At 44.0% G+C, this 144,179-nt stretch overlaps 2 protein-coding genes and 1 long non-coding RNA gene across 12 annotated transcripts in view; all 3 read left to right on the top strand.

The window, feature by feature from the left end:
* CHST10 (carbohydrate sulfotransferase 10) overlaps window positions 1–31,914 on the top strand; it is a 35,000-nt gene extending 3,086 nt beyond the window's left edge. For 3 of the 7 annotated variants that reach the window (XM_042840789.2, XM_005283247.5, XM_005283245.5), the window contains exons 2-6: window positions 14,526–14,666; window positions 19,386–19,483; window positions 24,069–24,303; window positions 28,190–28,295; window positions 29,340–31,914. In XM_042840789.2, coding sequence (XP_042696723.1) covers window positions 14,567–14,666; window positions 19,386–19,483; window positions 24,069–24,303; window positions 28,190–28,295; window positions 29,340–29,877 — 1,077 coding nt within the window. In that variant the 5' untranslated portion in view covers window positions 14,526–14,566 and the 3' untranslated portion in view covers window positions 29,878–31,914. Of the gene's footprint in view, window positions 1–1,416; window positions 1,549–14,525; window positions 14,667–19,385; window positions 19,484–24,068; window positions 24,304–28,189; window positions 28,296–29,339 lie in introns of those variants that run through there. The other 4 variants (XM_042840790.2, XM_005283244.5, XM_008167386.4 and 1 more) reach the window with 2 other exon arrangements.
* A 39,179-nt stretch (window positions 31,915–71,093) lies between these two features.
* LONRF2 (LON peptidase N-terminal domain and ring finger 2) lies at window positions 71,094–139,718 on the top strand. 4 transcript variants are annotated; one of them, XM_065580885.1, is made up of 12 exons: window positions 71,098–72,041; window positions 95,872–95,990; window positions 97,060–97,182; window positions 99,099–99,242; window positions 99,973–100,210; window positions 103,535–103,634; window positions 104,019–104,133; window positions 106,997–107,118; window positions 108,028–108,186; window positions 111,282–111,444; window positions 112,908–113,057; window positions 139,117–139,718. In XM_065580885.1, the coding sequence occupies exons 1-12, from the start codon at window positions 71,372–71,374 to the stop codon at window positions 139,165–139,167; spliced, it is 2,154 nt and encodes a 717-aa protein (XP_065436957.1). In that variant the 5' UTR covers window positions 71,098–71,371; the 3' UTR covers window positions 139,168–139,718. The 4 variants fall into 4 exon arrangements, 3 of the variants coding, with proteins under 3 accessions (XP_065436957.1, XP_065436956.1, XP_008165607.3); XM_065580884.1 differs by lacking the exon at window positions 139,117–139,718 and adding an exon at window positions 113,432–117,718 and having other exon boundaries at window positions 71,101–72,041; XM_008167385.4 differs by lacking the exon at window positions 139,117–139,718 and adding an exon at window positions 113,432–117,718 and having other exon boundaries at window positions 71,103–72,041; window positions 99,988–100,210.
* LOC112059409 (uncharacterized) lies at window positions 120,078–126,971 on the top strand. The gene is made up of 3 exons (XR_010597678.1): window positions 120,078–120,451; window positions 121,245–121,674; window positions 122,006–126,971. It is a non-coding gene; the product is annotated as an uncharacterized LOC112059409 (long non-coding RNA).
* Window positions 139,719–144,179: the final 4,461 nt, after the last annotated feature.

Here is a 144,179-nt window from a genome sequence, read left to right as displayed (position 1 = left end):
AACTGGCTCACTGTATGTTAGTTTTGTTCAAAATAGGTATTAGTCTTATAAGAATGTATTTAGTGTTTAGTCTCTATGAAATGCTTGTAAATTGCTGCATGCATTAATCTCACTTGTAATGCTGTGTTCCACGCTATAAGGAAATATGTAAGTTTTGCTTTATAACTTGGAAAATGTTTGCTCTGAACTTTTGAACCCAGGCATGGGAATTGTCCCCTCCACCCATTCAGGAGGCCTATCAAGATTAAACGAGCTATTAACGAACATTGTGACACAAAGGATTGGTGAATGTCCCTATCACACCTTGGAAATGCTAAGTATAAGGCAGCTCATCTCATAGACCTGAAGACTAAATATAAAAGATAAAATGGGGAGTCACAAGAAGATTTTCCATCTCTTTGCTGTTTGAACTCTCTCAGGGCCAGAAACTCTAAACTGAGGCAGGAGATCCCCAAGGTTTATCCCTTGGTTTGCCCTGAAAGAGACATCTTGAATTGACAGATCACTATCACTCTGTCTCTCTTCGGATTTAGGTTGCAACTCATTTGTGTGTATGTTGGCTTGCTTTAACCTGTAAATAACTCTTATTTCTTTTTCCTAGTTAATAAACCTTTAGTTAGTTTGTTACAGAATTGGCTACAGGCGTTGTCTTTGAGTAAGATCTAGGGTACCAATTGATCTGGGGTAAGTGACTGGTCTTTTGGGACTGGAAGCAACCTGAATATTTTGTGATTTTTGGTGTAAATGACCATTTACCAGCTTGCCTGGGTGGTAAGATAGACTGGAGAGCCTAATGGGACTATGTTATACTCCATGGTAAGGCTGTTGTAGTGATCCAGGAGTTCACATTTGTTACTGGGTTGGTGAAGTCTAAGTATAGAACACACCACCAGTTTGAGATGTCTGCCTTGTTTTTGACAGTCTGTCCTGAGGTTGACACTCACAGTCGTGAGTCATTCCAGACAGCGTGACAATTAGCGTAGTCTTGGCAGAATTCACATGCCGCAGGTTAATTGGGTTTATAGCTCATAACCCCAGTGCTATTAAAAGTTTAAATTTTATATTGAGAGTTTTTAAGTATTTAAGATTAGTCACAATGAGTGAATCGCAGTAAGAGGGTCTTGAAATAAACAACATTGAAAAATTATGCAAAAAATAGGGGAATATCTCAAAAAGAAAGCCTCAGATGAGGAACTGAGAGCTGCACTCATAGACTTTTTGACTAAGGAGCAGGGTCTGAGTACCCCCCATTCCAGTTGCCACAGAGACCGCTGCATGGAACTGGTTCAGCTGAAGCACCAGGCAGCCCAGGAAGAATGTGAGTACCAGGTACTGATGGTGGAACTCCAGATCAAGGGAAAGGAAGAAACTGGGGAGGTGGAAGAGAGAGTCTACGAAAGATGCAAAGCCAATGCTGAACTTGGGGAGGAAGCTCACCGCAGATGCATGGAACAGCTACAAGCTAAGGAGAGAGCACACCAGAAACAGATGGAAGCTCACACGTTGCAGCTCAAAGTACTGGAGCAGCAAAAGCAGCAGCCTCAGCCAGTGAGTACCCCACCCAAAGCACTGGGGAATGGGAGAAAGCCCACTCAAGAGACTGATGTTCACCTTTGACAGACTGGGATCCACAAGATTCCAGAGGATAAGGGATTGCCAGTCCTTTTGACTAGATTACAGGGAAGGCAGGACAAGTTTTTAATGATATGGAGCAAAGTGATACTAAAGGTGTATAAGAAATTTAAAGAGAATGTTTTGAAAAGGTTTAAGATTACCCTTGAGTCCTATTGATTGAAGTGTAGAAATCTTAAAATGTCTGACAGTATCATGCATGTTGAATATGTGCATAAAATGTGTAATTTTATGAAAAAATGGATAAAGGGGAGCCTAAAGGTAACTATGAAAAACTGTTTGAAATGATGGTGCAAGAACTGTTGTGAATGATGAACGATGAGATAAAAGCAGCCATCTGTGGGAGGAAAAAAACCTTCCATTGTTTTGGAGGCAGCAGAAATTGTTGATGAATATACTGAATCGAGGACTCATGGGGTGTGCAAACCTCAGGGGAAGGGTAATCTCTCTGTTCCCCAGGTTAAGAGAAAAAACGGGTCTAGGAATAAACCTAATCTCAACTTTGATTAAAAAGAAAAAAACACCTCAAGGGATCCTAGGTTTTAAAATCCCTTGCCCTAAAGGCAGGCAGGTAGTCTGCCGTCACTGCAGATCTCTTGGCCATATAAAGCCAAATTGCCCCAAAGTTAAGGTCACCCTATGACCTGTACCCCCAATGCTACTACCGTGGCCCCAGAGGGAACAGCAGAGGAAGTGCATAGCACAGTGAACAGTGTTAGAGCTCTGTCTTGGGAAGGTAGTGAAGAGCTTACTAAGAATGCTAGAGTGAATGGCATAGATCAGGGGTCTCAAACACGCGGCCCGCGGGGTTATTTTCTGCAGCCAGCGAGCTCCTCTTGGCCCCCCCCCGCTTTCCCCCAGCGTTTACCTAGAGCGGCTCCCGCGCGACGCGCACCGGGGGCAGGGCAGGGCAGGCTCCCTGCCTGCCTGCCCTTCCCCCGCGCCGGGAAGCAGCCAAAACCTGGGGGAGGAGGGGCCCAGGGGTGTGTGGCTGTTGCTTCAGACACCGCACCCAGCAGCTCCCATTGGCCGCGGTTCCCCATTCCCGGCCAATGGGAGCTGCTGGGGGCGGTGCCTGAAGCAACAGCCACACACACCCCTGCGCCTCCCCTCCCCCAGGTTTTGGCCGCTTCCCAGCGTGGGGGCAGGGCCGGCAGGCAAGGAGCCTGCCCTGCCCCCGGTGCGCATCGGGCCGGAGCCCGCCCCCTGAACCTCCCCTGCAGCCGAACCCCCTGCCCTGAGCCCCCTGCCGCACACTGCACCCCCTGCACCCCGACCCCCTGCCCTGAGCCCCCTGCTGCACCCCGCACCCCTCCTGCACCCTTTCTCCCTGCCCTGACACCCCTGCTGCACCCCGCACCCCTTCTGCACCCCGACCCCCTGCCCTGAGTCCCCTGCCGCACCCTGACCCCCTGCCGTGAGCCCCCTGCTGCACCCCGACCCCCTGCCCTGAATCCCTGCCACACCCCGCACCCCTCCTGCACCCTGACCCCCTGCCCTGAGCCCCCTGCTGCACCCTACACCCCGACCCCCTGCCCTGAACCCCCGCCACACTCCACACTGCTCTTGCACCCCAACCCCCTGCCCTGATCCCCTGCTGCACCCCTGAGCCCCTGCCACACCCCACACCCCTCCTGCACCCCCTGGGGGCAGGAAGGGGGTGGAGTTGGGGTGGGGATTTCGGAGAAGGGGTTGGAATGGGGGCAGGGAAGGGGTGGGAAGAGGCGGGGCAGGGGCGGGGCCTCATGGAAGGGGTGGAGAGGGGGTGGGGCCGAGGGTGGCGGGCGGGGGGAGGTTTCAGTAAATACGGCCCTTGGGCCAATGTACTAGTCGTCATGTGGCCCTCGTGGTCATTTGAGTTTGAGACCCCTGGCATAGATTGTAGGCTGGAGAGATACAGCGTCCCAAGGCACTTTGGTGAAGGAGAGTTTGGTAAGAGAAGAAGCCAGACTCCCTGATAAGAGTTTAAATATATATTTAAATAAACAGTCAGAGAACTGTGGCTCTGGTTAAGATCTCCCTTGAGTGGGAGGATTTTAAGGGTCAGAAATTTGCTGCCTGCTGATATTTTAATAGGTAATAACATTTTAGCCATGTCTAAGCAGGTTCATGTTCTAACGTGCAGCCAGAGAGAGTGTGGCTCTGAGTCACCTGCTTTGTCTGTGGACAGCAGGGAATGCTGTGAGGGAGAGGGAAGAATATCCTCAATCCTTTGTCTATTGAGAGTAATGTCTTGGCTTCAGAGGAATTGTGTGAGAATTCTTCTGCTGTGCCAGAGTGACCAGGGCCGAATTAACTTTTTGTGGGCCCGGCGCCAAACATATTTGTGGGCCCCCGTGGGGCAAGGTGCAGGGGGGCGGGATGGTCAGTCTCCAGAGTGAAGGGCGGGCTGGGGGCAATGAGGCACAGCGCGGCGGGAGCAGCCCCGCTCTGCGCAGCCCAGCAGGAGAGCACTGTTTACGAACCTGCAGCTGCCAGACGCACACTGGCCTGCCCAGCCCTGTGCTGCCAGCATGCCCCTTCCCCTTGAGGGTGGGCCCGCACCACATCACCTCCCTCCCCATTGCCTCACCCTTATGCCCAGCGCCCACTCGCCCAGAGACCACCACCACAGATCTCTATGCCCAGCCCCCACCCCTCCCAGAGACCTTCCCCGTTGGCCTCCCATCACAACTGCACAGCACCTTGCACACCACACCGCTCACCCAGCGCCCCCCACCCATAAAGCTGCCCACCACCTTCCTCAGAGTCCCACCATCACAGCTGCACAGCACCCCATATTCCTGAGGGAATTCTGCACCAAAAAATTAAAAATTCTGCGCACATTATTTTAAAATTCTGCAAATTTTATTTGTCAATAAATAAACGTGAAGGCTCTAACATGGCAGTGGGGAACACAGGCCACTGATTGCATGGAGATGGGCGTTTACCCTGCAGCCATTCCTCACCCCACCCCGGGACAGGGACTCGGCAGTGAGGCTGCACCCGACCCTGACACAGTCCAAGGCCAAGCCTGTCCCAGAAACACCCTGGGGCCCTGCCCCCCTGTGCCAGGCGCACCAGGTGTGGGTGAGCAGGCTCAGCCTGGCAGCAGGATCCAAGTGCAGGGGGACATAGTGTGGGTGGAGCCAGGTGGGGGTAAAAGGGTTTTCTGTAGGGCAATCTGGGTGCAGGTGGCTCAGTGGGAGATCTGGATGCACAGAAGCTCATTGTGGGGTTCCAGGTGCAGGGGCAATGGGATTCTGCAGGGGATCCAGGTGAAGGTGGTTGGGGCTCAGTGGGGAAGGTGTCTAAGGTGTCTGGGGGGGCTCAGTGGGGTGGTACAGATGCAGGGGAGGCAGGGCTTGTCAGGGTGAGGGTTTGATGGGCCTGCTTAACAGGGGGCCCCCAGCTTCTGCCAAGGGGATGACGCATGCTGGGCTCCAGCTTCCCCCCTGCCCCCGCTTCCCCGATCCCCTTTTCTTCCCCATCCCATGCCCCTTCCCCACCACTCCATCACCTTCCCAGGCTTGGGGGTGCAGGGGGGAAACTGCCCCCCAGCATGAGCCAGCGGAGCGGGCTGGGGCCGGGTCGCTCCACTTTCTGCCACCCGGTGATTGCAGGGCAGGCCCGACCCCGCACTCATGGGGCGGTGGGAAGTGGAGTGACCCAGCCCACTCCACTCTGCTCCCCTGGATCCCAGCCTTGGGACTTGGGAGGCAGGGGGGAAACGCCCTCCAGCATTCATCGGTGGCGCGGAGCGGGCTGGAGCCGGGTCGCTCCACTTTCCGCCGCCCCGTGAGTGCAGGGCATGCCCGACCCCTTCTGCAGTCCCCTGGGGCATAGCTCAGGGGAAGGGGTGGAGTGTGGGCGGGGCTCGGGCGGAGCAGGGGTGGGAAGAGGCAGAGCAGGGGCGGGGGCAGCTTTCCTGGCCGCTTCAGCTGGCCGGGGCCCCTTCTGACTCTGAGCCCGGCACCATGGTAAACCCAGAGTCTGCTCTAAATTTAAGTGAGGCTCAAAAGGAATTGGTGAAGGCTCAACAAGATGACCGTTCTCTGGACCAGGAGAGGGTTGCAGCTGGGAATAATTCCCCGGTTGAGGAAGGAGAAGGTAGATTTTTTTTGTCAGAGGTTTGTTGTATAGACAGGCTCCCACAGGGAGAAAGAGACAGTCCTGCTGAGGTGCTTGAGAAGTACAGGAGAGAATTGTTCCAATTAGCTTATGATTGTCCATTTGCAGGATGCTTAAGAGTGGAGAGAATCTGTGGCAGGCTTAAAAAGAATTTCTATTGGCCTCAGCTGTTTGAGACAGATACTGCAAGAGTTGTGCCTTATGTCAGAAGCATTAGAGGTTGAAGGGACCCTGCAAAGCGCTGTTGCAACCTCTGCCCATTATTAAATAGGTGTTTGCCAGAGTGTCGGTGGATATTGTGGGTCCCCTCAGTAAATTTTCCAGGAATGGAAAAATATAGGCCTAGTCTACACTACATGGTTAGGTTGACACAAGGCGGCTTACATGGACCTAACTGTGGACATGTCTTCAGTTAAATTTGGCTCCCGCCAACATAAGCGCCCCACTACACTGATTTAATAACACCACCTCCCTGAGCAGTGTAGAGTCACAGATGATGTAGTTAGATCAATGCAGTCAGAGTGTAGACACTGTACTACTTATGTAGGGTGCCAGATATCCCAATTTTATAGGGACAGTCCTGATAGTCGTGGCTTTATTTTATATAGGCACCTATTACCCTCCATCCCCATCCCAATTTTTCACACGTGCTGTCTGGTCACCCTATGCTTACGTAAACTGTTACTGGACTCCAGAGCTGTCCCACAATGCCCCACACTGATGGCTCTGGTCACCGTTGTGAATTCCTCTGGTCAGGCAGATAGAAAGCTGCCCCTCCCCTTTAAAGCCCCACAAATTTTGGAAATTCCTTTTCCTGGCTGCCTGGCTTGGCGAGCACACCTAGCAGTTCTCTCCTGGGCCTGTGGGGAAAAGAGGCTGTGCAGGCACAGCTTATGGACCAGCCATAGAAATGTGAATATCTATGAGCAGATTGCTCAGGAGAAGGGCTACAACAGGTGCCAGCAGCAGTGCCGCATAAAATCCAAGGAGCTGTTGCAGGGAGGCCAGGAATCGATTCAGTGCCAAGCTGCAGACCTGTCACTTTTACAAGCCTTACTTGGCAGACACATCTGTCACCCTCTCCTTCCATCCCCAAGCACTGTGGATACTTCCAAGGACTCCAATGTCAGAGGCCCCTGCCATGAACAGTGAGGAGGAGAAAGTGGACAAGGAAGTGTAGGAGGAATATGAGGGACAGGTGACTGGGGGATCCAGCCGTGCAGCAAGGCATGACCTATTTTTGACTCCACAGCAGTCCAATGAGTTTTTAAATTTTATTAAGTTTTGAATGTTTATTGCCTACTTCATGTTACAGAATATAATTATATTTTTTTTAAAGAAAATTCATCTTTATTAGTTCACACCATATGCTGGCTGGCTGATGCTGAGTAGGTCTGACAGCGGTCAGTTACCTGTTACTGCAGTTTCACTCATAACATCAGAACATCAACTCATGTCAACAATATGTCAACTCATAACATCATTCACAAACATTAATAGCTGCATTGACACTGTTATATTCCTACATACACAGCAATCACCACACAATTCATACCAGGCTGCAAAAGAGCAAGGCCAGGTACAGCACACTACAACAACACACACTACTCTGGCTCACTATTAAAATGGTCTTTCAAAGCCTTCCTGAGCCATCTAGCTCTGCATTGAGCTTTTCTAATAGCCTTTTCCCTGGCTGTTCAAATTCAGCTGACAACCACTCCACCGCCATCCCAGCAGAAACTTTTCCCATTTTGCTTGCCAGATATTATGCAGGACACAGCAAGCAGCTATAAACCATTTGGATATTTTTCTCACTGAGGTCCAATCTTGTAAGTAGACGAATGCCAGCGACCCTTCAGACAACCAAAAGCACATTTAACTGTCATCCGGCACCTGCTGAGTCTATAGTTGAAGCTCTCATTGGTGCTATTGAGGTGGCTGGTGTATGGCTTAATGAGCCATGAGAGAAAGGATAGGCTGGGTCACCCAGGATCATTAATAGCATTTCAACATTCCCAATGATAATCTGCCAGTCGGGAAGAAAGTCCCTGCTTGCAGCTTTCTGAACAGTCCTGTGTTCTTAAAGATGCATGTGTCATGCACCTCCCGTGACCAGCCCACATTGATATTGGTAAAACATTCTGATGATCCACCAGTGCTTGCATAACCATAGAAAAGTAACCCTTTCTGTTGATGTACTCTGTGGTAAGGTGGTCTGGTGCCAAAATAAGAATATGTGTGCCATTTATTGCCCCTCCACAGTTTGGGAACCTCATTGCTGAAAAGTCATCCATTATGTCCAATGCATTGCCAAGAGTCACATAGCATAGCAGGAGATGATTAATGGCTCTGCAGACTTGCATGACAGTGGACCCTGCAGTGGATTTCCCGACTCCAAATTGAGTCTGAATACTGACTGACCGGTAGCAGTCTGGCATTGCACGTTCCCACAGTGCAATCACCACTTGCTTTTCTGCTATCAATACAGCTCGGCCAAGTTCAGCACACAAATCCAGGAGTGTGGCTTTGTACATCTGTAAGTTCTGCAGCCACTGCTTGTCATCCCAAACCTGCATGACGATGCCATCCCGCCAGTCAGTGCTTGTTTCTCAGGCAACAGAACGGGCACTCTACCATCTGCAGCTGCTCTGTGAATGTCACCAACAATCTTGAATTGTTTCTTTCTATGTCCACAGCAATCTAGCCTCCAAGGAACTGTCATTTTCCCTGCGGCTCCTCTTGCAGCTATGCAAATACTGCAGTATTAGGTGCATTGTGCTCGCAGCTCTCATCACAATTGCGAGAGCGGTGCAGGCTCCATGCTTCTGTCAGAGATGGCGGACAGTGAGAGAGGATGCATGGGTTTGTGGGACTTTGAAAAGAAGGGTTAAAAATTATGGTTGCAGATGAAACTATGGGATGGAGACTCTGCATTATGGAAAGTGGACCCTCTGCTCGCAGTCGCCCCTGTGCGACTCATTTCGGCCCTCATCTGTCCTTGCGACAACTTCCTAAAAGACTGCACTGGATGGTAGTGAGTTGCACAGTGGGATACCTACCCAGGGTGCACTGCAGTCAGCATGGATACAAGTGCTCCTGGTGAGGATGTGTACCACTGACACAAGGAACCAAGTATGTACATGTACAAGTGATGTAATAACTGCAGCCGCTGTATGTCAACATAACTTAAGTTGACATAAGTTTGTAGTGTTGACATGGCCATATACTTGTGGTGGATTCCACCACCAGGTACCCTGAAGCCACAGCACTATCTAATATAGAAGCTGAAACAGTGATTACAGCTTTATTCACTATTTTTAGCAGAGTAGGTTTTCCTGGAGAGATCTTGACAGGCTGTGGTGCAAACTTCATGTCTGTAGTCTTTAAACAGTTATGTGGAGTGAGGGAGCAGCTGTTAGATTCCTATCATACAGAAATCAATGGTCTAGTGGGAAGATTTAATGGAACTTTAAAAGCTATGCTAAAAATGTATGTCAGGAGGCGCGAGAATGACTGGGATGTGTTACTCCCATATTTGCTATACAGGTACAGAAATATTCCCCAAGAATCTACTGGATTTGTCCCCTTTGATATGCTGTTTGGGAGGCAGTGAGGGGATCCCTAGCTTTTATTCAAGGCTCTTGGGAGTGCAAGACAGAGGAAACAGGACAGCCTGTAGGGGGAGTATGTCGCTTGTTTTAAGGAGAATGTACAGGCTCTGAGGGATTTAGTGCAACAGAACCTTGAAAAAAGTCAGGAGACACAGAAGGGTTGGTACTATAGGCATGCTGAGGAAAGATCGTTTGCATTGGTGATTTGGTGCTAGTGCTGATTCCAGTGTGGAAAAACAGAATGCAGGACTGTTGTTTAGGACCTTTGGAGGTGATAGAGAGAATAATTGAGGTCACTTATGATAGGGCATGGCAGGGGATCTGTGCAAACGTAGATTAAAAACTTACCATGAAAGGGAAATGGCAGTGAATATGATTTGTTGTGCTGATGAAGAAATGGTTAATGCTCCTTTGATAGATTTGGTCAGAGAGAGCAAGGAAGAAAGTCCCTTGGAAAGCATTGAGTTCGGGAAGAGTTTGGATGCATCCCAAAAGCAGGAAATGCTGGCCCTTTTGAACCACCACAAACCTATATTTTCCAACTGGCCAGGGTTAACTGACAGGATTGTACATTCTATTGAAACTTCAGGGCCCTGCCCTGTTCCTAGAAAGGCATGTCATGCTAAAAAGGAAATGTAGAAACAGATCCAGGAAGAGGTAGATACCCCCATCACCAGCATGCTATCTACTAAGTCAAAAAGCCCCTGGACATCTCTTATTGTGGTGGTACCTAAAAAAGACAAACCATGAAGTTTTGTGTGGACTTTAGAAAGCTAAGCATTATCATCCAGACTGATCCATAACCCACACCCTGAAGAGAGGACCTGTATCCATGATATAAGGAAATACGTAAGAGGAAAAAGTTTGCTCTGAGCTTGTGAACCCAGGCTCAGAAATTGTCATGTCCCCCACCGCCGTGCCCATTCAGAGGCCTATCAAGATTAAACAAGCCATTAATGAATATTGGGACACAAAGGATTGGTGAATGGCCCTATCACACCTTGGAAATGCTACATGCAAGGGAGCTCGTCTCACAGACTGAATGACTAAATGTAAAAGATAAAACAGGTCACAAGAAAATTGCTACAACTCTGTCTTTTAGGATTTAGATTGCAACTCATTTGTGTTATAGGTTGGCTTTCTTTAACCTATAAGTAACTCTCTTATTTCTTTTTCCTAGTTAATAAACCTTTAGTTAGTTTATTACAGGATTGGCTAAGATACAAAATGATCTGGCGTAAGTGACTGGTCTCTTGGGACTGGAAGCAACCTGAATATTTTGTGAATGTTTGGTGCAAGTGACCTTTTAACACCAAGTCCAGCTTGCCTGGGTGGCAAGATAGACTGGAGAGCCCCAGGGGACTGTTTGTGACTCTGTGGTAAGACTGTTATAGTGATTCAGGAGTTCACCTTTGTTACTAGGATTGTGACATCTAATTATAGAACATACCACCACTTTGGGGTGTCTGTCCTATTTTTGCCAGTCTGCCCTGACGTAGGCACTCACAGTCTTGAGCCACTCCAGACAGCACGACACAATGGAATGCAGTAAAGGAATAAAATACTTTCCTGCTTGGTAGTCATAAGAGTTTATATCTGTCTAGGTACCTGCATGGCCTCCATCTCTATAGCATCTAAGCTTCTTTTCATTTTAATGGTGTGCAGGAGGCACATGGTAGTTGCTCACTGTGGCCTCAATCCTTTAATATACTGTGCTTTGGTATATTGCTGCACCCATGCAGCACCCTGTTAATGTCAATGGGGCTCCATTCAGGCAGAGGAAATTGCAGAATTGAGGCCTATGGTGGTGTTTTTATTCCACTGGAGTATTTTGCCCTGGGCTGTTCAATTACCCAACTGCTACTACCATGCAGACCTGAGTACATTGAAACTATCTGCTCCTCTCTGATAGCCTAATACCCCATCTTAGAAATCAAATACATAAATCACATTTGGGGATACAGGTTAATAAACCTTATTGAGCACCCACATATTCATCACAATAACAAAACTTGTCTTCCTAGCAGATATGTTATGAATATTAAAGGACGAATTCTGTTTCAGTGGAACTTGCTCTAGAATTCCGATCATAGTACTTGCCCTTTCTGGCCTCCAGTTTTTGATAATGGAGTAAAGCCTGATTTAGAAAATTTTGTGCTTAGAAAATGGGAATTGACCTAGAAATGGGAGACAAGGTATTTGTCCTCCAGTGAGGGTAGCAGAGATGAATCTTCTACAGAGTCTATAAAAATCCAAAGGATAGTTGACTTGAATGTAACTGAGCATGGTTTTTAAGAAGAAAACTCTTGAAGTATGATAATGAAGGAAACTGTCTCTTTCAACAGCCGAACTAAAAATGATACATTGAGAACTGAAAACTTCTGTAAGATTGTCATTGAGCAGTTTGTGCCAGGGCTCTGGAGTCCACATACCCTGAATTCCACACAAGCAGATCCTGGTATCCACACACAAATCATCATACTGCAGAGTTGGGCCCTAATTCAGCTAACCAACAAAAATGACATTGCTCAATTGTTTTAAAGAGAACTTTATGTTGTGTAGGATAGTTTTTACTTTGATCTCTTTCATTACTGCAAAAAATAGTACTAATGTTTCAATATCCACTATGGTTATGAATGTGTCTGTTCCTGGTGAATATTTAAAACAATAGAGAAACTGTCTTTTTAATAAAAGAAGAACAGGAGGACTTGTGGCACCTTAGAGACTAACAAATTTATTAGAGCATAAGCTTTCGTGGACTACAGCCCACTTCTTCGGATGCAGAAGTGGGCTGTAGTCCACGAAAGCTTATGCTCTAATAAATTTGTTAGTCTCTAAGATGCCACAAGTCCTCCTGTTCTTCTTTTTGCGGATACAGACTAACACGGCTGCTACTCTGAAACCTGTCTTTTTAATGTATCAAATTAATTGTGCTAAAGACACATTAATCTTTCTAATGGTAGATTAGATTTCCTTATGCATTCTCCAAAAGCGGCTCTGAACACTGGTTCCAAAAGTTAAAAGATTGTTGGATTTTTCTTTGTAATTGGAAGTACAATAGTTCTTCCTTTTCCCCACATCCATTTCACATACTTATGTTCCAGAATTCCCAAATGTATATTCTTCTACTTGCATGTGTTCCAAAGAATGGCACCGAATGTGATTGTCACTATGACTGACAGGAGCAAAGCCTTCTTGGATGAGCCTTGCTTGAAGCAGTCAGGCAAACATTGGCTAGAAAAAAGAAGAACAGGAGGACTTGTGGCACCTTAGAGACTAACAAATTTATTAGAGCATAAGCTTTCGTGGACTACAGCCCACTTCTTCGGATGCATCCGAAGAAGTGGGCTGTAGTCCACGAAAGCTTGTGCTCTAATAAATTTGTTAGTCTCTAAGGTGCCACAAGTACTCCTGTTCTTCTTTTTGCGGATACAGACTAACACGGCTGCTACTCTGAAACATTGGCTAGAAAAGCAGTCAACACTGGGGATGTTAGAGATGGTGCAGGTCAGCAGGTGGAAGGAAAGGGACACAGCTGAACAATATGAAATACATTTACTTTTGTCATTTAAGCTTTGCGGGAATAAGAAAAGTAGGAGTTGAGAAGGGCATCAATTGGTAATTGATTATCAATCCTGCAAATGGAATCCCAGAAACAATACTTTAAAGATGTCTTGTTTCTAATGTATAATTGATAAATGAACTGTTCAATACCTGTCATCCAGGACATGTTTTTTTTTTTTTTAATTCTGTTTAAAGTATATAAATAGTGTGGTCTTATGATCTAAGCAAAGACCAGGGAATCAAGATAACTAGTCTATCTTCAGCTCTCTCACTCACTCACCATGACATCTTTGGCAACTCGCTTAACAGGGTACAAAATCCCAAGGATAAGAATTTGAAATTCCCATTCAAGTGAATGGAAGTTGCACGTGATTACCCTCTGATGGAATTTGGTCAGGTCTTTGTTTCCCCAGTGGTTGAAGGGGTGGGGGAGCTAATTATTTAGCTAAGCCTCCTCACATCATTGTGAAATAATATTAATGTTTGACATTTGTATGTTAGATCCTCATTTTGTTAAGAGCTATCAAAGTTTCATTATCATATTTATCTTCACGGAGAAGAGTTCCCTTAGAGGTGAAGTGCAAATACCCGAGTTCAGGCCCTTGGGTGTCTTGTGTTTATCCAGTAACAGTTGAGGCAGTACAGATATTGAAAGCAGGGTTAGGAATACAGCTTCTGCTTCATTCTTGCAATGAAACATCAACACCTGAGGAGTCTCAGGTCTTCGCAGGTAAATGGAAATTGAACTAGAATTTTAAAAAGTTGTATAGACTTAACCTTTATGGGTGGGATTTGCAAAAGCACTCAACATTGGCCTAGCTGCTCACATGGAAGTCAATGGGAGTTTTACCAACCAGAGTTAGGCCAATGCTGAGTCCATTTGAAAATCCCGCCCTACAAATGCACACATTTTGAAAATGTGTATTCAGTTAATGTCTGGGATCCTAAATCATTTTTGGTTTTTATTTTTAAAAGCATTGCATTCTACCTTTCAGAGAATTTTTTTGCTAAGATGTCAGCTGCTGATCAAAACTAAACAAAATCCACATGCAACCTTCCTACCCCAGCATATCTGTAAACTACATGCATAGGTAGCCTACCACTGTTACTCCATCCTCTCTCCCATCCCTGTTTGGTTCACCGCTTGTTGTACTTTGCCTTTAAACCAAGAACTTGATCCCGCAATCTCTCCAGGAGAAACTTTGCACCTTCCTGGAGCCCTGTTGACTTTGATGGGGCTCTGTAAGAGAAAAGGGGCTTGCCATGTGGATCTGATTGCAGGATGGGGGCCCAAAATAGTCATGTCTTTGGGGCAGGGATATTCTTTTACTACCCTTTCATACAGCACCCTAGCATGATGGCAGCCTTGACCAGGCTAGAGCCTCAAGCAGCTACTATAACACTAGTAATAAAATTATATCATAACTGTAGAAGTATTAAGTATATTAAAGGCTATATTGTTATCAAGTTTAATCCGCTAGGTGTATTTGTATTTCAGGCAGAAATATAATATGTATACTTTAATGTCTGCTATACAAAGTACTGGTTTTATAAAATAGAAGAAATATATATTTGTATGTGGTAATTTTTACTTTTTTTTTTTTAAAGCAGGAAGATACAAAAGTTTTATATGGCTCACAACTGACAACATGCACCATCAGTGGCTGCTGTTAGCTGCATGCTTTTGGGTGATATTCATGTTCATGGTTGCTAGCAAGTTCATCACACTGACTTTTAAAGACCCAGATGGTAAGTTCACCTTTAATTAAATTTGATATAATACAGAATATTGAACAATGTTCTGTCCAAAAGTAGCAGTGTAATCATTGTACCCAAAGCAGATCCCAACACATTGTTATCTCTTTGTTTATTTTAGAGGATTAGAGATTGGAGCAGTGCATTTTATACATTGCTAGCAAGTGACAATGCTAATACTTATACAGTTTACATTCTTGTTCATAGAGATCTGAAAAAATAACATTGCTACCAGATTTGAAAGTCTGCCTTTTAATAAACAGGTTCTTGAACCAATTCAATTTCAACATCTTAGTCAGTAAACAAATGGTGCCTGTTTGAAGCAATGCAGAACAATCCCCTGAATTGTTTTGTTTCTTATTAGGGAGAAAGGAAATTTCACAGTAACTAAATAGTAACTCCAGAGTCTTTATTTTCTGCACCATTTTAAATACTTGCCTTCCAGTTATAGTATTCAAGAGACATTGTGTAAAGTTTGATTAGGAGTGCACGTACCCTAACCTCTCCTGCCTTGCTCCTTACTTTCTGTTTTATCCTCTGCTGTTTGATTGACAAATATCTTATAGGCTTTTGCTTAGCCTAAGTAGCCCAGATGGTATTAGACTGATAAGGAGTTTTAAGCCACTTGATGACACTACACACAGCATGCCGCATTCTCTGTATACTGATGTGTTGCTGTTAACAAGCAGACCTGCAGGGAGTGTATGATGAAAGCACTGACATGACATGCAGATAGTGTTTTTGAGTGTGTAGATGTGTGTGTGTGTGTGTGTGTGTGTGTGTGTGTGTGTGTGTGTGTGTGTGTGTGTGATGTAAGAAGATATTCTATTCTTGTATCTTTTTAAGACACTTAAAGAAATATGACTGTGGAGAGTAAGGTCATCAGTTCAGTTCTTTTCAATGACTTGTCAATGGATAAAGGCACAATTAGTTCACTTAAGTGGCATGCTTGGTAGTGTCTACAGTCTTATTCAGCAAGGCTTACAGATGTGAACTCTTTGTAGCTGTTGTCACAGCTTTCCATCAGGAAATGTCAAGAGAACTCAGATGTAATTATTTATTTTTAATCTTTTATTTGGAATACCCATTCACCCCTTTTCTTTTTTGTCCCTGCCAATTTTTTGGGTCGACGCTGATTCCTTTCCTCCCAGTATTGCTATTGGAACAGAAGCCAATGCAATTCCTTAGGCTCCAGTCCTGCAAAGCCTTAAGCACATAGTTAACTTTACACACTGCGACTAGCCCTATTGATTTTATTGGGAGTATTCACATAGAATACGTACATACCGCTGCAGAATCAGAGCCTTATTTATTGTGCTAAGTAACTGCCACCCAGTGATATTATGTAGAATGCAGACAGCTGTAAGAACAGTGTTTGTTAGCTAAAGATTTCTGGAAAGGGATCATAAACATTAGTTTTGTGTATGACTTACCAAAATGAAGATGGGGGAAAGAGGGAGAGTAATTTTGGCCCTGAACTGTTTTGGTCAGGAAATATTTAATACTGATTACTTATAAAAAATATTCTGATCCTCCTAAGTGACAAGCTGTCAACTCTTGCAAGACAATTTAAAGGTAGAAAATACTATTTGTTTGAGTTAACTCAACCAGTTTTCATAAGGTGTATGTTTTGTCCAAATTGCTTTCAGTGGATAGCTTTTTAGGTCTTTATTTGTTCCTGTGGTTAAGTAGGCAACTCTCTGGCTTATTTTTAATGTTTTTGCAACTTGGGCCTGGGTCCCGCAATGACCTGTGCTTGGGCAGACTGCTTCACCTGTGCAGTTTAGCTCAGAAGTCTGCCTACAGGAGCTCATTGCAGGATTGGCGCCTTAGAGCTGAATTGATTCTTTGGGTTCTACTCTGGTCTCCAGTGAGACATGATTCGCTTTGCCTTCTGTTTGATTTTTCTATCTTATCTGCATGTAGCCTCAAAAATAAATAACTGACTTCCTTCCCCTTGTCTTTATAGAAGTGGTAGTTTACATTTGTTTAATCTCCTCCTGCTGTGATTTACAAGCTTTAGCAAGCATTGATTTATCCTCCTCCACCTCAGTCTGCTTAAATTACATAACTTGTTTTCACTACCACTACTTAATTTTTCTATTACTTACCCCTGAACTAATTTGAAGAAGAATAAACCTGCTTGACAGGTTAGATGGCTTAGCTTGGAAGTTGAGAGACTTCTGTTCTAGTTTCAGCAATAATAAATTCTCACCGAGATTCATAATTGTCCTTAAATTGCAGGTGGCTTGCTCTTTCAAGTATTTTTTATACATCTGTAAAAATGTGAGAGTAACGTAATGAAGTGCCATATACTGTCTTGATGAATTATTATTGCAGGAGACATCTTAAGCCATAGGGCAGAGGGTTGGGAATCTTTGTTTGTTTGAAAGTTACAATAGAATATTATTTTTGAGAGAAGGCTTTGCATGTGTGGGTGTGGGTGTGTGTCCCACAATATCTTTGCAATTGTTATTTATTTATCATTTGTACTGTGGGTCGTGTCTAGGAGCTCCAGTCATGGACCAGGACACAATAGCACTACAAACATAGAACAAAAAGACTGCAAGCCAGGGGCAGGAAAACTTTTTGGCCTGAGGGCCGCATCTGGTTTCCAAAATTGTATGGAGGGCTGGTTAGGGGAGGCTGTGCCTCCCTAAACAGCCAGGTGTGGCCCAGCCCCGCCCCCTATCCGACCCCTGCTTCTCGCCTCCGGAGGAGCCCCCCCAGGACCGGGGGAGGGGGAGGACAGCAGAGGAGGGGCCAGGGGCTAGCCTCCCGGGCCACGAGCTCAGGGGCTAGGCAGGAGGGTCCTGGGGCCGTAGTTTGCCCACCTCTGCTATAAGCTCTTTGGAGCAGGGGCTACTGCAGTATAAGATAAGAGACCAGGTGAAGACAGCCAACAGATGGGAACACAAGGGAACAGTCTTCCTTTTTTTCCCATTTATCTTCCTGCTCACTTCCCCTTCTCTCTCCCTCCTGTGCTACTTTGTTCTATGTATGAACAGAGTTGAATTGACAGGAAATTGAAGGGTTTCCCTAAATTTCATTTTGCTGCTGCCGTGAAGGGAAATGGCAAAATCTGATTACTTCCTCTTTACTCCAATTTTAGATTGCTGCTTTGCTCCCTGTGCAAACAGTAAAGTTAAAGTAAAAAGATCTTGTAAATTTCACTTTGCACTACGGGCATATGAATGGAGCAACAAGTGCTGGAGGGTGCCTATCTTTGTACTAGGCCAAATGGAGACAAGTGACTGTCTTCATAGAAGAAAAAAAATATAGAATGCTAACCTGGGGGGAAACTAGTATGACCCAACCCCTTACAATTAATACTCATAGTGAGGATTATCCTCAAAAATATTTTACTCAGTTGACAAGGGGCTTGTTTATTTTAATTTATTTTGTTTAGCAATTGTTCTTTGAATCAATTATTTGTTTTCCATATTTTATGAGTATGGCATTTTTTTCCTTCTGCCCTGGACCAAATATTCCTCTGAGTGCACAGGGTCTAGGAGAAGGTAAATGCAAATTCCCCACCCTTGGTTATTCAAAAGCTTTTTGAAGGTACACCCTGAGGAGTGGGCCATTGTGAGCTGATCACCTTTTACATGAGGCCAAGATCAAAGTTCCAAGCTGTATAAAGGAAAGACTGAAATAGTCATGGTGGTTCTGAGTCTGAATCTGAGACTGTCACAAACTTGTTGCCATGGGGAAAAACCAGTTCTGAGTTCTGAAGGATTGACGCCTACCAGATCCCTTGTTGAAATTAGGGTGACCTCTGATAAGATTTTTGTGTGTGTGTGTGTGTGTGTGTAGGTTTTTTTATTGTTTTTAATATGTTTTCTATGTAATGCTTTCACCTTAAAAATAATATGTGCTTGCTTAAAAAGAATTGTGTTGTTAACTTATAACTACAGATGATATCCGGGTTCTAGCCTCTGGAGAGAAAGCAAAGTGCAGATATTGGCCTTTTGAGCAGTCTAGCTTGCTGGGAATATCATGATGTTAGCAGGGAATTGTGCAGTCTGGAAAAACCATGGTCAGGAGAGAGAGAGAGAGAAGTGGATGTCGGCCCAAGAGAGGTGACGGCTGAGGAGCTGGGAGCTTGGAGTGAGTGCCGTTATGAACCACAGGGAGGAATACAGGCGCAGTTGCCCTGAACGGTGACATTTACAACAGGACAAACCTGCATACTAAGATGTGCAAACACTGATGGATTAATTTTCTTTTTGGCTACACTTAGCTGAGCTTATTGAAAGTAAAAATCTCCTGCTGTCAAACCCATATAGTTATGCTCATTTGTCTACTGAATATAATTTAAATATCATACATTAGTGACTCGAACAATATGTGAAATGACTAGATGAATCTTTTTTACAGCGTTGGATTTATGAATTCACGTGTTTCTCTGCTCTTCCTTATGCAATGTTAATAAAAGCCTAATAAAGACATAGGGCAATATTAATCCCTGGTGTAATTCTACTGAAATTATACTAAGGGTGAATTTGGCCCTTAGCAACCAAAATCCCAGAAGAGGACATCCTCTATAATATTAGTGAGCCATATTGTGCCATGTTTGTTTCAATAACCTCCCATTTTAAAGCAAGCTCTAAAATGTGTGTGTTGATTCAAGAATTGATACCAGTAGTTGGCTGTAATGCAGAAATAATTGTCCATTTTTCTATAATTCTCTTCTTTCTCATTCTTATCTAGTATATGGTGTCAAGCAAGAGCCATTAATGCTGACGGCTATGACAAAAGTTGAAAAGATACAAGTGCCAGAGGAGAAATGTTTGCCTGAAGAATTTCAGGTGCCTGCTTTTGAGATAATTGTTAAGTTTGCTGAAAAATGTGTGAAAATATGGAGTTAATGAAAGAAAGCTCTTGTTTTAGGGTATCAGGAATTGCTGGACCAGAAATATGTATTTGGCCATTTTATTTAGAATAAAGTTAGGTGAACTTCATACAGTTCTTCTTGGAGTTATCATGGGGTTCACTCACTGCTGGGGCGCCTCCTTGTGGCTACACCTGGGGATTAGTTCTGAACTGGTCTGACATACCCTTCTTTGGTTGCTTGCCCCTGGTTTCTCTCTTTTTCTTTCTCTCCACTCAAGTTACTCCCTCTTTGTGACTTGCCCTGTGGTCTCTCTCTGGAGTCAAGATGCTCCCTCTTCATGTCTCAGCCCTCCGGCCAGTCACTATTTATTTCTCCCCTTCTGCGGTATCAAAGTCCCACTGGACAAGCTGTTTCAGGCAGTCTTCTGATCCACTGCCAAGTCTGTGTCACTTTCCCAGAAGCCGGTAGGGCAACCCAGACCCAGCCACTACTCCAGGTTCCAGCCCAGGGACCCTGTGCCCAGCAACCATACTCTGCTCAAGCTCTGACCCTGTTTCTGTTTCCATAGGCTCTTTCCTACCTCTCTAGACAGTGACTGCGGTGCTTTTCTCTACAGAGCCCCCTCTTACCACCAGCTTCTTCTTTTTATAAGCCTATCCCAGCTCCTCCCCCAGTTGGGCATCATCAGCCGTTAGCCTTATCAGTGTCTGGCTTTCCTCCAGATACAGCCTATAAGGTTAATTGGCCTATTCTACGTGTTCAGGCCTGGTGTGGGATAGACACCCCATCACAGGGATCACAGAACTGGTTTGTGGCTATAAATCTCTTCCCCCAAATGGTGTAAGTCCCTTGTTTTCTAATAGTGAGTCAACTGAAAAACTGCCTTTCTACCTAAAGAGAAATGTGTGCTGTGTATTCAGGAGAGAATAGCATCCGTGCTGCTCACAAAGCTAGCAAAAGTGGTTGCCCTATCTGTGACAGATATGTACCACTCCAAATTCTGGGCCGCCTCTGTTGCAGTCAGTTGGGTTGCACAGTTCTTGACAGCAAAATTTGGCCCACTGTATTTATTTTTGTAATCAGACTGTCTCTCCTCCCCACTTCTCCCCCCTTCCACTTTTGGTTCCTTTAGTCCTCTGTGCAGTCTCTCTGTTTTTGTCTTTTGCTCTGCCTGCTCCATTCCACTTTTCCCCCGCACTCCCCTTCTGCTTTTATTGTGTACTCTCTGCTCCACATCTCAAGGTTTCACCTAAGCAGAACATGAACCCAATAGACTTCATTACAGGTTGAACTTTCTAGCATGCAATTTTGAGTGATTGGAAATTAGACAAAACAAGTCTGGTACTCTCTAATTTATAGAGACATGCCAGTAACCCCAGGTCATGGAATAAAGAACTGATGAGGGAGGCTGTTCTGGTGTTGTTCTGAGGGCAGCATCTTTTCCCCACTGTCTCAAGTCATTTTATGGCTGATTTTTTGCATGTAAAGGTTGACATTGAAGTCGTTACCAGAATGCTCAAACCAAGAAAGCCCCGGGTTTTGGACAGTACTTTGATGTAAGGCTGGCAATATTGTAAGTGTATAAAATCTGCCCTTGCATATCTGGGAAAGAATAATGAAGTGCCTGGATCCAGTACCATCTCCCCCATGACTCTATGACAGCTTGAAGTGCTAAACAGTGCTGTTAATCCAGAATACATGCAAAGGGGATGTTTACAGTCAGACAAGCAATCTGCTAGGTTTTTCAGATTTCATTATGGCCAAGAGAGAGTGGAGACGAGTAGCAGCAGAAAGCAAGATCCTGTTTTCCCATGGAGAATTGGGGTGGAAAACAAAAAGGCTTTTAATTAGCCTCCTTACGTATGTTTCACAGACACTTTGCTTGACGCTTTTGACACTTTGAATGCCAACATGGATGACAGTGCTTGGCTTTCCAAGCTCCCTTAATCAAATCCTTCTGAATTTTACCTGTTTAGCAGTGAGCTCAAAGTGAATAACGGACTTATTCAAGAAAATAAGATGAGAAAAATAAGAAAATATTCTTTCACAATATGTTTCTAACATTTGTGCTGAGGTCGGCAGTGACAATAAGAAATCTATAAGGATAGTATGAATAGAATGCAGCTGGAACCAATAACATGGGGGATTAAGGGCTGTCGGTAGCCACACCATAGTTAAGGTTGTAGCTGAATTTTTCTTATAAATCAGATTTTGGCCCATCCCTCTTCTAAAATCCAAAAGCTGGTAGTCAGGCCTGGGGCAAAGGTAAATTTTTTTCCCGCATTTGAAGTTAATGGTGCCTGGTAGCCTAGAAATGGAGGTGTTCAGCAGAGTCGACAGAGCTTTCCAACTTTTTACTATTTTGCACCAAGAGACAATATGAAAAGGGAGGAAAAACGAGAAGCAACTTTGAGTGAAAATTAGTTTGTGAAAATGTGTGTTTTTCCTCAGTATCCAACCACTCTATATAAAATTTAGTTCTCTAGACTCATCTGGTTGAGATCTAGTGCACAGGACCAAATATTACTTGACTGAACACTAACTTCAAAAGTTATTGTAGATAGCAGTATCAAGATAGCTCATTGGTTTAGACTCACTTAAAATAACTGCTGGAGATGTAAGGACACTTTTTCTTTCATTTGTTTTCTTTTAATCCCATCTTCCCATTTTTAAATGAAAGTTTCTAGACCTTTTCCTTAAAGAATCAGGCCTCACAGTGTAAACCAATCTCTAGGGAAGCTTGTTAGTAGAAAATACAGATCTTTTCCCCCCACAAAATTGAAGTTAATCAGGCAAGCTATTTATAAATAAGGAGCTCCCTCTTTTTTTTTTTTTTTTTTTTAGTCGCCACAGTTCTGCCAGATACTTGCTTGAGACCAGAAAGTGGGAGGCAATTAAAATGGAAGGATCCTAATTCATCTATTCAAGGGGAAGGGTGAATGTTGCCACCTTCTGTTGTTGATCCTCTTCCTCCTGCCCCTGACAAGCCCCTGCTAACCCCAGTAACTCCCTTCTGTAGACCTCCTAAGGTGCTGACTTCCTGTGGATATTAAGAGGCCCAGTGGAGATGGATGGGGTAAGGAGAGCTTGGAGGTGCAGTGGGGAAGAGGGTCATGGAGAGTGCTAGCACAATGAGGAGGTTCTATCACTCAGGGAAAAATTGGAGGTTGGGTAGCAGAACAGAAATGCAGAAGGAGAGCATAAGAAGCATTGAAGAAGGGGCCAGAATGTGCTTCAAGCCTTACGTTTCTTCTTGCCCCTTCTCTTAAGCTGTAGGTTGTTCACCAAGGCGTCCCCCACTCTCTGAAGGATGTAAGGTACTTGTTGCAGACGCCCTTCTTCAGAGGATTAAATCACTTCCGTTTAGATTGCCTGTCACATGTTTGACCTTAAGTCTCTATAGTATTCGCCCTTCTTCAGAGGATTAAATCACTTCCATTTAGATTGCCTGTCACATGTTTGACCTTAAGTCTCTATAGTATTAACCCTTGTTCTGAGGCTAATGCAGAAAGGCCATAAGCTTTATTACCCTGCAAGATCTGTAGGGCTGTACCAGCTTTCAGCCTCATAAACCCAAGCTGCTTTACTTTAAACTGTTAATCTGTGGGTCTTTTGGGGGGTGGAATTTCCCTAAGCATTCCAATGTCTCACTTTAACAGAATCAGAATGCTCTGTATGCTTTCTGGAAAGCCAACACCTAACACTGAATGAAATAATTGTAGATATGACCATTTCCATAAAGCAGAGCTTGAGCTGTTTACCCTGATGTGTTCTTAAGATATTACTGCTGTTACTCTGAAATCTATGATCTCTGCTTGTCTTTCTGAGTGATGGGTTGCTATTTGATTAAGTAGTTCCTCCTCCCCACCCAGAATAGCGCTAGGGCCTGCCTCTACTGCTGTGCAAAACTTTCCCAAGCAGCTGCAGAGTGAAAGGACGTTAATGTTTGCTTCAGTGCTGCCCATTGTGGGTTCTGAAGAGTGTTCGTGAAACTGAGCAGAATTTGGTCAACCTTACTTTGCTGCAGCTTGGAGAAACAGATGCATTGGGGCTGTCTGTGTGTGCAGATACAGGAAGTCAGCACAGCATCAGTTTGCATCTGGAAGGTTATCTTCCCATCCATAAGGGCTAAAAATCTTTTATGTTTCAAATGAAAACTTAATTTCTGCTGAAACTGATGGCTTAGCTCTGCCTTCCCACCACCTGGAAAATTTTCTACATGCCACTGCACTTAGATAAGGGATTTTAAGTTCTGGTAAAAGCATGGTTTGTTCCTTTCTATACAGACTAGGCCAAACTTGATAAAAATTGCTGTATAGAAAGGTTCTTACTCTCCTAGATAATGATTGAAAATCACCAGCCTCTGTAGTAGCAACACTGAGGAAGCCAACAGAAACCAACTGGGATGATGTAAATTTAGCAATATTTTTTATACAGAAGGGGGGGGGGGGACATAATATATACTTTACTAGAATACTGGGTTTGACTGCTTGGGCTCTTACTCTCTAAAATTTGATCTAGAAGTTAAACTTTTGCTTGTTTTTGTTTTTTTTAATAAGCCGACTGGAAACGTTTTTTCTGAAGATCCGATGCACCAACCCCTGGTCCATGTGAAAAGGATTGAGCTTCTCAAGAATGTGTGCAGAGATGCAGCGTTGAGAAATCTCTCTCATACTACCATTTCCAAGTTTGTCTTGGACCGAATATTTGTTTGTGACAAGCACAAGATCCTGTTCTGTCAGACTCCGAAAGTGGGCAACACTCAATGGAAAAAAGTCTTGATTGTTTTAAATGGTACCTACTTGCTCTAATGAGCGTAAGGTTTTTGTTTGAGGGGGAAAGGGCAGAATCACTAGAATGAGGGAAGCATTAAAACTAATTTCTTAACATTCTTCTTTACAAACAGATACTTAATTCCACTCATTCATTCCTTGCGGTTCCTTTTAGTCCTTTTTAAATGTCTCCTTTTTGAAAAATTAAAAATTACCTTCCTTCTGCTAGAATAAATATCACTGTAGCTTACCTCAGAAGTGATTTATCTGAGCCATTGAGAATTTATTTGGTGGATTTATTCTCACTGCAGGCCGGGCACCCTGTGAGTAGTATTTTTAAACAAGTGAATCGTAAAGGATCATAATCCCCTAAACCAGGGTAATTTAAATCCTGTGACTTGAACCCAACAATAAAAGGAACAATTGTGTTTTCAGTTTGGCAGCTGCTGCAGGTCTGTAGCACTGGGATTTTGTATATACATTATTAATGGGCCATGGCATGAGTGATGAAGAATCAATCATACAATTAAGGGTGTAGAATTGTAGCCTGGTCAGTGAAAATAAATTGTAGAATGACTTAAAACAAGAGAAAAGGAACAATGTTGTGATTTATGTTAAAATAACATTCTGACAGGTGCATGTTCTCTCTCTCTCTGTCTATATATATCTTTGAAGTGCTATGGTATGCGAACAAAAATAATTAACCTCATCAAGGCTATATCTCAAGGTGCAGCTTGCACAGTTAAAGTAAATGCAAACTTGGGTGAATGGTTTAATGCAGGGGTAGGCAACCTGTGGCACACGTGCCGAAGGCGACACGTGAGCTGATTTTCAGTGGCACTCACACTGTCCAGGTCCTGGCCACCGGTCCGGGGGGCTCTGCATTTTAATTTAATTTTAAATGAAGCTTCTTAAACATTTTAAAAACCTATTTACTGTACATACAACAATAGTTTAGTTATATATTATAGACTTATAGAAAGAGACCTTCTAAAAACGTTAAAATGTATTACTGGCACGCGAAACCTTAAATTAGAGTGAATAAATGAAGACTCGGCACCCCACTTCTGAAAGGTTGCCAACCCCTGGTTTAATGTAATCACTGATGTCAAACAAGGATGAATTCTCTAATCTCTCCCATTTGGTATTGCCACCAAGTTCATTCTGGAAAAAAGTGTAGATGAATACAACACAGGCATCACATGGCTTGACAACAGTACAATATTAGATCTAGATAGTGTTGACGACGTAGCTCTTCTGAGTGACTGCTCAACAAACACGTAAGTAAAGACCAAAAGTCCAGCATTGCAAAAAAGACAGGGTTAGTAACTAATTATGAAAAAACAAATCTAATCGGAACCCCAGTAACTCCCAACTCAAGTATTATAGTAAAAGACAAAGGGATACAAAAGATGAGTCCATTCACATATTTTGGCAGTACAGTGCAAGCCTGTGGGGATGTCCAAAAAGAAATAATCATAGAATATCATAGAATATCAGGGTTGGAAGGGACCTCAGGAGGTCATCTAGTCCAACCCCCTGCATAATGTTATGAATTGGCAAGACAACAGCTGCATTCACCATCTTAAACAAGATTTGGTCATACAGAAATCTACCACTTAAAGACCAAACTACAAAGCTTGAACACAAATGTTGTTTCTACCTTAGCATATGGATGTGAAAGCTGGAAATCCACTAAAGGTAGAGACAGACAACTAAATGATTTTGCAAAAAGAAGAACAGGAGGACTTGTGGCACCTTAGAGACTAACAAATTTATTAGAGCATAAGCTTTCGTGGACTATAGCCCACTTCTTAGAAGTGGGCTATAGTCCACGAAAGCTTATGCTCTAATAAATTTGTTAGTCTCTAAGGTGCCACAAGTCCTCCTGTTCTTCTTTTTGCGGATACAGACTAACACGGCTGCTACTCTGAAACCTTTCATTATAAATGATTTTGGAAGCAAATGCCTCGTGAAAATACTAGATGTTGAATTAAATGAATTATAATGAATCTCAGATTCATCAGAAACTTCAATTACTCTTTATCTCTAGAGTTGTCCAGAAAAGATGATGAAAATGTCTGGGACATGAGTTAAGAATGAAGCCAGAGCATCTGCCACTGGGCAGCTAGAGGAACACGTAAAAGGGGCTGGTGGAAAGATTGCCTCCACTGAACAGTACTAAGAGAGGGAAAACATATGGGACTTAGGGGACATGCAAAGAGTGGCTCAGGATAGACATAGATGGTGGAGCTTTGTCTGGGCCTTAAGCAATGTCTGATAGTGCAGGAAGGATTCAGATCCAGATGTTCATACTCAGTAAAGCTTTGCAATAAGCACAACAGGATTGATCATTAGATATAGAGAGCCTCTTACCTCCACCTTAATGGTTCAAATCCAGCCCAGCTTGATAGTGACAGAAAGTTGTTACCATTTGACATGTCGGTGGCCTATGTAAGATGCATTTGGTGGACTTGTTCCAGTTCCCAGCAGGCAGGTGCCTGCTAACAAGCACCACCACCACCACTAATCACATCCTTATTGAGCAGCCTCAGCAGACAGGCCTAATAATAGAGTAGGTGCCCTAGAGATGATCTTTGCAGATCAGGGTTGATGTACACTCCTAGGGCAGTATGGAGTAATTGACACTGCCATTGCTTATGCTGTAACTTCGCTCTGAATGAATAGAGGACTTCAGTGTCCTAGGCTGTCAAGTCTGGCATTTGCCAGCATTAAATTCACACAAGAAAAGGGGAGGACAAAAAGCATTAATTATAAAACAGGCAAGACTGAGGACATTAAGATTCCAAGCTGTGTGAATTAGTCACTGCAGCCTTATCGACACTAGGCATTTTTCTGAAACATGTTTCCTGGCACCAGTGCGACTCCAGTGGTGGGAGCACTCGTGTATAGATGGGCACGGTGGCTTTCATGGAGACTTGCTAGTTTGATGACACTGCACTTGTCCTTCCATCCACGTGGAATTCCACTGTGTTCCATGGTGCTCTATATTGGCACGTCACTGCAGGATTGGGGTCTTAAACTAGCAGTTACCCTCTCCTGCACCTCATGTGCCTACAGAACGACTGATAAACTAACACCCGGATGCTCGCCATTCTGAATGTGTTATGTATTTTATTCTCTTATGCAACATGGAAGGATCTGAAGTTTGGTAGTTTTCAGCATAGTGTTTTGTTTAATTAAAAAAGGACCCAAGCAAAGAAAGTTTGCCAGGAGCCTGACAGTGAAGTGTTTCGAGTTAACATGGTTCAGGTATCAAGTATCAGAGGGGTAGCCATGTTAGTCTGGATCTGTAAAAAGCAACAGAGAGTCCTGTGGCACCTTATAGACCAACAGATGTATTGGTGCATAAGCTTTCGTGGGTGAATACTGACGAAGTGGGTAGTCACCCACGAAAGCTTATGCTCCAATACATCTGTTAGTCTATAAGGTGCCACAGGACTCCTTGTTGCTTTTTACATGGTTCAGGTAGACACTTTACAGTGTTTCCTGTTTGCTGGAAACTAAACCAAAAAAGCCAATCCCTCCCGCAAAGCTAAGCTTCAGAGTCTTTCCAACTGGGTTATGTGGGAGGAAAGTTGTGGGAAGGGAGAGGAGGGCTGACAAATAAGGCTTGTTTAATATGCATTATTGAGAGACTTGAACACTGGTTTGGTTTAGACAGGAGTTGTCATGTTACAAATCTCCAAATCTGTATTCTTTTGAGTGTTGAAAAGCCGTTAGTGTTGCAATCTGAATCTTCCCTTATTTAACAGCTTTTGTACCTAGTAACCATAGCTACTAATGCCACAGAAGAGAGAGAAACCAAATAAAAACACCACTATGAGACAAATACCCTTCCCCACCTCTTTTAAAGGTAACCTTTTCTGTCTATTTTCTTTATCTAGGAGCATTTTCTTCCATAGAAGAGATCCCAGAGAACATAGTACATGACCATGAGAAGAACGGACTTCCACGCTTATCCTCCTTCAGTGATTCTGAAATTCAAAAACGGTAAGAGGTGATTTCCCAGGGAGATAGGTTTCTGAACCAAAGAGGAAAATTGGAGGATCACACATTAAAATGCAGATCGAACCAAGGAGATCTCAGTTTCTGTTACACTGGTGTTACCACTGGTGTAACTCTGCTGATTCTGTTGATGTTGGTGTTACCATCGCACGTTCACTTCAGAGGAGTAAAACCAAAGTTACTGGTGAAATGGAGTGGAGACTCAAACCCAGGCTGTGCTTAGATGTGCTTAGGTTTTCTCTGGTTCATCTGTTACTTATATAACATCATAAGTGCTCAGGGTATTTTAAATAAAAGATAGACAAAGATTCCTTTCTCAGAAAAACTTACTATCTAAGGGCCAGATTGTGCCACCTCTATTCACATCAACAAGTGCCTTACTTCATAAGTAATGCTACTGAAATCAGTTTGGCCCCGAGGTTGAGGAAGAGGGAGGATAGGAACAAAATGATTGTGGTCACTTAGGAGACTTGTGCCTAGATGGTTATGAAAATGTAGTTTTTTGTTGGGTATAAAACTAAGGGTTTTTATAAGCCACCTTGAAGAATTGGTTTTCAGAAGGGATAGTTCCATAACAGAAAGGTGACATCTCATTTGAGGCCAGGTCCAAAGCCCAAAGCTCATTTGAGCTCAGGTCTGAAGTCAGTGGAATGATTTCCATTGCTTTTAATGGCCTTTGAATCAGGTCCCTGGAAATGCGTACGCTGTAAGAGTAATCCTGGATAAGATTTTTCCTAGAAACTTCACCACATGCCCTAGAGGACATGGATTCAGCTATTTTGTCTCCTATGAGTAACCCTGCTTAATAGGTGACCATTTGTATATTCTGTTTTGTGTTAAAACAAGTAAAACATTTTATTTCAAGTGCTATTGGTAGTGGTATTCAGAGATAGGTGAAAAGTGGGCTATTTCTTACAAGTCATATTCTTGATGTTTCAGAGGTCGTATTTTATCTCAGTTTTGTAGCTCTTTGATACTTAGTTCACTTTTTCTATCTGTTTAATCCCTTCCATTTCTGTTTTCCTTTAGACTGAATTTATACTTCAAGTTTTTTATTGTAAGAGATCCATTTGAAAGACTTATTTCTGCATTTAAGGACAAGTTTGTCCACAATCCTCGATTTGAACCTTGGTATAGGCATGAAATTGCTCCTGGCATTATTCGGAAATACAGGAAGAATCGCACAGAGACCAGGGGGCTGCAGTTTGAGGACTTTGTGCGCTATTTGGGGGACCCTAACCACCGATGGCTAGATGTTCAATTTGGTGATCACATAATTCATTGGGTAACATACGTGGAACTTTGTGCCCCATGTGAAATAACGTATAGTGTGATTGGACACCATGAAACCCTGGAGGATGATGCTCCATATATCTTGAAAGAAGCAGGAATAGACCATCTGGTATCATATCCCACAATTCCACCAGGAATAACGGTATACAACAAAACAAAGGTAGAGCGTTATTTCTCAGGCATTAGCAAGAGAGATATAAGACACCTATATGCCCGCTTTGAAGGAGACTTTAAACTCTTTGGATATCGGGAACCAGATTTCTTGCTAAACTGATGCCTAGAAACTGTGAAGACGTGTCTATCAGATTAAACTAAAGCATATGAATACCAGCTGCAGCACTGACAGAACTGAGATTAACAATACTGTACCATTGTTTTCTAGTTTTTTGATGTTGCTCCATTTTTCAGTGGAATATTTGTCACACGAACAATTAGGGGTTCCTAACTGTTAGCCACTGACCATGTTTTCAACATATGACACTGCAGTCTTCTATTGTGAATTGAATCTGACACTTATCCCCTTTTCCCGAGGAAAAAGAGGAAGAAACCAATAGGCTATAAAAGAACATCAAATAGAATGCAATGTAAAATGTTGTAAAGCATTTTGTAAAGATACCAGTTTTGCTGTAGTATAGCTTTGTGAAATGTAAGGGGACCTGATGCTTATAAAAAGAAATGTGAAGTCTCTCATGGGCTATGAAAACTAGAAGCTGACAAAGGACCAAAAACTGACAATGTGCTAGATGAGCAAAAGATGTCCAGAGTCTGCTGTGTGGCTGCTATAATCGTTGTGCTGAGCTACTGCTGTTTTTTGCGATACACATAAAATGAGTCTAACTTGACAGAAGCTTCAGTCCTATCCAAAAAGGGCAGATTCCAGAGGCCGTTTGTTTTTATTTTGTGTCATGGCGTTATCTGTACTTACTACTGGTCCATCAGGCCACATAGTTGTTCATTTTTTTAATTGTTAACTTCCAAATTTGTATATTGTCTGAAAACTTGAGGTGGAGCATAGATCCCAACAAGAAACTCGGAAGGATTGTTGGGGAGACTTTGAGGAAAACTAATTAAAAAGTAAAGATGAATTGTATTTGCAAGAGCAAATATAGAAGCCAAGACCTGCTTTCTAAATACTGTGCATTTTAACATTGTTTATTTTCTAATGTTTCAGGCTGTTACAAATATTAAATAAGCCATGAAAACAAGAAAGCATATGAACATAAAAGTTGCCATAATTATTTGGACCAATCGGCCAGCCACTCCAGTATCCTGCTCCCAGCAGTGATCAGTACCTGATGCTTCAGAGAAAAACAGATCCCCTCCCAAAATGTACCTCCCCAATTCTAAATGGGTAGATTCATTCTAGACTCTTCCCGGTGATCAGTTGGCATAATGCCCTAAATCAAAGGTGCCCAAACTTTTTGCCACCAGCTTTGGCAACTTGCCAGGAGTTCAAGAGCTACACTTGTGCATAAATTTTAAAAGCAAAATTAAATTAACACAACCATAGTATTTGCCTGTGCGTGCATTGTTCCTGTTTGATTACGAGAAGTCTTTTTGTTTTTTAATTCACCAGCAATAAAAACCTGTGGTTGATCAGCTTTGCCCCCATCCTGCAGTAAGTGGCAGAGGGAAGACCACAGTTGCATTTTAGGAATCGCAGAGTCATATTTGGCTGCCGAGCTGCATTTTTGGCATCTCTCTCCTAAAGGATGAATTTTGAATATAATAGTGTCTCAACTTACATGGCTAGAATCATTAACAATGGCCATAAAGTTATGGGGTCTCTCTTTCTAAATCCAGCCACAGTATTTGTCTGGATAGCCTCCTGTGGCAGGGCAAAGGAAGTATCTTACACCTGTGAACTTAAAAAAGGAAAACCAGTGCCAAATCGGACATGGGCTGCTGTTCGCAAAAAGGAAGTGCTTTAGTAGCTGGATGTGATTCCAGAAGCATATTGACAGACTGATTGGTAGAAGGGAGAATTGTTACTGGGCATTGTTACAAAAGAACAGTCTAAGGTGGCAAAGCTTGAAGTGCTCTTGTTTTTCTTGAAAAAGCAGCAGTTACAATGTCTTAGATTTGTTATTTCTTAACTGGTAATTAAAGGACGTAACAGCTCAGTTATTTTTATATGAAGTCATAGAAAAGTATATTGTTAAATGCATTTCAGAGCTAATGAGCTGATTACCTCTCTACTGTATTAAAATGTAACAATGTGAATAATGTATAGTGAATTAAGGCCTTAAAGTTTAATCCTAATAAAGGTGAAGTAGAATTTTTCTCTCTCAAGCAAAAGATACTGATCACATAACTGTGTCTGGTTTTATTCTTCTTAGTATAGTGTTTGGTGCTAGAGTTCTAAAGCAGTGACCTACTAAATTCAATTAAATTACTATTCTGTGACTTTTTTCTAATGGTTCCATACTACTAGCTCTGTGCTCCTACACTTTACAGTCTGGGATTGGAATGCTCATTATCTTTTTCTCAATTTGTAAGTGAAATATACTAAAACAATATCCCTCTGTGCTACTTTTTCCATGTGGAAATCTTCATTCTTTTGTGGTTAATAGCATTTCAGGAATAACTGTGGATGAATATTATATAAACTGCTTAACACTCAGGTCATGTCTATGCTAGAAAGTTAGGTCAACACAAGGTATGTTGACGTAAAATTAAAAAAGGTATATCTCCATATATATATATATTCATCTCATAGAACTGGAAGGGACCCTGAAAGGTCATTGAGTCCAGCTCCCTGCCTTCACTAGCAGGACCAAGGACTGATTTTGCCCCAGATCCTAAGTGGCCTCCTCAAGGATTGAAACTCACAACCCCAGGTTTAGCAGGCCAATGCTCAAATCACTGACCTATCCTTCCCCTCCACTGCCACTACAGAGAGTATAATGAAAGTTTCAATGAGATCTCTTAGGAGAATTCATTGCTATAAGAGAGGAGGAGGACCACACTAAAATGAGAGGACCAGGCTTAAGAAGGAGGGCTAGGCTAAAATGGTGAAATCCATGCAGGAGGAAGAGAGGAGAGGCAGACGAATGGGAGAGTGGAGCAAGAAAGCCCGCAACATGGGGAGCAGTGGCCCACGTAGGGTGCACACGGAACCCATGAGGCAAGGTGGGGGCCTTCCACCCCAGCTCCTTTGAGACTTGTCATAAGAACGGCCATACTGGGTCAGACCAATGGTCCATCTAGCCCAGTATTCTGTCTTCCGACAGTGACCTATGCCAGGTGCTTCAGAGGGGATGAAGAGAACAGGTAATCACCAAATGATCCATCCCCTGTCATTCCAAGCTTCTGGCAAACAGAGGCTAGGCATACTTCAGAGCATGGTTTTGCATTTCTTCCCATCTTGGCTTATAGCCACAGATGGCTCTATCCTCCATAAACTTAACTAGTTCTTTTTTGAATACTGTCAGTCTTGGCCTTCAAGTATCCTCTGGCAAAGAGTTCCACAGATTGACTATGTGTTGTGTGAAGAAATACTTCCTTTTGTTTGTTTTAAACCTGCTGCCTATTAATTTCATTGGGTGACTCCTAGTTCTCAAAATGGCAAATGAAATTTAATGTGGATAAAAGTAAAGTAATGCACATTGGAAAAAATAACCCCAACTATACATACAATATGATGGGGGCTAATTTAGCTACAACAAATCAGGAAAAAGATCTTGGAGTCATTGTGGATAGTTCTCTGAAGATGTCCACGCAGTGTGCAGAGGCGGTCAAAAAAGCAAACAGGGTATTAGGAAACATTAAAAAGGGGATAGAGAATAAGATGGAGAATATATTATTGCCCTTATATAAATCAATGGTACGCCCACATCTTGAATACTGCGTACAGATGTGGTCTCCTCATCTCAAAAAAGATATACTGGCACTAGAAAAGGTTCAGAGAAGGGCAACTAAAATGATTAGGGGTTTGGAGAGGGTTCCATATGAGGAGAGATTAAAGAGGCTAGGACTTTTCAGCTTGGAAAAGAGACTAAGGGGGGATATGATAGAGATATAAAATTATGAGTGATGTGGAGAAAGTAGATAAGGAAAAGTTATTTACTTATTCCCATAATACAAGAACTAGGGGTCACCAAATGAAATTAATAGGCAACAGGTTTAAAACAAATAAAAGGAAGTTCTTCACACAGCGCACAGTCAACTTGTGGAACTCCTTACCTGAGGAGGTTGTGAAGGCTAGGACTATAACAGGGTTTAAAAGAACTGGATAAATTCATGGAGGTTAAGTCCATTAATGGCTATTAGCCACGATGGGTAAGGAATAGTGTCCCTAGACTCTGTTTGTCAGAGGGTGGAGATGGATGGCAGGAGAGAGATCACTTGATCATTACCTGTTAAGTTCACTCCCTCTGGGGCACTTGGCATTGGCCACTGTCGGTAGACAGGATACTGGGCTAGATGGACCTTTGGTCTGACCCAGTGCGACTGTTCTTATGTTCTTGTGTTATGAGAAGGAGTAAGTAACATTTCCTTATTTACTTTCTCCACACCAGTCATGATTTTATAGACCTCTATCATATTCCTCCTTATTCATCTCTCCTCATACCCCAATCATTTTTGTTGCCCTTTTCTGAACCTTTTCCAATTCCAATATATCTTTTTTAAGATGGGGCGACCAGATCTGCACTCAGTGTTCAAGCTGTGGCCATACCATGGATTTAGAGGCATTATGATATTTTCTTTTTCTTATTAGCTATCCCTTTCCTAATGATTCCCAACATCATTAGCATTTTTGACTGCCACTGCACGTTGAGCGGATGTTTTCAGAGAACTATCCACAATGACTCCAAGATCTCTTTCTTGAGTGGTAACGGTTAATTTGGACCCCATCATTTTATATGTATACCTGGAATTCTGTTTTCCGATGTGCATGACTTTGTATTTATCAACGCTGAATTTCATCTGCCATTTTGTTGCCCAGTCACCCAGTTTTGTGAGATCCCTTTGTAACTCTTTGCAGTCAGCTTTGGACTTAACTATCTTGAGTAGTTTTGTATCATCTGCAAATTTTGCCACCTCACTGTTTACCCCTTTTTTCCAGATCATTTATGAATATGTTGAGCAGCACAGGTCCCAGTACAGACCCTGCGGGACACCACTATTTACCTCTCTCCGTTCTGAAAACTGATCACTTATTCCTACCCTTTGTTTCCTATCTTTTAACTAGTTACTGATCCATGAAAGGACCTTCCTTCTTACCCCATGACAGTTTGTCATTGACATACTGTCTGTATTGGTGGCTGTATATGCTGAGCTCCACGTCTCTTGCACCAGAGAAAACTGCTGGTGGCCTGGCTCTCTCCTCTAACAAATTCCCTTTATATAAAATTAGTCAAGTAGATTAGGGGGGCTCGAAGATTCTTCTTGATGACCCTCTTCAAAACAGTAAGGCCAGGCCTGCGCTCATAGTGAACATAGTTGACAGGAATCAGTTAATTGTAAGTGGAGGGAGGAAATTGTATATCTAGTTAAGGACCAATTAGCACGTAAGCTAATGCCCCTTTACACCACCCTGTCAGTACAAAGTGGTCTTAGGGGAGGCATAAAATTAATTTACATTCACTTTAAGGCCCCTTTACATTGCCAAAGTGGTGTAAAGGGGCCTTAGCATAAATGAGAATTGGACCTTAAAGGCTTAACTTAGCTGCTAAGGCACCTAGATAACTGCTCCCTGCATGCCATCCCCATAGATCACCAGATTTACAGATGGCCTGCAACTGCGAGACAGCAGGGGGACAGAGAAGTGTGCTGATAGTCCCTTGTAGTGTGATTAATTTGCAGCAGAGTGTGTGTGTTCTGTGGCACTGCTGTGGGGACAGTTGTAGAATTATAGTCGTCTTCTATTAGCAATCGAATCCACAGTGTGATTGTCCAGAATGTATTGCAGGCTGATGCCTCCCCTCTGGAAGAGAATTGAGTCCGTCTCCCTCAAGTTTTCACCATACTTCGGTGCTGCCTTGTGCAGAACTTCATTGGGGTGTTTTGATTAACTTTAGGATGCCCCATTGCTTTCCCTTTGTCATCTGTTGCAATTGCTTGAGGTGCCATAAGCCCATTGCCACCAGAGCAGCTGTACAGCTCCGAATGCACTGTAGTGTGGCTTGCCTTGTAATAAGAGAAGTGCCCCTGCAAGGCAAGCAGCAATACACTTCCAGCTGAACAGCTGATGGCAACAGGCTGACATTACCCAGAGGAAATACAACAGCTGACAAATGATGCTGCTTAGTGCTAAGTAACACTTAATCATAATTTCCCCTTATTATGAAGGAAGGCAGGAGTGCAGGGGAAAAGGAATGTACGTTTGCCTGGAGTCATAACAAGCAATGACCTTGACAAAAATTCCAGACAGCACTGAAAACTGCACCTGTTAGTCACTCTAAAACCCCCTATAGAGTAACTAACATTCCTCTGAAACAACTGCAAGTTACACGCCTACCATGATTTAATAAATAGGGATATTCTTGTAGATCTTTCTGTTTCTTCAATCTGTAGCCTTTTTATGTTTCGCAGTTCTAACTCTCCCTCCCTGGCAGCATAAGATAATATGCTGTGACATACACTCACCGCTCCTCCCGTGCAAATATAGAAGATTGTAGGTAGCCACTTCCCTGAATGCGTATCTTTATAGTGTGATCACTCTACAGTTCAGAGTGTAGCATATGGAGACAGAATTGCTATGGATTACAAATAACTTACTATGGGCGTGGGGATCTTGGTGATGTGACATTTACTGCTTTTAGATATTTAATCTGCCTTTAATGCTAACTGCATAATTGCTTTTTTTTGTCCCTCGGTTTATCCTGTACTTCTGTTCTTACTACTTTGGTGGTTTCTGATAACATTTCTCAGCAAAAAGCAACAGAGGGTCCTGTGGCACCTTACAGACTAACAGATGTATTGGAGCATAAGCTTTCGTGGGTGAATACAAACCTCGATGCTAACTCTGTCCACATATCTACACCAGCGCCACCATCACAGGACCTAACCAGATCAGCTACATCATCACCGGTTCATTCACCTGCACGTCCACCAATGTAATATACGCCATCATATGCCAGCAATGCCCCATTGCTATGTACATCGGCCAAACTGGACAGTCCCTACGTAAAAGGATAAATGGACACAAGTCAGATATCAGGAATGGCAATATACAAAAACCTGTAGGAGAACACTCCAACCTTCCTGGCCACACAATAGCAGATTTTAAGGTAGCCATCCTACAGCAAAAAAACTTCAGGAACAGACTTCAAAGAGAAACTGCTGAGCTTCAGTTCATTTGCAAATTTGACACCATCAGTTTAGGATTAAACAAAGACTGTGAATGGCTAGCCAACTACAAAAGCAGTTTCTCCTCCCTTGGTGTTCACACCTCAACTTCTAGAAGAGAGCCTCACCCTCCCAGATTGAACTAACCTCGTTATCTCCAGACTGATTCTTGCCTGCATATTTATACCTGCCTCTGGAAATTTCCATTACATGCGTCTGATGAAGTGGGTATTTACCCACGAAAGCTTATGCTCCAATACTTCTGTTAGTCTATAAGGTGCACAAGACTCTTTGTTGCTTTTTACAGATCCAGACTAACACGGCTACCCCTCTGATATTTCTCAGCAAGTTACAGATTTGAAATCTGACATGTTGTAAAGTCTCTATCTGGATCCACTTGTTTTGCTCTCAATCTATTCTCAAGAGGCTTTGCAGTATCCTTTGCACTGAATTTCCATCTTTATAGTGTTACTCAACCAATGAATGCCACTGTTCTTTTTAAAAGATATAGAATTACTTACAAAGTACAGTATAAAAAGGCAGCTACCACACAGTCTGCTGAGACAGCTCTGTGGGAAAGCCAGGGCCCCAAAAGGGTGCTATTGCTCCTTTTTGTATACTTCTGTCTTCTTCACTAACAAACTTCATTAGTATATTTTCAGTCTAAAACTTTCATTTGTAAAGCCCCTCAAGACAGGATTTTGGGATCAAATTCAGAGGTGAGAAATGGTGGTAGAAATTCCATGTTGGTCATGAGCAGTAAGGGGGTTGAGGGCAGAAGTTGTAAGATTAAATAGTTCCACACCATCTCCTCCCTATGCATGTTATTTTATATTCTCCTGTTGGTTGCTCTCTTGCTGCAACCCCACCCTTCTGTCTCCTTGGTAGATAAGTTCCACCCACATATGCTCCTGCCATCTAGGAAGTTGGGCCTTGTAGTTCTATTTGCCTCTAGAGCAGGGGTCGGCAACGTTTGGCACGCGGCTCGCCAGGGTAAGCACCCTGGCGGGCCGGGCCGGGCCGTTTTTATTTACCTGCTGACGTGGCAGGTTCGGCCGATCGCGGCCCCCACTGGCCGCGGTTCGCTGTCCCGGGCCAATGGGGGTGGCGGGAAACGGCGGGGGCGAGCGATGTGCTGGCCGCTGCTTCCCGCAGCTCCCATTGGCCCGGGACGGCGAACCGCGGCCAGTGGGGGCTGCGATCGGCCGAATCTGCCGCGTCAGCAGGTAAATAAACTGGCCCGGCCCGCCAGGGTCCTTACCCTGGCGAGCCACGTGCCAAACGTTGCCGACCCCTGTTCTAGTGTGTTGAGCACCTAACCCTTTTCCAACTGCAATTTGGTATGTTTAGCATATGTCTCCAGCTTACTCATCCTGTCCTTTCCTTTGTTCTATCTCCCTTACCTGAAATAACCAAACAGAAAGTAACAAACTGTACCTCTTCTTCTTTACTTGTTTCCAACCTTCTCACTGTTGAATCACTCAGTATTTATATTGGCTGGTATATGAGTGTCTGGAGCGTGACCCTGGGCTAACCAGCAGATGGGGTCTGGACTCTGCTGCCAATACTACAGTGGCGCTTCCTGTGGGTACTGAGCATTGTGAGGCACCTCACTATCACCTGCCCTTGTCTGTGTCAGCTCCCAAACTCTACCGGCCGGGGCAACACCAGCACTCCCCCCTAGGCCTCGCAGGCTCCATTGGCTCTTTGCAGGTAAGTGATAGGCACACTCCAGCCCTTGAGGTCTCCAAATGTCTCCCTGGAGTGTCCAGCCCCTGTTCCACTGGACACACAGTATTCACAGATTCGCTGTTTCCAAAGAACAAGTACACTGCAGCCCACCAGTTCCACTTCCGATCATCGCTCCCCTGAACACACAGCACTCAGATATGTTTAGAGTGAAAGCAAGTATACGTTTATTTAACAAAGTCCAGAGATTCATGAAATAGCAGGTAGAAGTATTGGAAACAAATGATTACACATAGAATAAAAGCATAACATGCATTCTAGAACCTAGACTTAATTAACTAGATACACTCATGTCTTGTAAAGTATAGGTCACCCAAAGTCCTTGCAGCGTTTTACAGCCAGGTTTGTCTGTGATCCTCTTTTCATGAGATAGACATGCTACTAGCTTGTCTCCTCAGTGAAGGACCCTCTGTATTTCTTTGCCTCCCAAGATATACAAGTCCCATCCTTTATCTTCATTCATAAATAAGACATCCACCTGCTGTTTTGTTCCTTTCTGTAGATTTTCTCTCTTGTAGATTTTGCAACCTTTTGACTAGCACTTGGCTCAGTATGCAAATAGGCCTCCATTGTGAGGCAGACAATATATAATGCACAAATGACCAGACATGGAGATAAGCATCTATTACAACCTGCCTGGAAGGAACATGTCTGAGGAAGTCACCTCCTGGTGACCTGCCTTGCCATCAAGACCTTAAGAACATAATTTTCAGTAATAGATACATAACTTCTTAAATATTATCCATATATACATTGCACAATGATCATGATGACTAGAGGGGTCCTGGCTCTCTGTAGAAACCTGACATACCACCCTTTGGTGAACTATTTTGCATATATCTGACCAAGGGGATCCCTGTAAAACCCTATGCACCTATGTGCCAGCTGGCACCAAGAGGTCCCTGGGTCACAAATTTTGATTTAAGTAAGCCTGAATTTCATATATTGCTGAAATACATCTCTGTGTAGAGCAAGAATCTGCAGAAAGTTTTAATAATTTGTTACGGTTTTAAAGTTAGACTGATAAAGGATTTGCCATTATGTCCATGTAAAGAGCAGTCATCTAATTTCTTGCTAGCCAAAAGAAATTCTCTTAATGAGATATTGATTTTAAATTGTAATCCTCTTAGCGGTGTATCGCTAGCATAAAGTACAGTACGGAAGACTTGCACTCTACATGCCAATTTGTTCCAAGATAAGTTTATTTATACAGTTTAATACTCTATTTTGGGGTCTATTTTCTGTAGCTTCTAGTTGGAAATGACTTCGATGCTTAAATGTTTTGTATGAGTTCTTAAGTCATCAAAAGAAGAGGCTTTACACGACTAAAGAGAGATCCAGAGCACAATGGAAGGACAATGGACCTCAATGGGTAGAGAATGTCATCTCTGAGTTCCTCTTTATTCCAAACTAATCCTATCCGGATCCTCTCTGCACAATGAAAGAAAATCACATTTTCTACAAAGCCTACTGTGCAGGTATGTTTCTTCAATATTTCATTCATTTATTTGGTGGTTTTTGATGCACTTTCAGAGAACTCTGCATAAGCGTAGGATGTATTAAAGATATTTGTAATGTGTCAAGTGCAGAGTAAAGTTGTTATAAAGTCGGAGCAGACAAAATATTGATGACTGTGTTATCATAGTGAGAACTCTAGTTCACTGGAGACTTTTGAAAATGTTATAACTTCTGTGAACCACATTGGACAACCAATCAAAAAAGCATGCACACAGTTCAGGCAGCTAATGTTTACTGCTCTTCTTTGGTACCGGTTACTTTGAATGCTAGAGCTTGTTTTGATACTTTGTTTTAATTTTTCAGCGCCATATAAATGACAATAGGGATATGTTGCAATCAGATCTGCCATTTAACATTCAAGGCTATGAGTAATAGGTTCATTAGCCACCTTAAAATTTAGTTGTAACAAATAATCTTAACTTGCTTTCTGGATGTAGAGCATGTGAAATCTTGCTGTGTGCTTAAGTCGTGGAAAAAGTCTTTCCCTAATTCAGTCCCAGCAGCTAGCTAGCCTCTAGAGTGCTCACCTCACCCATGATGACCTCTGTGGAGGCAGGGCAGCTTAGAACTCTGGTAGGCCTGGATCCACCAAAACATTACTCGCCTAATACTAATAATAATCTTGTTAAAAAGTTTTTTGACCCCTTTCCCAGAGTATGGCCAGCTGACAGTATTTATAGCTGGGAGTGTATTGTGTGACTTAGCGATCACCGGCCCCACTTTCTTTGGTTCACCCTGACATAGCCTGGGTATGTGGCTGCATCTCATCCTCCCTGTGTTCTCTGCCTTGTGGAGAGCTGGATTCCATAGAGCACCTACAGCAGGAGAAAGAGAGCATCTGTTCAGTGCACTCCCTGCTCCCACAGAGGTGGCTGCAGACAAGGCACTGAGGATGGACGGGGAGGTGGCACATCCTCCCATCTTCTTATAGCAACAGGCCTAGTAGGGACCACAGTCAATTTCAGGACATTGAGATTAAAACCTGAGTGCACAACAGGAAGGTCATCTCTGACAGTGAGTGCCCAGCCGGACGACCTGACGGCCTGAGTTGGTGGTGATGTTTTGCCTGTGTTAAAAAAATATCTTACAGACATGGGCATAGGGTGAAGCTTCCCCTGGGAGAGGCTAGTTCCCTGTCCCGCCTCTTCCACCCATGGCACTGCCCACACTCAACCCCCTCTCTGCCCCAGACACCACCTCCGCTCCACCCTCTCCCTTGATCAGCTCTCTCCCTGTTTGCCCCCCTCACTGCCGTTCACCTCATCCCTCCTCTCCTCCCACCACCCACTATGTCCCTCCTCTCCTCCATCCCCCTCCCCTGTGGGTGGGTAAGGAGGGATGCAGCGGGCCGGGGGGGGTGTCTCGTGGGGAGGGGAATGAGGTGAGGAGAAGAGGACGTGGATAGCGGCAGGGACCTCTGGAGAGGGGCATTGGAGTAGAGGAGAGGAGCAAGGAGGGACTCATCAGGTAGCGATGGGCGGTGGGGTCCTTGGAGAAGGGATGGAGCACAGACGGAGCCACCACAGCCCAGGTGTCCAGCGGCGATGTCTGCTGCCCATGTTTACAGACATTTCATTGAGAAACTCTAGTGCCCCATTTGAAACATGGACTTAAAATTTGGAGGGGGCAGCCACCCTGGTGTCAGAGATGTGTCTTTTGCTGTTGTGGGGGGGGGCACACCCCACATTTGGCCAAGTTATAAGCCATTGAAAATTTTCAATTTGCACATGCTCAGTAGAGACAGAGTTTGGCAGCTAAATTTTCCAAAGAGAACGTAACTGGGCATACTGTAGACTGGGGCCGCAGGAGCTGAGCAGGACGCCTCTTCCAATAGTTGCTCCTCCCTGGTAGGGCCTCTTGTGACACCAACACCACATCTGGCAGCAGGGAGCCTGTCTTTCCTGTGCTCTGACTGCTCCCACTGCTGGTGCCTAGGAAGCCTGGTGGAGGAATCAGCCTGACTGGAATGCAGGGAGGACAAGAGCCAGACCTGGGTGGGGAGTGGTGCTGGGAGGAGACTGAGAGTGGGAACTGGGGGGTTGAGAGACACTAGAATGAAGGTTGTGCATGCAGCCTTAGCTCAGCCCCCTTGTGCATATGAATCATTACAAGTCTTTAATTACATCACATACCAGTTTGTTTACGTGATCCTAGACCCAATCAGTACACAGGATGGATGGTGCGCTCAGGGCAAATCAAAGTTGTTTAGCAAAGAGGCTGTTGCCTGTAGGGTCCCTGCCTCAATCAGTAGCAAAAGGTCAATGCCTGCCTTCAATAGGCCCATAATGACAGCACCCATCACCCACTCATAAAATTTGCTAATGAGCACCTTGGTGCTTTCTCCCCTGGTGCCCCTTATGCCTGGGAGGTACTCCCCGTAAGCACCTGCAAAGCTCTTCTTCAAATCCCTCCTTAAAACTCTCCTCTTCCTACATAAAACTTGACAAGAGTTAGGATAGGGTTTGCCGATAGCATTGCCTACAATACTGATCAGTATTGTCTCATTGTTCAGTTGGACTCTCTCGTCTGTCTCTATCAGTCTCTTGTCTCATCTTATATTTAGAGTGTAGGATCCTTGGTGCAGGGAATTGTTGTGTGTTGTGTTAGTGCAGTGCCTAGGACAATGGGCTCCTAGTCTATGACTAGGGCTTCTAGGCACTACGATAATACAAATAATAAATAACAATGTGTTAAAGAAGTTGGAGGATGTGTCGTGAATGAGGCAAGAATTTCAGGAAGTAAGAGGATAGTCTCATGGTTAAGGCAGTCGAATGCTACCCTGGAGAATTAGAGACTCTCTCTCTGCCTCTGTCACAGAGTTCCTGTGTGATGCTAGGCGGGTAACACTGCTCTACAGCCAAAATGCTTCTGAAATAAATGTAGTCAAACTTTACTAATTCTGGGTCACTGAGAATGAAAATGATGCTTAAAATTGTTGACTGGCTCTAGTTTTCAAGATATGCTATTGGGTCAGTATATACGACCCTTGACTTGGGAATGGCAGAGGATAAGTGAGTTATAAAGGAAAGGGATCTCAATTTAAACCAGAAATGACTAAAATACATCTTTGACTGGATCTATGAATAAATCTATGACTGGGTTTGGACAGTACTTGCTTTTTAGGCAAAACAATGAATGATGCACTCTGAAGCTGGTATTGCGTCATACATGATATGAATTGCATCATGTTATTCCTAGAAGTCATGGATGATGCAATCATAACGAAGCTTACATCTCTCTGCTGAACAAATTGCCCTATATCAGCTCTAGAAATCATACAGTGTCGTGCTCTCTTATTTGTCAGTGTTTGATTTTGCAAAGGGACACATTTCTGTTTAGCCAAAGTGAGCAGAGATGCCTCGTACTTGTGTGAACAGTGCAGATAACTTCTGCTATGTTTGTGGTGAAGTGACTTTTGCATCACAAAAGCTCAGTATAACCACTATGGTTAAGAAAGCCTATCACCTTTATTTTGGCTGCAAAATTGGAGATCAGGACAAGAGGTGGGCCCCACACATATGCTGCAACACTTGTGCAACAAATCTTCGCCAGTGGTTGAACAGGAAAAGGAAATCTATGCCTTTTGCAGTGCCAATGATTTGGAGAGAGCCACCAGATCATACCAGCAATTGTTACTTCTGCATGGTGCCTCCAGTTGGGAAAGGTGTGTCAAAGAAGAAAAAGTGGACTGTGCATTGTCCAAACATTCCATCAGCTATACGCCCAGTACCCCACGGAGAAGGACTGTCGGTTCCTGATGCACCAGAATCATTCTCACTTGAGTCAGACGAGAAAGAGGAAGAGGATGAAACTTCTGGTCCTGAACCATCAATGTCACAGGACCCACATTTTCTCCCATCCTCCTCCTCTGAGCCACACCTCATAGCACAAGGTGAACTGAATGACCCTGTCAGGGATTTGGAACTGCCCAAGAGTAAGGCAGAGCTGTTGGGCTCCAGACTACAGCAGTGGAATCTCCTGGCAGGTGATGTTAGGGTTTCCATGTTCTGTGACCGTCAAAAGGATCTTGTCCCATTCTTCTTCATGGAAGGTGATCTTGTAGCCTGCAACAACATCGATGGTGTGATGGCAGCCCTCAACATCATTCACGATCCAGATGAGTGGAGACTGTTCACTGATTCATCGAAGACGAGTCTTAAAGCTGTTTTACTGCATAATGGCAATGTTTTGCCATCAATTCCAGTTGGTCATGCAGTCCATATGAAGGAAACCTATGACAACATGAAACAACTTTTGAGGTGCATAAACTATGACCAACATCAGTGGCAGCTTTGTGGCAATTTGAAGGTTGTTGCTCTCTTGCTTGGTCTGCAGACTGGATACACAAAGTACTGCTGTTTTCTCTGCGAATGGGATAGTGTGCAAGAGATTCCCACTACATCAAGAAAGATTGACCACTCCGACAGTCATTGGAGCCTGGGAGGAAAAGTGTTCAGCATCCACCACTTGTTGAATTTTGTTACCACCCTTACACATCAAGCTGGGTCTGATGAAGAACTTTGTCAAGGCCATTGACAAAACACAAGCAGCTTTCAATTACCTCCGTGGAAAATTTCCAAGGTTAAGAGAAGCTAAGATAAAGGAAGGTATCTTTGTTGGTCCTCAGATTCATGAACTTCTTCGAGATGATGCATTTGACCACGCACTGCGTGGCAAGGAAAAGACGGCATGGAAAGCCTTCCAGTTAGTGGCAATAAATTTTCTCGGGAACAACAAGGCAGACAACTACAGGTTGTTGGTGGAAAACCTCCTCAAGGTATACAAAAGCCTTGGTTGCAACATGTCACTAAAGATTCATTTTTTGCACTCTCATCTAGATTTTTTTCCACCAAACTGCGGAGCAGTGAGCGACGAGCACGGCGAGCGATTTCACCAGGACATTGCAATAATGGAGAAATGCTTCAGGGCAAATGGAGCCCATCAATGCTTGCAGACTATTGCTGGACAGTGACAAGAGATGCTCCATTTAATGAATACAAGAGACAAGCCAAGAAGCGCCGAGTAGACACTGAATAGGACTAAACTATGTACATAATAATTTTTTGCCTTTTGTTTCATAATAAATTTTATTTATATAACCCTTTTGCCGATTTTTAAAGTGTTACATAAACAGGACAGGTGACATATTATCATGTAAAGCAACCATAAACACATGAAAAGACCTAGGTTTACAATTTATGATTAAAACTCTACTATCTACACAATATACATAGACATAAAATGTAAAAACTTAAATATCTTAGAAACAGTAGCCAATCAGTTGTTTTAATTGTCATATTTGAATTCAGCATATCACAATACATAATAAATAGCACATTTTATCTCTGAAGCAGACGACTTCTCAAAAATTGTAGACCAGTGTAATTTAAACGAAACTCTTCACAGGTGGTCACTAATTGTGCAGCCTTCATTTTCTGGGTGTCAGATCTGAGGTCTGATTTGCAGAAGTGCTTGGCACTCACACCTGCAACTGAAGTCAATGGGAATTGTGCTTTGAACATATTAAGTGCTATATAATGCTAAGCACAGCATTATACAAGTCCTAGGTGTCTCAGAATGCGCACCCAAAATTAGTGAACACTTTTGACCTTAATCTATCTCTTCACCAGCTGTAGAATGGGGACAATAATGACCCCTCATCTCACAGGATTCTTATGAAGTTAATGTTTGCAAGGCACCCACACTGCAGCCACGAGCACGTTGGAAGAACCCGTGATGAAATTAATACTTCTATCGTTACAGCAGGGTTTCAATAGTGTGAAGTAAATAAGATCTAGGGCCATACATTGAAAAATGGAGATAAAATAAAATATTGAATATCTGTTAATTCAGTGAGTAGCATCCATCCTGTGCACTGAATGAGGCAGGAATCCTGGGGGGGAAAAATTGTATGTGACCAGGTAGGTAACGATTGTCTCACAATGCATAGGCACAGGGGTTGCACAGGCACCCTTCATGCTGGTGTTTCCTGACTTCTGAGTTCTTGACTTTGCACCTTTAAAAAACTACACTAAAAGAATGTTGTGTGAAATTTTGTATATACACTGAATAAGTTCCTTTGAAAAAGTCACATGGGTACCCTCTAGCGACCAAAATATGAATAGCATCAACTAACACTCTATGTGTTTCCACTCCTGCCCAGAGAGAGAGAGAGAGAGAGTGTATACAATGTACATGAGATAAAATTGGCCTCTATTCATTTTGCTTATTTGGTTCATGGGATTTGTGTATATACTGCACTTATAATATTTAGTCCTGCCATGAGTGTAGGGGACTGGACTAATTTAATTTAATTAATTAAGATCCCCTCTCCTAGAACTAGAAGGGACCTTGAAAGGTCATTGAGTCCAGCCCTCTGCCTTCACTAGCAGGACCAAGTACTGATTTTGCCCCAGATCCCCAAGTGGCCCCCTCAAGGGCTGAACTCACAACCCTGGGTTTAGTAGGCCAATGCTCAAACCACTGAGCTATCCCTCCCCCCCTCTTGAGGTTCCTTCCAGTCCTATGATTCTATAATGGGAAATATTACAATAAATTTAACTGCAAGTGGATAACCCTGGTTTTTATGGGAATCACTGTGTGTATGCATAATGTATATTCAAATGATGGTGACAGTAGCAACTCCATACGTAAGAGTGCATTGAGATTTGCACTTAAAGCGGGACTAACAGCCATCTGTTTCACACTTTAATAATTGAATTTAGTCTTCAAACTCAGTTATAGATGCAGGAAGGAGAGCTGTAAATTGTGATTCCCATACTTCCTATTGCAAGCAAAGGGAGAGGATGGGGAGTAGAGTTAACCACAGCTCCCTGCCCTGGTGGTTGGACATGATCAGGCAAATATGCTGATGGGTGGATGTGACACGCTCGTGAGAGGAGTTCCAGAGGTGTCTCTGAGGCATGGTTCCTTTCTGGAGATGTTTCTGGTGTGGTGCAGCTACACACTCACCTTAAAGGCACAGTCTAGCTCAAACATAGCTATTCCCTTAATTAGTCATAAAGAAATGGCGATTTGCCAAGATTAGCCAATAGCAGTACTCAGCTCCATCAACTACTTTTGTTTTTTGATGCTGCCAGCCTGCTTCCCTGACTGCAGGCACAAATGAACACGTAAAATTTGTTTTTTTTTTTATCTGAATTTTGTTTTCATCAAAGTTTTCCAATCCGCTCTATCCCTGACTTGAGTAGGATGTTTTAGCCATGTTGGTCCCAGGACATTAGAGAGAAAGGTGGGTGAGGTGATATCTTTTATTGCACCAACTTCCGTTGGTGAGAGAAACAAGCTTACACAGAACTCTTCTTCCAGTCTGGGAAACCTGAAGAAGAGCTCTGTGTAAGCTCAACATTTGTCTCTCACCAATAGAAGTTGGTCCAATAAAAGATATTAACTCACCCACCTTGTCTCTCTAGTAGGGAGGCAGATTGGGCTCTGGGGGAAGGGATTGAGCTCAAGGGGTGGGTAGCATTAGGGCAACTGAGGGGGAATGGAGGTGTAGCTGTTATTAGGGGGAGGGTTTGAGAGATAGAGCAGGGCAGAGTTTTGTGGAGACAGGGATCTTTAGCAAAGATGGGGCTAGGAGGGAGAGGGGTCAGTGTGGGGGTGAGGGTCAAGGGCATGATCTTCTTCCTGCACCTCTCCCCTTTTTATTTTACCCTTCCTCCCTGTCTTCTCTACATGTAAACTGTAAACTCTTTTGGAGCAGGGAGTCTTTTTATGTATATAAAGTGCCTGGCACACACACAGGCATTACAAATAATAAATACCAAAGTTAAGGCTGAGTATGCTGACTCCATCCCCCTGCCTGTTTACATTACAAAATAGTCTTTACTTATGTGATCATATTTTTTCTCAAATATCATACTTTTTCTCCACATAGTTAATGCCCTCTCTTTCCTTTAATTTATACCTTCTGCCAGCCCCATGGCATTTAAGTTACACCAACCTAGAATTCTTACATTCACTTAGACCTCCTTTCACTAGGCAATCAAGACATAAAACTAACCCATCACCTCAGAATTTGGCCCTCTGTCTCTTCCATACACAAACATATCGCTACCTTGTTAAACTACACATGTTAATCATTTTATCCTCTTTTCACTGTAGACAAGATTAGGTTTTAGCTATTTACCTTTTCCTACTTCAAGTGTGACCCAATTTAGCTCAAGAGGGAGTAAATACATAGGAGTGCCTTGCTCTCTGTCATCTAGAATTTCTTTCAAATCCTTAACCTAAAAACGTGATGTCTCACTCACACACACTGCTTTCAAAGTTTGCAACATGTCATCTGGGCGTGACACACTGGGCAGAACACGAGCAGCAATTTCACCTGTCAAGGAAATTCCTCAGACGCATCAGCTCATTCCACAGACTCACTAACAGCTTTTTATCTCTGAGGCATTGTGTCTGGGAGGCAATGTGCTATAGGCCAAAGGAGACTAAGATTCCACATGCCTCTTTACGTTTCAGACATTTTTTCATTTTTCATCACAGAATGCAAGTCTGCAGCTAAAATAAAAATGGGATGCTGCCATATAAGCTCAGAGACCTTGTCATAGCTGGTGAGGCCAAAGTACGAACAAACATTTTTAAAAAGATTCGTTGCAAACTCATATTATTCTTCACAATGGGCCAGCTCACCACAGAAAAAGCTCTACTCCAGTGCAACTCTCCCTGTCTCCCACAGGATGGGGAATGCTTCCCCCATGGCAATAGTCTCATCCCATTTCCCTGGGATTCCCTTCCAGCTTCTTTACTGGGTATAGGGACTGGGTGGGTGGACAGTCATGCCTAATGGTTAGAGTCAGGCGGCTGGGCCCGGAGCTGGGGTGAGAGTTAGGTGCCAAGCCAAAGGTCAGAGCTGGAGCCACAGTCAGGAGTCAAGCCAGGGGTCGATGCTGGAGGTCAGCATCTGGGCTAAGATATAGAGACAGGGACTTGGAACAAGGGAAGAAAGCAGGAACCAGGAACAGATGGGGTCTTGAATAAGAAAGACAGGAACCAGGAATAGGCTGGGAGGCAGGAACCAAGAACAGGCGAGAAGGCAGAGCCCAGGAGTCAGGTAAGTAGGCAGGGTCCGTAGTAGCAGCCAGCCAAGGATTCCTTTAGTTGCTCAGACAACTTCCTGTGCCTCTTTCCGGTTTAAGTAGCACTTCCCAGCCAATTGGTAGGGCAGGAAGTAACCCCCAGTGAGGAGATTTGTGGGTGGGGCCCTGTGATGGGGTGTCTGAGCCCTACACTGGTAAACTAAGGGTTAAAGAAGAGCTCTGGGCCCAAAAGCCCTTGCCCATCTGAACCTCCTAGGCATGCCTGCATTGGAGGCGGGGCTCAAAAGGGAGCAGTTCAGCTCACTCTGGATGTTCAGAGCAGGAGGCAGTCGTGTGTTGCAAGTTCCTGTAGAGAAGCTGCTATGGCTCAACTCAGCCAAGACCAGGCTCTACTGCCAAGCTGCCATGGTCCCTTCACCACATGTAGGCCGGGAACAACAGATCACTGCTGATAGAGGAAGACCCTCAGGAGTGCAATCGAAGAGAACTCCAGGGGGAATCCAGAAGCTGGGGTCAGAAGTAGCCCCAGGAACAGGCATAAAGGCACCCACCTCTAGGTCTCTTATCTGAACTATTATTCACAGGGCCCTGGGTTGGAACTTGGTGAAGCAGAGTGGGCCTGGGTTTCTCTACCCTGGCCATTGACTCTTGCCACTGGGCAATGCAGCCAATGACTCTTGCCACTGGGTGGTATTGCTAGGTTTGGACTTCAACCCCCGGACAGGCCCTTTGCAAGCTAGAGCTTTGCTGGTCCAACCGTTCAGGTGAGCTGCGGGACGGTTGCTGTAGTCTGACCACTGCCTGGAGACTTGTGCCCCACATTCAAGGCCCCCAGTCCTTCACATCACCCTGTTCCTTAAGGCACCCTTTGGGTGGTAGTGGGCCAGGTTTTCTAGGGAGGTTTTTATGGAAGGCATTTACCAGGTCAGGAGCATGGACATTCTCTGCTGGTCCCCAGGAGCGCTCTTCAGGTCTATAGCCTTCCCAATCCACAAGATACCAGAGTCTAACCCATCTGATTCTGGCATCAAGGATCTCATGGGTGATATACTCATTGTGGTCTTGAACACATACCCAAGGGGTGGAGGGAGGTGATTGGGAGCACTGAGGGAATGGGTCCTGAATGCAGGGATTCAGGAGTAGTATATGGAAAACTGAGTGTATTCAGAGAGAATGGAGCAAGTCAAGTTCAAATGTGACTGGGTTAATTTGCCAGTGAAAACAGTAGGGGACAAGGAACTGGTCCAATTTAGAAGATGGCCTGCTCATGTGTAGGTTTTTTGCCAAGAGCCATACTTCTGGCCTACCAAAAAGGTGGGTTCCTCCTGTCATTAACAGTCCATATATTGTTCATAGCTCTTCTTGGCATCCTCCAGGTGAACTTTTAGGTCATCTTTGTTTTGGCATATGTGTTGTATCCAGCCCAGTGCTGCTGAGTTGTGGGAAGTTGTGGGGAGAACTGAGGGTAGGACCCATAGTTTTTTTTTAAAAGGGTGTTGGCCTGTAGATGCATGTTCTGCATTACTGTATGGAAACTCTACTTGAGATAGCAATGGGGACCTATCATGATGGTAGAATTTTATTAGCATCAAAGATACTACTCCAGGATCTGGTTGGTCCTCTCCATTTGACCATTTGTCTGAGGGTGGTAGATGGAGGAGAGGCAGAAACGGGTGCTCAAAATCCAGAGAGCTTCTCGCCACAAGCAGGTGATAAACTGTGCACCGTAGTCAGAGATGATGTGCTCTGGGAGGCTATAGAGGTGGACAACATGGTCCACACAGAGCCAGCAATTTCCTGGGAGGAGGGTAGGCCACTGCAGGGGACGAAGTATGCCATCTTTGTGAGGTGGGACACTACTGTCAGAATGGTCATGAACTCATTGGACTTGAGTAGTTCTACTACAAAATCTAAGGTGATGACTGTCCAGGGGCTAGATGGAGTCTTGCGGGGTCGCAGGAATCCTATGGGTTTATTGTGCAGCACCTTGAAGCAAGCACATAAGTTGCAAGAGGTGACATAGGCCTGCACTGTGGCCCACATGCAAGATCACCAGAAGACACAAGCAATGAGGTGCTGAGTTTTAAAGTAGCCAAAATGACCTGCCAGATGAGAGGCATGACATACTTGTAGGGCTGTAGTCCTCGGAGATTCTATGGGAACGTGTATATGCCCTTTCACATAGGTTACCATATCTCGGATACCATGGCTCAGCTGATTATATGAGGATGAGAAGTTCTTGGCAGGGAGCTATGCCTAGAAAGTTATGAGGCTTGAGGATTCAGGAGGTGTTCAGGTTTGAGTCTTTTAGTAATAGTTGTTGAGGACCAGGCCTTTGGGATAGCACTGCTCCAATCACCAAGTTGGAAGCATCCATTTCAATGATGAAGGCATGTGAAGTGTCAGAGTGGACCAATATGAAAGTGGTGGTAAATATGAGTTTTAATTCCTCGAAGGCCCGCTGGGCCTCAGGATACCAGAGGAACTTAATCTTTTTGAGGAACAGGATAGTGAAAGGGGTGATTGCTCCAGGATGCTCAGGATGAACCACTGATAGAAGTTTGTGAACTCCAGGAAACGTAGTTCATGAACATTCCATGACACCGCCCACTCCAGGACTGCCTTTACCTTGCACGGGTCCATTTCAATACCTCTAGTAGATCCTATGAACCCTAGGACTTCTACGGAGGACTAATCAAAGGCTTTATTTTTCTAGCTTAGCATAGAGGCCATGTTGGCATACCCTCTTCAGGACAGAACAGACATGCATGGTGTGTTGTTTGGCATTGTCCAAAAAAATGTTATCCAGGTGAGCTAACACATATTGGTCCAGAATGTTCCGGAGTACATCATTAATAAAATGCTGGAATGTCATAGGTGTATTTGTCAAACCAAAGAGCAATATGAGATATTCGAAGTGACGGTAACACATTTGAAAGGTAGTCTTCCAGTTGTCCACAGCTCTAACATGTACTAGGTAATATGCCCTCCTGAGGTCTAGCTTTGTGTATACCTGGGCAGTGCTCATGCAGTCCATTAGCTCAGGAATTAGTGGTAACGGATATTGGTTTCTAATGGTGACTTGATTTAGGGCTCAATACTCCACACATAATCAGAGGCTTCCATCCTTTTTTTTTTTTTTTTTTTTTTTTTAAACAAAGAGGACTGGCACTCCGGTAGGTGAAGTGGATTTACTAATAAAGCCCTTGGCTAGGTGCTTCTGGAAGTAGATGCACAGTGCAGCTAGTTCAGGCTCAGACATGGCATATATCGCCAAAATGAAATGTATGCCCCTAGTTATAGCTCGACTGGGCAATCATAGTCCCCATGCAGGTGCAAGGTGTTTGCAGTCTTTTTTTTTCTTTTTTTCTTTTTTAAGGCATCCTTGTAGTCACTATATTTCTCTGCATGCTCCTCATATTTCTTTTGATTTTGCTTCCCTAACATTGGTCTAGTTATAAGTAATTTGCCAGTACAAACATACCTTCTTGGACAAGAAAGATGTGGGGAAACTATTATTGTTACTGTAGCAGTGCTTGCCACAGAATCCCATTGTTCTAGATCAGGGGTAGGCAACCTATGGTACACGTGCCAAAGGCAGCATGCAAGCTGATTTTCAGTGGCACTCACACTGCCCAGGTCCTGGCCACCAGTCCGGGGGGCTCTGCATTTTAATTTAATTTTAAATGAAGCTTCTTAAACATTTTAAAAACCTCATTTACTTTACATACAACAATAGTTTAGTTATATATTATAGACTTATAGAAAAAGACCTTCTAAAAACGTTAAAATGTATTACTGGCACACAAAACCTTAAATGAGAGTGAATAAATGAAGACTCAGCACACCACTTCTGAAAAGTTGCTGACCCCTGGTCTAGGGGTTGGGCAAACATATTACCCTGAGGAGCTACCAATCTAAGGCCCCGATCTGCAATTGACAGCACCTGGGCAGACTAACTTCAACGGGGCTCTGTGTGGGCATAGCATTACTCTGTGCATTGCATGGACTGGGGCCTAAGAAGAGAAATGACATATGAAGGGTGGCGGGGCCTTGGATACAATCTAAATGTAAGGTATTAGGTTTTTCTTGTTTGCATATTTTTTCAGGAAAGTATGAAAATCTGAGGACCCAGTTCTTACCATCCAGAAGACAGTGGAAGCCACCTCTATCCTGCTGGGGGAGAATTTGGCTCTGGGAATTTTTCTGTCTACTTACTGGCTAATTTTGCACCTTTGGTGAAGCAGGGTACAATCTGAACAATTAAGAATCTTTGGGACTTTATTAGTTATGTGTCTCAGGCTGCTGATTTTCCCACTTCCTTCCTACTTAGGGATGGTGGCAGAAATTCTCTTTCCCTTTTCTTATGTGTACATTTTATTACTTTTAGAAAGTACAATCACTGTTTTGTCCTCTAAAATACTTGGTATTTGTTATGTTAATACTTAGCACTTAAGTAATACTTAAGTGTTCAGAGTGTGGTAGAAATGCTAGCCACTAGTCTTCTGGTTAAAAACTGCAAAAGCAGTAACACATTTTTATAAAATGAATGAAAAGTTCATGGAGAGCATCCTTTTAAATAACTGATGTTACCTTACGCTGTCATTCTTTGACTATTTGGCCCACTGTGGTTTTTTCATAGAGACTTTGGAACAAAGAGATTATTCCTCATTAATGAAGACAGATTACATTTGAGTCTGAAATTAAGATACTCTTAAACCCTGCTCTGACAGTGCTCTTCAGACTGTTGCAAAGACAGATCTATTGAATAAAGGCCAAAGCATTTTCCCCATTACTTGCCTGAGTGACTAGATATACACTGGTAAATTCTACAGGGAGAAAAGGACAGGATTCCATTCTGATTGATAGAGTCACAGATTATAAAGACAGAAGATGATCATCTAGTCTGACCTCCTCCATAATACAGGCCATAGGACTTCCCTGAATTAATTCCTGTTTGAACTAGAGCAGATCTTTTAGAAAAACATCGTCTTGATTTCAAAATTTCCAGTGATGGAGAAGCCACCATAACTCTCAGTAAGGTGTTCCACTTCCAATGGTTATTTGCCCTCACCGTTGCACCTTATTTCAAGTCTAAATTTGCCTAATTTCAGTTTCCAGCCATTGGATCTTGTTATACCCTTGTCTGCTATAACAAGATGTTTTTTTCTGAGGCCCATTCTAGCCTAAAAGCTGGAGTAGGTTCCAGGCCCCTCACATCTTCCTTGATGGAGGTGGAAAGGAGCGGAGGATATGCATATCCCTGATGTCCTGCCCTTCCACCAGTCTGTGCACACATCACAACTCACGTCTCTCCTGAAGCTGGCCTCTGCTCCAGACCTGGGCTGCATAGCCCTTCCCCAAAGCCTGCTGACCTCACACAGCTGGACCATACCAGTTTCACTGTACGTGGAGCCCACCACATTTGCAGAGGAGTGGGCAGGATATGCCCCTAAATCATGTAAAGGAATTGCAGCTGTATAGCCCCTCTCAGAGTCAATCGCAGAAGCCAAGTGAAAAAGTGTCCAGAAGTCAAGTGAAAAACTAACTGCAGCAAACTACTAGTCAGTGTTATCATACTATTTGTGTCTAAGTAATTGCTGTACTTGCTTCAGATTGTGTTTTGGGTTATTAAGATAGTGATGGCTTTTTGCCTTGACTTGTTCGCTTCAGTTATGGATTGGTCAGTGTTCACATGATCAGGCTGACAGAATGCTAAATAGATGTAAAGTAATGCAAGCAATTGTGTATCATGAAATGTTTCATGCACTTTTGTGGTGGCTTTCAAACCTGAATTACTTGCATAGTGTCAAGAGGGCACGTTTATTTTTGCAGTCATTCAGTAGCTACTGTAGCAGTCAATGCCTTCCTGTCAGTCAGCTGCATATACTCTTTCTTAATGGTACTATTGTTTTTCTCTTTGATCTTATGAAAGTCACAAAAGAGTACACCTCCACAGACTTGGAAAGTTTTCTTTCTATTGCCAACTAGTTTGAATTTTACACTGAATTTAGCAATTTGCAAAGTAATGAGGCATAGCATACATTAAAAACAGATTACTCATTAATGTTAATTGTAACAGGCTACTTATGTTTGCCTGAAATACCCCCATCTTGTTAGCAGGTGTTGATCCTGCTGGAGAATGGTAAATGGATTCTGCTGACGGATGTAATTTTTTACCCCATCTGTATATATAGCTAAGTAGCCTGGAGGAAGGAAGTGTAGAAGTAGCCAAGCTGGGCTAAAGTGAATTTACTTTTGTTTTTTTTTTACTAATTTCTAAGTTAACAAAACCAGGAAAAGTGGAGAGTTGGGATAACACATACAGTATGGACTGTGTTTGAGAGTAGGTTGGAGAAGGCACTGTGGCAATTTAATTATCTGCCCTGCTACTCTACCCTTTCAGACTTAACAACAAACTGTGTGTGTGTTGTTTTAAGGAGTTCAGCTGACCGTTTATAAAATCTCTCTATGCTTCTAGAAACTAGGAGTGTGTACATGCATGTGCACGAGAGAGGGGAGGCTACAAGGTTGAAGCTTATTTTGGATAGAAAAATGAACTTTATGAAAGAGCTTGACACAAATATCTGAGAGGCTTAACTGGTTTTGTGGGGCCTAATTCCTTGTTTAGCTTTCCTTTTTTTTAAACTGTAAGTCTTTTTGCTCCAACACATCTTGTGCTAAGTACTCTGCGTAGGAGGCTTTTGAAGTTCTATTAATATATTGTTTGTGTGTGTTCTGCTTTCCTTATTCACGCTAACACTGCTGTACGCACTACATGCTTACTTATTTATTTCTGTAAGCCAAAAGACCAACTCCTGATTCTTTTTGCTTTTTCCATTTTATTTTCCAAAAGGTTTTCTTCTCATGCCAAACTTCTCTGTATGTTTTGTATTTGAATAATGTGTGTGTAATTAACTGTAATAGGTTTCAGAGTAGCAGCCGTGTTAGTCTGTATCCGCAAAAAGAAGAACAGGAGTACTTGTGGCACCTTAGAGACTAACAAATAAGAAGTGGGCTGTAGTCCACGAAAGCTTATGCTCTAATAAATTTGTTAGTCTCTAAGGTGCCACAAGTACTCCTGTTCTTCTTTTAACTGTAATAGGGCTGTTTTACTTTTGCCCAAATAGATCTTCAGTTGAGGGGAAACAGATCTTATGCTAATGCATTCCCTTATGTATCTTTCCCCTACTTCTAACCAATGACTAGTGTGCATGAAAAATTTCATTGAATGTTCTGTGAAGGAGCTGATACCTGCATTTTGTAGAAAGGACAGAACAAGCAGGGCTCCTGCTGCCAGTTATTTCATGACTGGAACTAATTTTGGCCCTATTATGAGCAGGCTCAGGCCTAGAATTTACCAATTCTTGGATGGGTAATAAATTAATCTGGATGAAAACACTGAATAAAAGGGCATAAAATATAATCTTCTTTGTATTTGAGCTAACCTAGACACATGTAATTGGCTTCATTTAGCTGCCAATTTCTTGTGGTGATTTTGCTTTTATTTACAAATGTGTGCTTGTAGTGGAACCAGATTTTAAAACACCCTTCAGCTCTGCCATTTTTCTGGTCAAGCAGTTGTAATTACCTACTCTCTCTGATTCCTGTTCTTGCAATCACACTTGTGTGTTCACTATTTTTTTATTCCTTCTTAAAACCCTCCTCACCTCACAGAATCTTGCCAATTTCTTCAAAGAAAAAAAACGGACTGTCCAGGTGACATCTCTCCACCTCCACACTCCTTTCCTCCATGATACTCTCCTGTCACAGATATGTAAGGCTGCATCCACATCTAACCATTCCGCCTCCCTCAATCACTTCATACTCTCATCTCCTGACCTCTCTCTCACTCCTACTCTCATTCTTCATCTCAGCCTCTCACTCTTCAAACTGCATTGGTTTCAGCCTTGACCCTACCTGTCACTTCAATTATTGCCCGATCTCCCTGTGCCCTTTCATCTCCAAACTCATACTGGCTGTGGATGGCACATTCAGTCTTAAATGCTTGTCCTCCAATTTCATTCTAGACCCCCTACGCTCTATTGAAATGGCTCTCTAATTACCTCTACCTGGCTAGTTTTCAACGCTATCCTCCTATTAGATAGGTCAATAGCTGCCTTGGAGGCTGTTGACCATAATCAGCACCACCACCTCAAAATCCTGTCATTGTAACTCCATCTTCTTCTCCTACCTTCAGATCACTCCTTCACTGGGTCTTCTTCCTCCCCACTTTCACTTTTGGCTGGGGTCCTTCAGGGCTCTGTCCTTAGCTGCCCACTACAATCTTTTTCTTTCTTTCTTTCCCTCCTATGGGTGACCTCATCACAAACATGGCTTTGACTACCATCTTGATGCTGATGACTCATAAATCTACCTCTCTACCGTGGGAGGCAGATATAATAGGCCAGTGGAGGCTCTGCCTCCCCTGGTGCTGCTGCTGCCTGACCCCTGGTTCTGGGGTTTGGGGGGGAAGTTTTTGCTTTATTATGCCCCATGCAGATTCTGGGGTGGCTGAGGAGGCAGTATGTGCTATTCAGCTTCCTGGGTTCATCAGTAATCTCCCTGGACTCCAGAGAGATTATTGATGAACACAGGAAGCTGAGTAGCAAACACCGCCACCTCAGACACTCCAGAACCTCCATGGGGCATGTGAGAGGCTTTTCCCCGCAGTGGCTTGGGGTCTGGAGAGTGGAGGCGCAATGTGGCTGTGGCTGGCCAGCGGCTCCTCTGGGCGGAGGGGGGGGGAGACTAGGGCCTTCAGCTGGCCCAGGGCTCCTCTGGGCAGGTTGGTGGTGGGGTGCTTGGGACTCCTCCGGGTGTATGTGTGGGGGGGACTCATGGGTCGGGCCATGGGGGAGGGGCAGGGGCTCTTGGGGCTCCGGCTGTGGGGGCTGGGAAAGTATGTAGGTAGAAAGGGTGGAGCTGGGGGGGCTAGCCTTCCCTAAGGGGGGGCTCCACCCACCACCCATGCTCTCTATATCCAAACCAAAATCTGACCCTGTCTTGCTAACATCTTCCTGTGGATGTCCAGCCATTGATGATAACATAGCCAAAATTGGGTTCCCGATTGTTTCATCTGAAGCCGTCTTCTTTCCCTATTTTATTACAGTGGACAGCACCATTATCTTTCCTGTTGCTCAAGCCTGTAATTTTGGCTCCATCTTTTATATGGTCTTCTCCTTTGACCCATACATCCAAGCTGTATTTAAATATTACCATTTCTTCCTGTGAGATATTTCCAAGATCTGACCTTTCTTCTCTGCTCACACTGCCACAACTCTTGTTCAAGATCTGATCGTATCACACCTGGACTACTGTAATCCCCTCCTCTCTGGCCGCTATACTTGCAAGCTTATCCTGCCCCTCTTCAAGTCCATTCCAAATATTTCTACTAAAATAATCTTTCTGGCTCGTTGCTCTGTTACCCCCTCTTTAAGTTTCTTCACTTCCTATCCTTCTTCCATGGCCTAAAACAGAAATTCCTCACCCTTACTTTTGAAATCTTTAACAACTTAGGCAGGGCTGAGCTATGAGACCTTTTCACAAGGTCAGGTCCCTCCTTCATTCCACCAAGGATGCCAGCCTCGATCACCCAATTCTTTTCTTTTGAACAAGCGTTTCCAAGCCTGGGAGGGAGGGGGGAGAAGCGGAGCGGCGGCAGCGTGCTCAGGGGAGCAGACAGAGGCAGAGCGGAGGCGAGCTGGGATGGTGAGGGCACTTTTTTCCCATGCTCTGGAGTAGGCACCTATGATGGCCGGCACCAGAATGCCGCCCCTAGAAATGTGCCACCCCAAGCACCTGCTTGTTTTGCTGGTGCCTGGAGCCAGCCCTGGGAGAGGGGATGGGAGCCAGATCAGATCAGTAGAACAGGTCAGCCACCAACTCACCACTTGCCTCCTCAGTCCCCCCTCCCCCAGCTTGCCTACTCACCCCCCGCCACTTCCTGCTCGCTCGCCTCCTCAGCCCCTCACCCCACCTGCCCCCCCACCACTGCCCACCCACTTGCCTCCTTAGACCCCCCCCCCCACCGGCTCACCTGCCCCCCCCCCGCCACTGCCCACCCACTCGCCTCCTCAGCCCTTCTCCCGCCCGGCTCCCCTACTCATTCCCCACCACTGCCCACCCACTTGCCTACTCAGCCCCCGTCCCTCACCCGCTACTTGCCTACTCACCCCCACCCCCCCGCGGGCCGCACAGTGAGCCCATCTACTCAACCCCCGCGGGCCGCACAGTGAGCCCACGCGGGCCGCATGTTGTGCAGGCCTGATTTATAGGAATACAGTAGAACCTCAGAGTAACAAACGCCTTGGGAATGGAAGTTGTTTGTAACTTTGAAATATTCATAACTGAACAAATGCTATGGTTGTTCTTTCTAAAGTTTACAACTTAACATTGACTGAATATAGCTTTGAAACTTCATTATGCAGAAGAAAAATCTTGCTTTTAACTATCTTAATTTAAATGAAACAAGCACTGAAACAGTTTCCTTATCTTGTCAAATCTTTTTATAAACTTTCCCTTTAGTTTTTTAGTAGTTTACATTTAACACAGTACTGTACAATATTTGGGGGTTTTTTTGTCTCTGCTGCCTTCCAGTTCTAAATGAGGTGTGTGGTTGACCAGTCAGTTCGTAACTCTGAAGTTCTACTGTACTTATCTTAGCAACATAACATAAGGGGACAAACAAGTCTCCTACAGGCAAACAACAATCTGCATATTAGTCTGCCTATAATTTATATTATACATCTTTTTTTTTATGCTGCACTAAAAGATTTATTGGAAGGTAAGAATTTTCAGGTACGAAAACAAACCCCAAGTAACGATTCTAGGTCAAAATTCTCCTTTGGTTAACCCCATGTGACCCTATTGAAATGAAAGGTATTGCCTAGATATAAATAAAGTAGAATTTGGTCCTCCTCTACATGTAAGTTATAGAAATCTGTCACCTCCAATACTAGAGGGTAAAACCAGTACATACTACCCATGATCTCGAAAGTAACAGCATATAGCCCTGAGTGTACAAACATACAGAATTGTGCTGGCATACTGTGTAATTCCTAGGTTTTAATAACCGAAGGGGAAGGCACAGATGCTTTTCTGATTCAAGTTAAAATGTGGTGTTTTTGATTTTTTTCTACTGCTGGTTCTGCGTGTTTAACCAATCGGTTTCTCTTGAAGAATGGGTACAATGCTCAGGACTGAAAAATAAGAAGGGAAATATACATATAAATATATGAAAGTTGAGAATGCAAGAGAGCACTTGAGAAGATAGTTATGTCCTATAGAGATATTCAGAAAGCATGCTGAGAAGCCCTGGGCTTATTCAGTCTTAGTAGTGATGTATATTCACCTGACTATAAACTAATGTCTATATGGCAAAGACAGTTCTACTCCTGGGACAGTTCTGCAATTGTACATGAGCCTGAGCTTTCTGTAGGTTCCATTCAGCCCTGCCCACCTTTTCCATGGAGGGTAGCCATGTGTGGAAGGGGAAGAAGAAAGACTCAGGAAATCAACCTCAGATCACCTGGCTCCATAGTGCTTCTCAAAGATCTATCTCTTTACCTTAATGTCAAATCTGGAGCCCATCTGTCTTTTTGTGGTGGGGGAGCTTGTGTACTGCCAGTAGCCTTTCCATTGAGTTGTAAGTGTGCAGTAGGATCTGGGATGGTCTCATGTTTGGACTACCCCAGACTCTGGAGAAGCCCTATATTTTTGTTCCTTTACCTATGTATCAGGTCACTTTCCCCTTCCCTACAGGTGAAGGAAGGCAAAGAAATCTGCTTATGACATGAGGGGGTGAAGGGCAAACAGACATGGAAGACTTGGCCACCCTGTCAAACCTCAAAAGGAAAGTACACGGAGATGTTATAATATTTTTATTCCCTTTGTAGGCCTAGAATGGTTAGTGGGGAGTTGTCCAAATTGCTGTCCCTTCCCCACCCCACCCCCACCCCCAATCAAAAGCCTTACATTGCAGCCATACTTATCAAATATCCTTCATTTCAACTGTAGCGTTCCATATGTTCCACACAAGTTGATGTCCCCTCAGTTTTATTGTTGAAAATTATTTACATTGGAAATAAATCATTATGTTAAGGTTATAGAGTTATGTATGCCAGTGGCTCTCAGCCTTTCCAGACTACTGTACCCCTTTCAGGAGTCTGACTGATCTTGTGTACCCCCCCAAGTTTGACCTCACTTAAAAACTACTTGCTTACAAAATCAGACATAAAAATACAGAAGTGCCACAGCACACTGGTACTGAAAAATTGCTTATATATTTATAAAATAAATCAATTGGAATATAAATATTGTACTCACATTTCAGTGTACAGTATATAGAGCAGTATAAACAAGTTATTGTATGAAATTTTAGTTCGTACTGACTTCGCTAGTGCTTTTTCTGTAGCCTCTTGTAAAACTAGACAAATATCTAGATGAGTTGATGTACCCTCTGGAAGACCTCTGTGTACCCCTAGGGGTATCTGTACCCCTGGTTGCAAACCACTGACGTATGCTATAGGAATGAATGAGTTCCACAACATTTTCAGTTGCTTAAGCTAATAATTTTTTATCCTTTATTCTGAGTCTTTGCCACAGATTACATCCCACATTTGAGCCTTGGCAGGTTGAGAAATATGGAGCAGTCATGACTTCTACCTGGCTATATTTTTAAATTAAGCTGGATTGGTAGTGTGCCCTTCCATTGTCTGTATTTCAAGATCAGTCAGCTTCCCTTCTTGTTACTGAGTCTGTATACAGTATTCCATACATGTGAACATCTACTACTGAACACCACTAGATGTCTCCTACAACTATTCATCCCTCAAGCACCAGTTCAGCAAAGTATTTAAGCATGTGCTTAAATCTTTCTGTTCAACAATGTACTTGAGTGTGGTTTTGGACTCCTTTGGAAAAGCTGCCTAGTGAACCATTAACTAAACAGTTGCCCATGTTTTCCTAGGTGGTGCTTATGATAGACAACTTATACAAGAGAACCCTCCACCTGGGTATCACTGCCTGTGAGCATGCAGAAGATCTGGAAAGCGCAAGCAACAAGATGAAATACAGAGCACATTAGCAAAAGTGATAATGTATTTATTTTTATAGATCTGGGGCCCATTATAACAGAAAATATCTATGACCTTCCAGACCATGAACATCCCAGAAAGCTATGGGTTCTGTTTATTTTTTTTTTAGGAGACTGGTCTATTCAGCAGAAAGTGACCCAGCACAGAAGGGTGAAAGCTCCCTAACTCCATGGCGGAGTGTTGTGGAGCTGCTCAGGGGACAAGAGACTTCATTTAAAATGTACTACCTGCCTCCCACAGCTCCCTGTGGTTTGGTATCAGAGTGTCTCCCAACCCAGCATGCCCTAGGGCCGACATAACTCTTCCGTGTAACTCTTTGACTGGCTTCCTGCGCTTACCTGGGAAGAATTCTGCCCCACCCATAAGCAATCTTGCAGGCAGGAAGCTTCATCTGAATGTCAACCCAATAGGGTTCGCCCGTTGATTTGTATCTTTTATATGACAGGTTGTTAGTAATAATTTTCAGGTCATGTTGGCCATCTTCGACTTCCTTGCTGACAGCTCTAATCCTAAAGTTGTCAACCCAATGAATACTTCATTCAGGGTGTATCCCCTTTAGATTTCTTCTTTATTTGACTCATGTTAGCCTGGGAAGACTCTGACCCCATGTTAGGTAGGATGTTGTGAGGGAGGCAGAAGAGACTCCCTGAACAAACATACTTAATAGTTTCCGTCATCATTTCCGTAAAATGGATTGCTACATCCACCTCCCCTCACTGCCCCCACCCCATATAACCTTTGCTTTAAAAGTAGGTAAAAGGTGTGCTTCAGTAGATTCCAGCTAACATCCTACCCACCCACCACCTTTAAAAAATGATATTCTCTCTGGAAGTGATTGGGCAATGAGACTAGAGAGCCAGTTGGCTGGGTGGGGTGGGGAAGCTGGATGACCCTGAGATTGGATGAGGAGCTGGGGGGAGAGGAGAGAACTGGGATTGGCTGGATAAAGATATGGGGGCAAGGATCTTGGGAGTTGGGAGACTGGGGCAAAGAGCTGGGGAGTGAGTGTAGGGGAGATTGAGATTGGATGGGGAGCCCAGGGAGGGAGACTGGGACTGGGAGCCAGTATGGGGAAGGGAGAGACCGATTGATGAGGAGCTGGGAGGGGGGAACTGGGAGTGGCTGGACAATGAGACTGGACATGGTATGGTAAGGGGTAGAAACTGGTACTCAGGCAGCAAACCCAGAGGACATGACTAGGGCTGATTAGATGAGCAGACCAGGACTGGGATGAGAAGCTTGGGGACTGGATAGGCAAGGAGAATGAGGTTGGGACAAGGCACCTGGAGTGGTGAAGAGACAACTGTGACAAAGTAAGGTTGGAGGGAGTAGGGCCGAGGGAGTCCTGCTTGGGAGAAATGGGAAGAAGACTCTGTGTCCACTAGAGCACACTTCCCTCCAGAGTCTGGACTTTAACCCGAGATTCCTCTATTGTCAGCACCTATCTGTGAAACCCACAGGCAGAGTGTGTGTCGTGTCCCCCTCTAGTGCTGGCTCTCATAGTGGATGCCAACCTACTACAACTGTCAGTTACTCTGTTAGCTCAAGCAGCAGAGGTTGCTGTGGTGGATCCAAAGGTCCCAACCTTACTGAGGACTCATATGGCTGTGAATAGGATGACATTTCTGTTTTTCAGCTTGCTCTGTTAAACACCTAGAGAATTACAAACACTTTAAAGAGCATTATTAAGGTCGCAATGTCAATCATTATTAAAGTCACAATGTCAAAAGTTAGGAAAGACTGTAAAAACAGTAACATAATGTATATGCAAAAGGCTGAATTAAAATTTTACTTGCACAGACAACCTCAACTTTGGTATTTCCTAACTTTTGGGCATTTGACTTTGTAACCTTAATAATGTTCTTTTAATGTAGTTTGTGTGTATGTAACACTACATACCTTTGTAATTCCCCCATTAACTTTTTGTCAGCCAATAAAAAGCAGACTGCCTCCACAAGGCCAACAAAACAAAACATATTTGGAGTTTGTGGGCTAATGCTATTTTGGAGTTAAAAAAAAGTTAAATGTTCAAAAAAATCCAGCGCTTTGAAATTCTTAAACTGTGTAATTTTGAAGTTCCTTTTCCAATCTTGCTCCCCCAAACTTTTCAAGAACAACTATACTCTGGGATAATATGTGGCACAGGAAAACTCAGGGGATTAGTTTGTTAAGGGGAAGCTGGGTATGGGAGATTTGAAAATAGGGGGACGACAGGTTGATGCTAGGTTCCAATTAACTATGATATGGCTAATTTAACTATGAATAAACTAGTGGCATAGGCCTATGTGAATCTCTTCTTAGAAAGTAGGCAGAGTCATGCAGATGTTTAAAGCTTGAACTAGCATTATGAAGCCACTACTGAGAGGAAATAGGGAGCAGCTTCCAAGGCCCCACCACTATGATGGTTAATTTTGGCAGAATGGGGCTCTTAGATTCAGCCCCACAGAAGTCAATACCGTTGACTTCAATGGGTTTGGACTCGTGTTTGGTCCCCTATAGTAGGCTATATCTTAACCCTATAGAATGGCTCCAGTTAAAAATAAATTAAAAGTTCAGCGTAATTTCACAGTTGCAGTCAGGGTCAGGTTTTAATCAAAGACTCTAGAAGAGTAGAGATTATTATTGAAACATGCCCTGGGGCTTTAACCACAAATTACTCTTGGTTTACTGGGGTTTTTGTGTGTGTGTGATGAAGTACTTGTGAACCTGGTTTCCTAATGATTCAAGGTGTCATAGGGCTGGAGCACACAGCTTCATGGCACCTTTGGTCCCGAACTCCTGACAGGATTTCTTCTTGATGTGCTTATTAACCGTGAACAAATAACCCTGCTCAGGTGGCCACTAAGCTGACTGAACAAATATTATTTCTCTTTTCTTTGTTTAATTACAAGGAGGAGGGGTTGTTAACAAAATAATGAATGAACCTATTGTCTCCCCTTTAATGTATTTTTGTTTGCTTTAGAATATCAATCTACTTTGAAAACTGTTAGTCATAGATGGAAAAAACTGTATTTAGTACTATCTGGTTCCTATAGCACCATCGCCTCCAGATTTATCTCCTGGTTAGCTCCTCAACTAGTGGCAGCTCTCTTCTCCCTTCCTTTTGCTGTTATCCCTCATCCATTTCACTACATTCCCATCAGACCATCAGCTTTCCTCTCTGACACACTTTTTATTCAAACTACTACTGTCTGCTATAACCTGCTCTCCAGGAAGATTTTTCAGGGAAAGGATTTTACTCAAAAGCTGAAACAGAAGTGAGAAGTGTCCAAAGAACACCCAATGTATGGGGTTTACATATGCCCCTTTAAGCTGAGCTGTTGGGGTGAGCTAATTTTTACTGGCATAGCATAGCGGCACCAAGTCAAAGACAGCGGTGGCAGTTGGGAAACAGTAGTTGAGGAGTAGAACACAATGCAGGGAAATGGGCTCTGCCATCACTAGGTCCACAGGACTTGATTCACAAAGGGACTTGGGCACTTAACTGTCTCTTTAGGTGCCTAAATATGAAAATTAGGTGCCAATATCATTCTCAGCCCCCCTGCTCAGGTGCCACCTAAATTCCCTAAATGCCAAGTTTTCACTGGTGGGCATGGGCAAAACCACTTCAGTCCTGATGCTGCCAAGCAGCTCGGCGCCCTCACACCTAGTTGCAGGAGGATTCACAAACAAGGCATTTCCCTGCCTCTCTGAAATGCAGGGCCTGATTCAGTAGGCACATGCTTAATAACCCACACAATTGACTTCTGGGGGTGAGAATTTGGAGGGGAGGGCTGGCTATTGTGCTATTGGACCCAGAGTGATTAGGGCACTCAGCTGGAATCCTTACTCTGCCTGATTTGGCAGAGACACTTGAACTCTGATTTCATATATCCCAGGTGAGTGAGGGATATATGAAATCTGACGAATCTTTCCTGTTGGAGCTGTTCTCCTTTGTATAAATAATTCAGCATTTGCTGGAATAGGGGTTTGAACCCGACTCTCCTGGGCTATAGAGTCAAGCTCTCATTTTCCTTTTCCTTCCCAATGAATATTTAGTTGTTTATATAAAGTGGAACAGCTTCAATGGGAAAAACTAAGACCCACACCAGAGCACCTTTGTGGGAAGTGGGAGACCTTGGTTCAAGTTCCTTTTTTAAATCAGGTAGAGTAAGGATTTGAAAACAGGTCTCCCATAGCCCAAGTACCAATGGGTGTGTGGATGGGGATCGCTCTCCCTCTGTTTTTTTCACAAAGGCTGCCCTGGCTTAGACACCCATCTCCAAGAGGGAGTTTATGGCTGTGAATCCTGATTCGAGATAGTTTCCTTCTAGAGCATTGTCTGTCACTTAAGTGTTTAGCTGTCTGTGGATCTGAGCCCTAAGCCCTGCCCCTTTCTTCTGCATGTCATTGCTGGCTAGCTTAGGCACTCTTCTCAGCTTGCTGGCTTTTAAGAATCCCTTTCTTGGGTGCCTAACTCTCCCCATACAATGAATGGGAGGGGGGAAAGGGCTAGGGACCTAGCTCTCGTCTGTGAATGCCACTGGATGGCAGGGCACCTAAGACTGGCGTTAATCCCCTAGCCATCAAGAGATATTTAAGAATGAGATATTTCTTCCCTGCAATACTGGGGAGAGAAGAACAGAGAACCAAAAGTGAGAGAAAAAGGCAAGTGTTTTTCAGACATTAGTAATGGTTGAGCTCGGTACAGGAAAAACAGGGAGGAATATAAGGCAGTCAGATTGCAGAAAGATAATTTTGTTCTCTGACAAGTAGCAAGAGGGTCTCTTAATAAAATAGATGTTACATCCCAGGAGAATAAATTAGGAGAATGTTGATTATGTTACTAATTAAAGGGCTTTGGAAAATGGACTCAGTGAAAGGCACTCCTGGAGAGTACTCAGCAAGTAAGGATGAGAAAAGACTTGCAGCCATTCCAGTTAGTCATTACATAAAACAGCAGCAAATTCAATGACTGGAATATGCTGTAATAATTGGGCCTACAAATTTATCCCTAAATGTGGGAGAGTTGATAAAAAGTTACAAAATAGTCCAATAACATATAACAATAAATATGATGGGAAAAGGTACAAAAGGAAGACAGAAATACTGAATAGTCCAAACAAAAAAAGCATACCAATATAACTCAAGGAATGTGTTAAGATCATGTCTGGTAAACAAGAGAAGTGTGGGACTTGAAATCAATGAACCAAAATTGGTGTGTTTGGAAATTAAACCTATTGGGGGACAAAATAATGAAGTAATGGATTATTCCACTCATCACTTGTTTTGGGGTTCTTAAAAAGAAAATGCTTTTGGGGGGAAAGTAGCAGAAGAAGCTGTCCACCAAAAATTGCAGCAGTGAGCTTTAGTATCATGACTGCCACCCACACCGTCTTCTGGGACCCTGGGATCTACTGTAACACCATTAGGCCTTCATCGTTGATCATGATACTCTGACCAGACCAAGGGACCCAGATGCCACCTCCATCTGTGTTGGCTAAATCCTAACTACCACTTGGGATGTGAGACTTCCTTTCTCAGACATCAGAGGGGTAGCCGTGTTAATCTGGATCTGTAAAAAGCAACAGAGAGTCCTGTGGCACCTTTAAGACTAACGTCATCTGATGAAGTGGGTATTCACCCACGAAAGCTTATGCTCCAATACATCTGTTAGTCTTAAAGGTGCCACAGGACTCTCTGTTCCTTTCTCAGACATACACCCCTTGTGTGTCCTTTTTCTTCCCCACCTTATTTCTTCTCTTTTCTCTCTTCTTTTTCCTCCTTCTGTCTAATAAGATTCTGGCTTAACCAGCGAAGGCTGTATATTTTGCAATGCTGCTGTAAGCCAGTGACTAGACAGGCAACTAAAAGCAATGCCCTTAACAACCTGACACAGGTACAACTTCGCCAGGTCTCAGAGTAGCTGATTAGAGCAGAAGTTCTCAAACTGTAGTCCGCTGACCACCAGTGGTCCGTAAGCACCATTCAGGTGATCCGTGGACAGTTCCCTCTAAGGTGTGCGCCTTAGCAGCTGTTGAGAGAATGAAGGGCTATCCACCTAATTAGTAGAGCCGCGCAGGCGGGGCTCCACTAATTAGGTGCCTGGTCCGTGGAGAAGATGCACATGTAAGATGAGGTGGTGCCCTTGGGGGGAATAGGGGGTAGGTGGGAGGGGGCAATGGGGTGAGAAGAGGGGGTGGGGGGAATCTGGGACATGCAGGTGGCCAGCCAAAGAGGCGACTTTCCCCAGCTCCAGGGCTGCGGCTGCCAGGGAGAGATGGCCCTCCTTCCCAGCCTCAGCTTTGTGGCTGCTGTGGTGGGGGAGAGACGCCCCCCTCCTTCCCAGCCCCAGCTCAGGGGCTGCTGCAGTTGGGGGAGAGAGGGACAGACCCCCCACTTCTCAGCCCCAGCTTGAGGGCTGCCGTGGCAGGGGAGAGAGGGCACATCCATCGCATTAGAAAGGTAAGACTACTGATATTAAAATATGAGTTGTATGCTTTTTAGTAAGTTTGTTTTTATATAGCTTTTATCCAAAGCACTTTACAATAGTTAGCTAACGGTACAAACAACATTTGGAAAGATCATTAAGTGGTCCACCAAGACCCTCAGCAATTTTCAGGTGTCCGCGAAAAAAAAAAGTTTGAGAACCACTGGATTAGAGCATAAACTGTGCCTGTGTTTCTCCAGCAGTGAGGTTACAAATGAGAGTTCAACACCAGACACAGAAGCTGCATTAGCTATCCCTGCTGTTCATTTCTCCCCCCTTTGTGTGTGTTTGCCTTCGTTTGTCTTTTAGGAAAGGGGATCAGACTTCAACAACAACAGCTCCAGTCCACATCAAATAACTTGTTCTCTTTCCCCCCAAAAGACAGTTATTACCATCTTTATTACCATCTCAAAGTCTTCCAGATGGGGGAAGAGGGAGTATCTTCTAAAATCTCTCTCCAGTAAAGGGAAAGAGAACAAGGTACATTGTTAAAATGGAAGCCTTATTTAAATAATTAACATTTCAAATGCTTTAACTGTTCCCTTCTTTTTTGTATCTTTAATAAAAGGTCAAACATTGTAATGATGTTTGCCATGGTACTAAGCAGGGTGAGGTCTCTGTATACTGAACCTTGTTTAAATATGGATAGTGACAGGGTCACGTTAACACCTTTCCATCTAAATTATTATAGTTATTGTTCACTACTGTCACGTGGGTTAGTATTGGTAACAAAAACCTTGTATCAAGATAGACAGCCTTGCAGCTGAGGTGTATAGCCATCCCAGAGCAACTAAAGATATTTAGAGAAATCAGTGATGTGCCTGCCTCCCCCTTTCCAGAAGAGTAAAGAGAGTTGTCAGAAAGGGTCCCTTTGCTAGGAACCAAGGACGGGAGCAGGGGGCAGAATCAGCAAAAGTTCTGCCACTCCAGCTCAGAATCCCAGGAGCCAGAGGATAACTCTGAGAAATGGCTCAACCGAGATGCTTGTGGTTGATCCCATCGTCATCAGCCTCCCAAGATCTCCTGACTGGTCCTTGCCAAGATGCACCACAACATAGTAGGAAGTGGAGAATGTGAATAGAGTGTGCCCAGCCTGCTCTCTTCAACAAAATGGGAGCAATGGTGTTCAATACTGCATTAACGTCCTATCACAGTAGGGCAAGTAAAGATCCTCGGAAAGGGATTGAGGAAACTTTCAAAAGATACCAATATTTTGGACACTAGTAGCCTAGAGCCAGTGAGGGTGTGAATAATGATGCAAGAGTTGCAGGAATGCAGGAAATTGACAGAGCTGAAGACAGATCAGACCTATAACTGCTGGCCAGTAAAGAGGTGAGGCGACAAGCAAAAAGGCTGTTGGCTGGGAATTTGTCTTAGGGAAATTGGCAAATGCACCTTCTATTGTGCAGTTGTACTTGGAAAAGTGACTATGAAAAATGGCACTTATTTATCTTATCTGCTCCTTGTTCCTCAGAATAATTTCTGCATGCACTATAGACTAAAATAAATCTTGTCTCCTTTTTACTCCTGTTAGCCTTGCAGAAATAGCTGGTTTCCATTCTGACTCACACATCAACTGCTTTTAACTAAGCTCCGGGTGCATTATCTTTTACCGCTGCTGCTGCACCACCCATAAAACATGACTTTCAGATCCCAAACTGAGTTGGCAGGGGCTGGCAGGTAAAGGGTGACCAGACAGCAAGTGTGAAAAATTGGGACATAGCGTGGGGGGATGAGGCGCCTATATAAGACAATGTTCCAAATATCGGGAGTGCCCCTATAAACTCGGGACATCTGGTCACCCTAGGCAGGTAAAGAAAAAGCATCATTTTACATATAAGTTGAGCGACTGTGAAAAGGTATCCGTGAGAAACAACAGCCCACGAACTTCAAGCTGCTGTTTTCACAAATTGTGTGTGTGTGCGTGTGGTGCGTACTAACACCTGCCTCCTTCAGAACCAGAGCAAGTCAGGGGTCCAGCTAGGGTGACCAGATGTCCTGATTTTACAGGGACAGTCCCGATTTTGGGTCTTTTTCTTATATAGGCTCCTATTACCCCGCACCCCCTGTCCTGATTTTTCACACTCGCTGTCTGGTCACCCTAGATCCAGCCCAGAGGCTGATGTCCCTTCAGTTACTAAGTCTTGGAGGAGCCATGACGGGGCCTTTCCATCTACGCAGAGGGGCTTGCAGCGGCGGGGCGCTCTCTGCAGCGCAGCGTCCTCGCTGTGCTGAGCACGGTCCTTTGCGCGGCGCCGAGCAGGCTCCCAGCCCGCAGGGGGCTCCCCTCGCTCAGCCGGCTGGTGCAGGGCGGCAGGGGGCGTGTGCGGTGCGATCTCCGGGCCGCCGCTCCCCACCGCGGCGGCTGGGCAGGAGGCGGCGCCGCCCCGGGCGGGGGCGCGTTACACAACCATTACATAATAAATAAGCCGGTGCGGGGGGGCCGGCGCCCGCGACTGGGGGAGGAAGCGAGCGAGGCAGCGCCGCCCCCCGGGCCCGAGCCTGCCGGGAAGGAGGCGCGGGCAGGCGGCATGGAGTAGGGGCCGGGCCGGCCCGGCGAGCGGAGCGGGCGGCATGGAGCTGAGCCCGGGGCCCTGCGCCGAGATGCTGCAGGTGGCCGAGGAGGCCTTTCGTGGCGGCAACTTCGAGCTGGCGGCCGAGATCTACGGCTCGCAGCTGGCCGAGCTGCCGCAGCCCGAGCGGGGCCTCTGCCTGCGCCGGGGGGACGCGCTGGCCCGCGCCGGCCGCATGGCCGAAGCCCTGGAGGCCTACAGCGCCGCCGCCCGGCTGGCCCGCCTGCGGCCCGAGGAGCTGCGGGAGCTGGCGGAGAGCCTGGCCCTCAGCCTCCGCGAGAAGGCGCTGCGCCTGCCGCCCTGGCCCGGCGGCGGCCCCGAGGGGGCGGGCGAGGTCCTGGGCGACCCCGCCTGCTGCCGCCCGCCGGAGCTGCTCGGCTGCCCCCTGTGCCGGCGGCTGCTCTGCGAGCCGGTGACCCTGCACTGCGGCCACACCCAGTGCCGGCGCTGTGCCGAGCCCGGCGACTGCGGCCGCTGCCACCGGCCGCGGCGCGTCGCCGACGCCCCCGGCCCCGCCAGCGCCCGGGTCAACGTGGTGCTGGGCAACCTGCTGGAGAAGTGGCTGGAGGGGGAGAGCCGGGCGCGGCGGCTCCGCGCCGAGGGAGACGAGCTGCGGGACAAGCAGGAGCTGCCGGCCGCGCTGGAGAAATACAACCAGGCCCTGGAGACCGGTGAGTGTCAGCACAGCCCCGGCCTCCCTGCGCTGGGCCCTCCGGCCTCGCCCTTCCTCGCTCCCTGCTCTCGGCCAGGCTGCAGCAGCCGCCCCCGGCCCGGCCTCCCCCAGTGTCCTTTGTCTCTAGGCGCTGCCTCGGGGCTGGCCGCGCTGCACTGTGCTAAGTCCACGTGGGTCAGTGTGTTCGAGCGGCGCGTGCTGCTGCTGGTTCTAGTTTAGCCTCCAGTTCATACTACCGCTGTCCTAAACCATTTCCCTTGCAGTGCCCTCTGGCTCCCTGTTCCAGAGGACGGGCACAACGCAGTGGATTCTGGGAGATTAGGGACGACCACCCGTGTACTCCACGGAGAGGAGTGGTTGAGCCACTTCAGCTAGCCTAGGTACACTCTGGCAATAAAAGAGTTTGCAATGATCCCTTATAGACCCGCATGCACGTAAACCTGTTGGAACAAGTCCTTTATGTGAACATAAGGTGTATGTGTTAAGAGGCTAGAATGGTTCTTTGGCTGTTAAATTCTTTAGCACCCTTACCTTCTCCGTTACCTCTCTCTTTCCACTATGCTCCTGCAGCACCGCATGCTGCTGTTGTCACAGTATTTTGGGGGGGGACAGCAGTTAGAAATCTAGATACAGTCTAGTCTACTTTAATACAGTAATTATATTCACCTCTTAAAATTGATTGTGTTCCTTAATAGAGTGTGTGTGTGGGGGGAATTCTCATCCCTTTCTAGTAATGAATAGCGAAAGTGAAGCAATATAATTCATTTAGTAGTTGTACTATTTGTTACATTTTTTTTACTTGGGACAATATAGACAGAGTAGTCAGTTTTGCAATTTGTGTCCACTTAACACTGGTGTTCATTGCTTACTCAACACTGCAGTTGATTGACTTGTAAACATAGATGGGGACTGTTTGTTCTTTGTGGTGAATAGTGGAATAGCAAAGCAGCGATGGAAATATATCCAGTACTGTCTTGTTATTGAAATTTAGTAGTCATGGAAGCATTTCTACTGGTCTTGACCTGTGAAAACTTTATTTTGAAAACCTGTGTTGAAAAATGCCCTATTTGGTATAGTAGTTTAACTTACATAAGCAAAATTGAAACAGGGCACTCTTGAATCAAAATAAGTGTCCACACAGAGACTTGCACTGAAATATCAAAAGGTGTGAATTACCAGTTTAATTATTTTGGTGTAAGTTTGTGTAGACAAGCCCCTAGAGTATTTCTTCATTCTCTCTCTGAAATGGTTTTGTGAGCCTTTATGCCTCAAAAGTTATAGTAAAATATACCCACTATCTTAAAAGTTTGTTTTAAAGAAAGGGCTGGTATTTGGAATGTGCAGGAATATAAATACAAACCTGGCACAGTATTTGGAAATGCACTGCCAAGTAACACTGTCACTAGTATGACAAATTTCAAATGACGGATTAATTCTGGCCTTGTAAAATTGTGCAAATAGCTTAAAATACTGGTTCTTACTGTGGTCTGGAGACCACTACTTGATGATTTGTGGAGAGTTGGCAGGTCACACTGCCCTAAGAGCATCTTTTTAATAGATACATGTGCTTTTAAAAAAACAAAAAACAAAAAAACCCCAAAACCCTGCCTTTTGAAAGAGCCAGTGTTTCACAGGAAGAGGAAAGGAAACAAGCGCCATCTTGATCTTTCTTGAGTGGTAACAGCTAATTTAGACCCCATCATTTTATATGTATAGTTGGGATTATGCTTTCCAATGTGCATTACTTTGCATTTATCAACAGTAAATTTCATCTGCAATTTTGTTGCCCAGACACCCAGTTTTGAGAGATCCTTTCGTAGCTCTTTGCAGTCTGCCTGGGTCTTACAAATTTACTAAAGATAGTTCTCTACAAATGTTGCCACCTCACTGTTTACTCCTTTTCCCAGATCATTTATGAATGTTGATAGGGGTCCCGGAACAGACCCATGGGGGATACCACTATTTACCTCTCTCCACTCTGAAAACTGACTATTTATACCTACCCTTTGTTTCCTATCTTTTAACCAGTTACCAATCCATGAGAGCACCTGCCCTCTTATCCCGTGGCAGCTTACTTTGTGTAAGAGTCTTTGGTGAGGGACCTTGTCAAAGGCTTTCTGAAAATCTAAGTACACTGTATCCACTGGATCCCCTTGGTCTACATGTTTGTTGACCCCTCTCAAAGAATTCTAGTACTGTTGATGAGGCATGATTTCACTTTACTAAATCCATATTGACTCTTCCTCCACAAATTATGTTCATCTATATGTCTGACAATATTGTTCTTTATTATAGTTTCAACCGGTTTGACCGGTACTGAAGTCAGGCTTACAGGCCTGTAATTGCCAGGATCACCTCTGGAGCCCTTTTTAAAAACTGGTGTCACATTAGTTATCCTCCAGTCATCTGGTACAGAAGCTGATTTAAATGATAGGTTACAGACTACAGTTAGTAGTTCTGCAATTTCACATTTGAGTTCCTTCAGAACTCTTGGGTGAATACCATCTGGTCCTGGTGACTTATTGCTGTTTAATTTATCAATTTGGTCCAAAACCTCCTCTAATGATACCTCAATCTGGGACAGTTCCTCAGATCTGTCACCTAAAAAGAATGGTCCATCAATGGATGGGCAGGAATAGTGTCCCTAGCCTCTGTTGGCCAGAAACTGGGAATGAGTGACAGGGGATGGATCACTTGATGATTACCTGTTCTGTTCATTCACTCTGGGCATCTGGCACTGTCCACTGTCGGAAGACCGGATACTAGGCTAGATGGATCCCTGGTCTGATCCAGGAGGGTCATTCTTATGTTCTTATCTTCTGTGGCTGGAGCTGCCAGTAGTAGAGAAATGTCTAGGGGAGAAGGGAATCAATTGGTAGGGTATTATGTGGAGGTAGGAGAAAAGAATCTGGGGAATGGAGGACCAAGCAGTACAGTAGTAATATACACTGGAGAGAGAGGAGAATAGAGGGGAGGATGAGATAAAATGAAAAACAAAAGTAGAATGATTGTCTTCTTTAATAATAAAAAATAGACAAAATACTGCTTCTTGTATCCTTGTCACAGACTAGACATTTTTCCAGAACTGTGCACAAGTGATGGCTGTTTCCGTCACTGCAACAAGGTCCTCCTTTGTACAGGTCTCCCCAAGGAGTCTGCAAACAAGCAGGTGATCCCTGGTCTGCACTTCACAACACTCACATGTATTGGTGTTTAGAGTAGCCCCATTTGATCATGTTAGACTTTGATCTACCAGTTTGAGTACATAGGCGGTTCAGACATCACCACATTAAACAGACTTTATCAGCCCCTCCAGGAAGGTCCTCCCGGGGGTACCAATCTGTTTCAGTGCATCCGACTACATGCAATCTTTCATTCCTTAACTCAGTAGTGCCTTGCCAGCTGTGGTATCCAATGGCACAACACTGGTCATAAAACTCTTTTGTGATTTAAGGCATTTGTTTACTCCTGTGTGACCATATAACGGATGCCATCTGCTGTGATCTTTCACTTTGGCTTGCTACCTTCTTCTTGATATCAGGTGGTGCAACACCAACCAGTAAGTACAGGCTATCCTTTGGTCTTGGCTTTAGACATTCTGTTTTTACATGACAGCTCTCATTTAGGACAGGATCTAGTTTCTTATCATGGGTGGATCGTTCCCACACTGGACATGCATACTCTGCAACGGAGCAGCACACAGCAATAGCAGTAGTTTGCAAAGTAACTTGATAGCTCCCCACTTTGAGGTGACCAACTTTCAAAGAATGTTATTGCAGACACTAACTTTCCCTTCTACCTTCTCTACATGTGTTTTGAAGGAAAGCATTTGGTCCAAGGTCATCCCCAGGTAGACAGCGTTCAGGTGATTAGCCTGTGGGATTCCATTTCAGTTGGTGGTTATTTTCCACTTCGCTTCTCGATGGCATAAATGAAAAGCCATCACCTGTATCTTGGTTGGGTTGATGTGAAGCTGGTTCTTGATGTAGTAAGTTGAGATGTTGCTCATAGTCTGTTCTAGACAATGGCAAAGTCCTTCTCCTGTGACGTGATGCATAGATCATCAGCCTATGTGAAGCGCCTCATATTGCTCTATATGCGCTGGTCACTGTGTGTGTGTAATTATATATAAAGGGTTGGTGCTAGCACACTGTCCTGTGGGAGACAATTTTGTTGTCTCAAGTGGCTCCATTTCTTACACAGTGCTATGTAAAAATGTGTCTTCTCCAGAAGAGATCAGATGAGCTGCACTAGGTGGTGGTCATGCATCGTATCATAGACTTTGGCAAGGAGGTTTTGTTGGCTGACTGTATCGTATGCAACTGAAAGGCCTACGAACACACCGTCTGTTATCATCCCTCTCTTGAATCCCTCTTCTACATGCTGGGGGATGTTTAGTGTTTGGCCAGTGCAGGACTTTCCTAGTCTAAATTTGGCAGTATTAGATCCTGTTAGATATGACGTGAAAGGCAATTATAAAGGTGGCATAGGAGTGATACTGGCCTGAAGTTCTTTGGGTCAGAAGCATTCTTTCCTGGCTTCAATAGAGCTATTACACAGGCTTGTCACCATAATTTGGGTAATCTAAAGGTTGATGAACAGTTGTTAAAAAGGCATAATACCCATGAGGTGGTTGCAGGACCAAAGTGCTTAATTTGCTCCATCCATATGTCAAGTCCAGCTGCTTTGCCATTCTTCAGGTGACTTGTTTCTGTGTTCGGCTGCTAGTGTGGTAGTGCTCAGTTCTGCATCCTTGACTTATTGCATTGAAGACCATTACAGTTGCTGTAGTTGCTATAGAGGGCTCATGCAAATAGAACAGGCAGTCTTTGATTGCTAATGGTATGAAAAGTGTTTTGAGAGAGACTGTTACGATGTTTCACAGTGTGAAAGCTTGAGAATGAATGCTGGTAAATGCAATAAAAATTGGTAGTTCTTATTTTTTAGTCCCACTATTGATTTTGTACCCAGTGCATCAGACTTCAAAATGAAACACTTATCTGCCTGCGGTTGATGACTCATTATGCAGCATTTCTAGAAAATCCTTTCAGACTGGTGGTGAAAAGGTCCTTCATGTAAAATATACACTGGAACTCCTGCTTCACTCTGTCATAGTTGCATGGGAGAAACTTGTTTGTGGTCAGATCTGTGAGCCTTTGGCCATACACAGTTACACTTTCAACAAGATTAATTGCTAGAAATAACTTACTAATGTTTACATTATTGTCTTAAGAAAAGTTGACATGGCTGTAAATAAAACTAAGGGCTCCATGTCTTGCACTGTTAAATATGAAACCATGTTTTGACCCACAAAGAGAAGCTATGTAACTGTTGTTTGGTATGCAGACTCAGATAATCATTCCATCCAAACAGGCACATCATTTTATTTAGGCAAAAAGTATACATGCAAGGCATTCTCTGCAGAACATCTTCCACAGGGAAATTAAACAAAAATTGTGGGTATCCTGCATTTTTCTTTCTGCTCCACCTTTACACTCACTCTGCAGGACAATCTTGAATAGTCTCTCAGAACAAAATAATTGATTTCAATCTCTCTATTGGGTAGTATGTGTACTCTGCTCACTTTGTTGTAGCAACATAGTATAATTATTTTTTAAATGAAGTAGTGAAATGAGGACCAAAACTCAAAGGGAGTGGAGCTGGAGATGCAAAAATGAAATGTTTAGATGAGGTGCGGGGGGAGGGGGCGGGAAGAGGGATGGGACCAAGCACCATCTGGATTAGCAGGCAAAAGAAATGTAAATTAAACCTGTTGCACCACATACACCAACTGAAAGTATGCCAGTGAAGCTCCTACTGTACAAAAAAAGACGACTAAAGTAAAACAGCTCAGATACTTCATCACCAACAGAGAATCACTATCTTGAGTAAGATTGCTTCCCCCTCCACTGTGTCTTTGATCTAGGGAGGACACTTGTCTCTGGAAAACATGTTCCCTTTCTTCTCCAAAGTAGTGGACAAAGCATTAAGACAGGGGAGGTGACCATTTGTACTTCTTCCAGGTGATGCTGTTAGCGGCCAATATGGATTGGGCCAGAGAAGCTGTCTAAGTCTCCTTTCCCCTCTTAACTGTGGATAAGTGCCAGGCCAGTTCTTCCTGCTTTAAAGTCTCATCCTAAAACAAATATACAGCTCAACAATATAATCTATGCTAACCTAGAGGAGGGCAGAACAGACAGCTCGAATGGAGCAGGAGAAATAACAGACTTGATGTGGGGTAGTATCAGAAGTGGATTTTTATGTGTAGAAATACTTTGAGCTTTTATTGTGAAGTCTTGCTTTAATCCACTAATTCCATCATTAATAAACTACTTAGTCCACTTTTGGGACCTATTACCTACCAAAATAAATCTGGTGGTGTGTGTAGATGTTGGGACTTAAATAAGGTTACTATCCCTGTTAAAATAATCAGGATTGTAACTGATCTGTTCTAATTTGGAGGCAGTTGCCTCACTGCATGAGTGTAGCTGGATTACTTAATAGTTATCTTGGACTTGCCTAACTATTTTTAAAAATAGTGATGTATACCTAAACTGTTCTAAGAAAGGTCTTAGTTGCATGTATTCTACTAGTTGTTGAACTATAGAACCATAGGCTGGAACATAGGCACTGACTTCTACTGGCGCTGGTGAGTGCTCGATCCCCCTGTGCCCCCTTCCCCACAGTCTCCACCCCCTTTCTGCCCCTATTCCTACTCCTTCCCCAAATCCCCAGCCCTGCCTCTTCCCCGCTTCCTCCCCTGAGCGTGCCATGTTCCTGCTCCTCCCTCCCTCCCTCTCGGAGCTTGCTACAGCTGTTTGGTGGCGGCAAGAGCTGGGAGATAGCTGGATGAGTGGGGACGGGGCACGCTCAGGGGAGGAGGAGGTGGGGAGGTTGGCTGCTGGTGGGTGCAGAGCACCCACTAATTTTTCCCCATGGGTGCTCGGCGCCTATGGCCTGAAATGTTGAGTATCTTCAGTGAGATTCACAGCAGCAGATCTTAACTCCAGGGACTGAAGTGGCAAATAACCCTGTTGATGTTTGTCTGATTTGGGTTTCTCGGAATTCAAGCTGATTGAAGAGCCGTTGTTCAATTTAACTTTGCCTCATACTGATCTGCTACCTCATTCTGACTTGTTTCATTTGAAGCAGTAGTGAGACAGTAGCATTAACAAGAGTAGAGGAATGGAATGGCAGATATATGAGTAAAATGACCAGAAAACTGTCATGGCATAGACTACTACAAGTTACCAAGCACATGTGATCTGGGATATCCGCTTTTCCATTAGCTCCACTATTACGTGTCACAGGCAGAGAATGTGAGGGACCAAGGTGGAACAATGCCCAAGGCCCCTGCCATTGCACCCACAGAAATCCCTCCTCCTCTTACCCAGAGACTGAGATGAAAGTGCTCTGTTGATAACTAGATTTAGGAATAATACAGTATTTCTGTACGTCTTCTAGAGCTTTGGAAGTGTCCTCTGAACACAGGAAATGCTTTTTCTGTAACAAAGAAAAATATATTTTGAAGCTGGGCTACTGTATGTTTTTAAGGAACTGTGCAATTACTGGATGAAGTAGGTGGCAGTTACTCACCAAGGAAGTTGACTGAGTAAGGGTGTGCAATTCAAAGGTACAAAACCCAGTTGTGTCCATAGATTGCATCCGACTTCCATGCATAGAATAAAAAGGAATTAAATATGGCATATAAGCTTTTTTGTATGTGGCTACATTCAAAAATTACTGGCAATATAATCCAGCAGTTAAATGTTTTGCCTGTCTTTCAGGTTTTGTATGTGTGTAGCCTTCTTAAATTTATATATGATGGCTAACAAGCTAGAAGTGTTTGAGTTGCATGTATGTATCTGGAATATGCTCTATTTTGGAGATTATATGCAGTTAACATATTGTCTTGTTTCATTCCTGTGGGGGCTGAGAAGGAATGTACTGTATGTTCCACACCACACTGCTGACTTTAAGTTTAGTTTGGAGCTAATGGAATCTGGGCTGTGATCAATTCTAGGGGGAGAGCAGACTGGTCACTGGCTGGGGAGAGGGCAGGGGAGGGAAACAGTAAAGGGAATTGGTGCCTTCAGTTGCCCGAAGTTCCTCTGAACCTCTTTGGATAGCAAACATTGAGCTATCAAGCCAAAAGAACAAATTTTCACGCCTCTGAGCACCTCATAAATAAGGCTAATAGACCCTTCTCAAAGGTAACAAGACAGCAGTAGTTTTGTGGCAGTAGCCACATGATCTCCTCTCCATGCTCAACTGGACAACTGCAGTTTTTTAATGGTCTCCTAGGATGTCGGCATATTCATCCTGTTGCACATACAACTCCTGAACAGATTGCACATCTTGTAAAATAACTATGTAAAATTCTGCTCACGGGTAAGTGTGGCAAAGCTCTAGTTGAAGTTAATGAGACCTTTTTGTTTACCTGGCGACAGCATATGGCCCTTAGACTTTGTACAATAACTGACATTCTGGAACCCAGACTGTACATTTGCTCAATATCTGAATGTGAGCACGAACCTTACCTAACATGAGGCCAGCAGAGCTAGATGCTATCTTTGTGTAAAGTGCACTGACTTGAAGATGTAATAGCAACTATTTCTAGTAAGGGCTTTAACAATAAATGACGCTTAAACTTAATTAAGCAGCATTTTTCTCCCAAAAGTAAAACAAATTTTAAAATCCTGTTTGTGGGCCCTCTTGAACATTTGTGTCAGGGTAGTGCACGTAACACTTCTCTCATTTCCACAGTTGCAGGTGACAAAGCTGGCCAAAAGTGACTCTGTAGATTGTCTGGTGCTTTCCTACTTGTTAGCCCTTAATGCCACAAATTGTGTGTAATAGATATTGTAGCTTGTGAATTGTCATGTTATCTCACATGTAGATGCATACTGCTAATATGTTTGCATTGAATGGTCTCTAATTTTAAAAGGAGACTTGCCAAAGAAAAAAGAAATGTACCAGGGTGGATAAAAATCAATGATTTTTAAAATAAAAAAATCTTATTTTTTTTATTTAAATCAGATTTTTTTGATAAGATTTTTTTCCTCAAAAAGCATTTTATCTAAAGATAGTTTTTAATTAAGATATATTCGCTCAAAGATATCTCATCGTGGAATAGGAATAGAATTAGAATTACATTCTAAATGTAATATATGAGGCAATATATTCATGTCAGGGGGAGGGATAGCTCAGTGGTTTGAGCACTGGCCTGGTAAACCCAGGGTTGTGAGCTCAATCCCTGAGGGGGGGCCATTTAGGTATCTGGGGCAAAAATCTGTGTGGGGATTGGTCCTGCTTTCAGCAGGGGGTTGGATTAGATGACCTCCTGAGGTCCTTCCAACCCTGATATTTTATGATATTCTAAGTTTAAGAAAAGTTTTGTAAATGAGTTCCAATCGTTCATGGATTAGGGACCCAATCTTATGGGGTTCCAGGGGCTTCAGTATAGATTATTTAGGGTAATCTTTCTATCTACCCAATGGGACTCAGTGCTCAGTCTAGAACAGGGGTCGGCAACCTCTGGCACACGGCTCGCCGGGGTAAGCACCCTGGCGGGCCGGGCCAGTTTACCTGCTGCATCGGTTCCCACTGGCCGTGGTTCGCCGTCCCAGGCCAATGGGGGCTGTGGGAAGTGGCCCGGGCTGAGGGATGTGCTGGCCACAGCTTCCCGCAGCCCCCATTGGCCTGGAGCGGCAAACTGCAGCCAGTGGGAGCCGCGATCGGCCGAACCTACTGACGCGACAGGTAAACAAACTGGCCCGGCCCAACCGGGTGCTTACCCTGGCGAGCCTCATGCCAGAGGTTGCCGACCCCTGGTCTAGAAGATACCATCAGAGATGCTTAGTTTTGCAGTTATCAAACTGTGGATTTGTGTCTCCAGAGATAACATGCTTGTTAACAGCAAAAATGTTTTTAAATAAATTAATATATAGAAGTGAGAAATAAGACCTCAACTCTATTGTCCCTCTGTGAATTTGTGTACACAGAGTCAATCCCTTACCTCTCTCTAAAGATTGTTGGGGGTGGAATAGATCTGGACAAGGAGAAGTCTGGAGATAAATGTGAGAAGCAAGGGACATGTGCTTGTTTTGTTAAAATATTTTGTTTGCTGTTGGGGGGGGCGGAAATCCAGAATATATAATGTTGTTGTTTAAATTGTTTTATTTATCTGACTGGTGATGTTTTCCTCCTAATACAGCATGGCAAGAAAATCCTCCAAATATTAATGATTAATTTGTTGAATTGGAGATATTTCACCTCCCAATGACTTCATAAATATCTGCTTCAGTTACCTTTGATAAATGAAATAACCAGTCATTCATTTTCTGATATAGCTGTAAAACTAATCTGAAAAGTTTTCAAAATAAATCACTTTAGAAATGTATAGTGTGTGCGCCTTCTAAAAATGAAACCTACATCTATGTCTGAGTTGTGAAGAATATGTATTAAGGTTATAACAACTAACAAGAAGGCATTTTTATATAGAAATCCATGATTAAATTGAGTCTTCCTAACTAGTGATTTAAATCATGATTTAAATCTATTTGATTTTAATCAAAATCCACTCTGTTCAATACACTTGACCAGCTGACCTTTTAAATAAAGGGTATGTTTGTAAAAGATGCAGTGTACCTGCCCTTTCAGTGCGGTGAGCATTTGCAGGAACCATTCCTGCTATCCCAAATTGGAGCTCCAAGGGAAAGCTGGGCTTCACATTGCTGATATTTCTAGTAGGGGGTTGCACACGCTGTAGCTTGTGTAGACTGAGCTCACTGCACACACCAAGAGCTCCTTGCATCCCTCCATTACCCCCACAAGTTCCCCGTATGCCACCTTCCCATCCCTCTCTATTGCAGACACTCCCTACAAACCCCCTGCCTCTCCCTCAAGTCAGGTTCTCTGTTCCTCTCCTTTATACCCTTTGTCTCCTATGCCAGGGTCTTTGCCCTCATTTTCCCTCCTTCCCTCACAGCAGGGCCTTTGCTTTCTCCTCTCCCCACCCAGGTCCTTGTTTTCTCCCTCCCCTCCCCATCTCTTCTCCCACCCCTAGCCATTGTTTTCCTCATCTCCACAATGTCTTCCCCTCATTCCCTTGTCGGTTCCTGCTCCACCCTTCCACTGCCCTCTGGGTCCCTGCTTCTCCCTCCCTCCCCACTTCCCCAAAAACCATCCTGGAAGGCTCCCATTTCTGTAGGAGTCCAGGCTACAGACAGTCACCCCATGCAGCAAATTAAGCTGCTGCTTCTGATATGAGTAGGTAGCAGCAGTGGGCCCCCAGAGAGATTACTGTGCATCCAGCACTAGGCAGTCTAGACCCCTCTGCCCACAATTTTTCCACTGACTCAAGCTTTTCTAGTATTCCAATCTGCACCAAAATCACTAGGCTTGTGCCTGTTGATGCTGGCAACATTCTCATCAATTCAAAAATTGTAGAGAGTATTTACAGAGGTTGGAGGCAGGAGGCGTTTGGGGAAAGACCTCTCAGAACACTCCAAGGATGGTGGCAATGATGCTCTGCTCTGACGCCATGAATGAAATTTGCAGCAAGGTGATGCAGTGCCCCAGTTGTCTGTGGGAGTAGCAGGAACAGTGGTCACTCTCAAGAGCCATCTGTTTGGTGGAATGGTATTGGTGGGAGCCCTGCATAAGAATTCTCTCAACTAAAGTGTGAAGCAGGGGACCTGCCACTTACAATCTACTTAAGTTCTTCAGGGTGGGCAGACTCAGACAGTTTCTTTATTCTGTGTTTGTACAATGCCTACCACAGTGGGGTCCTGGCCTGTGATGAGGGCTCATATGTGCTATAGCAGTGGTTCTCAACCTGTGGCCCAAAATAATAAATAGGTTAAGAACCACAGCGCCCCCTGCCCAGAGAACCCTCCACAGAGCAGAGCCAGAAGAGGAGCACTTGAGAGTTCCCATTAACTTCAAAGTAAACTTTTACAGTGGAGTTCAGTTATTGGAGCTGCTCTGGACTCAACGAGATTTTATAGCCCACCGTAAAAACCTGACCTAGAACAGAAGCAGCAAGTTTCATATCAGAAACAATTAACTTGAAAGGCTGAAACTTGAAGTCATAAAAGTTGCAGTTTTTTTTTTTACAAAGGAGAAATTATGGTTCTATGTGTGAAATATTTAGGTGCTTTTTCTTTGAGTCCCCATATTTTTCTCCTCAAATGTGAAGCAACTCTCCTTATAGAGATGGAATATGAACAGGGGAACACATTCACAGCCACTGCAGTCCTGGATTTTAACATAGGAGTCCCAGCTTGGGAAACTGACTCTAGATGAGTATGATAGAAGCAAATTGTTCAGCAGAGCAGTCCTAGAATTGGGCAATCATACTTCCACTGACAGTTAGGTTAGCTGTGTTATATGCTACGTTCCAAGTTTCACATCATAATTGCGCTCTCATCTTTCTTCCTCTGAGTCTGCTCCCCTCCTTGCTTCAGAAAAACAGTGTACGTAAACTCTGAGTATGAGGCACTACAATGATCTGTTTTGAAGCAGTCCGCATCCCACCCTGTAGTTGGAGGGCTGCAGGGGGTTAGAGAGAGGATCCATGTTAGCTAAAGCCAGAAAGTGAAGAAACAACGGAATTCCTGTTCAAAAGTGGGGGCTTTTACGTAATTTACCAGAATTCATTACTAGTTAAGGGAAGACTATGACATAAGTTTTTTTTTTGTTTGTTTGTTTGTTTTTTATAGCATCCCACACAGATCAGGACCCCCTTGGGTTAGGGGCTGTACAAAGGCAGAAAATATGATTTCCTGCCATGAAGAGTTTACAGTCTAAGTATTGGATTACATAATAGCAAATAATAATGGCTCTCCCTTCTGCCCGCCTTTCTGAAAGGCCATGCATTTCAACAACCTTCTCTAGCCCAGACGAGCAAGGAGGGACTCTGATAAGTTGGACTTCCTGAGCTGTTCACAAAGATTATGGTTGTCTTCTCTCTTTTGGAGGTAATAGGGGAAGGAGGGTCAGGTTGACCTAGTTTCCCTATGTGATAAAGAGAACTTGCCTATTACTTATTTGAATAGCTCTGAAGCACTTCCTGGTTTCTGTGCAGAAAGTGTCTGATTTGGCTTTGCTTAAGTTGGAAAATATTTCTGAAAATGGAATGGTCTTTAGCAAAAAACAAAACTAATTTGATTGTTGGGTTGGAAGATCTTTTACAGCTGTTTAAAGAATTAATCAAGGTAATGTTTAATTTGCAGTACAAAGTACAGAACACCGTATAACCGTTGTCAGATTACACGTTTTTAGTCCTTCTGTGAGAAAGCTCAGAACAAAACACCCTTATGACTGTAAATGATGTGGGATTTTTTTTATTTATTGTTTTTAAAACCAAATGAAGTGTGTCTCTCTAGCACATGTTTCAAATGAATGATACCCTTTCTGGAAAGGGTTTGAGCTAAAAAGGAAATTCATGCCCCTTCTTACGTGCCCTATATATCAAATTTGCTTAAAACGTGACTCAGAAACCTTTTTCTTTTAGCTGGTGCACGTGCACAGAAAAAGAAATTAAAGTGGGCGGTACGGTTACCTAGAGACTATCTCATCCACTCATTCTTATGAGGCAGGGATTCTTTACATATGGATTTTTTTTTTATCTTGCAGATTTCTGTTCCTATTTTAACAATTGAATCTGCTTGATTGCAGAAGAGCATTAATACTAGTTCAGGTGTTATTGGTCTAAAATGCACTGAGTACTTTACTGAAAATATCAGATGAGAATTTGCTCTAAAGAGTTTACAGTTTAAGGACCTGATCCTGTGGATGGGCATGCACAAGCAGATCTGCCTGATTGCAGAGTCCCTCTGAAGCCAATAGGGTTACACCTGGGTGCAGAAGTCTCTAGATTAGATTGCAGGTTCAGGACTTAAATGAAAAATGGTCAGATACAGGAGTGGGTGGAAAAGCAGATAACGTCCAAGGGAGATGAAGGATGAGGAGGAATACAGAATAGGTTATGGGATTGGTTGTGCAGTACACTAAAGGTTAGTGGTTTGTGTTTTTTTTTTTTTTTTTTTTTTTTTTTTAAATTAGGCAGAGAGTAGTATGTACCATTAAATGATGCATGATTTACTAATACAAGAACGTCATTGGCTAAGACCTTTTTATTTTTAGTATGTTAACTGCAATCTCTCTTGTTATAATGGGGAAAGGGACGAAGTAGAGTGGGAGTGCAAAGTTTTGAACTAATCCTAACTTTGTAATCATCTTATTTTTTTGTTTAGTTTTGCTATAAAATTCATTTCAGGACACTTATTTTTTCAGTTCCCTGCTCAAATGTTGTTTTATGATTTTTTTCACAGAAAACAAGACTATAAAATTTTATAAAAATACAGATGGATTCTAATTATAAAAATGAAAATTAATAGCCTATTTCACCCTAATCTGTGTGCATTACTTAATATTTTATTGGTATAGCTTTTTACAGATGCATAAAGCACCCTTAATACAAAAGAGAATAAAGCAATAGGTAACATTTTTATTTTTAAAGATTTGTATTAGACTAATCAGGTTTACTGCTAGCTAGCTAATAGAATTTTGACTTTACTGCTGTTACTTTTGTGGGGTGCCACCCCCTCCCTGCCCCTTTTAATTGTTTTTTTTTTTTTTTTTAAGCCACTTATGTCTGGTCTTACAACTAGACTGAAAGCTCTTTTGGGGCAGGGATAGCTGCTATTTCTTTATAGTGCTCAGCATGATGAAGCCCTCAGTCCTGATTAAGGCCTTGGGGTGTTACAAATAAGGGATTCATTAAGTAAACTTCAAATGGGGGAAGAGGTGGACAGAAATGGTATTAAAACATCCACTTCCTTCTGAGACATCACTGTTATGTTTCTCTGAGGAATGCAGCTCTACCACTGAAATTGCCTGGTCAACAACCACCTTCCTTAGGCAAGAGATGCCAGGTGTTCTGCTTGTGGAAGTCAGTGAATCAGTAGCTTCCCTCGAAAGATACTGCCAAGCCTGTGTGTTGTACTTTTTTGAGATAAAGTATGGTCATGGAAACTTCTCTACTCTTCAGTCATGACATGCTTTGTCCTTTTTTTGTTTAGCAACATTAAAATTCCCTTGCCCTGTTTCATGAGAGCAGGAAAACCTGGTGGTTCTTGTTTGCCTCGTTTGCTTTCGTAAGCATCAGTGAGATCAACGTTTACGAAACAGGATTTGCTAACTTGCTCCCTCTATTGGCTACATAGCCAAAATAGTGCGTGGTCACGTTTGAGTAGTAAAAGATGTTCTTTAGTAGCTTGTTCTTTTTAATTCTTCACTGAATTATAACAGCCTTGGCCCAAGGCTATCTGATTCCCCAGTCCGTGTTGGTATCCATTGATACAAATGGAGGTATACTGCTGAAGCTTCCATAAATCAAAATGTAACCCTGACAGATCCACTGAACTCTGAAAATTATGCTTAGCACTCAAGTATACAAAGCTCTGTACAAACAGTTTCCCCACAGAGAGGTATTTAATATTCTAATAGTACTGGAGGCCACAATGGGAATCAGGGTCCCATCATGCTAGGCACTGTACAAAGAAACCACCCTCCCTGCCTAGAAGTGTAAGTTTTCAGTTCCCATAGGGGGGGAAACTGGGTTTCCACATACACAATTCCTAGAGTGAGCAATATACTTCCAACAAAAGTGCTGGGTGATTTGGATCTTGATGGGGGAGTGGAGGGAGACTGTTCGGTATAAGCAAAGCTAAGTCTGCACCAGAATGCTCTTGAATCTCTCTGATGCTGGCTTCCTTTGTATTTAAGGGGTGGGGTGGGGAGAATCACTGTTCAAAGTTCATTCTAGCATATTTGAGGGTAAGACTGCAGACATTATATAAAAATTATGTAGCTGATCTGATGTAGGACTACTTCCTTCCTCATTAGATTTAGAGGTGTAATCTCAAGGTAAGGGGAGGAAACTAGTCGTTCCCTCTTGATATGTCCGATTTTCTTCTGGGCAGAATTTTAGAATCTCTTATACTGTTTCTTGGCTAATTATCTCAGTGATTAGCAAGATTTAGTAGTGATGGCAGTGCAGTTTTAAATATACATAGTCTGCTACCTGGAGGACCTATTACGTGACATAGAAAAACCATTCTGAGTGTCCAAATTTTATATTGATTAGGAGGTATTTTTAACATAGGTTGTAAGTCTGAGTTGTGTTGTATTTTACTTTCTGTGGAGTGCCATAAATACCTATGTATTATTATTAAAATAGCTCCTGGACTGTGGAAAGCTAAAATTTCTAAAATTGGGTGTAGGAGAGGGATATGAAAACTAGAAGCCAGTGAGTCTTTGTTCCGTACTAGGTGAAATAGCATCTGGGGGTTCTTTGGGGGTGTTTTTAGAGGAGGAGAATGGAGGTATAAAGCACCTAGATACACCTGATATAGTAGAAATAAACCACTTTTTTTTTAAGTAAATAATTTTCTTCAGTCTAACGTTCTGACACTTTTCACTTTGTCAGTAAAATAGCGAACAAAGGAAAACTGGTAGATTCAACTTATTTGGATTTTCAAAAAGATTTTAATAAAATCCCTTGCAAACTGTTAAGGGAAGTAATCATAGGGTGAAAAGAACAAAGTTCTGGTCTGTTTTAAAAAAAAATGTATAAGCTAGAAAATGAAGTGACGAGAAATGGTTAGTCTTCAGTGTGGAATGACATTAATAACAGGGTGCTCTAAAAGTGTGGTCTAAATCTGGTGTACAAATATATTAATGACTTGGATAAGTGGGTGCATGATAAGTCTTAAACTGAGGATTTGTCTGCACTTAAATGCCACAGTGGCACAGCTATGCTGCTGAAACACTTCAGTGTAGACACTACCTATGCCGACAGAAGGAGTTGTTCCGTCGATGTAGGTAATTCATCTCTCCGAGAGGTGCTAGCTAGGTCAACAGAAGAATTTTTCTGTCAATCTAGCACTATCTACATGGAGACTTAGGTCAGCTTAACACCACCACTCCAGGGTATGCATTTTAAACAGACCTAATTTTCTAGTATAGATCAGGCCTAAGAAAATTCAGAAGCACCTAAGGAACCTACATAGTAAATATTAAGTGTTCAGAGAAATGCACATTGAAACGAGTGATCTAAAGTATTTCTGTACACTGGGTTCCAAATTAATCTCCTAAGCATCACTTGGTTAGTTTGTGAACACTTGCATGTATGTCAGGAAAGATGCGGTCTTTTGCAACTGAACTTCCCAAGTTAGAATCAGCGTTTTTCTTGGGAACTGGCCTGAAATGCTCTCCACTACTTGTGTAATAATTAACATCTGCCTCCTATCTAGTCCCTTGTGAATCAGCTCAAGGGATGTAGAAGCTTTCAAATCACACTAGCTGGAATTCTAAACTGTGACGAGAATGGTGATGCAACATGCATTTATCTTTAGGGGAGAGATTTTTAAAATAAAAACCACTCCACTGGCTCATGGGTAAAATGTTTTGTATATTGTTGCCTTTTGCCAACCAACTGCTAAGTGTGCTGAACCAGGTATGTGTAATGTATCAGTTCTTCAAGTGTGTGTTTGTGTTCCACTTCTAGTGTGTGTCCCCCATGCACTAGAGATCACAATCTTTTGATCAGTCGTGTCCTTTGGGCCATATCTGTTCATTTGTGCCCTCAAGCCTGCATGAAGCATCAAGCCGATCTGAAATAAAAAGGATCAGGACCCCAGACATACTTATACAGTTCCAGGTCATCTTTGACAGCTCGGAGTCCTCAGGCGAACAATAGACGATTATGGAGACTTTGAAATAGACCATTTCCTAAGCTGAAATTTTGAACATGTGGGTTAATGATATTGTTTTGATTGGATGTGTAACTCATTTAGCATTGGGAAAAGGACTTGAAGAAACTGCTTCTAATATTTCAGGGAGAAATGGTAGCTGAGCAGGATTAAGAGAATTTTAGAAACTTTAAATATTTTTCCTTTCCAAGCAACATGTGGCTTGGCTGACACCTAATACCTGGAAAAACTATTTACTACAAGAATTATTGTCAGAATGACTTTAATCATCCTGAATGTACCCAATGTGTGTACAGGATCCTATCTTTAGTATTTGCAGTCAGTTGTCTGGCTTCTTTAATTGTCTGTATGCCAGGGCACTCTGAGGAATTCTGCAGGCTGTGTCAGTGTTCTAACCCATGTACAGTGTAACGGTTTTTGGTGTGAATGCTGGCACATGTGTACTCAAAACTTGCTTTTTACTCACATTTTATGTGAATAAAACTCATTCTGATGAATGCCTTCAAATTGAACTCAAAGGGGATGTGAGCAGAGCTGAAGCTAATTCATTAATAAGTTCAGGTGGGCGCTCATAAAATACTTCAACCTGAACAACTTGATACTATTGTTCAAGCGTGAACAGGACGTCATCAGACCCCTGGGGCAGCAATTTTAGTGATCTCATAAAGGGTGTAGAAGTCAGGTTAAAAAAAAACCCAGAGAAATCTCAAATGTTTAAGTTTAAATATGGCCAATTGGCCAACTGTCGGAAGAGGGGCTGGATAGATGGGAGCTTTGAAAGAAAGACCCTTGTGTTTGCCTGTGTTAAATTGTGGATGTGTAGGTGGTTTGTTTGGTTTTTTTTTTAACTTAGATTTAATCGTTTATTGTTCAGCATCTTGGAACCCATCAATTCCACATTTGTTGAGCCGAAAGTGTAACTTGGTCTCTAATTTTCCCTTATAAATGAGTGTACCAGGAGGTTGCAATCACTTGGAGTTAAGGTACTTTATAGATATGTAATAATCCACCTGGATTCTCTAAATTTGAGTTTAACACTGGGGAGTGACTCCCTTTTTCTCCCCCCTCCCCAACCCAAAACTGTTACTTTATGAGCTTTAATTTAGTGTTGTAGAATGAGTTCAGTAGCAGCTTATACCATAATATATTTTCCTGGTGACAGTTAGTTCTGGATATGATCCAGTATGAAGTACTTTAATCTGTCTATTATTCTTGAATTGTATAGTTAGTAAATTTAAACTCTCAATGCGGTATGCTGTGCGTGAATGATAAGATTACAAATGTAAGTAATTCAGTCTAAGCTTTGTGCACAGGTGAACTCATTTGGAGTTGTGCACACACAACTCCAATTGCTTAGTTTTGGGTCTTGTCATGACTAATCTTTCTGGAGAAAATTGTTTTTCTTCAATCTATATTCTTGGTTAACTTTGCTTTAGCAATTCTGGAAAGTCTTATTTCTGGCCGACCTAACACTTATAGACCATTATTCATAAGATTGGCCATGCCTTACATTTCAGAGTAAATCGAGGTAGTAATCCTGAAGTAGCTTGTCATACTTGTCATTGTCTTCCTTGATCTAACTCTTGACTTTTGTACTACTTCTGGAGGAAAAAGAGCAGCGCTCTCCCCTTTCATATATTTTCATGTCCTTGTGTACTTGGCTATTTGGGAATTGGCTGCTGAATTCAACCTTCCCTGCACTGCTGTGTTCCAGAATTGCTGCTTTCCTTTCATTAAAAGAGAAAAACACTCTTGTGATTCTGAAGACAAGCTTATAACTGAACTGTGATGGCTATGGAACTTTAAATGGGGAGCCAGGAAACATGCATAAAATAAAGATAAGATACAAAAAGGGTAAGGAAGTGGGATAAGGGCTAAAACAAATACAAGTTATATTGTGAATGGATATGAAATGGAGTGTTTTTAAAATTTGAGGTTGAGTAACTGGGGAGGAAAATAAGGGAACTCTGCAGTGAAAATCCAAGGAGAGGAAAAAGTCCATATTGAGGAGACAATGGAGATTATTCTAGGTATAAAGGGAAAGTAACAGGGAGAAAGACAGAGCCCATGGCACACAATGGAGTAAGGAAAGTGCTGTGCAGAGCTTTACTGTGAGGGTGAAGAGTTCAAACCTGTATCTTCCCACATACATTTATGTGCTAGCTCAGGCCTGGTCTACACCGGGGGGGGGCGGAAATCAATCGAAGTTACGCAGCTTCTCGGCCTTTTGGCTAAGATCAAGTGTACAATGCCACTCGCCGACTGGGTAAACGCCTGGGCTGTCGTTGGGTGTGGAATGAGGAACGCCGGGAACTGGGAATACTGATACCGCGGACCGAGTCGGAGGACAACACTGTCATCACCCCCGGAGCCAGAGGCATGCTCGAGAGATCCCTGAAGGCCGCCGTCCACGCGCTCTACATAGACACCCTGAAGAAAAAACCTGACCAGGGTAAGGCCTTCGAGGTGACCAGCAAGTGGGACTCTAGCAACCACTTCCTCCCCACGGGCAGCTTCACCCGGTTCGCCGACTGGAGATTCATACACCGAGCCCGGCTGAATTGCGTCCCCCTCAACGGAGCCGTCCGCCACGGGACCCGGGACAAGCGCTGCAGGAAGTGCGGGTACGTTGCCGAAACCCTACCCCACGTCCTATGCAGCTGCAAGCCCCATGCCAGAGCCTGGCAGCTGCGCCACAACGCCGTCCAGGATCGCCTGGTGAAGGCCATTGACCCACGCCTGGGGGAAGTCGCCGTCAATCGCACCGTCCCTGGTACCGACAGCCTGCTGCGCCCAGACATCGTCATCACGGACGAGGTCGGGAAAAAGGTCATCATGGTCGACATTACGATCCCATTCGAGAACAGGACCCCAGCCTTCCGTGAGGCCCGAGCCCGCAAGCTTGAAAAATATGCCCCCCTGGCTGACACCCTGCGGTCGAAGGGCTATGAAGTACACACCGACGCCCTGCTGGTCGGGGCCCTGGGCGCCTGGGACCCGTGCAACGAGAGAGTGCTGAGGACCTGTGGAGTGGGCCGTCACTATGCACGGCTCATGAGACGCCTGATGGTCTCAGACACTATCCGTTGGTCCCGGGACATTTACACGGAACACATCACCGGCCACCGCCAATATCAAGAGCGGGCCGATTAGACCTCGCCCACCTGCAAGGGAGGAGGGACTCGCTAACTCCCCCCTCCTCCCCCCACTGGACCTTACCCCCTGAGCCCCTAACCCACCCAACCTCACCGGCCACCGCCAACTCCGGGAGCGAGCCAGGAAAACCTCGCCCACCCACAAGGGACCTACCACCCTTCCCCCCCCGCTAGGCCTGAGCCCCAAATCCGCCCACCCAACCTCACTGGCCGCCGCCAATGCCAAGAGCGAGCCGGGGAGCCCTCACCCACCGACAAGGGGGCAGAGATCCTACCCCCCTGAGCCCCTTCCCACCCAACCCCACCAGCCGCTTCCAGTGCTGAGGGCGAACCAGAAAGACCTTGCCCACTTGGAAGGGGGAGGGGTCCCATCCTTCCCCCCCCGCCCCAGCCCTGAACCCGGCCACCGCCGATAACAAGAGTGTGCCAAGGGGACCCTGCCCACCGCCAAAGGAGAAGTGGCCTATATTCCCCCCCCCCCGATGGGCCTTGTCTCTCGAGCCCTGAACCCACCCAACCTCACCGGCCACCGTCAATACTCAGGAGTGAGCCGGGGAGACCTCACCCGCCCGCAAGGGGGATGGGAACCTATCAAACCCCCCCCACCCTGCAGGGCTTCTTTCCCCTGGATCCCCTGGATCCCACCCCGCGAGGGTCGCCCCATCACCATCACCCAACCCACCTACTTGTGCCCATGGCTACTGGTACCCCATGTATGGATGATTGACCCTCACCGATTATCAACTAGGTCTTGATCTCGCCCGCCACCCACCCCCCCATTGGGGACACTACAGTCCGTATAGATTATGTGAGCTGCCAACCCCAACACAACAACATCCCCATATACTCTGTATGTTCCCCCCAATGACTGACACCTGACTCCTTGAATCGTTTGTACCGTCTTTATTTTTAAATATTCTCTAATAAAATTTAAATACAGTCCGTATATATTATGTGAGCTGCCAACCCCAACACAACAACATCCCCCCCATACTCTGTATGTTCCCCCAATGACTGACACCTGACTCCTTGAATCGTTTGTACCGTCTTTATTTTTAAATATTCTCTAATAAAATTTAAATCTGTTCTTATCAGTTTAACTTCAGCTATGTTATCGACGTATTTAGACCTACTCACCGCGGTGTCTTCACTGCGGTGAGTTGACTGCTGCTGCTCCCCTGTCGACTCTGCCTGCACTTTTCACGGCAGTGGAGTACAGGAGTCAGTGGGAGAGAGCTCAGGGGTCGATTTATCGTGTCTAGTCTAGACGCGATAAATCAACCCCCACTGGATCGATCGCTGCCCCCCGCTCCCGCCCCCCCCCCCCCCGATCCAGCGGGTAGTGTAGACATACCCTCAGAGCTGTAGGACTAAGCATCTTAAACTCCATATACCCAAGTCTTTAGGGAACTGGGGGAGGGGAAGCCATGATGTTTAAGTGGCTTACAATCTATAGTTCATCGGATTCGTGAATGAATTGCCACCAAAGTATACAAGGCTTAAGATGTCAGCTAGCTAAAAGACTTTTATCATAGACCTATATCTACTTTACGGGAGGTTAGAAGATGGCAGGGACATAGCATAGTGGTAAACAGGATCATAAGGTTTGGGGTGCCTTTACTCTGTGCATTTTATACTTTTCAGTGAATGTGTGCAGTGTTTATTTAGATTTGTTTTTCCACATACAGACCCTCCCCAGGTTACGTAAACCCGAACTTACAGAAAAAGTTCCGTAAGTGGGTTTTTTCCCGTAATTATCAGGTATACATCCCCGACTTACGCAAAATTCGACTTATGCAAGGCATTTCGGAATGCTTGCGTAAGTCGGGGAGTGTCTGTATTGCCCCAGAATTGTGCTTGGCACTACTGATGTTAGGTCTCTTTCCCAAAGGAACGCGGAAAAGCATACAACAGAATTGTGAAGAGTCAGAGGACGTTATTTGCTACGTATTCATAATTAGGCTTCTCAGGATTCAGTTTGTCAATAAATGTTGGTAAACATGGATTTCAGCTGAGATGCTGAAATTGATTCGGGGGGGGAGATCAATGGGCAACAGTCAGCAGGCCTGTGGGGTTCAGGTGGCACCAGCCCTGGGGCAGCGCAGGAAGCCCTCTCCAGCTCTGCTGTCACAGGAACAAGTGGGTTTATGACAGCAGTGGGGTTGCAGAGGGCTCCCTGTGCTGCCACAGGGTTGGTGACACCGGATCCCAGTAGGCACAAGATGCAGGGAAGACTTGCAGTCCTGGGTGGCGGGATGGGGGGGGGAGGTTGTGATGCCAGGCCAGGACTGCAAGGAGGAGGATGAGTCCCTGGCCCTGGAGGCGGCCAGCCCACTGCAGAATGGCTGTTGGCCAGGAACAGCCATTTGGCAGCAGGTTGGCCTCCTCCAGGGCCAGGACTCATCCTGAGGGGAGGGAGGAAGAGAAGGTATCTGCTCCTCTGGGCCAGGACCTCAGCCTCCTGATGTCATGGGCCCCACTGTTGGTGCTGGGAACTCCCCACAGCCCCAACCTGACCTCCCCCCAGCTAGGAGAAAAAAACCTTAAATAAGAATCAGTATTGATTGTCATAATTAGAAAAAAAAAAATCTAATTCTGCCAGCCCTATCCATAAACTCTTAAGAGTCTGGCCCTGAACTTTATATATGTGAGAATAATTGAGTAGTGCCATGCTGAGAAAGGAATATACATAGCTTACAGGAAGAAGAGAAGAATTTTTTTTGTTTCTAGTAGGTAAGCATACAAATAAAATACTTCATTGCAATAGCATTTGGGGGGGGAATAACTCAAGTTCCCCTACATAGGATATCCATAACATAGGATATTATGTTTTACACGTGATTATCCTTCACTTTGTGGAGTTCTTAACCTTCTTTTTTTTGTTTTCCAGCTCCCTGCAAATGTTCGTTAATAGCACAACGAGCAGAACTGTGGATAACCATGAAAAACTATCAACAAGCTCTCCATGATGCAGATGCACTCTGCCAAAACAAACCCCTCTGGCCCAAGGTACAGTACTCACATATTTCTGTCTTTGAAGCATGAATCAGGGTTTCTTTGTGGTGAGGACAGAACGTTTCCAGGTCACTTTTGGAAGGCTAATTTGGCAACCAACGGCTAGAAACTTGAATGAAAGCTTAAATTCTACATAAAACAACAAGGTCTGTGGTGGAACCTTAAATCTGTGCTAGTGCATGGAATTGCTGTGGCGTGAACATCCATTGGTCCTTCATGCTAAGGTCCACTGATCTGTTAAAAAGGGTACATTGGCATGTTTGGAGACAAAACTAGACTTGTCAGTCACTGGCAGTAGGGGAATGCTCCACCTCCTGAAATTCCCTCTAGGTTTGTTTTTTTCCCCCAGTGGCTCAAACAGCCCTCTACACTGTGTCACTTTTCTGAGGAAAATGCTACATTTATTTCAAAATTTTTAAACTCAAATTTTGTTCAACAATGTGTGTATCTAAATCTCAGACATGACCCATGGCTGCACTTTTGGGGAGGGGAAGGGGAGGGAGAAGGAGGTTAGACACTGTGGAAAGAAATACAGGTAATATGGTACAGGTTATATGGTAAATTTTGAAGCAGTCCATTAAGTACAACAGGGGAAAAACTAATGCCTCTTTGCAAGTGATAGGTAGAACAAGTGCAGCATCAGAAGCCACCCACGCTTGCCTCAGACCTATCTGTAGGTCTCCCAACTACCCCTATCTGAAGTTGAGCCGCATGACTGGTGCCAGACTCTCTGTCCAGAAGTAAAAGGGTTACCTATTGGTTTGCTCAAATGAGATCACTTGACATTATCCAGAGGGTCTGTGGAGCTGTGCAAGAATTTCAGGAAAAGCTGTGTTCCATTCCTGGTTTCCAACGCATGGAAAGGCCACAACAGGAATGGAAGCATCCATCTTGTACTTTTAGATCAGAGCATTGCAACCCACTCCCCATCCTATTTCTAACTTCTGCTCCATTTGAAAGAGTGCCGTGTGTCTTGAGAAAATAAAAGCAGTGTTCATTGGTCTCGTGTTACAATCAGTCACTTTGGAAATGTCGGTTTCACACACCTTTTGTTTGCATGCAGGGTCATTATGTGAAAGCACAAGCTCTTTCTGGATTGGGAAGGACTGAAGAAGCACTGAAGGAGTTTCTTTATTGTGTTGCCCTAAATCCTGAATGGAGCTTAATGAAGAAAGAAGCCCAAAAGGTACAGTAACTACATCATGCCACACTTTTTTCTTTTTTTTTTTTTTTTGTATGCGGGTCTGTTGTGCCCTACAGCTAAGGAAAATCTTTGGATTCAGATGCATTCCATGTTAATAAAAAAACAACAACCCATTTTGGCATAATATCAAATAAAACCTTAGTGCATCTAATTGCACAGTACTGTGCCATGGGAGAGACTTCTATCTCCTTGATCACCTCCTTGTCTTGCTTGTAGGTGAGTTTTACTAAACTGTGTGCCTTACCACTGTCCTGTGGAAGCAAGTTGCAGATGCTTATAGGCTGAGTGAAGTGAGGTCTAACCTCAACTTAATGGTGTCTGTCTAAGGGTACGTCTATACCCAGCCGCTAGTTCGGCGGCTGGCAATCGAACTTCTGGGTTTGACTTATCGCGTCTTGTCTGGACGCGATAAGTCGAACCCGGAAGTGCTCGCCGTCGACTGCGGTACTCCAGCTAGACGAGAGGAGTACCGCGGAGTTGACGGGGGAGCCTGCCTGCCGCGTGTGGACCGAGGTAAGATAGAACTAAGGTACTTTGAACTTCAGCTACGTTATTCACGTAGCTGAAGTTGCGTACCTTAGTTCGATTTGGGGGGTTAGTGTAGACCAAGCCTAATAGAATTACTTCCAGAATTTCAGGGAACAGTTTAGGTTATCCGTGGGCACAGACCTAAATTTTGTTGGTGCAAATCAGAACACCGGAAAAGCATGATTCACAGGAAAATCAGACTCACCCATGCTGCAGGCAGAGAAATCCAAATCGACAGCGTAACTTGCTGTGTGTGGAGAGAGTCTGTAGCCTGGACTCTTATATTAAAAAAAAAAAAAAAAAAAAAAGTCTTATACAGAATATTGTAGGAGGTAGCAGGAACCAGGGTGGGGGAAGAGCATTGGCTTGGAGAAATTACAAACTTGGCTTGCACAGTGTTCATTGCGAATTGGTAATTCTACCGTAAAAGTTAACAACACTGATGTGGTGGATGTGCTCTAAATGTAATGAAGGTTATACCTTTCAGTCTGTCTTGCTATCAGTAATACCTATCTCTGATGCGTCTATGCTGGGTTGGGTGGTGCCCATTTAAACAAAAATTTATTGGTAAGAGCTCACTGGTCACCAAAGGAAAAGAATCTACATATCAGTATCTAAAACCAAGAGCAATCAGGTTGGCGCTAAAATCACTTCTGCCTCAAGTCAAACATAGGGTATGCCAGATCATGACAAACAATAGGACAGTGTTTATATTATCTGAAGAAATAAAGGGGAGTTCGTTCCCTACAATTGTGCATACAGGCAAGGTGTCTGGGATTCGTAACAAGGTGATCGATCACCCAATAACAATTCATGTATAGAGGGGAACAAAATACCCTTGTATATCGCCTGAGCAGGTCGACCACTCAAATGCATAAGTAGAATCTAGATCGGATGCATATTTGGTATGGCTATTCTGCAGTGCTTTATTCAATTAGGATTCCATGGTCCCACCATCCTTCATCAGAGGACTGTTGTCTCGTGGGGCAATATGCCAAGGGCACTTGAAGAAATGAAGGTTACTTACCTGTAACCAGCATATTCACACTCCCTGCCTGTTTTTCCCCACTGTCTTGGAGTCCACCTTACAAAGGGCTTGGCGCATGGGGAAGGAACTGAGGCAGCTGGAGTGCCGTGCCTCTTTTATACCCTCTCCCTGGAACATTGAGTGTTCACTGTGGGGAGGTTTGGGGAAGGCATGTGAGCGCTCCAAGAGCTACTGCTAGCTAGAGTTCTAACCGTGCAGGCTACACCTGTGAATATGCAGAGTACATCTTGAAGAACCCCGGTTACAAGCAAGTAATCTTCATTTAGACCACACACGTTTGTTTCTGTAACTCATCTCAAAATTTTTTTTCCTCATTTACTAGATAATGTGCGAGATGTTTTTCCCAGCCTTTGAAAATGTGCATGACAGCCTCACTGCACCTTTCTCTAGTCGGACAAGGTTGAAACCTGCATTTTTAAGCAGCTTAAATACTGTTGAAGATGGTTCTGCTGCTGGGTGCTCTGAGGTAAAGAATAAAATACTCAAACCAAATTTACTCTTGGTTTTAATATTAAGCATCTTGTTATATCCAATCTACCTGACTTGAATTGTTACATATGTTTATATACAAACTTAATTATTACTAGTGCATCTCTTCCTTTCTCAAATTTTAGAGCACTATGATAAAAAGATAGAAGGAAGTATGAATTGTATTTAGATCTCTCAACACAGTTTTAAAAATAAAAATCAACCCATGGCTGGCCAGCTGACTCGGGCTTGTGGGACTTGGGCTGTGGGGTTGTTTCATTGCTGTGTAGACTTCCGAGCTTGGGCACAAACCTGGAAATAGCCCCACAGTCCGAACCTGAGTCGAATGGCACGGGCTAGCCATGGGTTTTTCTTTACTATGTAGGCATACCCTGAGGCTACCTAATATAATTAGATTGGGGTACCACTTTCTAAGAGAGCCAAATTGCTGTTTTCATCATGTTTTAAATAACATTTTATTTTTGTTATTCTGTGTGCACTTTGAGAATGCACAATTATAATATGTCAGGAGAGGTGGTTAGAAAAGAATGAGAATTGTAATGAGAGAAATAGCCCTCTATTTCTGAGGCAATTGGAGCAAGTATCTCTTATTAGTATTGGCTCAGATCAGTTACCAGGTTGCCACCATGACACTACTGTCTTACCATTTCTATGGATAGAATTAGTGCAGAAAACGAGGAAACAAAATCTGTCTGACTTTCACGCAGTTTGTCTCTTTTCAGGATACCGTATTCAGATTAACAAAAGCCCTGTCCCAAGAGCCCGATGTACTTCGCACTAATTCATCTCTCTCTCACAATGTACTGGATTTCCATTTTGAAGACAATAAAAAGTCATTGGGAACAATCCTCTCCAGCTTACCTAGTGCACGTTTAAAAAGAAAGCTATCCAGTGACTTGATGGATTTACAAAGCTTGGATGTCCCTAATAAGATTCCTAAAAAAGGTCTGTCCTGTTGTGTTTTGGGGGGGGGGGGGGGTTGATGGGGGTAGTGGGGGTGTTGGGTTATGACACTCTATTTTAAAAGAGATAGGAAAATAACACTGCTTTGTTACTGTTTGTAGGTAAAACAGAGAGAGCGCTCTTCAGGTCTGGGAAAGGTACTTAGGCCTGGTCTACACTAGGAATTTACTTCAGTAGAGCTATGTCTCTCAGGGGTGTGAAAAATCCGTACCCGGAGAGACATAGCAATATTGACCTAGCCCCCAGCGTAGAATTCTTCCATCAACCTAGCTACCGCCTCTCAGGGCAGTTGATTACCTATGCGGACAGAAGAAGCCTTCCCATCGGTGTAGGTAGTGTCTATACTGAAGTGGTGCAGCTGTGTTGCTGTTGCATTTTAAGTGTAGACATACCCTCAGTGTGGACCAGATCTTAGTACAAGCAGTTAAGACACATTCTAAGAGACTATACAATGTGAAGTGGCCCATTAACACCTCTGCAATAATAGGACAAAAATGGGGAGGTAGTGGGTTACAAATTGTTGTAATAAACTAGAAATCCTGTCTCTTTATTAAGACCATCATTTTTAGTGCCTAGCGAAGTTATGAATTTAAGCTCCCAGGTTCATCTTTGGAGGGTGTTGTGTAGGTTTCCTTTGAGGATGAGTGCTGATAGGTTAGATATAGAGTGATCGCTTTGTGAAAAGCATTCACCCAGAGGTGATATGGTGTCTCTTTTTGTTTTTTGTGTGTGAGTTCACTCAAAATCATAGTGGGGAGCTTGCTTCTGGTGATGAGCGTGGTGAGGTGAGGGAGTTGTTTCAAGGCTAGAAGAGGGAGTTCAGGAAAGATTTCTTTCAGGATGTGGTTCCCATTGGCTATGGGTTGCAATTGCTTGATACCCCATATGGGTTCTAGTGTGGGGTGGTAGGTGACAAGTAGGCATGTGTGGTCAGAGGGCTACACGGCTGCAACACGACTTCAGACAACTAGTCATTCTTGTTTGTTGTGATGAGCAGAGTTGAAACCCTTGTCTAAAAATCAATATTGTTCCAGAGCAGTCTTGATTCATCTAAGGAATACACACTTCTGTTCTGCAAATGTTGCCTTTCTGATGCTTCATCCCCCAACAGCTTAGATATTGTGCTGCTAGTGACAAGAGTGCTGTAGTTATTAGATCTCTGAGGTATAGCTAAACTTCAGAGTCTCTCTTTACATGAAAAAGATGCACAGTAAGCCCAAGGAGGGGGAGCTAATTTGCATCACATGTTAATATCTATTTTCCCCAGAAAACCAAGAATCCATTTAAAAGAGCAGTAGCCCCATCCATTCTGCTATTTGATGCATCTGCTTACATAGATATTTCAGGCTTTTAAAACAAAAATCTCTAACAGGGTTAGCAGTGTGAAGGAATGCTAGAAGGTAGTAATGTGCTGTATAGTGAAATAAGTGGTTAATGGATGTTTTTTTTTTTTTTAAATCTCCACTGTATTACCATTTCAGAGTAGCAGCCGTGTTAGTCTGTATCCGCAAAAAGAAGAACAGGAGGACTTGTGGCACCTTAGAGACTAACAAATTTATTAGAGCATAAGCTTTCGTGGACTATAGCCACGAAAGCTTATGCTCTAATAAATTTGTTAGTCTCTAAGGTGCCACAAGTCCTCCTGTTCTTCTTTTTGTATTACCATTCATTGTTTCACCAAATGTTGAAGGTTAGAAATCTGACTTCTGCCTTGAAATTTACACGCAGAGTACCGCTGTCTGTTTTCCACCTCTCCACACACAACACATTTCTTCCAGGTAATAAAAATGGCCCCCCACCCTGCTGTGATAGGAAAACTCCTACAGAGTGGCCTGTGAACTGCAAACCCACCCAATCACCGGGGTGGGAAATGTAACCTTCCCCTACCTTCACAGTAAGGGATTTAGAGCCATTTCACACTTTAACTGTCAATTTACAGTTTACACAAGATGTGATGCCCTGTTACTGTCCTCTGAATAGCCCATTTAGGGTTCTGCTATTGTTCAGGGACCCCACACTCAAGATATAGGTTAAAGATAAACATTTTCTATGAAAACCACTAATCTATCAGCCACAAGACCCCCATGCCCTCCACCTCTCCCCTGTGCTTGATACAGGCCAGAGGATTGTGTACAGGTTGTCCCATGACAAAGCATAGTGTTGTAACTTGCATGCAAGGGGGGGAACTTAATTTTTCATGTGGCATCTAGTTAGACTCCTCCACCAGAGGGTTAGGAGGCAGAGTTGCCAATGGTATTGGAACTTTTGCTTAGTACTTCTAGACTTTCTGCTTCTTAGGCTTTTTGAACTACAGTGTTAAAATTATTGGACAAAGATGCTGATCCTGCTGTGAGTTGTGCACAGATGAAGGAATCTGCCTGCAGAGATCTTATTCCAGGATCAGACCTTGTAAGCGCCAGAGTAACCATTATGGAGCTTATACTGCTACAGAGCTTCTAGGTCCAAACTTGTAGAAATCTTGTCTACAGGGAGACAAGACTTGTCCACGCGGTTTTGAGGCATTTGTAAGTTTCTCAAGACCCAAGAATTTAGGAGTCTGCAGATCTGGAGGACTTAGGCTGAACCTGTGAATTTAGTAAGGTCTCTTAGTCCAGCTCTTCTGGCTTCAGCCCTTAAACGCTCAGCCTGCTTGGTTTAGTCAGAGCTTAATGCTCTGGGCTGTGCTTTAAGTTTAAAATTCTTGAAAATCGGGAATTCGGCTATACAGAACTTCCTAACAAAGCAGGCTATGCTAGAAGTTCGTTAATGCTCTTTACTCTTTTATAAACAGTGCCTGCCCTTGAGAACACTAAACATTATTGCAACAGCAAAGTTCTCAGATTCAAATGTGTTAGCACATTTACCTCCAGCCTTCCCAAAAAATACTTAATTGCAATAGTCCTGACTTCAGAGGGAGAAGGGGGTGTTAAAAAAAACAAATGTGGAGTTCTTAAATTAAGCTTGTTTTGGGGGTGGGGGGATTGGGGAGGTTTTTTGTTTGAAACATGAAACTCTTGAAAAATTAAAACCTATTTCCAACTCTGAAGTGTTTTTTGTCTTGTCTCAAACTTTGGCTCTCAAACAATACCCTCTCAGAAAAGTTACCCTCTGGAAGGAGGTCATCTGTAATATTTAAGGTGGAAAGGAGTTTTTTGCGGGGGGAGTTTGTGTTCATAGAGAACAGATACAAAAACTGGGTTCATAGTAGAAAACTAGCATAGGGTCACTACTCTGATTCCATAATGTGTATGTACATAGTGCCTGCTTTACCTGAATGTTTGACATAGAGCTGTCCTTCTCCCTTAGATGAAGATACTGTACTTGAAAACTCTGCCACCTCTGCATTACGTGAGATACCAGCAATCCTTGTGGATGCATCTGACTTCGAGTGTTCCCTCTGCATGAGGTATGACTGCATAGAGCTGAGAGTCTTCCTAAACTTTAGACTAAATTTATTTGGTTTTGAGGGAAGGGTTGTACTGGAAGCTATTCTAACATGAACTAAAGGTTTTGTTTCATCTTTGCAAAAATGTAATAAATGTTAACTTCACTGGAGAGGCTGAAATTATTTTTGCAACATGTCAACATAATGGATTTATTTTAAAAATGAAATCCCTTTCCCATCATAGGATAGAGACTAGATAATAAAAATGTCACATAAGATTGACTTGCAGGGGGAAAATAGCTTTAAAAATGATAGGCTTAGTGACTCATTACGATCTGTGTTGTTTGTGTGTTGGATGGAAATTATAAAGAACCAATTTTATTTTGTCCCAACTGTTGTGTTCAGGTTATTCTACGAGCCTGTTACCACTCCCTGTGGACATACGTTTTGTCTCAAATGCCTCGAGCGTTGCCTTGATCATAACCCGTATTGCCCACTCTGCAAAGAAAAGCTCTCTGAAGTAAGTTTGTATTTGTGAGGGGTTTGTTTAGAAGCTCTTATTAAGATCTTGGCATATTGTGCAAAATCTCTTTGCATACATACAGCTGAACAATATAGGGCCAACATAGTAGTCTTGTTGTGCTCTTCCCAGAAGTATTCTGAATACGAACACTAGTATTTATTAAGGTGTATTAATAATCTGGAGCAGGCTGTAGGGAAGGGAAGTACTGACCAAAATTGTTCGTGTTACTTTCTCACATTGAAATTAGGCGTTTTTTAGTTTTTGTCTGAACAGTCTCTAACAAATATCAGGGGGTAGCTGTGTTAGTCTGTATGCACAAAAACAACGAGGAGTCCAGTGGCACCTTAAAGACTAACAGATTTATTTGGGCTTAAGCTTTTGTTGTTTTTGTAGTCTCTAACAAAGACTGTGAAAATGCTGAAGAGGCCGTACTGTCATTGCAGTATCTCTACTGATACTGTGTTGGTGAACAAAGTATGCTTCTGGCCATTCCGGTGTAGAGAATGTATGCTCAGCTGCAGGAAATGTGATTCCCAAATATTTAGACTCTTCAGGTGGCAATAACTTGGCAGCTTTAGAGTCAAAAGGGATTATGTCCTTTACACTAAGTAAAGAGGACTAGAGGTTGACAAGTGTTTTGGGCTTTTTTGGTGATGGGGGAGGGGGGCAGAAAATATTTAGCAGAAAAATGCTGATTTGCATAGACCAAAAAATTTCACAAGCTCCTGTCTGCTTCAGCTAGTTGTTTCAGTCAAAATGGGGAGGGGGCAGGAGGGTTAAGGCTCAGAAGAAATTCAGAAATGTCAAACCAGCTTTGTTTCAACATTTCTGAAACCTAAACGTTTTGTTTTTGTTCGTTTAAATTCATAGATTCTAGGACTGGAAGGGACCTCGAGAGGTCATCGAGTCCAGTCCCCTGCCCGCATGGCAGGACCAAATACTGTCTAGACCATCCCTGATAGACATGTATCTAACCTACCCTTAAATATCTCCAGAGATGGAGATTCCACAACCTCCCTAGGCAATTTATTCCAGTGTTTAACCACCCTGACAGGAACTTTTTCCTAATGTCCAACCTAGACCTCCCTTGCTGCAGTTTAAACCCATTGCTTCTAGTTCTATCCTTAGAGGCTAAGGTGAACAAGTTTTCTCCCTCCTCCTTAGGACACCCTTTTAAATACCTGAAAACTGCTATCATGTCCCCTCTCAGTCTTCTCTTTTCCAAACTAAACAAACCCAATTCTTTCAGCCTTCCTTCATAGGTCATGTTCTCAAGACCTTTAATCATTCTTGTTGCTCTTCTCTGGACCCTTTCCAATTTCTCCACATCTGTTTTAAAATGCGGTGCCCAGAACTGGACACAATACTCCAGCTGAGGCCTAACCAGAGCAGAGTAGAGCGGAAGAATGACGTCTCGTGTCTTGCTCACAACACACCTGTTAATACATCCCAGAATCATGTTTGCTTTTTTTGCAACAGCATCACACTGTTGACTCATATTTAGCTTGTGGTCCACTATAACCCCTAGATCCCTTTCTGCCATACTCCTTCCTAGACAGTCTCTTCCCATTCTGTATGTGTGAAACTGATTTTTTCTTCCTAAGTGGAGCACTTTGCATTTGTCTTTGTTAAACTTCATCCTGTGTAACTCAGACCATTTCTCCAATTTGTCCAGATCATTTTGAATTATGACCCTGTCCTCCAAAGCAGTTGCAATCCCTCCCAGTTTGGTATCATCTGCAAACTTAATAAGCGTACTTCCTATGCCAATATCTAAGTCGTTGATGAAGATATTGAACAGAGCCGGTCCCAAAACAGACCCCTGCGGTACCCCACTCGTTATGCCTTTCCAGCAGGATTGGGAACCATTAACAACAACTCTCTGAGTACGGTTATCCAGCCAGTTATGCACCCACCTTATAGTAGCCCCATCTAAATTGTATTTGCCTAGTTTATCGATAAGAATATCATACGAGACCGTATCAAATGCCTTCACCAAACTACAAGTGGTGTTGAACACTTACACCCTTTAGTCTGGTTAAAGCACCCTCCCCCCTTCTCTCCTACTGAAGCTGTTACACTTTACATACATGAATATTCATTGGAGCAGGGACTGGAACCTGAGTGGTGCCTACCCTCCCAGGTGAGTGCCTTAACCACCGGGCAATAGTCATTCTCATTCGCTCAGTCTCTCTGGTCCAGTGAATACTTAAACACTTTACACGGAGTGGAGTAGCTTCAACAGAAGAAACTGAGAATACTCTCTGACCCTGGTGGTTGGGACACTTACCTGGGAGTGGTGGAGACCCAGATTCAAGTCCCTGTTCTAGAGTGGGGATTTGAACCTGGGTTTTCCACATTCTGGGTCAGTGCTTTAACAGCTAGGTAATAAGGGACCATCGCTATCCAAAATGTTTTTTCTTTAGATGGCCTGATACAAGTTTTTCCCAACTCTTTTGATATGCTGAACCAAACCTGAAATATTTTGGAATTTTTGAGTCAAACTGAATTGTTTTCAACTCTTTGGAACTGCCACTTAATTGCAAGTCAGTTATTCTCATAGGTCTGAAGAGTACCTATTTTTTTTTTATTATGTTGTAGAGCCTATGATAAATGCACCCTTCTGGAAGTTTATGGGCACTGAAGTGAATAGTGTCCACTCTTGTATCCCAGAGATAATGTAACATTTTTGAAAGGGTGAGAGAGGAAGGGGGATTAGAACAACTTTACATCAGGAAGCTGCTGCATTCATTGTTTTGTCACTGTTTGCAAACCATCTTGAGCTATTTTGCTCTTGGAATGGGGACTAGACAGAACTGATTAAATATTAGTACTTAAACTTTAACTCTCTTCTCTATAGTTTTTGGCAAGCAGAACTTATAAAAAGACTGTCCTTACAGAAGAACTAATAGTTCGTTACTTGCCGGAAGAATTGTCAGAAAGAAAGAAAGTTTATGAAGAAGAAATGAAGGAGTTATCAAAGTAAGTTGTTTTTCGGTTGTATCTAAATGTTGTAAAATTTTATTTTGGTCCAGATTACTGAAGAAACCTTTAATTTATTTATGAAAGTAGGTTTCAAAGGTTGACTTAATTTGTTCCAATGCTGGCATGTTTGTAGTAGATAGTAATCAAGAAAAAATAGGCTTGGATGTGAGAGGTGCACAACATCAATGGAAAATATTAATTTTATTTGGCAATAAATATAGTGATTTATTTCTATGAATAAAAAACCCATAATTTAAAACTAATTAAAACATCTTCCCCGAAAGTAAGATGTGGGGGATTAGGAATAGGAGAAGCACATGCTTATAAGTACATGTATTGGTTGCTTTATCCATGATTACTTGTACTTGCCATATAGCTGAATTAAAAAAAAAATCACAACAGAAAAATGAAAGTAACATGAATGTATGTTACAAAACTAGAGGCTGAAAGTTAACTCTGTCCCTGAGTCCCCGTTTCCACTGAATTCCTACAAACACTCAATGTCACTTTGGAATATAAGGATTGCTTTCCAGCCATGTTTAAAGTATATGTAGTGTACAGTAATATATCTTTTTGAAAATTACAGATAAAAGTTGTAAAAGACTCAGTGATGTGCAAATTAGATGCTTTTTTCCATGCACATGCTTGAGACTGTGATTGCATTTTCCAAACGTTCTCTGTTAAAACCAAAGAATGGAGGTATTGGTACCTAGAGTACATTAATAGCTGGGAGAGCCCTTGGTTCTCTGGTGCCTGTGAAAGCAACGCATTTTTGTTGGCCAAGAGCTTATTTTACGAGAAACAAGTCTGAGAAACCACTCTAATCAAACCTCAACTATGAGGTTTTGTGCTGAATAAATATAGTATGCGGGAGGAGACTGACTGTTCATATTTGTATTTTTGCAGTTTGAATGAAGATGTTCCCATCTTTGTGTGTACCATGGCCTTCCCTACCATCCCTTGCCCACTTCATGTCTTTGAACCTCGGTATCGGCTAATGATAAGAAGATGCATGGAAACTGGTACCAAACAATTCGGCATGTGCTTAGCTGATGAACTAAAAGGGTAAGGAATCTTGCTGAGAACATCCCTGTCGTGACTTTTGGAAACAAGTGGAGAACCATAGTACTGTTGGTCTTCCACAATGAGTTGGATCCGTTTTAGGTCTCATGCTAGCAGATACAAATGTTAAGGGGGGTTTTGTTGCCAGGTTTTTATATAATCTATAAACATCCCCCTTTCTACTGAAATTTCTAATATCTCAATGTTAGACCCAGAAAGTTGACTTATGCTCTAGCTATCCATCCAACTGCCTTTACGTATTCCTGGAAAGTGTGTTTCATTGTGGATATGCTTTGGAATAGTTATGTTCTATTTAACTAGAAAATAGTAATATGTCAAAAGACTGGAGTGCACATGGCATCTATTTCCTATTACATTATGTATGATTGGTTTGGGGTCAGTAGTACCACAGAGAGCCCATTATGACAATTTCTGATCCACAGTTTGGTTCCCAGTAAAGTCTGTTCACTAAATCAAGGTGAGGGTTGCTTTTCTGTCTGTTTCCTCTGTAAGGGTATGTCTACACAGAGATAAAAAGCCCCTGGCTGGCCTGGGTCAGCTGACTCAGGTTGTGGGGTGTGGGCTCTGGGGCTGAAAAATTGCACTGTAGATGTTCGGGACTGGGATCCTCAGGGGGTGGAGTCCCAGAGCTCAGCCTCCAGCCCCAACCTGAAGTCTACACAGCAATTTTTAGCCCATGAGCCTGAGTCAGCTGACTTAGACCAGCCACAGCCGTGCCATCAGTCTTTTATCCCTGTGTAGATGTACCCTAAAACAGCTTCCTGTCTCCTAAGCTTTGGGTTCAGATCGGACTTTTATGAATATCCTGGGTTAATAAAGCTGGACCATACAGTAGGTTTTTAAGTGGAAATTTAGGCTCTTTGAATGAGAATTACATGCTTGGTGGATGAGGACGCTAGATATGAGCTTTGCATTTGTAGGAATCGAAGAATCCTAAAGAGGTCATGGACATTCTATTTCCCCTGATGGCATGGTGTAGCTGTGAGCATGTACAGCCAGTGAATTGCTGATTCCTTTGGAAGAGAGAGGAAGTGGAGAATAACTGGATTCTCTGCTTTTGTCCTTGGAGCATGCAGAACAGTTTCCAAAATCCTCCCCCTTCTGGGGGTTTGGCTTTATTGGTAACCTGGAAATAACACCATGTAAACCTCAACTTAAGCTGCTTCTCAAGTGTGGCTGTTAGGATTATCTGTAAGACCACCTCTGGCTTAATTCTTTCTGGCACAGACACTCCCATCACCTTGCTAGAAGAGAGACAATCGCTGCTCTGAAGAGCTTACCTCCTGACTTGTACAGTGCCTGGCACAACATGGTCTCAATCTTGGTCAGTGTCCCTAGGTACTACAAATAATGTATTCACACTGGAGGTACTGGACCCACCTACCATCATGACTCAGCAGTAATTACCCTGAATTTTAATGCATGAATTTAGCTCCAGTTGCCTTCTTCTAAACGGGTGTAGTGTGTAACCCAGTTACATGGAGTTTCTCTAGAACAGGAGAGGACTTTCCTGACAAAATACCTCTTCCTGGTTGCTCTTCCAGTTGCGGGTGGCACTGTCAGCTAATGGGTGGGGAGTCTCTGGTTGGTGTCTCTTACCAGCAGAGACCAGCTGTAGTAATATCAGCAACTAAGGTTTCCTCTCCCCTGTTCTCTCCTTGCTTTCCCCTGTAAGTACTGGTGGCAACTTCTTTTCCTTCTCTTCCTTCTCCCCACCCAACCAGAAATAAGGAGAGAGGGAGAGGAGTAATAATCCTCTTGGAATGCATCATTATCTACATGGTGGCTGATAACTTACTCCTAAACTTCATAGGCCTTGGCTGCGCTCGCGGCAGCGCTGTGAAGCGCAAGTGTAGTCGTGCCGCCAGCGCTGCGAGAGCTCTCTCGCAGCACTGCAAGTACTTCACCTCTCCGAGGGGAGTAGCTTGCAGTGCTGCGAGCGAGTGTGCAGCGCTGCAGGCACTGATTACACTGGCGCTTTACAGCGCTGCACTCGCTGTGCTCGGGGGGGGGGGGGGGGGGGGTTTCACACCCCTGAGCACAGCAAGTGCAACGCTGTGAATTGCCAGTGTAGCCAAGGCCTTAGAGTGCATCAGAACTTGCTTACAATGGAGTGTTAATTAACTTTGAACATCTTGTGCCAAGATTCAGAGGGGTAGCCCTGTTAGTCTGAATCTGTAAAAAGCAACAGAGGGTCCTGTGGCACTTTTAAGACTAACAGAAGTATTGGGAGCATAAGCTTTCGTGGGTAAGAACCTCACTTTGTTTAATCCTTTGCAAATTTGACACCATCAGATCAGGATTAAACGAAGGCTGTGAATGGCTATCCAACTACAGAAGCAGTTTCTCCTCCCTTGGTGCTCACACCTCAACTGCTAGCAGAGCACCTCACCCTCCCTGATTGAACTAACCTCGTTATCTCCATACTGATTTATACCTGCCTCTGGAAATTGTCATTACTTGCATCTGAAGAAGTAAGGTTCTTACCCACGAAAGCTTATGCTCCCAATACTTCTGTTAGTCTTAAAGGTGCCACAGAACCCTCTGTTGTTTTGTGCCAAGATTGTTTTTGCTAAAATGTCCCACCATTGTCTTCGCTATTGGAGCTGAACCAGTAGTAGCAGCAATGGGAACATTTATCAGAGGCCCAAGTAGAGTAAAAGTGTGTTGAAGCAATAAAAGACATTCTCTTCACTTGCACAGCTTCAGCATCTTCTCTAGGCACTACTATGCCTTCCTCAGCAATGTAATAGAGCTATCTCTATAAAATAGTTGCAAACCCCTGTATAACTTGCCCCCAGCACTCAGGAACTCACAGCATGAAATCTGCTCAATTTATTTAAAAACCTGCCCCTCCCTCCTTCCTCACAAATAATTCTAATTTTAAAAAGCTGTTGCTTTAATTGTGTGTGTGTCTTACCAAAAGCATCATTGTGTTGGAAAATCATGGAGGTACTTTCATTTTTCCACCAATGTAACAGTGGTGAATCGGGTCCAGTATGTTTATAAGTGTCCGAACTTATATAAACACCTGTCAGTGTGACTTCCTAATTTTCTGTGCCCTTTTATCATTTCAGGTTTGCCGATTATGGCTGCATGCTAGAGATCAGGGATGTAAAGTTTTTTCCTGATGGGCGTTCAGTTGTTGATACAGTTGGTGTTCGTCGGTTTAAGGTCTTGAACCATGGTCAACGGGATGGGTATAACACTGCGAACATTGAATATCTTGAAGATAAAAAGGTGATCTCTTGTGCATTCATGTTCACTTAAATGTTCTGTCCCTGACACATCTCAAGTTGAAGTTATTTATTTACATGGTCATAAGGCACATTTTCTTTATTTCTGAAACCATGGAATAAATTATTTTGCCCTTCTGACTGTAACTAGCTCTCTGTAGTTTAATCCTCTCTGCCATTGGTATTTGTCATCATAAATCTCAGGGTAGCTTTCAAATCTTTGATACTCGAAAAGATACAAACTACCATGTCCTGTTTAGATCAGGTTCTAAAGAGGCAGTTAAAAATGACACTGGTTCAAGACCCTTCTAAAGACACACATGTCTAAGTTTTATTAAAGTGCTTAAGATTCCATATTTTGCATTGATGCACAGTATCTGTTTCTAACTCCCACAGATGATCTGACCTCGCCATACACTGAATAGAAAAGCCTTTTTTTTTTTTTTTTCCTTAAGGTAGAACCCAGAAGAGAACTTGGTACTAATATATTTTGTTACACAAGCATTTGAGTATGCATGGCATCTAAGGAAATTTACCAGTTAAAATAACTTTCTTTTCTAAAATCTGGTGATTTCTAAAATTTATCGAAATCATGTGTTTGGAATTTATTGGCCAAAACCAGAATGGCCTGCATAATGGTCTAGTCTTATGCTGGATATCTCAAATGAATGCCAGTAAAACAGTGATACCACTTCACAGTGCGCTCATTGGAGAGTTCAGGCCAGTGGATGGCATTAGAAAAGTCCAGTCAGGTCACATGGTTCTCAAGCAGACTTTCACAGCTAACTGCAAGCCTGTTAATTTCTAGAAGGCTTCTCCCAATTTGTGCTGTGCAGTTCAATTGCCAACAAGCACACAGAAAGAGAGAATGGGGATAAAATGTCTCTTCAAGGTTAAAGTGGTCTAATATCCCATGTTACCGCTCGGGGTCCCCACTGAGTGAAGGTGAAGTATATAGTCAAATCAGATGTTTGTGTATGTTGGCAGAAACCTGGTTAATATCATCCCCGGTACTGGGAAGTCAGTCTCACTTACATACTTGTTTTGTTTCTCCCTGCCATCCTTCCACTACTCCCTTGACTTGAGAACCACTTCTACTGTATTTGAAAACAACACTACTACTACTTTGCAGAAGCCCCAGGAGGAGGGCTCCTCATTCTCAATAAGAGGAATTCCTAATCAACTGAAGACTCCAATAGCAATACTTATAACTTGGTTGCTGAAAGGACCTAAAACTTCTGTAGGAGAGATCAAAAAACCAAACTGGCACCAGTTTAGGATGCATGAGACTTATGCACCACTTTGCTAGCTGGAGATATCCACGTTAAGTGGCATAACCATCCCTTAGTAAGGAGTAGTTGTTGCTCTTAAGCATAATTGGGTTAAAATTGGCTCCCTCTGAGTCATTTAAATTGTACAGAATATGATATCTGATTTTGTATCCTTTTTGTTTTTTTTCTTGGTAAGGTGGAGGGAGCAGAGTATGAAGAACTTGTCCGTCTTCATGATTCGGTTTATGATCAAGCTGTTGCCTGGTTTACTTCCCTTAAAGACAACATGAAAGCACAAATTCTCAATCATTTTGGATCAATGCCAGGAAAAGAATCAGAGCCACAGGTAAATATTTCCTAAACATGCACTACTGCCGTAGATCCATAGATCTCCCAGACAAATATCTGATAGAAGGATCTGTTGTGTCTCATACATATCAAGCTTATTAATGATTACCCAGTTCTGGTTCACTAGAATCAAGGTTGGAAAAACTTTGCCAACTACTCCCTATGGCTTTGGCTTTTGAAGATGTCATTGCTACTTACTTACACAAAGAGGAAACATTTGAAGTTGGTGTAGAGCTCAAGAAACCCCCAATATATAGATGGGCATTAGTTGTATCTACTAAAATAGAGGAAAAATGGGAGGGAAGGTTGCTAACACTAACCTGTAATCCGTAAACACATATCTTTTTTTTTTTTTTTTTATTTCTCTTGCAGAGTAATCCCAGTGGCCCAGCCTGGTACTGGTGGCTATTGGCAGTGTTGCCATTAGAAAACAGGGCTCAGCTGGCTATACTTGCTATGACTTCCCTTAAAGATCGTCTTATTGCCATCAGACGTGTATTAATATTTGTAACACGCAAGAGACCCAGATGACATGGACTTAGCTGTGAACAGGCACTGACTGTATGTTGGGAGATATGGTTTTAAAAACCGTCATGCAGAGATGAACAGTTCTTTCTGGCTGTGTCTGACATTCACTATTCTGGATGTTCACCATACTTTGCACTCTACTCTGTAATTAACAAGCACTCTGTGCCTGTCGTCCTAGTGAAATCTGAGCCCCTATGAAGTTGTGCTACAATTACAATGTAGTTGGTAGTTGTGGATAACTACTTTGAAGTACTATTCCTAATCAAGAATTGATGTTTCTAGCCTGTGAGAGACTGAGTTTTAAGTACTAGAACACCACAAATGGCCTATGTGCAGTTTGGATTTACACTTCGCAAGAATTATTTTCCCTTCAATGGATCACAGACTGAAGACTGACTTATTACAATTTTCCTGAGATGGTCAGCAGAAGGGAAACTGAACTTTCCTGTTGATAAAGAATGCACAAAGTGCATAGCTGACAGGATGTTCTCTTAATGAGTTGGTAGATTCTCTCTGCACTTTGATCTACTTGTTCTAGAAATATTGGTCTATAAAACAATTTTCAAGATTAAAGTTTTGGAGGTTGTCCAGGAGCGTAGTATTTACATGGTCACGGCTGTGTGTCAGAAAGAGTAGTAGCTACTGAACAGCAATTTGGTAGTCTTAAGTAATCCCTTGTGTTGTGATTTGCATGTTGTAGTGGAATGAGTATATCAAAAGTGTGCATTTATTTTTATAAAATCAAAGTAATCCCAGCTGGTCTGTTATCACTAAACACAAACCAAACAAATTCTCTAAAACATGAAACTAGTCAAAGGCTGTTGTGAAATAGCTATTTCACTCCAAATTCTGGGAAAGCGTGCTGTAGTACTCAGCTGATGTGTATTCTTAAAGTAAACTTGGCTAGGATAAGCATTGGGGAAGATTCCATTTCCCTTCCCACCTTCAAATGATGTGCCAAGCTAATGTTACATTAGAACAATATTTGTTAGAACTGTGTTTAAAAGTTAGGGTTATGTTTTATATCATAAGTGCTGCACGTGGTTAGAACCTTGGTCTGTGATGACATCATAGAAGGAGGTCCAAACTAAACTCTAACAAAAGGCAAGTCTCAATGCAAGCTTAAGTCAGGTGTCCCCTTCATTTGTGTCTTAGTTTTTAATATATTGGTTGTGTTAATATCTATCTTTGATAGCTATTGAATATGTTGCTGGTTAGTCAAACTACTTAGTTTTCTAAATAGCCACTGAAATAATGAACAGTGTTACTAATTTGTGTAGCTTCCTATAAGTAGAAGTAATTTTACCAACATGAAAAGTTAGCCAGAATCTGTGCGCTTGAAGTATAGCGAGATGCTTTTAGAGACACTTGTTCATGTGCAACACTCTGGTATGATAAAAATGGTGTCTTATCGACATGTTTGAAGTGCCTAGTTTTTAGTTTGCTTTAAATCTTTTGTTTTGTTTTTGTCCATGAAGATATATATTAAAAATTTGCACATGAGTTCTGGAAGAAAACTGCATAAACAAATGCATTAACATGTATTGACTGCTTTCTTGGATACTGTAATTACAACTTTTGTGGTCTGGGAAACGAAAGTATCTAGTACAGTGGGTTTCAAACTTTTTTCATTTGAGGTCACTTACAAAAAACTTCAAATGGAGGTGTGGACCCCTTTGGAAATCTTAGACACAGTCTATGGATCTGCAGGGGGTCCATGTACCACAGGCTGAAAACCAGTGATCTAGTTAACTTTTCTTTCAGCAAACCTTTACCAGAAACAGTTTCTGTAACCTGCTCTGAATGTACTGTAATTGCCTCTACCTTGAACGCGCCTTTTCTAGTTAAATAGTGATTTGTAATTTATCCTTTCAATTGTGAAGTGCATAACTTACAACCAATGATGTCGTAATCTCCACAATAGCCTTGCTGCAAGTTCTGCTACCGTCATAAGAGTACTAAAAGTAAAAGCTGTATGAGATTCCTGAGAGGGTTGAGAAGGCATCCGAGCCCCAAAGCTGCAAACAAAACAGCTTGAAGTCTTATGGGGCACTTCCCCCTCCATCCATGCATTAGTAACTCTCATACTTCACCCCAGTGTTTTTCCAGTTAACCCATTTTAGACTACCAGCTCTTTAGGTAGTTCACCTTCAGAGTTTGGCAACCCAACTCATTTTCAGTTGGGAAAATGAATTCTCTTTGTGAACTTTCACATCGTTTTTTTGTTCTGTATGCCACTCTTGTCGTCATTGTCCTTGCTGTCTTTTTCTTACTCGTCCATGTCTCTCTCCTTGTCCGTTCATGCATTGACTTTTAATGTTTTGGCTGCAAAGGGACATTGACAGAATCATACAATCCTAGACCTTGCACCTGCATAGTGTTATATATGAGCTTAACCTTACACAGATATGCATCCTTTTAGAATTGAAATGTTAGTTGCTATCTCCTGGATTCTAATTACTGAAGGCAATGTGAATTTCTCCTCTTTGCAAAAGCCCGTGATTTAAGATCTCTGTCCTTTAAGTACTTTTAAAAGTGACACTACAAAACAAAATGTTACCTTTAATACATCATGGAACAGCAATAAAGAAGACGTAAGATTGTCTAGCTTTTTTGCATTAAATTACATTACAGTCTAAGGATGCCAGGATAACTAATGAAATGTCATCACTTGAGTGAAAGCTGAGCGACAGAATTTTTGGTGAGTTTTAAACTATTTCTAGCACAATGGGATCCTGGTCCATGACTGGGGCTCCTGGTGTTATGTTAATACAAATAATTAATATTTGTTTTTAAACACTTAAGTGACTAACATTTTGGATAAATAATATGAAATAGTCAGTATCTGTATGCAAATGTTAAACTAACAACCCAAACTCAGTTTCTTCCAAAACCTCAAATACTGGATCATATAGTAAAGCTAAAGAGAAACCCTATTCATGGGCACATAGTCTCTAGGGGTAGAGTGCATGCTTTATTCCTACCAAGTTCTCCGTCGTGGTTTGTGCAGCAGCAAATAGATGGAGGAACAAGTTGCCTCTTCTCTGGATTAGAGGCAAATGTCCATATTGCAGCTATCTTACATCTTTACTTAGTTCTGGTCTCCATGGTACAGTATTGAAACCGTGAGCTAAGCAGCTGGAAAAAGAAAGGGGGGAGGGATTGCTCAGTGGTTTGAGCATTGGCCTGCTAAATCCAGGGTTGTAAATTCAATCCTTGAGGGGGCCATTTAAGGATCTGGGGCAAAAATCTGTCTGGGGATTGGTCCTGCTTTGAGCAGCGGGTTGGACTAGATGACCTCCTGAGGTCCCTTCCAACCTTGACATTCTATGATTCTATGAAAAGACAGGTGTTCTGCTGCCCTTTAACACACTACATTTTTCATACTTATTTCCTAGCTTGGGCAATGTGGTAGGAAAGTCTCCACTTTGGAGAGATCCTTTATACATCATAAAGAAACAAAAATGTCCAAATCTATTTTTTTCCCCCTTGTGAGTCACCTGTAAGACTTCACAAAATATTTTGTAGCTTCACCTTTCAAGAAGCATGTACATTGTGCCATCAAGGCCTTTGTTATCTACTGTATTTTAACATGTCCAGTCTGTTTCATTTAATCGATTGCTTTGGACTTCTAACATGCTGATGATCAGTTCGGTTTCTTACTGCTTCCCTTTCTCATGCTCGAGTCCATTTTGAAACTGAAATATAAAGCTATTGTTCAAAAAGCTGTACACTCGGTTCATATTACCTTTCACACTGGTGGAATTGGTATTTGGTAGCGCCTTAAATTTGCAGTTGTGAAATGATTGTATCAATAAAAAAAATCTCATCTGGGGCTTGTGACCAGATTAAAACAAGTATGTGTAATGTAGATAAACTTGAAACAATTTTTTTACTGTTTTAAAGTTAGTTAGGAAACTGTATGTACATATGTATAAATATAAATTAAACCGCCATTTTGTATTTAGTAAATTCAGGACAAGTCCATGTTCTAACCACATTTGGTACTTGTTGCATAAGCAAAGCCAACCTTTTTTTTAAAAATTGCAATGTTCATTTCATGTATATTTGCAATGTTCATGGGAAATGTATTTAATTTATGTGACATTTTGAATAAACAGATCACATTTAGCAGTGTCTTTTTTAACAAACACCCATCCTATGTGAAATGTTAAGGTTACTTGGAAGTGTGCATCTGTTCATCTATTGCTGTTAGATTGGATTTAGGGCTGTAGGCCCTTGTAATCAGTTTCCGTTAGCACTTCTTGTAATTTTAAACACCTTAATTGTCTGTAAATCTGTCTTGGGGCAGACCACTCAGACAACACATGCGTGTTTTCCCAAGAATGCTTCTTTAACATGATGTGGAGTAGGGGTTGGAATTTTTATTTAAGTGGGGTCAACAAACTACTGTTACAAGTCTGAAGCTCTTTGTAAGAGGTCCTGGTGATTATAGATCACAAGTGAAAGAGGATGGTGGGAGAATGTATTACACTTCCTATATCAAAAGGTACTCTTGGGTTTCCTTTTTTCTCTTCCTCTTTGTAGTCTTTTCTGGCACGTAAGCACCTTTTTTCCCAGTTGATCCCTCATGAGATCTGCTTTAAAGCGGTAGGAGTCTCTCACTCTTCACTAGCTATGACTAAGGCTATGTTTTAGTCATGGGTATTTTTAGTAAAAGTCACGGGCAGTAAACAAAAATTCACGGCCCGTGACCTGTGCATGACTTGTACTATATACCCCTAACTAAAAGTTGGGTGGTCTGGGGCCAGCCCAGGGGTGCCACCGGTGGTAGAGGGGGCAGGGGACCCCTGCTTCTGTTGGAGAGGGGGGCTGGCAGGCTCCCTGCATGGCTCCCTGGAAGCAGCAACATGTCCTTCTGCTCTTAGGCAGAGGCATGCTGCCCCCGCCCCAAGTTCCAGCTCCCATTGGCCGGGAACCATGGCCAGTAGGCGATGTGGGGGTGGCGCAGGGGGAGGCAGCACGCACAGCCACCTAGCTGCGCCTCCGCCTAGGAGCCAAAGGACATATTGCCGCTTCCATGGAGCCCCCCACCAAGGTAAGTGCTGCCTGGAGCCCTCACCCCCTCCCGCACCCCAACCCCCTGTCTCAGCCCGGAGCCCCCTCCCACACTCACTCCTGCTGGGGTGGGGGTACGGTGGCCCAAACCTGCCCCAGCAGCAGCTGGCCCAGGGGCTTCCTGAGCTGCTCAGGCGGCCCCCAGGTCAGCTGCACCGGCCGCTGCAGAAATCACAAAGGTCCCGGAAAGTCACAGAATCCGTGACCTCCATGACAGACTTGCAGCCTCAGCTAGAAAGCTGTCTCCTTTCTAAAAAGAGGCTAAACCAGAAGCTTTCTAAGATGGACTATCTACTAAGTATCAGAGGGGTAGCCATGTTAGTCTGTATCCACAAAAACAATGAGGAGTCCGGTGGCACCTTAAAGACTAACAGATTTATTTGGGTAATTCGTGGGTAAAAACCCCACTTCAGAGGCATGGAGTGAAAATTACAGATACAGGCATCTTGTCAGCATACAAGTGTAATGTAGTTCCTTTCTTGGCCAGTCAATGCCATTATTGAGGCATCTGGATGAGATGCTGAAAACTAATGTAGCTGAGGCACTTTGCACTGCCATGTCATGGTGCCCCTGAAGTACTTCAGGAGCTTGTCCTAGAGTGAGTAATTAAGTCAGAGACCTATGGTTTGGGGTTAAGAAAATTAAAACCAGTCCCTATGACCATTTTAAAGGAGGCCAAACTCAAGGCTAAAATAGCCAATTAGAGTCAATTGGACAGCGGTTGAACTATTTAGTGTACAGTAATGCTAGAATTTTTTGAGACCTCTGCCATTCTTGGTGGATAGTGTGCTGTGGTCTAGGCATTGCCAGTTATTCTTACACCATGCTACCAAGAAAAATGGAAGGCTGCTCCCTGAGATCTGGGCCTAAAATAAACTTATTTCTGTCTGGGCCAGGTTTGTCAGTGGAGAAGTGGGTAGCTGACTTGTCATTTCTCCCTCACCCCTGCTAGAAGCCTAGGAAATAATCTAGAGTTGGAAGCCAAACAAAATGGCTAAGGAGTGAAAGGCATCAGACAGCTGACACAGGTTAGACCTTCCCCCCCCTCCCCCCCAGTGCAGGCTAAGTAGAAAGAGCTGGACCTATAAAAAGAAGGTGGAGGAAACGTTTGAGGATCTGATACTTTCACTATGGTATCTGATAGCATGGCAGTCAATGCAGCAGCTGCTGAGCGTGAGAAGAGGGGATTTTGGATGAGGTGTGATGGAACAGTTGGAAATGAGATGCAGATGACAGGAGCCTATCACTGCAGAGAATATGTAAAGGCATCTGTGTGACTACAGAATCTGTCTGTTTCAGTGAGAGGAAGAGGCTGGGGTGAGCAAGAGAAAGTAATTGCGTTATTTGAATTCTAAATAAGTGTCTCAAGGCCCTGAGGTGAGTGGGACCTGGTTGTGTAAGGCACTAGACAGAATCTAAATAAACAAGACTGACCGGGGGTGGGGGTGGGGGTGGACATGGACGCATGGAGTAGTGAGCTGACTCACCCAAGGGGTCTCAGCAGGTTAGTGGCAGAACCGAGAATAAACTCAGTCTTTCTGCTGCCAGCCCACCAGCCTTTAACTGTTGCCAGCGTGTGGGGCGCTCACTGCAGAGAGCAAGGGGACAGCAGGTAGTGAATGGGAACAGAAGGCAAGATCCTGTGCCATGAAGTCAATGGGTTTTGCTGTTTACTACAATGGGATTGAGCCAAAAGATAACATACAGAGCCTCGGGCAGAGGGCAAGAGTTGGGGCATCTGGGAAAGGACAAGATTCAGACACGTGGCTGGCTACGGAGAAGGAAGTAAGAGTGAGAGATTTGTGAATGGGAAGAGGCAGTGCTGATGGGGTGGGAGGATAGTAAAGAACATGAGACCAGAAGAAAAGGGGGAGTTAGAGATGAATACATAAAATAAAAAGTGGGAGGCAATGGAACAGGGATAAGGATGGATGCTACATAGTTACTTTCTCTGTTTCAGAAATTCCAGCATAGGGAGCTTGGGTTGCTGATTTTTAAACCTAACCTGATTGGTTTATAATTAAATAAATTTCCAAATTAGTTCCCCCCCCCCTCAAATATTGAACTGGTTTATTGACTCTTAACATTCATAGTTGAGACACTGTAGCCACCCGCACCTATTCTTTGGTTTGAAATAGTCAATAGATGTACCTTACAAAAATGTCAGGATGTATTCTCTGCTCATACTGGCTTTCGCTTTTCTGCCAAGGAGCTATGCAGAAAATATATAAATGCAATTTTGAGGGTTAGAGGAAAATATTGATTGTAGAATATCTCAGTAGCTCTTGCCATGAAGGGGAATCTCAGGCATGATAGCTGACCTAATACTGGAAATATATATTCTAAAAAATTACTTTTTATTTAATTAAAAAAAAAAAAAAAGGCTGACTTCAGCCAGGTTTGTGCTCCCTTTATATACGTTTTCTGTGAGTACCTAAGCTATTGAGCTTCAGTTGTGGTAGTGCTCCTGTAGAGTGAAAGTAAAGATCACTTGTTCAAGTAATTATATCTATATGTAAGTATATTAAAACAATGCTGCTTTAACACACTAAAGAAGATTTCCAAAATCTCTCTACAGTCCCAGCACAGAGGCAATTAAATGAGCCAGACAAGGATCTCTGACTGCACCTTTCACAGCTAAGACCATACCCACAATTACTTTGTGTGAGTATAATGGCAGCGGGGGAAAAGCTGCACACAACCAATAAATCTCTCACTGTAGCAAGAGGTTTTTCTTGCAGTCTTTTCTCTTAAGGCTGTTGTGTGGCCCAGAAAGGAAAAGCTAAGAGTCTTCTCCAAATCTCTCAATCTTCCATGATGCTTCCCACAGACTGAAAACTTTTAGCCACCACTGCGGTTATCGTGCTTGTTACCTTCACTCAGTCAGGAACAGAAATGATGCCATTTTACCAGTGGGCAATTGCTACTGTCCAGCACAGCTTCCACTTTGGAACAGGAGTGCTGAATACTCACTGCTGCTCATTATGAACTATTGGAGTAAAAAACAAGTGAGTTAACTAGAATAACAAATGTGAGAAGATTTATAATATATGCACAGTAAAAGGCGATTTGAGTAGATTAGCTGTGAATAACTTCTCTCAATGGTAGCGCTTTTACATTTATGGAAGAATTTCTTTGTACAGTTTTAACAGCTTGGGTGTGGCTTTTTTATTGGACTTATTCTCTGTGTGTGGATTGTGTTATCTCTAAATCAAAATTCACTCTCAGAGGATGGTCTGGCATTTTGCTCTCTGAATGAGCTTGATAAATGAAACTTGAATACATTATAGAGGGGAAATAACTTCATATTTAAATGTGACTCATTCTTCATTTGTTCAGATGCATTGCAACATCTTCCTATTGGAGCTACGTTGTCTGAGCCCCCAATGAGAGGCTGGGGGCCAAGAGCCAATGCAGTGGAGATGGTTTTATATGTCCTGGGAGAGCTTTGGGATTTGGAGGCAAACTGTATTAATTCCAGAGAGGAGCAATGTATCACCACCATACAATGAGTTGGAGGAAACCAATAAAGGCAAGGGAATCTCAGACCACCTTCTCTCTAGTTTTCCATGGAACTGTGCAGCCTATTTCCAGGGGAAGAAATGCCATTTTTATTTACTTGATGCATCTGAGGTTTCTGAAAAGTCTAAATTAGCTAAAGTGGCTAACATGCACACAAAGTACCCAACTTTTCATCTAAATTCTACTCAGGTTTTTCAGTATTTAGTATTAATCCATATTTGCAGATTAATGTTGCTTGCCACAAGTAGGCAAGCCATTGGTTTATACCATGTCAGCGAACTGCAGGAGTGTCGCTTCATTCAAACTTAAGTGAGGTGGAATAGTTCAAGAAGGCATGGTACCTGGAGTGCAATTAAAACAAAAAAAGGTAGAAAATACTGCAAACTGGCTGCCATAGCATTTTTGTTTGTTTTTTGTGACACTACCATTAAGGATACCTAAACATTTTTTTTAACTTATATTCAAGCTCACATTAAGCATAGACAAGACAAGACACTGAGGTGAATAGATGATGTGTGGGGAATATGTGGGCCATATGCCCCCCCCCCCCAGATTTCTGCTTGGCCTGCCAGGGTGGGGGGAGGGGCTCCGTCCTGCTGCTGTGCCTGCCCCCTGGCGTGTTCAGCCCCTGTCCCTGGTAGTCGGGCCTGGGTGGAGATCAGAAGGGGAGGGACCCGCCGCTCCGCGTTGCTGTTCTGTGGCAGGCCACTCCCTGCTTGGGCCTGGTTGCTGGGGACAGGGGCTGAGCAAGCCGGGGTCCCCTCCCTACATTTCTGGTTCACTGGGTCCCTGTACTTGGCAGCTGGGCCGAGGCAGGAGGGCTCCCTAGCCGGGCTCTGTTTCTCAAGCAGCTCTTACACTGCACAGAGCAGTGACCTGGAGCAGCCAGCTTCAGCTGGTGTGAGAAGCAGCTTCCTTCTGCTCCTGCCCATGCCCACCTGCCAGGGGGCGGAGAGAGTGCGGTGGCCCTGGGATGGGCGTGGAGGGGTCACTGGGCAGAAGAGATGTGGGGTGGTCACCTGTCCTCCCCTTTAGAGTGTTTCCCTCAACCCTTCCCCCCACCCCCGTATCAGGAGACATGAATTGCCTATGCTGAGGTGTGATTCTGTACAATATCTGTAGGAATTGCCATAGAGGTCTGTCTGGTCCAGTATCCTGTCTCTGACAGTGGCTTCTATCAGATGCTTCGGAGTTGAAGGTTGAAGAAACCTTCAAGTGGGCAATCTGCGTAACAGGACCTTTTGAACCCCTCAATTAGCAGTTGGTTTGTGCCCAGAAAAATGTGCGTTTCTTGCCCTTGCAAACTTCTGGTGTGTGTTTTAGTTTTTAAATCCTGACAGTTGAAACTCTGGATGTTCCTGTCAATCATCATAAAAATATCCAATCCTTTCCTGAAGGCTGCAAGGCTTGTGGCCTCACTGACATCACATGGCCATGAGTTCTACAAGTTAATTGTACTGAATAAAACGACCAGCATTAAATCTGCTGCCTTTCAGTAGCTTGGAATCTCCGTTTTGTTCTTGTTTTAGGAGAAGATAAATAGAAATGCCTGCTCTACCTCTCGGTACCATTCAATATCCTGTAAACCATTATCCTATCCCCTCTTATTTATCAGGTATTTCACTCTTGTCACCAACAATTTTTTCTATTGCTCTACTTTTTGTTGCCCGTCTCTGAATTCCTTTTTTTTAGATGGAATACGGTGAGCAGTCTAAGTGAGGTCATTCCACTGATTTATATAATAGCATTATAATACTTTCAATCCTGTTAGAATCCATTAAGAACATTAGGGTGTTTTTTTTTTCTTGACTGCTGCTGGACTGGATTTATTTGAATTTCTGGCCTTTTGCTGGCACCCTCTATCTTTTTAGTGGTGGCTCCTTTGTGACACCATTGCCTTCCGGGCCATCAGGCAAGTAATTTTTGTTAACAGTGCTGGTAATTGATCCTTTGTGCGTGTGTCAGTTTTGTCTGGCCCCTTTCGAATGTCATCCGCCTCCATGGGCTACTTTTAATGTAGGATGTTTTGAGTTTTTACAAGCAATAATAATGCTGCCTTAGAGAGGGGAGAATGTGTGCCAAGGCAGATACAGTTGAGGTACTTCTGTTATAAGAGGTCTTATGTAAATTCCTTTGTTTCATTGGTAGCCTGAATTTAAAACAAAAACCTAGCTGCCTGTATACTTTCAACTGCTTCTTTCAGTTAATATCTGCTTGGAGTTGAATTTTTTTATAAGTGCTTAGTGTTGGAAAGCCTGACTACTGGCACCAAGGGGTTAAATATTTCTTAATACTAGCATGAGTCATTTGTCCCTGCTTTGGGAGTCAGTCTTGCCCTCACGTATTAGATTGGAATAGTTCCTGGAACAGGAGCTCCCTGCTCACGTCTGACATGCACAGCTCAGGGAGAAATGAGGAAACAGCTCCTGCAAATAAAAACACGTAGGGGCCCTCTGCTTGTAAAAAAAGAAACAGGGACACAGGATTATCTCAGGACAGCTTGTTCCCGTGCACTTTTTTGGAGGGTGGGGGTGAAGTTCTAGGTATGTTGTACCTATGAGTGTTAAAGGTTAATGGTTAGGTACTACACCTCTACCTCGATATAACGCTGTCCTCGGGAGCCAAAAAATCTTATTGCATCATAGGTGAAACCGCATTATATTGAACTTGCTTTGATCCACTGGAGTGCGCAGCCCTCCCCCTCCCCCTCCCCCAGCACTGCTTTACCGCGTTATATCCGAATTCGTGTTATATCGGGTTGCGTTATATCGAGGTAGCGGTGTATATTGACAGACAGTATAGAAAAGGAGAGAGGAGGAGCAGGCAGTCCATATACAAGTCAATGTGCAAGGTTTTACATTTGTCCTAGTTTGATCTCCCTATGTCAATTATGAGGTGTTTTTAAAAAGAGAAGCAGATGTGGAATAGAGCAGAATCAGTGGTGGGAAATGATCTATTTCTAGTCCCTTCTAGGGAGGTGGCTACAGTAGACACTGCTCAGATCAAACGCTGAGTTAATAGGCAGCAGGTTTAAAACAAATGAAGTATTTTTTCACACAACGCACAGTCAACCTGTGGAACTCCTTGCCAGAGGATGTTGTGAAGGCCAACACTATAGCAGGGTTCAAAAAAGAACTAGATAAATTCATGGAGAATAGGTCCATCAATGGCTATTAGCCAGGATGGGCAGGGATGATGTCCCTAGCCTATGTTTGCCAGAAGCTGGGAATGGGTGATGGATCACTTGATGATTACCTGTTCTGGTCATTCCCTCTGGGTCACCTGGCATTGGCCACTGTCGGAAGACAGGATATTGGGCTAGATGGACCTGTGGTCTGACCCATTATGGCTGTTCTTAGTTCCTTTACTCTTTTAGATCATAATGGAAAGGTGGTAGCTGAGAATGATCAGCTTTCAACCGCTGGAGGTAGGAAATGCATTTACACCAGTAGAGAACTAGTTACTGCAGTAACCAGTAGCAGCCTTTCGCTTAGTCACTACAGCTATGCATAAGCATTAGTGCCATTTTGTCCAAAGAAACTTTGGAAAGGTCTCTGACACACCCAAGTCCCCTTCACCACAACCTCCCTCGTTCAAGCTTGGCTCCATGCCCATTCCCACCTGCCTGCTCCTTCAGCTCTCTTTCCCCATGGCTTCAAAATCTTTATTGCTGCCAGCTCCAGACTCTTGCCAATTACCCCCTTCTTGGAGTCAAATTCCCTAATGCTCTTACAGATACTGTTGGTGTGTGCCAGTGCAAGAGATGTTGGTGAACGTGGGAGAGAGAACAAACAGAGACTCTTAATATTTGTCTGACTTTTTTGGAATCCATTCTGATACTACAGTCATGAGTGCAGTAGAAAAACCTAGATAGAAAGCTTGTCATAACTACAGCTGATCACACTATTCTCTTGGATAACATTTTTCAGTGAAGAGAATAGTGTTTTATGGAAATGAAAATTTCTGCAGAAAATTTGTTTCACAAAAATATTGTGGGTGGTTTTTAGGGGTCCCCCCCTTATTCGTCTCCCCACCCCCTTCCCCCCCTTTCTCTTCTGTAGACAAAAGATGGAAAAGGAGAGAAGGGGGAGGGAAACAATCATATTTTCCCAAATGTTTTAGCAAAAAATTGTTTTCTACCAGCTCAAATCATAATTAACAGCCGCCCTGCTGGGATGGGGGTCATTTTCACTTCTTTCAAGAGAAGGAAGGGACAGAGATGAAAGAATTAAAATCTTTGGATTCAGGATGGTGTGAAGTGTTTTGAGAGGAATCAGTGAAGCTTCTGTATTGCTCTCAATGACATGCATCTAATTTTATCCAAACTTACAATCTTATATATGCAAGCAGTGTCTGAATGAGCTCTCCCCTGACATCTAGTGATGAGCTGGGGGAAAAGACCTCAGGAGTAGACCGTGTTTGCACAGACATGCTACTCTGCCTAGGTGCATAGCATGATGGAGTTGTTTTGCCGAAATGATCACATTTGGCTGGTTTTGGGTTACAAATCACTATCTAGAGGACAGCGGCAATACCAGGAGAGATGAGCCGGAGTGCCGATGAGAAGCGCAGTTGGGAATGTAACTGAAATACTGCCCTGATGGCTTGTATTCTGTAATGGACAACCTACCCTAATTTCTCAAATACTGAGGGACAATCTACACTCATTCCTATACTTGCTTTCTACAACCAACTCTCTGTATAACTTTTCATGAGTGATGTACCCAAGTATTCGGATTCTAATATCTAAACTGTATCATTAAATTTATCTACATTTGGGTTATTGCTGATTATGCACTATGTATCTTACGACCTTATCCACAAATACAGAGTTTGTTTTAAATCTAAGTACTATACCTAGATGTACAGAGACACTCTTCTTAACCTGTATATTATATAATCTTTAACATTACCCCTGGATTCAATTTTATTAGTGCTAATGAAATGTTATCCTTATTGTATGAGTAAGCACAGTTCTGCTGCCCTTTAGCTTGCCCTGATTGAAGGGGTCACCCTAAACTCAACTGCACTCACTAAGCAGGGGTGGGGATACCAAATCCCAGTGAAGAAGAGAGAGAGACTGGGAAGAGGTGTTCCTTCCTGATGGTGCGGACTCTGCCAAAGAAATCCTAGACACCATTTGACCCTCCCTCTCCACTGTTTAAAGACAGCTGATTAGACTCAATTGAAAGTTCTTGTTTTGTTCAGTGATCACTCGAGCTGAAATTGCTGATAACCAAATGCTGAGCCTTAGACCTGGTGTGGGACAGTGTTGCAGAGAAAGAGGCTGCACAACCTGTATTAACAGCGAGGTTCCCCACAACCTGCTGCAATCACTGAGAGCTGGGTTAAGTGGTGGAACCGCACTATGTGATGTCGCAATAGAGAGACAGCGGTAGCGGGGGCTGGCAGCAGCAGCCAATGGCGGCGCTGGTGGAAGAGTGAACAGCAGCAAGTGTGAGCCAGTTGTGACGGCGCAGCAGCTGAGGTGTTGCTCAACCCTCCCCTCATCCCCCTCCACCCCAGGTTAGGAGGTGAATTCCCATGAACACACCTCTGAACTCTGGGTCTTCATTGACTAAGAACAGCAACTGGGAGTGGGGTGTTAGAGGAACATGTATTTGTTTGGCCTTTCACACCCCAAGGTGAGAAACTGAGGCAAAGGTCACTGCCCAGCATACTCTGGGGTGGGTATGGCTCATGGTTATATGCTATTGAATTGTGGCTGTGGTGTTTTCCCCAATTAATTCTGGGGTCCTTCACCCTTTTTGTTAAATCTTTTCTTTGCTATACACAGACTCAGTGCTTGGAAAAGGGGAAGTATTGCCTCTTAGAGGTGTCTGGGGTGGTGGTTAATTTTCCCAGATTAGTGGTTGAGGTCTTGAATTGGTTCTGTTTTGTATTGTTAAGAGGAACCTCTAGATATTGAACTCTACCCTCATTTCTGCTGACTCCACCTGGTAGAAGGATTATGTACAAAACCACCTTTTGTTAATTCACTCCAGAGCCAACAATCAGGTTTTGCTAACTTGTAGGTAAGGTCAAGATTCTGTACCTCAGTCATTCATTTGTATATAAACTGGAGTACTAGCATTTATTCATTCTACTAAGCTGTTGTTTGGGTTACCGTGGGTTACCTATCACCTCTTGCAGAATGTTATTTAACATCTCAGTGCGCCTGTCTAACCAGAAGATCAGGACAATCTGTACAACTGCTAATACACTCCCCTTACTTCACCTCAGCTTTTAACTGACACGCTGGCCAGGTTTCAATCATTTGAGAAAGCACTGAACCAAGCCAAACCCCGGCGTAACTCTGAACTTAGATTTTAATAGCTCCCAATCATTACCAAAATGAACACCACACAATTGCTTAGTAAGCAAAGAATTATATTTAATACAAACCAAGCATTTTAAACAGTGTTTAAAATAGCCAAATAACTTTTATGAGCAAAAGCCTGTGGACTAAAAGGCTACCACTTTCTATCCTACACTGATTTAGTGAGAGGATTCTCCTTACTGTCTATAAATAACACCTACATCACATTTAGAGGGGCTTTTGTTTTGTTTTTTGTACACATTCTTCTCTGATCCTCAGGGATTTTAGTTCTGTGGCTAAAGTGAATTCTTTAGAATTTGACTGAAAACTGCAGTGTACGTCAACCCCGTCCAAACACTTCTGCCTTTTCCGCAAATAGAAGAGTCTGGTCTGAGAGTACTGCTAGCTAGTGGCACTCAGCCACTGTTAAACTGATTCCTGTGCTTTGTTTTTTGGGTGGATAGGATACCTTACCTGCAGACAAAATGTAACTGGTTTGAGATATCAGCACATGAAACAATATATTCCTCTCAATGTCTATAGGACTCTAACCATTGCAACTACTGGTTAGCTGAGCAGTGCTAGGAAGAGTGAGTTGTACTGCACTATGTCTTTACTGCCAGTATCATTAAAAAAGGAAGTAAGGACAACCCGGGGAATTATAGACCCATCAGCTTAACTTCTGCACCTGGAAAGATAATTAAGCAATCAATTTGCAAACACCTAGAAGATAATAAGGTGATAAGTAACAGTCAGCATGGATTTGTCAAGAACAAATCATGTCAAACCAACCTATTAGCTTTCTTTGACAGGATAATAAGCCTCATGGATGGGGGGGGAAGTGATAGGTGTGGTATATCTTGACTTCAGTAAGGCTTTTGATACTGCCTCGCATGACCTTCTCATAAACAAACTAGGGAAATGCAACCTAGATGGAGCTACTATAAGGTGGGTGCATAAATGGTTTGAAAACCATTCCCAGAGAGTAGTTATCAGTGGTTCACAGTCAAGCTGAAAGGGCATATTGAGTGGGGTCCTGAAGGAATCAGTCCTTGGTCCGGTTCTGTTCAATATCTTCATCGGGGCTTTAGATAATGACATAGAGAGTATACTTATAAAGTTTGTGGACCATACCAAGCTGGGAGAGGTTGCAAGTAGCTTTGGAGGATAGGATTAAAATTCAAAATGCTTTAGACATACTGGAGAAATGGTCTGAAGTAAATGAGATGAAATTCAATAAGGACAAATGCAAAGTACTCCACTTTGGAAGGAATAATCAGTTGCACACATACAAAATGACTGCCTAGGAAGGAGTATGGCAGAAAGGGATCTGGGGCCACAGTGGATCACAAGCTAAATAAGAGTGAATCTGGGTATTAGCAGGAGTGTTGTAAGCAAGACATGAGAAGTAATTCTTCTGCTCTACTCTGTGCTGATTAGGCCTCAACTGGAGTATTGTTTGCAGTTCTATGCGCCACATTTCAGGAAAGATGTGGACAAATTGGAGAAAGTCCAGAAAAGAGCAACAGAAATTATTTAAGGTCTAGAAAACGTGACCTATGAGGGAAGATTGAAAACATTGGGTTTGTTTAGTCTGGAAAAGAGAAGACGGAGAGGGGACATAACAGTTTCCAAGTACATAAAAAGTTGTTACAAGGAGGAGGGAGAAAAATTGTTTTCCTTAATCTCTGAGGATAGGACAAGAAGCAATGGGCTTAAATTGCAGCAAGGGAGGTTTAGGTTGGACATTAGAAAAAACTTCGTAACTGTCAGGGTGGTTAAGCACTGGAATAAATTGCCTAGGGAAGTTGTGGAATCTCCATCATTGGAGATTTTTAAGAGCAGATTAGACAAACACCTGTCAGGGATGGTCTCAAAAATACATAGTTCTGCCATGAATGTAGGGGACTGGACTAGATGACCTCTCGAGGTCCCTTCCAGTCCTATAATTCCATTCTATGACTCTGGGGATCTCTGCTTCTGTTTCATTGCTCCTGCCCTCCCCTCACTATCTTTATTTCCTCTTTCCAGAATTCAAGCCCTTTTGACAGGTTGACAGTTACAGGGTGAACAATTTTTTACCATTTTAAAGCAGAAACATAAGTATTACCTTATAGCATGGAATATAGATCTTATAAATAGGATTAATACATGTAGTGTTTTGCAAGCATTTAATAAAGTCTAAACACTAAACACATTGTGATAAGCCCAATACCCTTCTTAACCCTACTTCCACACAGGTGAGCTGGACTGGTTTCCCTTGTCAGTCCTGGGTTGAGGTCTAAAGCCTTGACAAGAGCTGGCATTTGCTTTGCCAATGTCACAATCACCTTTTCTTTAAAAAAAGTATTTAAATATCTGAAGGCCAGGGACTTGGATGGCTCAGGGAATTAGTAATGGCCTTACTATTATTAATAATTATGTATTTCATTAGCGCCAAGAAGACACAATCGGTGGCTGCAAAGCTGGAGACGCTACCTCTGACAACACTTGAAACCCCCAGCTGCAAAAGAGGCATTACCAGTACACTTGATGCCATAATGCTGTACTTTGAAACTTGGGAGATTTGAAACCCCTGTAGATTTTGAAATTATATTAAGTATAAAAAGGTAATCACTGTGATGGAAAACCAAGCAAAATGAATAGTGTTTAGCCACGTGAAACACTAATGTAATATGCTCTCTTACATGTAGTATAATGCTCCAGTTCTACAATCGGCAGTACAAAAACAAGTACAAGCAAGCTGTTGGTTAATTACGCTGTTTCTCTTGATCAGAAAGAGTTTATCTGCTTTTACTGAGTATGCATTTATATACACGTGCTGTTCTCACTGTGAAGTAACTCAGCAGTGAAAAATCCATTACCGGTCAATTCAATTCCATGAAGTATTGGAGTAAGCCACAGTGAATAGTCAACAGCAGTGGGTTAATATAGTGCATTAGTTGTTTCTCTTTGGTTTTTTAAATAAATCAGTCTGCTTTATTTTGTAAAGTTATTAGTCTTAATCAGGGCTGGCTTCAGCTTTTTTGCCACCCCAAGCGGCGAAGAAAAAAAAAATAGATAAAGCCGCGATTGGCAGCACTTTGGCGGGGGCTCTACCGCGCTGCTTCATTCTTCTGCGGCAATTCGGCAGCCGGTCCTTCCCTCTGAGAGGGACTGAGGGACCCGCCGCCGAAGACCCGGATGTGCTGTCCATTTCCATTGGCCTCCCCAAGCACCTGCTTTCTTTGCTGGTGCCTGGTCTTAATGGAAAAAGCATATAACTGAATATCAAAAAGAAGAGTACAGTGCCCCAAGTTCCTGCTCCTTGTGTCTAATATGCACTAGTCCAAGCCCTATCGGTTGTTGAATTGTGGTACAGATCTCACATTGTTCACCTACAGCTAATAACTAGAGTTGGTGGAATACTGCCAAAAGAGAGCTCATGAATGCAGGTTCAAATTCCTTTTTATTTGCCATTCAGGAATAGCCATAAGTATGGCTCCGTGTCTGTCATGGAGGTTGGGGAAGTCACGGATTCCATGACTTTTCACGAGCTCTGTGATTTCTGCAGCAACCAGGGTGGGTGACCCCAGGGCCACCCAAGCAGCTGGCTCCAGGGCCAGCCAAACCGGCTGCTGCTGGAGCCACTCTGTAGCCAGCCACTCAGGCGGCCCCAAAGCCAGTCGCACCGGCTGCTGCTGGAGCTGCCCCGGGGCCAGCCTCACCGGCTTCTGCTCGGGCGGCCCCAAGCAGCGGCCGGTGCGACTGATCCCAGGGACCGCCTGAGCAGCGATTCTGGGGGCGGCAGGAGCAGTTGCTGCTTGGCAGCTCCCAGAAGCTGGTGCCGCTAGCCCTGCCCCCACCCCAAAGCAGTGGGCCCCCCAACAGCACTCCCCAGAGCAGTGGCTTCCCCCGGCGCTCCCCCAGAGCAGGAGCCCCCCAGCTAAGATTTAGTCAGGGGTATTTATAGTAAGTCATGGACAGGTCACAGGCCTGTTTATTTTTGTTTATTGCCCGTAACCTCTCCATTACTTTAATTAAAAATACCATGACTAAACTGTAGCCTTAGTCATAAGCAGGTTGCTGTTCACACAACTATCTGTTTTTCTTATGGCTACTCATATTTGTATATGAGAAGGGTGTGCTAGGTGGTATTCTGGTTTTGGTTTGGGGTTTTTTTTGTTTTGTTTTTTTTTAAATCCGGGACCACTAACATTATCCCATGACTTTGGTGACCAACTGCATACCACAAACACCAACTATTTAAAGTAGAGTTTGCAAACAACCTGAGGGTTTAATTACTTGGCTGTACTATACAGTAAATATAATTAAGACTAATATATTTGCAGAAATCAGAACAGGTCACAAAAAGAAAAAAAGCTAGCTTTCCTCAAATTGATTTGAAGTTAATAATCTGGTTGCCTGTACTAATATGAAACAGGTGGGTATTTTTTAGCAGATATAGATGGAGAACAATCATGGACTGTGATATGTCCACTCCTGATACAGAAAATAATTAACTTAAATTCTTAGTAGTAAAAGAAAATATACAATAGTTTTGTTCTGAAATGACCTGTTCACATGTGGCAGCTTGATTGTGGATTAGTCAAAAGAAACAAAATACACACTGCTCTGTTCATGAGAAAGCACTTGGAAAGACCATCCTGGGTAGGGTTACCATTCGTCCGGATTTACCCGGACATGTCCTCCTTTTTGCGCTAAAAATAGCGTCCGGGGGGAATTTTGTAAAGCACTCACAATGTCCGGGATTTCCCCCCTCCCCGGCAGAGCAGAGCGAGCGGCTGGGAGGGCTGCAGGAAAGTCCCGGGCTGGACTCCGGAGCAGCTGTAGAGGAGCCAGATCCGCCCTGCATTCTGAGTTGGCCTCTCTCCCCTGCAACCCGGTCCGGCAGCACTGTGCAGGGCCAGGGACCGGGTTTTGTTGTGCTGGGGAGCGCAGCCACGTGTCCGGCTCGGCTCGCACAGAGCCCAACACCCTGTTCTGAGCAGCAGGGTAAGGGGGCCAGGGAGGTTCTGGAGGGGGCAGTCAAGAAACGGGGGGGGGCTTTTTGGGGGGAGTGGAGAAAGTTTTGGGCAGTCAGGGTACAGGTAGGGGGTAGGGTCCTGGGGGGCAGTTGGGGGGGGTCTTAGGAGGGGGCAGTTAGGGGACAAGGAACAGGGAGTCTTAGGTAGGGGGTGGGGTTCTGGAGGGCAGTTAGGAACAGGGGTCCCAGGAGGGAGCAGTCAGGGGACAAGGAGCAGGGGGGTGGGGAGCTGGGAGTTCTGGGGGGGGGCTGTCAGGGGGCAGGAGTGGGGAGAGGGATCGGAGCAGTCAGGGGACAGGGAGCAGAGAGGTTTAGATGGGTTGGGAGTTCTGGGGGGGGGCTGTCAGGGGGCAGGAGTGCGGAGAGGGATCGGAGCAGTCAGGGGACAGGGAGCAGAGGGGTTTAGATGGGTTGGGAGTTCGGGGGGGGCTGTCAGGGGGTGGGGAGTGGTTGGATGGGGCATGGGAGTCCCAGGGGTCTGTCTGGGGGTGGGGGTGTGGATAAGGGTTGGGGCAGTCAGGGGACAAGAGGCAGGGAGGCTTAGATAGGGAGTGGAGTCCTGGGGGGCAGTTAGGGGCAGGGGTCCCAGGAGGGGGCAGTCAGGGGACAAGGAACGGGGGGAGGGTTGGGGGTTCTGGGGGGGCGGGAAGTGGGAGGGGCGGGGCTCCTCCCGTCCTCTTTTTTGCTTGCTGAAATATGGTAACCCTAATCCTGGGCTAACAAGGAATTTAACATGTATTACATGGGTGATGCTTATTTTAGAGCTCTGTTGGACTGAGAATAGGTCCCTAAAGAGGCCTTAAGATGATAATTTGTTGCCCGAATTACTAGGCTTTCACTCTTTTATTTGAGAAAATTAGTGGTTATGCTTCAGGTCAGAGAGGATCCTGGCAAACCATTCTGGCCCTCTGACATTTACTCATGAAATAAATATTGATGTCAGAAGTCAGTGACCACAGCTTATTTTCTGTAACAAATCTGCTGAGCGTTGCCATTTCTTCCAGTTTTCACATGGTTCTGCTTAGAGTTTACACCCTAATATACCTTAATATATGCATCTTTGCTGTCAAAAGGAACAATGATCATCACAAACAGGGATATGTCAAAAATAGTATTATATTTAGGCTTTGCAAAATTCCATTTTTGTCTAAGTTTGAGGATTTGTATAGATTTTTATTTTTAAGAATTTTCTTTGATTTTTGACTTTATCACAGTTGCAGGAAATTAATTGGGGTTGGGGTTAGGGCCCAGCACAGCCAAGAGGCCCAAGACACCTGGGTGCAAGGTGAGGAGGAGGCTGTGATCCTGGCCCATTGGAGCAGACACCCACCATGCCAGCCAGAGCCACGAGCAAACCCACGACCCTGCAGTCTAGAGGAAGGCCACTCCCATTGCTGAATGGCTCCTGCCTGGGGATGGCCCCTATGTTTTCAGCCGCTGAGTGAGGCTGTGGCAGCAGAGCTTGTGAGGGCTCTCTTCATGGCTTTGGAGACAGTGCCACTGGATCCCTGCAGGCATGAGGAGTGGAGGAGTTTGCAGTCCTGGCAGTAGGGTGACCAGACAGCAAGTGCGAAAAATTGGGACGGGGGGGGGGGGGGGTAATAGGAGCCTATATAAGAAAAAAACCCCAAAATTGGGACTGTCCCTATAAAATTGGGACAGCTGGTCACTCTACCTGGCAGGATGGAGTAGAGACTCCTGGCCAGGGCCATGAGGAGGAGGAGGACAAATCCCCATCTGCAGGGAAGTCCACCCCATTGTTGAGCGGCTCCTGCCTGGGAACATCTCCTGTACTCCCCACCTGGGAGGGAGTGAGTGGGGCCATGACAGTGGGGCTGCAGAGGGCTCTCTGCATGGCCATGTGCCCCATTGCACCAGCTCCCTGTGGGCACTACGTTTGAGGTAGGCTGCGCTTGCCGACTCTTATAGATGGATTTTTTCCCATTGATTTCTGTGTCAGGCGAAATTGACGTTTACCCACGCCTAGCAATTTAAACCGAATCTTGCCAAGCCTAACGATGATGATAATTGGAGGTTATCTGAAGTAATAAGCGCCTCCTGGTCTGAAGAAATGCTGACGTCAAAGGCCCAGGAATTTCTTAGTCCAGCTATGCTTATTACTGACTGTGACGCTGTATGGAATATGGGAGACACTTTATGATCTTGATAACACCAATATTGTTACATTGCAAGAAATCTGAGCAGATATGCCCTGTAAAGTATCTGTGAAAATGTTATGATTTGCCAAGGATGATCATCTTGTTTATATGTTTGTATCACCTTTGTTTTGTGAGTTATAAATATGTATGGTATATATGTATTTCCAAACTTGTGCTGTGTTTGTGCATCAGCACTGCCTGCCCTGTTCAATGGCCCATCAAGGGTCATCAGCTGTCCAATGAACCCATTGAAAAAGCCAGGGACTACACTTTATGAGTCCGCAAGACATGTAGGGACATGCCCATGGATAGGGGACTTCAAGGCTTTTCCATGCCATGTGCTGTGAGCTTGTGTTTGGGACAGAGGAAGTACAGGCCACGTGGCAAAGGATATAAAAAGGCAGCTGCCTCTTCTCCATTTTGCTTTCATTCCTGCTTCTTACCGCTGGAGTAACGTTTCTACAAACTGGAGCGCTGAACACTGGAATGAATGACCCATCCAAGCGGTGTCTGTAGGCAGGACCAAGGAGCACACATATACCTGTGCTTGCACCAGGTGTAAGTTCTTGGACAGAAATAACTGTGCAGCAGAGTCAGCATTACTTCTGGGTGCCATGAGGGTGTCTAAGGGCTGGATTCACAAGGGGGACGTAGGCACCTACCTGCCCTTTTAGGTGCTTAAATCCAGCATTTAGGCAAAACAAACTGCTCAGCTGCTGCAGGACCTGTGCAAAGCTGACTAAGGCTTGGCACCGCTGAGCTACTTGGTGTCTAGCTCGCTCCTAAGGCTGGGCGGGATTCACAAGCTAGGCGTTCCCTTGCCGGTCTCTGAGCGCATTGTCAGGCTGCTGCCTTCACCTTAAACCCATCACCCCCATCAGGGCCGGCTTTAGGCCAATTCCACCAATTCCCCCGAATCGGGCCCCGCGCCTAAGAGGGCCCCACGCTGAGTGGCAGGGCCGCCCAGAGTGGGGGGCAAGTGGCAGAGAATCCCTTCCCTGGCTAGAGGCGCCTTTTTAATTTTTACTCACCCGACGGCGCTCTGTGTCTTTGGCAGCAGGTCCTTCAGTGCCACCGAAGACCCGTAGCGAGTGAAGGACCCGCCGCCAAAGACTAGGAGCGCAGCCCAGTGAGTACAAGCCCCATGTGGTTTTTTTATGTTTTTTTTTTTAAGTCAACCCTGCCGGGGCCCCGTCGAAACTATTTGAATCGGGCCTCGCACTTCCTAAAGCCGGCCCTAACCCCCATGGTGACAGCACTCACTTTGGAAGTGGGAGGCAGGGGCGAATCTCCACTTGGTCTGATTTGGATCAGATACTTGAACTCAGCTCTCCCACCCCCCAGGAGGGTACCCCAGCCACTGGCCTCTGGGGTATTCTGGGGTGGGGGCTCTCTTCGGTGGAAGCTGTGCCACTTTGTATAAATAATTAAATATCAGGTCAGAGAGTACATGCAAATGACTGACTCTATAGCCTGGTGTTTAGGACATTCAGGAGAACTGGGTTGAAGTCCCTGCTCCAAACAGGCAGTGTGGGGTTTTGAACCTTTGGCCTGGTCTACACTATGAGTTTAATTTGAATTTAGCAGCGTTAAATCGAATTAACCCTGCACCCGTCCACACAACGAAGCCATTTATTTCGAAATAAAGAGCTCTTAAAATCGATTTCTGTACTCCTCCCCGACGAGCGGAGTAGTGCCGAAATCGATATTGTCGTTTCAAATTAGGGTTAGTGTGGCCGCAATTCGATGGTATTGGCCTCCGGGAGCTATCCCACAGTGCACAGTTGTGACCACTCTGGACAGCAATCTGAACTCGGATGCACTGGCCAGGTAGACAGGAAAAGCCCCACGAACATTTGAATTTCATTTCCTGTTTGCCCAGCAGAGGAGAGCACAGGTGACCACAGAGAGCTCATCAACACAGGTAACCATGCAGGCCGATAATCGAAAAAGAGCACCAGCATGGACCGTACGGGAGGTACTGGATCTGATCGCTATATGGCGAGAGGATTCAGTGCTAGCAGAACTTCGTTCGAAAAGATGAAATGCCAAAACTTTTGAAAAAATCTCCAAGGGCATGATGGAGAGAGGCCACAGTAGGGACTCAGACCAGTGCTGCGTGAAAGTCAAGGAGCTCAGACAAGCCTATCAGAAAACAAAGGAGGCAAACGGTCGCTCCGGGTCAGAGCCGCAGACATGCCGCTTCTACGCTGAGCTGCATGCACATCTAGGCGGGGCAGCCACCACTACCCCACCTCTGACCGTGGATTCCGAGGCGGGGGTAATCTCATCAGCCACACCTGAGGATTCTGCGGACGGGGAAGAGGAGGAGGAGGAGGACGAGCCTGCGGAGAGCACATAGCACTCCGTTCTCCCCAACAGCCAGGATCTTTTTCTCAGCCTGATTGAAGTACCCTCCCAAGCCAGTATCCAAGACCATGACCCCATGGAAGGGACCTCAGATGAGTTTACCTTTTAAAATATAAAACATGGTTTAAAAGCAAGCGTTTTTTAATGATTAAGTTGCCCTGAGAACTTGGGATGCATTCGCGGCCAGTACAGCTACTGGAAAAGTCTGTTAACATGTCAGGGGATGGAGCAGAAATCCTCCAGGGACATCTCCATGAAGCTCTCCTGGAGGTACTCCAAAAGCCTTTGCAGAAGGTTTCTGGGCAGTGCAGCCTTATTCCGTCCTCTGTGGTAGGACACTTGACCACGCCATGCTAGTAGCAAGTAATCCGGTATCATTGCATGACAAAGCCTGGCAGCGTATGGTCCCGGTGTTTGCTGGCATTCAAGCAACATCCATTCTTTATCTCGCTGTGTAATCCTCAGGAGAGTGATATCGCTCATGGTAACCTGGTTGAAATACGGGAATTTAATTAAGGGGACAGAGGTGGCCCTTCCTACTGGGCTGTTTGCCTGTGGCTGAAAAGAAATCCTTCCCTGTAGTAAGCCAAGCGCGGGGTGGGGGCGGGGATTGGTGCTGAGCTTTTCACGTGTGGCTAGCAGGGATCTTCCCTGATACCAGCCACGTGGTGCGGGGAGGGATAAAGCCATCATCCCAGAAAATTGGATGGGGGGAGAGGGGGGTTAGTTTGTTTTCTGCTGCTGAAGGTTAACAGGAAAACCGCAGCACTCAACGAGCTTTGCTTGGTATGTGGGAAAGGAGGGCGCAGAAGCCGAAAGACAATGGCTTACCATGGCTGCATGCAAGCCGAATTCTGTTGTCCGGACCTGCGTCTGTGATCTCTAGCAGCAAAGCCACAGGCCCTCAATATTAAGAGGCAAAATGAGACCTTGCACAGAAATCACATGTGCTATGTAATGTGAATAGTGTTGTTCACCATGAAAGAGTATAAGCATTGTTCTGTAAAATGTATCTTTTAAAAAAATTCTCTCCTTTTTTCTCTCCCTCCTGCAGCTGCAAATTTTTCAGCCTTCGGGACAGAGGAGGGAGGCTTATCTCAGATAAGGCGTCGGAAGAAGAGGACATGAGACGAGATGTTCGCGGAAATCATGGAATCCAGAGCTCATCTAAATGAGTGGAAGGACACGATTTCAAAGTATAGGAACAATGCCAGTGAACGTGAGGACAGGAGGGACCAACGTGAGGACAGGAGGGACCAACGTGAGGACAGGAGGGACCAACGTGAGGAGAGGAGAGACGCTCGAGATGAGAGGTGGCGGCAGGAAGATCAGAGGAGGCAGGATGCAACACTGGGACTGCTGTGTGAGCAAACAGACATGCTCCGGCATCTGGTGGAGCTTCAGAAACGGCAGCAGGATCACAGACTGCCGCTGCAGCCCCTGTATAACCACCCTCCCTCCTCACCATGTTCCATAGTCTCCTCACCCAGATGTGTAAGAACGTGGGGGGTGGGGGGAGGCTCCGTGCACCCTCCCATTCCACCCCAGTGGACAGCCCAAGCAAAAGGCTGTCATTATTTTAACCTTTTTTTAGTGGCCTTTTCCTTCCCTCCGATCCTCCTCCCAAACCCCACCCAGGCTACCTTCTCAGTTCTCTCCCTCTTTTTATAATCAATTAATAAAGAATACATTATTTTTAAACGATAGTGACTTTATTTCCTTTGAAAGCAAGCTGTGATCGAAAGGGGAGGGTGGGTTGCCTACAGAGAATGAGTCAATAAAGGGGGCAGGTTTTCATCAAGGAGAAACAAACAGAACTTTCACACGGTAGCCTGGCCAGTCATGAAACTGGTTTTCAAAGCTTCTCTGATGCGCCGCGCTTCCTGGTGTGCTCTTCTAATCGCCCTGGTGTCTGGCTGCACATAATCAGCAGCCAGGCGATTTGCCTCAGCCTCCCACCCCGCCATAAAGGTCTCCCCCTTACTCTCACAGAGATTGTGGAGCACACAGCAAGCAGCAATAACAATGGGAATATTGGTTTGGCTGAGGTCTGAGCGAGTCAGTAACGATCGCCAGTGACCTTTTAAATGGCCAAATGCACATTCTACCACCATTCTGCACTTGCTCAGCCTGTAGTTGAACAGCTCCTGACTCCTGTCCAGGCTGCCTGTGTATGGCTTCATGAGCCATGGCATTAAGGGGTAGGCTGAGTCCCCAAGGATAAGTATAGGCAACATCCCCAACAGTTATTTTCTGGTCCGGGAAGTAAGTCCCTTGCTGCAGCCGTTTAAACAGAGTAGTGTTCCTGAAGATGCAAGCGTCATGAACCCTTCCTGGCCAGCCCACGTTGATGTTGATGAAACGTCCCCTGTGATCCACCAGTGCTTGCAGCACCATTGAAAAGTACCCCTTGGAGTTTATGTACTGGCTACCCTGGTGCTCCGGTGCCAAGATAGGGATATGGGTTCCATCTATCGCCCCACCACAGTTAGGGAATCCCATTGCAGCAAAGCCATCCACTATGACCTGCACATTTCCCAGAGTCACTACCTTTCGTAGCAGCAGCTCGATGATTGCTTTGGCTACTTGCATGACAGCAGCCCCCACAGTAGATTTGCCCACTCCAAATTGATTCCCAACTGACCAGTAGCTGTCTGGCGTTGCAAGCTGCCACAGGGCTATCGCCACTCGCTTCTCAACTGTGAGGGCTGCTCTCATCCTGGTATTCTGGCGCTTCAGGGCAGGGGAAAGCAAGTCACAAAGTTCCATGAAAGTGCCCTTACGCATGCAAAAGTTTTGCAGCCACTGGGAATCATCCCACACCCGCAACACTATGCGGTCCCACCAGTCTGTGCTTGTTTCCCGGGCCCAGAATCGGCATTCCACGGATAGAACCTGCCCCATCAACAACATGATCTTCAAAGCGCCGGGACCCGTGGTTTGAGAGAAGTCTGTGTCCGTGTCCATGTCCTCATCACTCTCGTCGCCGCGCTGCTGTCGCCGCCTCCTCCTCGCCTCGTTTTTCTGGTCCTGGTTCAGCATAAACTGCACGATAATGCATGAGGTGTTTGTAGTAAGAGGAGGCCCTGAGATATAAACCTTGGTATCAGAGGCCCGGTATGAGGCCTAAGGCCTGAACTAAAGTAATGGTCAAGACTTTGCTAACATAAAGCAAAGTTAAGCTGTGAGCCAGAGGCAGGCCCTGCTCACAGAAGCTGACAAGGAAAGGGCTGATGCTGCAAAAAGAGATATACCTAAAAGGTACTGGACACCAGATATCAGAACATTTGCATATTTGTACATTCCACACACAACAAGGAACAGGCTGCCCCATCCCAATGACAGGGCCAAAAGGGGAATATGATGGATAGTGTTGTTTTGTTCGAACCAACATGTACAAGGTGAGAGGCGGCACCTTACTACGTAGAGGGGTTGTACCTTGCTGCGTAGAGGGGTTGCACCTCAATATGTCAGGAGTGATGTGTAACTTGTTTGTACCTGTGTATAAGAATGTATCCCTGGGGTCTTTGTCCGGCCGAGGGGGCAGTGGAAAGTCCCGCCACTGACTGAGCCGGGTCCATGGCCAAGAGGCACTTTCTCGTAGTATGCCCTGAGTTAGGCTAAGAAACCTACAGGGAACTGCAGTTGTGTCTGTGACGGGTTGGATCACAGAAACCCTCTTGGGAGCTGCCACCCGATGTGCAAAGACTACCCCTGCTCCTGTTTTCCCTGCCAGCTCAGGACTCCAGCACCCTGTCTTGCTGAGCCAGACACTCCCGTCTGGCTCCAGACACAGATCCAGGGTCTGAATCTCCTGTCCCAAAGCTGCAGGTTTACCTGAAAACAGCTCACAGTAGTGTGCTTGTCTTTAGCACTCAGATGCCCAACTCCCAATGGGGTCTAAACCCAGATAAATCCGTTTTACCCTGCATAAAGCTTATGCAGGGCAAACTCATAAATTGTTCGCCCTCTATAACACTGATAGAGAGATATGCACAGTTGTTTGCTCCCTCAGGTATTAATACATACTCTGAGTAAATTATTAAATAAAAAGTGATTTTATTAAACACAGAGAGTAGGATTTAAGTGGTTCCAAGTAGTAACAGACAGAACAAAGTTAGTCACCAAGCAAAATAAAATAAAATGCGCAAATCTATGCCTAATCAAACTGAATACAGATAATCTCACCCTCAGAGATGCTTCAGTAAGTTTTTCTCAGACTGGACACCTTCCAGGCCTTGGCACAATTCTTTCCCCTGGTACAGCTCTGGTTCCAGCTCAGGTGATAGCTAGGGGATTCTTCATGATGGCTTCTCCTCTCTCTCTGTTCTCTTCCCCCCTTTATATATCTTTTGCATAAGGCAGGAACTCTTTGTCTCTCTGGGTTTCCACCCCCCCTCACTGGAAAAGCACTAGGTTAAAGATGGATTCCAGTTCAGGTGACATGATCACATGTCACTGCAAGACTTCATTACTCACTTGCCAGCACACACATATACAGGAAGACTCACAGGTAAATACAACCATCTGCAGACAATGGGAGTCATCAAGATTCCAAACCATCATTAATGGTCCACACTTTACACAATTACAATAGGCCCTCAGAGTTACATTTTATATTTCTAGTTTTAGATACAAGAGTGGTACATTTATACAAAGCAGATGATCATACTCAGTAGATTATAAGCTTTGTAATGATACCTTACAAGAGACCTTTTGCATGAAGCATATCCCAGTTACGTTACATTCACTTATTACCGTATTTTCTCTAAAACTATCTCAGTTACATTATATTGACTTATTATCAAGTTTTTATAGAACCATATAGACTGCACAACGTCACAGTGTCCAAGGTCACAGTAAACCTAGTCGACGTGACTTTGCATCTTACTAGACTCTGTGGTTATTGGGGGTTCTCTTCGGGTCTGTTATCTGCGCAAAGCTGGGACAGCACACAGAGGGAACACACGCACACAGCCGAGTGATATCAACATAGGAGAAAGCAGAGCACCACACCGGTAGCCTCTGACAACAGTGTTTACAATGTTCATGACTGCTGTCTTGAGCTGAGCGGGCTCCATGCTTGCCGTGGTATGGCGTCTGCTGTGTTCACCCAGGAAAAAAGGCGCGAAACGGTTGTCTGCCGTTGCTTTCATGGAGGGAGGGGTGAGGCTGTACCCAGAACCACCTGCGACAATGTTTTTTGCCCCATCAGGCACTGGGCTCTCAACCCAGAATTCCAATGGGCAGGGGAGACTGCAGGAACTATGGGATAGCTATGGGATAACTACCCCTGGTGCAACGCTCCAGAACTCGACGCTAGCCCCGGTACATGGACGCACACCGCCGAATTAATGTGCTTAGTGTGGCCACATACATTCGACTTTATACAATCTGTTTCCAAAATTCGAATTCTGTAAATTCGGATTAATCCCGTAGTGTAGACATACCCTTTGTGTCCCACAGTCTAAGCGAGAGCGCTCATTTTTTTGGGTGCCTGCCCCTGTATTGTAGCAGGAGCCTGGGCACCTAACCTAGGGTTGTAAATTCCACCAGGTGGCAGGGCATTAAAATGTTAAACACTGCAAGCCCAAGTCCCCATTGTGAATCTAGGCCTAAGTGCCTTCCACTATTACATCTTTCTTTCCGCTATAGCATTGCCCTCTCTGCATTATAACTATATTTTAAAATTCTCAGCTTCTAACGTCTCTGAATATCTAAATGAGGGACCTAACATAAACTTTAAGTGGCAAGCAAGTAGACCAGCTTAATTTCTGAGTTTGCTGGTTCTCTTATGAACAGTGATGGGCATTTTAGAAATGCTTAAGAAAGATACAGAGGTACAAACAGGCACAAAATAATTCAGATCATTCTAAAACATTTAGAATCTGCCACAAGAGGTCACTATAACCATTAACAATGGATAAATGTCTCTCATACCAGGGTTTCGAATACCCATATATAAGGATGTTTCCTTCCTTAACAATATGTTGACAGAGTAGAAACTAAGGCCGTACTCAGTGACGTATTTCCCACATGTTATACATGCTCCATCTACTTTATAAGGTGACCTTATGGATGTAACATTCTTTCATTACTAAATTCACCGTAAGAATC

The sequence above is a fragment of the Chrysemys picta genome, chromosome 1 (genome assembly GCF_011386835.1).
Source record: "Chrysemys picta bellii isolate R12L10 chromosome 1, ASM1138683v2, whole genome shotgun sequence".
Taxonomy (NCBI): domain Eukaryota; kingdom Metazoa; phylum Chordata; order Testudines; family Emydidae; genus Chrysemys; species Chrysemys picta.
Note: the sequence above shows the minus strand (reverse complement) of the source record. Positions and strands in the feature narration are given on the sequence as shown.

Coding starts and splice junctions, on each gene's coding strand:
- LONRF2 (XM_065580884.1), top strand. CDS start 71,372: ATGGAGCTGAGCCCGGGGCCCTGCGCCGAGATGCTGCAGGTGGCCGAG. Junction 72,042..95,871: donor CAACCAGGCCCTGGAGACCG/GTGAGTGTCAGC, acceptor TTTGTTTTCCAG/CTCCCTGCAAATGTTCGTTA. Junction 111,445..112,907: donor AATATCTTGAAGATAAAAAG/GTGATCTCTTGT, acceptor TTTCTTGGTAAG/GTGGAGGGAGCAGAGTATGA.